Genomic DNA, 121,896 nt, shown 5'->3' with positions numbered 1-121,896 from the left:
GTAATATTGAAGATGGAAATCCACAGTTCAACAGATTGAGAGTGGTCCTACTTCTCGCCAGGAATATGTCAAAGGTTACTGACTAGATCAACTCAAACTTGTGCATCCAATTCAGTTTTTTAAAAAAATAATTGTTTATCATTACTTCTCCATTTAAAAAAGGTTCAAATTCACCAGTAAAATATCAAATCTAGCGATTGGAACTGTATGTGTTGGATGTAACGTGCAGTGGAACAAACACAAATGCATACAGTGTCACCTTCTACAATAAAAACCCAATAAATAAATAAATATGTTTTTGTACTAGTTATTTGTTTTTCTTTGCCTTCTCTAGGAGCGCCCCAGTTTATCTGTCGGTAACATTTCCTGCATTTCATCTGAACGTGTTGCAAAGTACCTGCAAAGTTCCCCATAGCAGGGCTGTTGCAAATTAAGACGATTACCCAAAACAACAAACCTCCAAGCTTGAGGAAATAAAACAGTTGGCCAAACGCGTTCCACTGAGAGAAGACACCAGACACGGAGCAGTTGATTTACATTTATTCACACATTGACAACAATTTCAGCGTCTAGATTTCATAACAGGAATATCTGAGTGTCTTTACTGCAAGAACGACACATAACAAACCCCAGAGATAAATACGACCATGTCGAAGCTACAAGAGGGACAACTTACACACATTGTTATGATTATCAATAGTGAGCTGGAGGATCACAAGCATGTCAAACACTGTCAATACTCAACAATACCTAAGTGCATTTACATTGTGCTTCAGTGTCAGTGTGGGTACCTACCTGCTCTAAACTGTGCTTCACTTTGTCTTGTTTTTTGTTGTTGTTAATCACAAACCCTAAACACGAGTGCTTTGCACACACGAGACATAGGAACCAGCGGCTGCACTTTCTTTTTTTTCTTCTTTTTTTTGCACAAGACAGCAGGCAGAAAAACCCCAAACAGTGTACGCTCATGACTGCAGCAATGTCTCGGACCCAGCAAAAATCTGTCTGGGGACGACAAAGAAAAGGATTTGATTTCACCAGAGAACTGGCATATTTCCTTCCAAATGTTATAATGAAAACATGCATTCAGACTTTTGTATCGCAGCAAATCTCTGTGATGCTTCCCTCAAGAGGAATGAGATGTAGCGGTAGCTCAAAGAAACTGTGACAAAAAACGACCAATAACACCTGGTAAGCATCACAATGTCTCACTGGTTAGAAAGGATGAGAGGAACAACGTCTGAATTGGACATTATCAACAAGTTTCATATGAAAAAAAAGCAAAGCATTAAAAATATGTTTTATCTACATTTTACTACACTGCATCTGACACTTTTGAGCGGAATATATCAATTTTATACTCTTTTCCCTTCATTTTAGACGTTGGAGCTATAAACATGTTTTCTCTGTCAATGTTTGAATATTTGTGGTTAAATCTCATAAAAGATGAAAGTATTTCCGTTTTATACATCACTTTGCAGTCACTCCTGCTCATCTTGAATAAGATGTAATTACCTAATTCTGATGGAGTTCAACATATTTTTGTCAACCACAATCAAATCAGGTCAAACTCAGCAAAGACGGAGATCAGCTGACAAGTTCGGACAACACACATTTTTGAATATAGTTTCATCTCATAAGTTGTGTGAAATATTTCAGGAGAAACTGATTAACATTTTTCAAAGGAAATCAACAGTGATATTTCTGAAACAGGATGAATTAGCAAGACTTTTCTACCTAGGCCACATATTTCACACTAGTTATCGTTACATTCGTAAAGATAAATAAAAATCCTTAAAATATACATATATATATATATTAATTACAGTAGCACTGGTTACATTGATTGTTTTGAAATGAGCATCGAGCCATATAATTTCTGTATTTTTGAAGATAAGCATCTGTCTTTAAGCTGAAAAGCATTTTCTCCTGTTTTTCCCTATTTTGAAGAGAGGCTTATAAAATTGGGACTCTATCACACTTTATTCGTAGCCCATCTAAACAATATGTCGTGGCTTATTCATTAAACGTAGAAAATAAATGATAAAAATGCTTCAGAGACATTTATATTTTGGGATTGTTAGTAGAGCAGCCGAATGGTAAGTTTGGGTAAGGAATTATTCCTTGTCAAGATTCTGTTTTTTGTCTTACACTTAATAAATAAACGTTCCCAATGTATTTTATTTTTCTAATAAATAATTATTTTAAAGCCTTTGATGCATCTGAAAGTGGAAAGGCTCTTTTCAATAATAATCAGAGACACATGGAAGAAGTGATCATATCAAATCTGCTATATACATGCTTTGATTAGATAATTATTAGTTTATTACTTCAGTTATAATTTTTTTCTTCTTTCTGCAGAAACTGTAGCGAGAGTCCAAGACATTTATTCAGTTACGATGCCGTGAGGCCTTTTGCAGGTTTAATCATTGAGTTTTACCAGGAAAAGTATCACTCCAGAAGGAGATACTTTATTAGACGTTTTTTGTAAAACATGGCAGCTGGAGACACCAAGTCCTGAATAATATCTTTGTGCTTTGAATGTCAGCGATGGTGACTGACTCTAAAATTACCTACAAGCTCCCACAATGGGACTCTATATAGCAAAAAAAACCAAAAAAGTATTCCCAACACAAACTGGTGCAGAAACCACACTTTGTCTTTTGTTTCACAGTGTTGTGAAATCTAAACTCAGGTGTTTTTACAGTCACCTTATTTGTGAGCAATGTTTCGCATTTAAAGACGTTCGCTTACATAACTGATATCTAAATGATTCATAAACACATGTTGTTTCTCAGTGCTGTAATCACTTTACCAGAAGCAATTTATTCAAATCTTTTAAATCTGGTTTATTTATTCTCTAACTGCCTTCAGCTACTGTATCCTTATTACATGATGGTGTTCACAATTCACATCCACTAGAACATAATTTACCACATTATGGAAGCACCACTGTCTAATCTAACGCCACAGTAAACGGCATCTTATCTCTAAACAATGTGTACACAGGTATGGGATCACTGAATGTGGTTCAGACGAACGATTCACAAAACAGTTACAGTGTTTGTACCCCACAGGATCTCGAACTTTTTCCAGACTAAGGTTTCAAGATCCACGTAGCCAACAAGCAACAGATTACACTTAATAAGTTAAAGGTGTTTATCATGTAGACATATAACGATGCCTTCAATGCAGGAGGGTAATCAGTACTCCAAAACTGAACTGGACCAGCCGTACAGCAGGTCCCCTCGGATTTCAAAAAATCCTCTCAACAAGCTCTCGTGTTTCTCTTCTTGGGCTCTTCTTGAAAAGAATGCACATTTACCTCTGAGTCCGCCTCAGCCCTGACCACCCAATATCTGTTGTAAGCAGGAGGGATTTTAAAACTTTAAACAACACTGCAACTTTTGTTGCCTGTTGTTGCCAAAACTTCCATGTAAGCCTCTGATTGCAGAGTGCCATGCTAAGTGCATGCCTTCATGCCAGCGGAACATCTTGGCTAAACAAGGCCAGATTGCATGTGAACATGCAGAGGGTACGGGTGGTAGACAAGCGGCGGTTGGGCCTGAGGGATGTAGTAGCTGTTGTAAATTGGCTCTGACACGTATGGCGCAGGCTGATAAAAGCAAGTAACGTTTGCCGTGTTGGGGATGGCGTTCTGCTCCCCCAGAACCCTCAAAGCAAGGACAGTGATCATATTGAGGGTCTGTCTCCTCTCATGTCCCATCAAACACACTGTGCTTTCGTCTATCACGCGCCGCAGGGTCATCAGGTAGTCGTACTTGCTCGCTTCCTCGCTGCCAATGAAGTGGCACTGCAAGTAGGCCTCGATCTTACGCTGCTGCTCGCTTACGTCAGGGAAGTCGATAAAGAAGCGGGAGCACATGTAACGCTCCAAGGACTTGATTTCAGTCTCGCTGGCTGGCCGGAAGTTCCTCACCAGCAGATCGCTGTACTTCAGCAGCCCCCCTCCACGGATCTCCTCTGGGTTGTGGGTAGCAATGAGGCGTTGGCGAAGGTGGTCCATCGCTTGCTCAAAGTCTCCGTACATGCACTCTGCTTCAACAGTGATAACAGGCTCACTTTCTACACTAACACAGGGGACACTATTTGGAACAGTGTTAAGAAGTTCAGGACCTTGATCATCAACTTGAGGCGTTGAAACCGTGGTCTTTAAATCAGGAGGCTTCTTGAGGTGTTTTGGCTTCACGGTTTGTTCTGGAGAATCAGTCGAGTTTGCACCTTCCTGAGGTGCAAGTTCTGGACTGTACGAAGGAACAGTAAGAGTGTCCTTACCCTCAAAATGTTCTGATTCAGGACATAAAACGTTTGAGCCACGAAGATCTACACTATCAGGTACAGGGGGTTTTGGCTGAAGAGGTTTCACTACCTCTATTGGTGAAAAGAGTTGAGTTGTAAGGTCTGACACATCCGTGAGTAAGGACCACTTTTCAGGCTGGCTGATCAGCTTCCGTGACATTTTCCTTTGCAGTTTCGGAGAAGGGCAGTAGTCTGGCACAATGTCCTGTGATGTGCTGCAAGTTTTTTTAGCCGGGGGAGGAAAGGAGTCTTCACAGAGGGAATCTTGTAGAGTTGGGGTGTTTTCCATCTTGCAGTTCACGATGTTTACCTCTAACTTTGTACTTGTTTCAAAATGAGCTATTTCTTCGGAAGTTGATGGTTCGGTGTTTATTATGGACACTTCTTCAGTCGTCTGCAGTTTTAAACATGGATGAGTCATTAATGGGTCTCTTGCATCGGGGAAAAAAGCTTTCGACGATGCTTCCAAGGGATAATCACCATCGAACAGTTCTTTTTGTTCTGTGCTTTCTTCACAAAGCTCAAACACCTCTGACATGTCTTCCTCTGAATGGGCGACCTCACAGCCACCCACACCATCCTCCACCTGCTGTAGGCTGTTTCCCTCAGGTCCTTTCGCCTCATACTTTCCATCTGCATGATCCGTATCTTCATCTTTAAGCTCAGATGGAGAAACGGCTTCATCTGGGCTTGAAGGGCCTGAGTTAGCTGCCATTTCTCCATCTTTTTCAGCATCCTCTTTGACATCTTCACGACTGCTTGATTGTTCTTGTATCTTGTTATTGTCTTTGCTGCTGTGCCCCTGTGATGAATTCCTGGCATTCAGTGGCAGTTTTCCTTCTCCTCTCCTGTCACTCTCCCAGTAAGACTCCAGCATGCGATCTAGTATTATTTGAAAGGAGTCCACGCTGAATTCAAACTGCCTCCGGAGGGAGCTAACAAATCTGAGCCCCACCGTTTTGGATCTGTTGTTGGAAAGCAAGATCAGGCTCCATCTGTCGTGCTCATTGAATACTTTCACCATCTTTTGCACATATGCTTCCTTCATAGTGAGGCAAGTGATTTTCCGTCTGTTAACCCCACATGGGAGGAGGTCCCGCAGGCTGCCCAGCACCACGTCCTTAATCACTTGGAAGTCCTCCTGCCTGGGCAGCTCTACTCCAAATATGATGTCCAAATCTCTGTAGCCCAGGCCGTTATCTCTCACCAGGACGTGGCTGGCGGTGGCTCCGTTGAGGCGTATGTCTTTAACCTGGATGTCCCTCTCCACCAGTCGATCTTTCACCACACGAATGATGTCTTTGGCTCTCACCTGCAGTGTGGGAAAATTTCCTCGCCCGTGGATCGGGATCACCTCAGTCAGCACTTTGTCGAGAGCCTCGACTTGCACATGGGTCAGGTTGTGGAACCTCTTTTCAGTTTTATGCTCCATTCTCCTTACCTGTAAAACGAGAGGCCTGTCATTTGTATCACACATTGACCATCTGATAAAAATGGTTTGATATATTTAGAAAACCAAATTGGATTAGAAAATCACTACCTTTGCTTTTCATGGAGTCGTTTTCAGTTTATACAAGGAGATTTAAATTTATGCTCCATGTGTGTATCATTAGGATGCAATTCCCTGTAAGCATCCTTATCTAATTTCTATTTTGTTATGCTTTCTAGCATTTTAAATATACACTGCAGTCTCAACAATTAGCACCCCTGGCAAAGATTAGTCATTACCTTAAAATAGTCCATGTTTTTATTACAGTAGAATGATCTCACCCTGAAAACTGTGGAGAAACATAATTTTCAAATATGGTAGATTTAGAGTGTGTGTGTGGGGGGGGGAGGGGGGGATACTTTCCCCTCAAATATTTCCTTAGGCTTTTTTGTCACGGAAAACACTAATCACAAATTTTGATATCAAACTGAGATAATCTGAAAAAATACAGAATACATTTTTCAAATAGTGATTAAATTTATTACAGAAATAGTTTGTAATAACTGTGATAGGCCACTTCAGATCCTACATTTGGATTTTTTCCCATCACAAATGTAAATACGATTTACATTTGTGATGGTAGAAAATACTATTTTTTGGCACAACTTCCAAGTAACTACTTGGCATGTAGATGGTGTCTGGTGATTTTTATGGAGATTTGGTGAAGCCAAAATGCCACTCTGAGCTGTAATTCTCTTGCAGTAACCTTTGGAGATTTTTAACGTATTGTTTTAACCTCCCTCATTGTCCTGCTGAGTGTGCATGCAGGCAAGGGAAACATTAATCCTCATCCAGCCAACTGTGTCATCTCATATTTATATGGGGCAATGAAAAGTCATTGGTTACTATTAATAGGTTGTTTTTCTTTTTATTCCTCCAATTACATTTATTTGCAAGAAATTGTTAGACTACACCATTTGTTAGAATATGTTCTCATCTTAACTTGTCTTTAAGTTATTTTGTGTTATATGTTCATGCATTCTAATTTACGTTGAAAGGTACAGTTGTAAGTTCTGCATCCTGTCACTTTCTGTTTATGTGCATGTTGTACTGCTGTTGTCCACTGGGGGCAGTGAGAGCAAGTTCGTGTGTGTAGACTGCATTGTTCTAATAAAACAAAGAAGTGAAGACGTTGTTAACTGGAACGTTGGCAATAAAGTGAACACAGCTATCTAACAAAAGAAGTGTGGTTCATTGTCAAACATGAGTACTGAACAAGAAAACCCAACAGGTTATGGGCCCAGGCACCGCACGGGAGGACGATGGGACAGACTAGTTTTCAACGGAGACGAAAACAACTACGAACTTTGGGAGGTAAAGTTCCTCGCTTACTTAAGAACGCTAGGCCTAAAAGACACCATCCTATCTACCGCGGACCCAGACGAAGAGAAAAACGCGGAATGTTACGCGGAACTAATCCAGCTCCTCGATGATAAAAGCCTGTCGTTGGTGATGAGAGATGCCGCCGACGATGGGAAGAAAGCTCTGCAGATACTACGCGGACATTACGCCAGCCAGGGTAAGCCCAGGATCATCGCCCTTTACACAGAGCTCACGTCCTTACTAAAGGAACCCGGCGAAACAGTGACAGATTATGTTTTACGTGCTGAAAAAGCGATAACGTCTCTGAGAAATGCAAAAGAGGTTATTAGTGACGGACTAATAATAGCAATGATTCTGAAGGGACTCCCAGAATCATACAAACCTTTTGCTATTCACACAACACAGAGCACTGAAGATTTGACGTTCGCTCAGTTTAAGAGCAGACTTCGAAGCTATGAAGAGACAGAAAAGTTTGAAAGCAAACCGAAGTCAGATAATGTAATGAAAGTGGACATGACAACAATAAACTGCTACAACTGTGGACAGCGCGGGCACATGGCGAGAGACTGCCGCCAAAAGACCGCGCCAAAATGGTGCAGCTACCACAGAAGCACAACCCACAGTGACGAGACATGCAGAAGAAGATCGAAACGGAAAGATGATGCCAAGCAGACTTCAGACATGCAGGACAACCATGAGGAGGACCAGACCATGGTATTCAAAGTCAGCCGGAATCTTCTGTCTGACAACATCAGACTTAATGGAATAATGGTGGACTGTGGAGCCACATCACACATTATCACTGATGAAGAGCTGTTCACAAGAATTGACAAGACTTTTGACCCAAGTAGACATTACATGGAACTGGCAGATGGAAAGAAGATGAACAATGTTGCACTGAAGCGTGGTGATGCACAGATTGAACTGTTGAACTCAAAGGGGAGGTATGTTAAAGTTACTCTGAAAAATGCTTTATTCATCCCATCCTACCCACAGAGCATATTTTCTGTGACATCAGCTACAGCCAATGGAGCCAGTGTAACATTCACAGATGGGCAGAATGAACTGCTGAGTAAAGATGGTACTGTGTTCCCTATTGAGGCTCATGAGAAACTGTATTACCTCAGAATGAAAAGCAATAATGAAGGATGCATTGAGGAAAACTTAAATGACATGATGAGCAGAGATAAAGTGAAGCTAGCTTGTGATCTGAAAACATGGCATGAAATATTAGGACATTGTAACATGGCTGATGTTATGAAATTACAAAATGTGGTGGAGGGAATGAAAGTCACTGACAACAGTAAAATGGAGTGTAACATCTGTACAGAAGGGAAATTTATCAACAGCAGAAACAAAGAGTCAGATGTTAAAACGAGCAAGCCACTAGAGTTGGTTCATACTGACCTATCAGGACCTATTGACCCTACAGGCTTAGAAGGACACAGATATGCGATTTCCTTTACTGATGACTTCTCAGGATCTATTGCAGTCTATTTTCTGAAAAACAAAAGTGATGTGACTAAGGCAACAAAGCAGTTTCTGGCAGACTGTGCACCCTATGGTAATGTTAAGTGTCTTAGGTCAGACAATGGTACCGAGTACACATGTAATGATTTTCAAACACTACTCAGAGATAAAGGCATTAGACATGAAACGTCGTCACCATACTCCCCACACCAAAACGGAAAAGCAGAGAGACAGTGGAGAACGCTCTTTGAAATGGGAAGGTGTATGTTATCAGAAAAGGGCTTACCTAAAGAACTGTGGCCATATGCTGTTCAGTGTGCTGCCCACATTCGCAACAGATGTTATAATAACAGAACCAAAAACACCCCATATTTCTTGATGACAGGAAGAAAGCCCAATCTTTCAAACATGTGGGTATTTGGATCAGAGTGTTACTCATACAACAACCACCACAAGAAATTAGACTCAAGAGGGGAAAAGGGACTGTTTTTAGGGTACAGCAAGAACAGCCCAGCTTATTTGGTGTACCACCCACAGGCGAGAAAAGTTTCCAGACACAGGCTAGTAAGGTTCATCAAAGAAAGTGGTGTTGACCAACAGACACAGACAGATATTTGGGATGAAGGGATCCAGGATCATAGATACACGATGCAGGCAAACAGACATGATGTAACACCCTTAACCCAGGATGTTACCCAAAATGTCACCCCAAGTGACAAAGAGGAACTTACTATTCAAGGAACTCAAAATGCAGAATTTTCAGATGATCTCACTAGGAGTGAAATTGATGGTGATCAAACTCAAACGAAGCAAAGAGATCGTTATCCAAAAAGAGAGAAAAGACCCCCAAAATACCTTGAAGATTACCAATTAGATCCTAAGACTAAAGATGCAACACAAATAACTGTTGATCATTGTTACAGGGCTGTGCTTGGTATCCCTCAAACATTCAGTGAGGCTCAGAAGTCACCACAGGCAGACAGATGGAGACAGGCAATGAGGGACGAAATTGACTCTCTTAAAGAAAACGAAACATTTGAACTGAGTGTTCTACCAGAGGGTAGGAACACAGTTGGAGGGAAGTGGGTATATACACTCAAAGAAAAGGAAGGAAAAGAGATTTTCAAAGCTAGGTATGTAGCAAAAGGCTACAGCCAAACAGAAGGTATAGACTACCATGAAACCTTTGCTCCAACAGCTAACATAACATCAGTAGCATTAATGCAGATAGCAGTTCAGAACAACCTTAAAGTACATCAGATGGATGTCAAAACAGCTTTCTTGCATGCCCCAATTGACGAAGAAATTTACTTGGAACAGCCCGAGGGGTTTGAACAACAAACAAAAACAGGACAGAAATGTGTGTATAAATTAAAGAAATCTCTGTATGGATTAAAACAATCTGGAAGAAATTGGTACAAACTCCTGAATGATCATCTTGAACAAAACAACTTTGAAAGGAACCTAGTTGATCATTGTGTGTATAGAAAACAAACAGAAAATGACACGGTTATTGTGCTCATTTGGGTGGATGACTTGATCATTGCTGCTAACAGCATTGATGTTTTGGACAGTTTCAAAGAAACAATGAAATCAAAGTTCAACATGAAGGACTTAGGCAAAATATCACATTTTTTAGGCATTCATTTTGAACAAAAAGAAGATGAAATAAAAATGAGCCAAAAGAAGTACATCCTAAAAATGTTGGAAAAATATGGAATGTTGGACTGCAAACCAAGATCCACCCCATGCGAACTAAAACTTGATCACAAAGAAAATCGTGACTGATGAAACAAAAATAATGAATCCTACAGACTATCGTGAGATAGTAGGTAGTCTGATTTATGCCATGACCTGCACCAGACCAGACATCAGTTGGATAGTGAGCAAACTTTCCCAGACTTTAGCTAAACCTATGACAGAGGATTTAGTGAATGCTAAACATGTTTTGAGGTATCTGAAAGGTACTTGTGACTATGAACTAAGTTTCAAGAAAAACAATGAAGACTTGAACCTCATAGCCTACAGTGACTCTGACTGGGCATCCTCAGTAGAGGACAGACGCAGCATCACAGGTTATTGTTTTAGTTTAACGTCACAAGGTCCAGCCATTTCCTGGAAATCCAAGAAACAACCAACTGTGGCTCTTTCCACCTGTGAGGCTGAATACATTGGGTTAACAGCTGCTACACAAGAAAGTCTACATTTAAGTCAACTCTTAAATGGTATTGATAGCAAAAAGTACAGCTGTACAACGCTTCATGGTGATAACCAAGGGGCCATTGCATTGTGTAAGAACCCTGTGAACAGACAGAGATCCAAACACATTGATGTGAAGTATCATTTTATACGTGATGCATTGAGAGAAGGGAAAATAAATGTGGTGTACTGCCCATCTGAAAATATGGTTGCTGATATCTTAACCAAACCTGCACCAAAAGCAAAATTCCTGAAATTCAAAGGATGGTTTTTTGGACATTAAGTATTTGAAGGTAAAGAAGATGAGAACAAGGGAGGGTGTTAGAATATGTTCTCATCTTAACTTGTCTTTAAGTTATTTTGTGTTATATGTTCATGCATTCTAATTTACGTTGAAAGGTACAGTTGTAAGTTCTGCATCCTGTCACTTTCTGTTTATGTGCATGTTGTACTGCTGTTGTCCACTGGGGGCAGTGAGAGCAAGTTCGTGTGTGTAGACTGCATTGTTCTAATAAAACAAAGAAGTGAAGACGTTGTTAACTGGAACGTTGGCAATAAAGTGAACACAGCTATCTAACAAAAGAAGTGTGGTTCATTGTCAAACATGAGTACTGAACAAGAAAACCCAACACCATTGCTAATTTTGTCTAATTCTTTTACATATATATGGTTTGAGAATCTAACACAAGAGCAGCTCTTTCTGCACAGAGAGTCTGTGTGAGGTCAGTGTCAGTATTTGGTTTTCCACCCGTGCAAATACAGTCAGTGGGAGGTAGCCACCCGGGGCACCGGGACTCGTGGCCCATAGCAGCCTCTAGTGAATCTCAGGGGTTACATCAGCTCGGTCCTGCAGCAAGACTGCTCCTCTGCCACTTGGCTTCTTTATAGATAAGACTATATGACTCATACAGCCACTGAACAAAGCATCACTCATTGGCTCTCCTGGATTCTTTCCATGTGCGCAAAAACAACACGAAATGCACCACTTGACGTGGCATCAGGGCCATAAAATCCTCTGCCAGTGAACTTGACATATAGATTGTTGCATTTGATATAATTTAGCACAATAATGTACTGATAGGTACATTATTGTATTGCTCTGCAAAATTTGCTCTGCAAAATTTGAGAATTTTGCAGAGCCCACTTTTGTTTGAGTTTTTTCTAAATCTTGCAGTTTTTATTCTCTAAATGAAATTTTCCAATTCAAACATGTCAACAAAATCTATATAACCTAATACAGATATATTTGCAACATCTAGCAAATTACCAAGCGATTATTCTTACTCAAACTACATAAGACACTCAAAGAAATAAAACGTTAACTGCGTTTGCACTATGACAGTAACAAATTTAAGAACTCACCTGATTGGTTGTCAAATTACAGTAAAAAAAAGTAAAGCCAAGACAAAAGAATATAAGGGAAAAAAATATATTAAGGTATCCAACAGGTTTATCCGACCCTGTTGGAAAGGTTGAAGCTGAAGTTAATACGGACAATTTCCTCTCAGCGCAGCAGCACTGTTTCCATGGCAATTAGCCGTCACGAAATTCACGGTGAATCACGACTCCACGGGTCACTCTAACTATCAAGTGACGAAACACTCAAGTTTCAAACAAAGCCCGTACCCGTTTGGCCTCGGAAAAGGGGGCAGCTTAATACTTTGATAAAGTTTTCCTTGTATTGCTGGATTACAGCGGACATGTCAGCCTGAACCGCCGGCGTGCCACCGCACTGCCGAGCTGTTGCGGGGTGAACCTCACATCAGACGGAGTGAGTCATCCTCCCTCTCCACCGTGATCCACACAGTAAATCTAATCATCAGACAGGCGCTTTCACCGCCCACCGCAGCGGCACGTCCACTTTCACCCCGCTGCCCGCATTCCCTTTGTTTTCAGTCGGTGTTTCCGCAATTTTACTGTTACCGTGTGCTTCTAACGTGCTTGTCTCTGTTTTATTGATTTTTAAAATATATTTTCATTCACATTTGGGCGAAAGAGGCGGATGCATCTCGCTCGTGACGTTTGAATGGAATACCTACACCACGTGACAATGACGTAGACGATATTTTGGTAAGACACCAGGAAGTGAGGAAGAGGGCGACACTACCGAAACAGAGGAGTGTAGCGTTTAACAACTTTTTCTTTTTTTTTGACTAGTTTATTTGTGGATTTTTCTCGAGAATTTTATTGTTGGGTCTCCGAAGAAGCAATTAAAGATGCCGAGTATGGAAAGTATCCTTTGAAAGCGGTGAAAATGGAAGAGAAGTGCGGCGTAACGACAGAGAAGGCAGTGGCTAAAGCGTTTAACGCAACACGGTAGCTTCGTTAAATTATGAGATATATTTGTCACTGACATTTGAGTCTTTACAAAGTGTATCAGGCATTACTGAAAGCTTAATAAAGTAGCATATTTAATAAGTTGAACATTACTGAATTTCTTCAGGCGTCTGTAATCTTTGGCAGAGCTGCGTTTACGGCCTCTATGCTAACATCGGAAAACATAAAACTTGATACCGTACACCACAGCTGAATTATGTGGTTTATATAGTATTCCCTACAACAGTTTATCTTGATACCTGTAGTATCCTTATATTTGTTTTATATGGTAAACGCTGTATGTTTGAGAACCACATAAAAGCTTGTAAATAGATAGTAAACTAAATGTACAGTTTGATAAACACAAGCTTCGTTTGTGTTTACCAAAACGAAGCCATAGGCCAATTCTGTAGTTATTGAAAATGTGTGAATTTTAGGTCAAAAATAATAACTTTGTTATCGTTTGGATATAAACGACTTACTGAATACCCAGTTACTAATCAGTTACTCAGAGATTCTTCCTAAACTGGCATATAAGAATTTAATGTGGAAAGTCGGGATTTGTTGGTTTATTCTCACTAAATTCAAACATAATCTTTGTTCTCATTCATTTTATCTTTTAAAACGGATGATAAGGCAAATTTTTTTTTTCAGTTGGGAAATCACCTAATTGTGCTTTCTTGTGGACAGATTACGTACTGCTGTACAGTATGCGGAGCTCGATGATGTCATAGTGGACGCTCCAAGACAATGTAAAGATGCACTGATCAGAGATGTTTAACTTGACTTTCTTGATCAATTGAAACCTGTCCTGCCCTAGGAATAAAACAGATACATTAGAATTCAAATTAAAACAGAAAACACTTATTAAAAAAAAAAAAAAAACTGTCCAAAGTTACATCACTGGAAAAATCTACAAATACAATTAGAAAAGTCACTTTATGGGACAGAAAATTTATACAAGTTAATCTGTTCATTAACAGACCTCAACACTTTGCTTTACATCTCAAACTTTTAATTTTGTCAGATCACAACAAATTATGGCTTCACAGTATAATTAAAACATCCAATATGTGATAATAATAATAATAATAATTACGCTGTTTTCTTCCCTTGCTTTACCATTGGAAGCAAATAATTGTTCATCCGAATAAGTAAGAGAAAAAAGCTCTTGTTTGCTGATCTGTGTTAGATTGTTGCAGCTTTTAGTAATTTATTTTACCAATATTTGAACCTGAAGAAACCCTTTTGTTGTGGTTGATTATTTATATGATGTCAAGAAAGCTAGCGTGACAAAGCTAATTTCAATCTGCAATCTACAAACATCCTCTGTCAAACAAGTCTGTTGCTTAGCCTTGCAACTTACACAGGATTTCAACATTATTTCAAAACAAAATAGTTGTCAGATTGACATTTAAGAATCTTATCTGAAGTTTTCCTCCCTGTTGTGGCAGCTTAAACAAATGAAATGACTGAATGAAAATACAGTTTTTTCTTAAGAAGTTTCTTATAACTTTTATTCTTTATGTGAATTAATTTTCAAATACCTCACTGATATTGGAAATATCGAACTTTGAGGTTTCTTTCTTCTTTGTTAGCTTCCTCTCTAAGTCATGTTCTCAGTCCAGCCTGTTTTAGCCTAATTTGGTGCTTTCAGTGATGGGACAAAATTAGAGATTTTAGATTCCAGTGGCCTGATCAGTGGTCAGGGCAATCAATAAAAGAGATTTGTTTTCTGCTTGTCTTCCTGCTTTCTGTTGTTCTTTAACTTTGTTTCTCAGAAAATCTCTTCAATCTAAAGTTTGCTGCCAAAGAGCTCCAAAGAAATTCAAAGAAATGTGACAAAGAGGAAAAATTAGAGAAGGCAAAAGTCAAGAAGGTAAGTTGTGTTTCACTCATCAGGCCAGCTGTCAACGTCGGCTATTGAGAGCTTCATCAAAGTTTTTGTCGTCTTCAGGCCATCCAGAAGGGGAACATGGAAGTGGCGAGGATCCACGCAGAGAACGCCATCAGACAGAAGAATCAGTCTGTGAACTTCCTGAGGATGAGCGCCCGAGTCGACGCCGTGGCAGCGAGAGTCCAGACGGCAGTTACAATGAACCAGGTGCGCCGCACGCTGCTTCAGTTAACGTCTCCACATCCATGTGGCAAAACAATGGCAGCTTTTTCTTTGGTTTTATCTCACAGGTCACAAAATCTATGGCCGGAGTGGTGAAAGGCATGGATGCCACTCTGAAGAGTATGAATCTCGAAAAGGTATCTCCAACTAAATGGTATATATTCATGCATTTTAATGAAAGTAACATATTTTAAACTTGGTTGGTGCTTTTTTGTTGTAGATTTCAGCTCTCATGGACAAATTTGAACATCAGTTTGAAACTCTGGACGTCCAGACTGCTCAGATGGAAGACACCATGAGCAGCACGACGACTCTCACAACACCACAGGTGGCTTTCTCTGCTAAGCTTTTCCTCGCGGTCCGTTTAAGAACTGCTTGCATGAATGTAATATGTTATGTGCGTTACAGAATCAAGTGGAGTCGTTGCTGCATGAATTGGCAGATGAAGCAGGGTAACCACTCATTCTAATATTTCTTCTCGGATCAATTAAATCACATTGTGTTCATTCATTTTATCAGTGATATAAAATGATATTTTGTTAAGGTGAGTCTTATGAATATAATTACACCTGTCGCAATAAAAAATTCCGCTGGGCGATAAATTGTTCCAGAAGTTATTGCGATAAACGATAACATTGTTGTTTTGAAACTATTTTTAAGTAATATATTGGTAATGGCATAATAATAATAATAATGCAAGAGCACATTCTAATAGATCGATAAACTTTAAATTCTAATTAACACTGGAACTGGAAGACATTTTAAATATCCAAAATAAATAAACAAAACAACAATTAAAATACACTTTTAAGTCTTTGTAAACAAAATTGTTCTTCAAAAAAAGGGCTAGTTGAGACCAAAGCACCAAACAGAAGACTTTTATCATCTATTTTTTGGTAGAAAGAGAGAAAAAAGAGAAATGCCAGTGGAAATAATTGAGTTTGTTTTAATTTATCATGAGATTAATTAATTTATTGAATATTATGACAGGCCTATATATAATGGTTAAGCTTTTGCTTTCTGTTCAGATTGGACCTGAACATGGAACTCCCTCAAGGACAGACAGGATCTGTGGGTACCAGCGTAGCCTCTGCAGAACAGGTATCCTGTCATGTTTGCTTGTTAAATCTAAACAATTAAGTGTTTATTTTATAAGAAAACTAAATTACAAAATGATTGTCACTTATAAATGTTAAGCTAAATGTAAAATATGCTCTCATCTTTACCCTTTTAAACTGTTTCTTGCTCGCAGGACGAACTGTCTCAAAGGCTCGCCAAGCTCAGAGATCAGATGTAAAGAGCAGAAGCAGTGGAGCAGCACCAGAACAGTTCTACACACCTGATAGACACTACCTGACTATAACGCCCTCTGCTAGACATAATGTCTGCTTTTCCCTCCTCTTTGCATATTCTGTCTGGTGAGAAGCAACTGTAAAGAGTAATTGTTCCCTTAAACTTACGGCGCTTGTTGGTTTTTTTATTTTTTATTTCCAGCTTCATATTAATAAAAACAAAATAAAAAATTGTAATTGGAACATTTTTAATCGAATGAAAGATTTGATCTTTGTGGTATAAAAGATATTTATTCCTACTTACAATATTGACCGTAATAAAAACAAAAGAAATTATTGCCTTTTTATTTATCATCCATTTTCAGATAAGCTTTCAAGGTTTTGTATAATAGTACTTTTTTTTCCTTCAGGTGTGCATACTTGGGGCAGAATATATGCATATTACATTTCAAGGACTTTTGAAAGCTTTCTTCTTATTGGTGAACGGACTTTTTGTGTTGATTTATTCTATTTTCTTTACGATCAATATTTCCAGAAGGTTCTAGGAGGTTATGTTGTCTGCGTCCCTTTTCATCTTCTTAATTTACTCTCATTGTTTGAGAAGGGTTAGAAATAAGAGAATGAACAATAAAGTTTTATAATACCCATGCAAATTGTCTCCATTAGTTTTTGTTGTTAATGCCCAGTTTGAAAATTAAGTGCATAACATCCATTTTCCATAACAATTCATGTGAGAAAATAAGTTAAGATTTTTTTTATATGCATTGTGAAAGACGGCAAAGTTTTTGGCATGCTTTAAAAAAATACATCAAACTCACTTTAGATGTAGTTTGACACCATATGGAAAAATTCATTGTGAATAGTTATTTAGCCTAAATCCAATCAACTCTCTGTAAAGAAAGTTTTATAGGTACATGTTCCTGGTGACATCACATAAGGGGATTGATCAGAGTTTGTTGTAATACATAAATTTGTATTTTGCGTGTGTTTTTCTCTCCTTGTTCACAAGTTTCCAATCAAAATCAGCATTTAGTTGTGTGCTGTTTGGATGCAGCCAAACATTTGAGCTGTAAATTATTTGTAAATGCACAGAAACCAGTCAAAAAGATTCACATAACAATATTGTATTTGTACTATTAGCTCTGAAGACAATCACTGTCACTGTTCTTTTCAGAGTCAATTTCAGGAACAAGTATGTAAGACTGAACTTTTCTTTTCTCTCAAATACTTCAGAGTTTTTCTTTTGTCATATTCACTGATGGCGACTGATTAGCTCCAATCTGGCACCTCTTGTGATGTCACAGACCCAAACGATCGCTAACAGAATAGCTCGTTTTTGGGTTTTTTTTCTTTAACGGCTATTTATTTATCAAGGCCTCTGAAGATGATGATGCAAAAAGGCATTTTATGTAAAATCAAGAAAGTTATAGACAACCCTGACCATCTTCCTCATGAGGCTGTCTTACAAAAACAGTGTCTTTAGTCAACTGTCGCCTCCGTCTACAATAAAGAGAAGAATTTGATTTAATATGAGTTACAACAATATTTAATTTCCCTTTGGGATCAATAAGGTATTTTTTCAATTTACAAACCTTGTGTCTGGAAAAATCCTGCTTTTGAAACCCATACTACATTATCCAGCTGTGTTTTTATAGTCTATGTTTGTTTATGAAACAAAAAAAAACAGCTCTGGATATTATTTTTTAAGATCCAACACACCCACTGTTATTGCCAGTTATAAACCACTTCTTTAGTATAATCCAACTCAACTAAACTCAGTTTTATCACAAGACAAACAAACTTTAAAGATTATGTTATACTAATTTAGTTTATGGGATAGTCATTGCTGTAGTCTTTTTCTCCTGAATGGTCAAACGATGTACTGGTATGTAGATGAGGCCATGTCCCATTTCTCGTTATCATCCAGAGAGTTTTTACACTCAGTGTAAAGTCCAAAGGCTTGAGCTTTGCTACTTTATTTATCTGAATTCTGCTTGTCTCTGTGTGTTTTACTGATGTTTTATTCACACATTGTGCCAGACATTTAGTAACTTATCAAATTCAGTGTAAAAAAAAAAAGAAATGTGGATGCTGAAGCCATTGAAGAATCCCGCTCAAAAAACCATATTATTATAGAGATTCATCCCCAAAGGTCTATCTCTAAAATCCATTGTGTGCTGCAAAATCAATCTTATCCGCAGCTACAAACCACCATTTAAAAAAGCACAATATATCAATTTGTTCTAAGATTGTTCTTAAATAATAATAATAATAATAATAATAATAATAATAATAATAATAATAATAATAATAATAATAATAATAATAATAATAATAATAATAATAATGACAGTAGACATTAGAGTAAAGGGTTAAATTCGAACCTTAACAAAGGGCAATAAATAAATTTTCTTGACATTAAAAAAAGCACATTTTGTGATTAGAGATTTCAGTTAATTGCACCACATTTTTAGTTTCGTAGTGGAAATACTATGCAATAATTTCATAAAACACAGAAAAACTGACAAAACAAGAAATTTCAGTTAGATGTATGTTTAAAAGCCTTTATCAGTTTATTATTTAGCAACTTATCAAGAGCCAAACGTGACTCCTCGTTGGCAAATTGAAGACCCCAGCAGTGCCCAAATGTTTGACTATTTAATTTGTTCACTTCCCTCTAGTGGCACCTGCTCGGAACTTTTTTTTCTTTTTTACTTCAATTTAGACAATTTTAACATCCTTCGTTTCAAATTTGTAACATTTGTAGAAACCAGCATCGTTTGCATATTTCCCTTTGCCTTTGTCTTGTTAGGCGTTAACTGTTAATCAAAATTAATTCTCCAGCATTTCAGTGATATTTATCTTTAACAGCTCTGACATTCTGTGTGAGCATTATTTACCTGAACGTATCGATAAAATCAATCCTATCACTTGGTAAAAGAATTAAAAACTGCCTGGAAGACAAAACTCGGGGCATTTAGCAAATCGATCATCATGTGACTTTTGCGTAAACAGGAAGCAGCTGATTTTTTTACTTCACCCTGCTCTCACTTAGTAATGAGTAGAGCTGTGTCCTCTAAAACAAATACAAACCGTTCTCTGAGTTTACCTGGACACTAGTAGCTGCTAAGTCATTTAGGAGTAAGTATAAAATATGACACAAAACTTTAACTAGGACAGCTTCGCTGCTCAGTTTGGTAGGCTAACATTGTTAGCGTAGTTAGCATTAGCTAAAGTGATTCTTCGTAGCAGGACAAATCGGTTAAATTAACGTACTAGGCGAATTGTACTAATTTCTGTGTCGGATAGGATTTGAACTGTATATGTACACACATGTTTATGATAATTAGCGGGTTTAACGATGTAACTTTGGATGGGGGCTGTAGTAACAGCTGGGTGAAACTGCTCCGCAGGAGAAGTGCTGCAGAAGCAGACCGAAGTCATCTGACCTCCAGCTCAGGAAAATCTTCACGACCGTATCTCCTCAGGGGGATGTCAGCGATGAAGAAAAAGGTGAAGCTGGCCGTGTAGTTTCAGGACTTCTACGTAGTTTTAGACTTCGTTTATTGAAATGTTGTGGTCTACCTTTTGTTGTTAGGTGTTACTGATGGGGAAGAGTGGGTCTGGAAAGACCAGCATGAGGTCAATCATCTTTGCCAACTACATAGCTCGGGACACACGTCGCCTCGGAGCTACAAGTACTAAACTGAACTTATTTAAAGATAAATCATGCCTGATTAGTGTTTTGATTGTTTTTAATTAAAAACAACCTGCATTTTTTTTTTTGTTAACTCTAGTTGATGTTGAGCACTCCCATGTTCGGTTTCTGGGGAATCTGGTTCTAAACTTGTGGGACTGTGGAGGGTAAACCCTGCGTCATTATTCTCTGCAACATTAGATGTTACTTTTCCTCTGCTATGATTTCAACAATGATTTTTTTGTTTTTTTAAATCTTTTTATCCACTAGACAAGACACATTTATGGAGAACTATTTCACGAGTCAGAGGGACAACATTTTCAGAAATGTCGAGGTCCTTATTTATGTGTTTGACGTTGAGAGCCGTGAGCTGGAGAAAGACATGCACTACTACCAGTCGTGTCTGGAGGCCATCCTGCAGAACTCGCCTGATGCCAAAGTGTTCTGTCTGGTGCACAAAATGGACCTGGTCCAGGAAGACCAGAGAGATTTGGTGAGCATGAACCACTGCCTTACAAGCCTTTGCTGCGTCAACGGTACTTTCTGTCAGGCAAGTGTAACCAGGTTAGAAACAACCATTTACTTGGAAGAGCAGAAACATTGAAGTGACCTAAACAGACTAATAAAACAGGTGGTTAGTGGTAATAAAGAATGACAAATTAAAAGTGAAAGAAATCGATCAAATCTAGAGAATCAGAAACTCTGGGAAATAAATTGTGTGGATCAAATTAGCGAGGTGAAATGGCCAAATATCATTTGTAATAAAAACAAACAAACCCACATTTAAGACTGTACATATTGAACATAAATGATGATAAAATCTGGAATAATAATAAAGAAAAAAAGAATCTTAAAACATATCAGTACTTTCCATGAATATTAAACTCAAGGTGCTACAATTGAAATATCATAATCTATAAGCGACAATAACTGTAAGCTGCCACTCCAAACCAGGCTGAATAGATGTGACAATATTTTACGTTTTATTTCTCAGCCTTCATGAAAACTGATAAATATTATGTATATTAAGAGAACCTTGGAACCAGTTCAGTTTATTTGTAGAGCGTCAATTCACAATAAATGTCTTCTCGGGGCATGTTTCAAAAAATAACTTCAACTCAGTAACATGTTCCCATCGAGCCTCGTTATCAAACAGTGCATTAAGCCCAGTTAATTATTCTGAATAGTTAAAAGTTCCTGTCTAAGTAAAGATACAAACTCCCCAATACCAGGAAGCAACCTCTAGAACCGTTCTCGGTACAAGCAGCCGTCTGACGGTTTGAGAAAACAGAGCAGACACACAAAAACGAAAGAGATGAGCAGCACTCTGGCAATGGCAAAATTATTATTATTGCAATTATTAATGTGGTTTGTGAAACTTAAGATTGAATCGAATGCGACATTGATGTTTTTGAAGTGTTAAAGAGAAGTATTCCCACAGCATGATGCCACCACCCCCATATGTCACCACAGGGACGGTGTGTTGCCATTTGCAGTCTTTAATGTTCCTGCTCTGCTCCTTGGGTTTTGTGATGTAACTTCCTTTTTTTGCTTTTACAGATCTTTAAGGAGCGTGAAGAAGACCTGAAGCGGCTGTCGAGACCTTTGGCTTGCACGTGCTTCAGGACATCAATCTGGGATGAAACATTGTACAAGGTGAGTTAACTTGATTGAATGCTTTTCTTCTTTTTTTTTTCCCATTATATTAACTGATAAAGTCGCCTTTGTAAGAAGCTCGTTAAAATGTCTCTGCAGGCCTGGTCCAGCATAGTTTATCAACTCATCCCAAACGTCCAGCAGCTAGAGACGAACCTGAGAAATTTTGCACAGATCATAGAAGCAGATGAAGTTCTTCTGTTTGAGAGAGCCACCTTCCTGGTGAGAGCGACCTTTCACTTCTGTCTCACTGCAAAAACACAAGATCTTACCAAGCATTTTTAGTCTTGTTTGTAGTGCAAATGTCTTATTACACTTGAAATAAGTGAAGACTGACTCACAAGTATCTTTTCACCAAGATACAGGAGCTTGTTTTAAGTAAAGAATTACTTAATATTGGTTAAAAAGCAGCTGCTCCATTGGCAGATAAATTTATAACAAGACAATTTTCCCATATTATAAGTGAAATAATCTGCCTATGGACTGCCTATTAACTTAAAACAAGCTCCTGGATCTTGCCGACAAGTTACTTTTAAATTAGTTCCCTGAGTTATTTGTACTGGAAACGAGACTAAAAATCCTTGGTAAGATTGTGTGTTTTTTCAGTAGCCTAGATTTGGATCAGGGAATTTAAAGCATGTCGATGTACGCGTTGGGTTTGCCCGTGTAGGTAATCTCCCACTATCAGTGCAAAGAGCAGCGTGACGCTCACAGGTTTGAGAAGATCAGTAACATCATCAAACAGTTCAAGCTCAGCTGTAGGTAAGTTCACGTCGCGCGTGCTGTAATGTTTTCTGTCGATTTTTTATTTTTTTATTTTTTTTCCCCTCGTATTTAATTGTTTTGTCTACCTTTGTCATTTCAGTAAACTCGCAGCTTCTTTCCAGAGCATGGAAGTTAGAAACTCCAACTTTGCGGCCTTTATCGACGTCTTCACCTCCAACACTTACGTCATGGTGATCATGTCAGACCCCTCTATTCGTAAGTACATCAATGTTTGTGGTCATGAATTTTGCAATATTCATACCGCTTAAAATCTCTTTAAAATATTGTATTCACTATCTTTTTTTTTTTTTTTTTTTCCCTTCGTTTGTTTTTCAGCGTCTGCAGCGACGCTCATCAACATCCGAAACGCCAGGAAACACTTTGAGAAGTTGGAGCGTGTGGACGGACCCAAGCACAGCCTGCACATGCGGATGCGTTAGCCCAGACTTAAATCCCAGCGGATACTCTCAACCAATCAGTACACAGAGCGCAGATAGCATGTTGCAGCCTCGAAAGCTCTTGCAGATATAAACAGCCCGACATCATTTCTGCTCTGTCTTTACATTCAATCAGCAGTCATTCTGGGAGAATCTTTTTTTTTTGTTGTTGTTTAATTTCTACAGGGATCAGAAGTATCTTGAACAGTGATACGCTCTGATGAAATATTTATGCTTAGTTGACACATGAAGCAGTTAAAAACGTGTGTTTACCATGAAGGCCTTTCTTTTCTCACTTTGTTGTATCCATTGGATTTATATAGTCAGTGCAGTGTATCCCAGTGACACTGTTTGATTTTTCAACTACGATTTTTAAATGGTCACAAAAATATAGTTATATTTAGAAACCTAATTTTGTGTGTGTGTTTTTTGTTTTTATTCATATTTTAAAATTTTTTTTGAAACTGCAATATGTGTGTTTAGTATAGTATCCATTCAGAGTCCACTAAGCACCCTGGACCAGTTGTCTGGTACGTGTGATACGCTGCACCTGTCAAATGGGTCGACAGAAGTGTTGGGGCAGACGGAGCAGCCATTTAAAGGCACAGAATGCTAAGAACGTACATTTACTCAAAAGTTTTGCTGTGGATTTTCTGGAAAATGCTAGATAAGCTGTTTCTTTGTTTTGAAAATACTTCTTGGTTGCGTAAAAAAAATATATATATAAAAGTAAAATTTGGCCAAACAGCTACCCACACTGCCTTAGCCTTATATGCATGTCTTAATTAGCCTGTGGTTAGACATTGCTTGATGATACAGGTTTAGCTGAGCAGCTGTTCTGCTCTCTCAAAAGGAAACTGATACCCATGATAGAGAGGATTGTAAGGGGATAGCTAAGTGTTTTCATGACGCAGTTTTGTGTGTGTGTGTGTGCATTAAATAATGAAGAAATCACAGTTAACTAAAACAGTCTGGATAATCAATGAGGCTTTCATAATAAACTTAGTAAGAGTTTCTGCAATCTAATTAGAAGATCTATGTTTATTAAAAAAGATCTTCAGGAGGCTTACGTGACTGAAAGGAATATGCTTCTTTGCTTCCTCCCTTTTACTTATGGTACATGGGTTTGGTCTGTCTGTGTGCATGGATATACTGAACACACAACTGGTACTGGTACCGCTGCTGGTACTTTACCTCCTTTTAATGAAACTCAAGAAATGTTGGTGTAACACAATGGTGTGCAGATGAAGCTTTACAAGACTTTAATAGCTTTTTTTTTCTGTGGATTTCCCCGAAGTGTCAACGCATTTTAAACTCAATCGCCACCTAGTGGTTTCTGGGAGTATTGTAGCATTCACACCAAACGCTTCGAAGCGTCCCGTTTTAAAGATGAATATGAAATGATTCATCTCAGCCAAAACGTTGGGTCGTTCGGCCACATTCATCTTTAATTCAGAAACTACGTATGGAGTGAGGAAAACACAGGGGTGGCAGTGAACCAGAAAACAGGATTTAGATCTTGAATGGTAATAAAACCAGCGGTATAAAATTCCTTAATGGTACTTTTCAGTAGCATTATAAGCGAATTTCACACCAGGAACACATTCACAAAATGTCAGATGGTTTGATTAGCTACAAAGCATTAGAAGTACAAACTTTCCCTTTTTTTCTCTACTGTTGCAAAGGCACCAGACTGACTTCTTGGGGACATACATATATATATATATATATATATATATATCAAATCCCATCTTTAAACCTGTCATGCTAGGCTGGTTCAGTAAAACATTTTCTCTTTATCTTATAAAGCAAAAAAAGCAAAACCTTCCCAAACATATTCAGTTTTTAATTATTATTCTTGGTTCAGTACGACTGGTAAGTTTGACTCAGGTTTGCTATTTTGCACTTTCATAGTTTTACAGTTTGAAATCATTCATTCTCCTGCCAGATGAAAATGTAAAGTAACATTTTTTTCTCTAGAATTTTTCTTCTGATTGAAAGTAATATTAAAGTTTTGCACTTAAACACCTCTTGGTTGAGTCAAAAACAATTTTAACATTTTATCTGCTGGAGTTTGTTCCTAACGGTATTAAATGTGACTTTTTTTTTCTTTTCTTTTTTTTTTAGAAAGAAACTGTTTAAAGATTAAATTGTGTAATTTAGAATTGCTGCCGCAACTTTAACACAGAATGATGAAAGGACACTTGCAGTTCTCCTCACCAGATACGGTCCTAGCCTGTTTGACGCCCTGGGTAAACCACCTCAATTAAAGAGAAATTTTAGTATTTTAATGTAGGAATAGCTGATATGAAATGGTAGTAAATTGGGACAAATTGTTTATTAAGATATGTGCGAAAGGCAGTCTACGCTATAAAACCAAAAGCATTTATTACATTACATTTATTTTAACGAAATAAATGTAATTAAAACAAGTCATACTCCAAGCCGGAAAAATCCAGAACAAATCTTGTAATTCACAAAAACATGCAGGCTACAGGCTGTAGGAATGACGTTAACAGCTTTACTAAACAGAAAGAACGGATTGTTTATTTTTATTTCATCCTGACCCCTCCTAGGTTGCTCTGGAGCTGAGTAAAAACATTATTTACTTTCCTCTGAAACGTCATGTTGAACCCTTCAAAGTAGTGCAGCATCTTCACAACCTTAATGCAAAAAAAAAAAACCTTTTGAAGTTTATTCATAAAAACAACAAATGTAGAACAGTGGTGGAGATACACCCAAGGAAAGCAAACAATGAACAAAAAATCCTTTGCACGTTTGTCTACATTATTATCATCATAGTTCTTCATCTTAAATGTCTATTGATTGGTTGCCCATGATGCAAATATTTAAGAATTTAGAAACCCTTTTTTTTTTTCTTCTTTTTTTTTTTTTTTACCATTTTGTAGCTGAGTGAAGATTGATTCAAGATGCTTGATATCATCAGTGCCTTTCTGGCAGGATATGAATTCAACAGCTCCTGCCTCTTTATTGTTACCGGCTCTCTTCAGCTCTGCTGCTGTGAGGCATTGTTCCAGCTCCTCTTATCAACACTGCTCATGTGTGTCCAGGAATGCAAAGGCTGAAATACTGGAAAATCCCCGGCCTTTTACTTCAAAGTGTAACTTTCCTCAAATAAATGGGTGGACGTCAGTACGGGACCTTGCTCATTTTTGTTGGGTTAGAAGGTAGAACACAAAGCTTTTGCAAATAATCAATATTGAGTGTCTAAAGATTAATCTCTCTCTCTCTCTCCTTTTTTTTTTTTTTTTTAGCAAAAGGTTTTTATGGCACAAACCTTGTAAATGTAACATTTAGGAAACAGTCAAAAACACTGTTACAGATTTACAGTTACAGGTTTATTACAGTATTAATAAACCTTTTTTATATGTTACAGTCCCAAACGTCAATGTATTTTATTGGGGTTTTATGCGATAGAATAACTTTGTAAATTTGCAAGTAATTACAATTCTTTATTACAAATATTTAAATCCAGTGCCCCAACTCTGAGCGATCTCCTAATCTCTGTTAAAGATTAGTATCCCCACAGCATGACCCTTCCCCCACCCTGTTTCACAGTTGAAAGGGTAAGTTTACACACGTGGATTTTATTTACTATTTGGGTAACTCCTAAAGTCACTAGTACTTATTTTGGGGCATCAGGGTAAAGGGGGGTGAATAAAAGTACACTTTTCAGCTCTTCATTGTAAAGAATTTCCTTCTGCTCCACAATCAACCCTCCCTTTGTGTTGGTCTGTGGCGTAAATTTCCTTTAAAAGGGCATTTTGTGATTTTAATTGTAAATGTGAAAAAGCTGAATGCTATGTAGCACCTTAGAAAGGGGGGCTCTGGAAACTAATTGCTTGTGTGTGACAACTAATCACCATGCACTATCTCCTTAGACCTTTGGTTCCCTGGAGAAGCAGCAGGAGCTCATTTGAAGAGTACCAAAGCATAATAGATGACATGTAGAGGGAACTGAATGTCTCTGTTGATGCAAACAAACATGATACTCACAGGTGATCCAAAGGAAGATATAAAGAAATCCCAGAGTATCTTGTACTTGTCGTTTATATACTCTGAAACATTTATTTAGCTTGAACAGGTTAGAAACGTGAAGTCAACCTTTGCACATACTTTCAGCTCTTGGCCGTTCATTTATACAATAACTAAAAGTTAGCTGGTTTCTGGTGTTGTGCATTTTGTTTTCATGTTGATTGAAATGCAGATATTTCTTTAACTTATAAACTGCAAGAAAACAGTAAAAGGGCAATGGTGTGTGAAGATGTTCCAGCTGCCTCCAGCAGAGCAGAAACATGCATTTTAGCTTAATTGCCCACTTTAAATTACCCTGCTGTGTGTACATGCATGGCTATTTACCCGATGTGTCTCTATGCTGCCCCGTGATGGACTGGTGACCTGTCCAGGTTGTACCTCGCCTTCAAGCCATTGACGCCTGGAGACAGGCCCCATCCTCCATGATTCATCCAGTGAGTGGATGAATGAATGGCTGAAGTCTGATGTTGAAAGTGTCAGTGTTGTAATGTTTGGCTGTTTCTGTCCTGAGTCTGAACGTCGTTTTTATGTGGTGACCCATTTGTACTGCCAAAACCACCGGGGTCACTTCAACTTGCCATTTGTGTGCTGGCATGCATGTCATTGTTTGCCTCTGCGCCGCAGTCAGTTTGGTTCAGGTGCCGCTCCAGCAGAGTGATTCGCTGCTTTAGCCGCTGCTGAGTGTCTGTGTACTCAGTCAGCAGACGGGCAAAACGAGTCTGTAGGGTGTCCAGAGAGGACTCCAGTCTCTCCACCTTCTCCTCTGTGTCCTCCTTCTGTAGCCCGCCCTTCTCCGCGTTCTCGTCAAGAAGCCCTTCCTTCCTAAGAATCTCCCTACCCCTGTCCTCTAGAACTTTTTTAGCGTCTGGATACTCGGTCACTGCCTCCATTAGGTCGTCCTTGGAGAGGCAGAAGAGGTCAGAGTATCCCAAGCTTCGGATGTTGGCTGTGCGGCGATTCCCCATTTTACTACCCTTTATGTTCAAAATGCTGATCTCCCCAAAGCAGCTTCCAGCAGTGAGGAGAGCGTACTGCGTGACCCCATCGTCAGCTACTACTGCCAGCTTCCCCTCTTTAATGATATACATCTCCTTACCAATGTCTCCTTTCCTGCAGATGTAGTCTCCTGGACTAAAAACCTGCGGACGTAGTTTGAGAACAAGCTCCACGAGCAGTCCGGCCTCACAGTCTTGAAAAATGCGTACTTTCTTTAGCGTCTCAAGGTGTACGTTGATGGCAATCTCAGCGCGCAGTTTGTTGGGTAGGTTCTTCAGCACCTCCTGCTCGTCTACGGTTTTTTGATTGGTCCACAGGTAGTCGAACCACTTGATGACGCGCGTCTCCAGTTCTCTGCTGACCTTGCGGAAGTGCATGTAGTGCTTGATAGCGTCGATTCGAGCCTGAAACTCGGCCCGGGTGGCGTTCATGTTGGCTATCATGGAGCCTACATTTCCCACAATTGTTGCAAAGATCAGCACTCCAACAAGAAAGTCGAAGACCACAAACAAGTACTCCTCATCTTGCACAGGTGCAGGCATTTCTCCAATGGTGGTAAGAGTGAGGGTCGACCAGTACAAACAGTAGACATAGCTTCTTGATAAGGACGAGTACTCCGGTAGGGAGATGTTTGGAAAGACCCACGTGTCTGAACCAAACCCCAAAGACTTGGATATAGCGTAGTAGATGCAGCCATTCCAGTGAATAATGACCAGGATGTAGAGCACCAAGTTGCAGATCCGGAAGATGTTGGGGTAGTTGGTGCGTGTTTCTGTCCGGTCAAAGAATTCAAACATGCGAGGGAAGCGCAGCAGGCGATTGAATCGGAGCTGAGGAGTGTGGATGCCAGTGTAAATGTACACTAGATCAGTGGGCAGGATGGACACCACGTCCAGCTTGAACTGTAACGTTCGGATGTAGCTGTCTCTTAGCTTGGCGTGGTCCTTCACCAGGAGGCCTTGTTCCAGAAAACCTTAAACAATATAGACAGAGAGAAAATTTAGTTAGACAGCTTCAACAAATATGTGAAAAAAAAAACTTACCTACCAAAGCTTTAGGCTGTAAGAAGGTGTGTTTTTTAATGGATTACCTGTCCGTAGTCGCACAAAACTGTCCAGTATGTACACAGTATCAGAGATGTAATCCAGCACCAGCCAGCAGATGTAAATGCTCACCTGCAATTTGTCAAAGCATGCCCTGGGAACATAAAAAAGGTTCAAATGATTTAGTTCTCTAATCAAAGGGGTGGATTGTACAGATCACTGCATTTATTATCCATCTGCAGAGCTGGAGGTGACCGACTGTGGGAATTATAATACCTTGCAATCACAAGGAACCAATTGTAGAGGACAGCAATAGCAATGACAAACAGCCAACGGTAGTAGGCGTCATCAGATGGTGAGACAACAAACAATTCCCACCTCTTCCTGGAAGTATGAGGAGCAGACAAATGATACATTAGTTAAATCCGCATGGAAATTCCTCTCAGAAAAGTTATTTTGTTTTATAATGTAGCATTGACTAACAGAACACCATTTTACAAAGCAGTAAAATTGAGTTAAAAACTAAAAACAACACAATAGATAGAACAGGGCATCTTCTGACCTAATTAGACATTTCAACCCTAACCCAGTCAGGAATACCTTAAGATCCCTTTGGCATTGTTGCCATTGGCATCTGGTTGGGTGATGCTGTTGCGACTGGGGGCTATTCTCAGCTCAGGGCCGCGAAAGCGTTCCAGGAAGGAGTCTGGCCGCTCCTCCTCCTCCACCAGGCTCCTGTGTGCCCATTCCCTCAGCCTCACCACCAGTTTCACCAGTCTAAGACATGTGCAAAGCATAAATTCCCAGTGAAGCTTCACATTTGCTTATATCAAATGGAAATCATAAAAATAACACAGAAATTGCCATTCACGTGAAACCTTATCCCAGAGAAGCCCCCTAGATTACACTCGAAATTAAATGGATTTGCAGAGTGAAGCAACAAATAATCTCTGATAGAGAAATGTTTGCTAAATTGTGGCCGTATTATAACAATTTGACTCATTTGTCAGGCATGTCGATGTAAGTGCCAAACGATGCTGCTGATGTTCATATCTAACAATTCAGAAACTCTGGTAAAAATGCTAAAATGTAATTGCTGCGACGCTCCAGTTTCACCTTGAAACGGCCCCATTCCTCTGAAAAGAATTCACCGAACTGCGTCCGTCAGGGTCAAGAGCGGCGACTCGTTGTAGCTCTGATGACGTGTCATCGCAGACCGATGGCACCCTGGGACAAAAACAACAAAACGGAAAAGAAAAACTCTTGTTATTATTCGTTTCATGCACTGCTTTTATAAAACTGACTTTTTCTTACCTGCTAAGTTTACTTTCAGCCCTCTCGATCTCTTCCTCCAAGGTTGTCTTCACTGACAGGCTGTGGGGCGACCGGTCTCTCTCTGCCACCTGGCCTGTCATCTTCAGGTTCTGTCATGGAGGACAAACACCAGTGTTGAAGTCTCACTTGTTGCCATTCATCCCATGCTGTCATTAGGAGTGCTCCCTGTTTCTCTGCAGAGCTGTTGCAGCAGAGGAAAGTGTTTATGGTGCATAATGTCAGTTTATAGTCAGGGGATGTTGGCCAACTGAGACCGTCTGCAATCCCCAACCAGCATCCATCAGGTGATGACTCAGTTGCCGTGGTGAGGGAAGCATATGCAAAACAGGAACTGAGCAATTTACAACTCGACTCTATGTTGGTCTGATGGGAAAAATGTGCTGCCTAAGAATTTTTTTTTTATTGTTGCTTTGCATTCTTTTCTTATTTTACGCTTCCTGGAAAAAAGACTTGTGGAAAAACCATTAGCTCCTTTAATCAGAACAGAAGAACTTTCTGTTTTTTTTCTGTAGAGCATTTTATTACCCTCTGTAGAACTGCATGAAAAAAGCAGAAGACCTTAATTGTATTATATTTTAATAGATAGATACAGATAGTACTAATATTTACATAAGTATTTATTACCTCTTTTACTTTATATTAATAAAATAAATTTTAACCATATATTTAACTATTTCATATTTTCACTGAAGATGTAAATTTTAATGATCTATTCTATAAATTCATACAATTTTTTGTTTATTTTGTATTTAAATGAATTATACTATTATAATTCATTCAATTTCAAACAACTTTTAATAGAATATATCTCGTGGACTTCTGATATTTATTTCATGAATCCTATTTTAATTTTACTTAAAGCAGATTTTTGTTTTGACTTGGGCATTTTTACTGCGCAACTTGTTGCTAACAACATTTGTCTCATAAAACAAACATATTGTACCAGTAATCCATTTGCTGGTTTCAATGAACTGACAGTTTCATCTATGAGAAAAATATCTAAGAATTAAAGTCGTGAACCGAACCTTTTTGGGAGTTTAGGTGAAATTTTCCAAGCCTCTCCACCAGCCCCTGTGGAAGCCCTTTATTCCCCCTACCAGTTACATGTGTGGCCCGTAACGCATTTCCACCCTGCGGCACAGACAGACAGACGAGGAGCTGTTTAGACAACTGTTACCACTGTGTGGCTAATTGGTAGATCATTAACGAAAACACGGCTTCGGTCAGACTGAACCTCTCCAGCTGAGCGAGCCTATCAGCAGCTCTCCCTCCGGACCTTCATCACTCAGGAAACCAGCATGCTGAGTGCGCGCGCAAACGGTGGCTCATTTGTATCATTACATCACAGGGGCAGCCGGGTCGAACCACCAGAAGTTATCACTCAACCAAACTCAGCCTTTAAAAGAACTAATTGTTGCTCGTGAATAGAAACTTCTTGAAATGGCTCGAATATCTCCTTTTTGTGAAGCTGGAGATAAATTCGGATTAATTTAGACATTTTGAGACTTCTTTTATTCCTGTTCTGTAGAACTTCACCATCTTCATACACTGCAAAGCAGTTACACACACACACACACAGCCATGTTTTCATCACTTGTGGGGACTTCACATTGACTTCCATTAATTTCTACAGCCTAACCCTTACCATAATCCTAATCCTAACCCTATCCATCACATACGTAACCCTTACCTTAACCTGTACCCTAAACATAACCATCACAGAATTAAACCACTAACCCAAAAACAATTCCCCTCATGGGGACCAAGAAAATGTCCCCACAAGGTGCAATAGTCCCCATAACCCCACATTGTAGACAGAAATAGGTTCCCATAAGGATATAAAAACCTGGTGCACACACACCCACACACGCACACACACACAGTGACTCTTACCTTAGGTTTCCTTTAGTTACCTGAAGACCCCGTCACCCAGAGCAAAGCACCTCCGACAGATCCATCCTCAAAGCTGCGAGCGAATGAAAACACTCCTAAAACACAGCCAGAAGTGTTATTTTGAAGTAGTTCTCTGTGAGGCTTTGAAAGGTGTACCAGTCAGAGGTGTGAGCACGTGGCGGCGCTCCTCCTCCAATGAGAGTACACAGGTAGGTTAGGAGGTAATGGCAGGGTGGGGCTTCCAGAGCCCAGAAGTCAGCTCTGGATGTGAGAAATCTTTGGGGAAATATACATTTTCAATAAATCTGGATCTGTTCTTGTCATGTTAGTAGAAAAACAAATGCACACACAAAAAAATCCAAGAAATGCAAATGGTTTTTTTTGTTGTTGTTTTTTTTGGCCAAAATATCTATTCCTTTTTCTTTTTTTCCTTACAGAATTGTTTGCTCAAGGTGCCTGGATAGACTAAAACCACAACTCTCTAACGGAACAAACCATCTGATTTGTAAAACATGGTGGTGGCAGCATCATGCTGGAAGGATGTGCTGGTTTTCAGCAATGAGCTAAAAGCAGAAATAATTCAGTCAGCCTGATTAATTCAGCCTGACTGGATTATTTGTGAATCAAACCCACCCTTCATTCCAAGAGTGAGAACTAAACATGTTGGAAGCTAAGCTGTTTCAGCATGTTTTTGTTGCACCACCAATCTGGAATAAGCTTCTTGCTTTCTGTAAGACTGCTCACACTCTCGCTTTATTTAAAACAAGATTCTAAACTTTTTTATTTGCTGTTGCCTAGTTTTTATTTATTTATTTACTTATTATATATTTTTTTTGTTCCCCACCAGGGGGTCCTTTTTGTGGGCTCTGGTGTCCCTTATGCCACAGTGGGCTGACAGGAAGGGGGGAGGACATGCGGCAGGTGTCGTCGGGTCCGGGAATCGAGCCCGCGTCGGCCGCGTCGAGGGCTGGGGGCTTCCAGGCGTGGGGCGCACTACCCTCTACACCACCGGAGCACGCCCCAACTTATTATTATTTTTAAACCTGTTCAAATTTAGTCTGTCTAATTTTAATCTGTTTGATGTGAATATTGTTTTTAACTTCTTTGTAGAAGCACTTTGAATTGTCTGACTGAAAGGTGCTATATAAATTCAGTTGCCTTGCCTTGTCTTACCAAATCAGTGGCAGCTATATATCTGTATGGATACTGTGATACATAAAGACAAGCCATGGCATTTGTTGCCAAATCGGTGGCTGCTGTATTTGTGTAGATAGATGCATTCTGTTTTTTGTTGTTTTTTCTTATTTATGTGCATATTATATACGTACAATTATATTATGTACACACTGATTCAGTGTCAGTTACCAAGTCTTTTGTGACATATATGCCAAGGCATTGATGACACATGTCACATCTTTTATGACATGTGCTACATCTTTTTTGATGCACGACATGGCTTTTGTGACATATACCATGCTGCATGCCACATCTTTGGTGACTTATGCCACTGCATTTGTGACTTATGGTACATCTTTTGTGACACACTATGGTTTTTGTGACATGTGTCATTTTGAATATGTTTATACAGAAGAGACCAAACGTTTGGACACACCTGAATTGGATTCAATTTGAAGGTGTGTCTGTATATTCTTGGGAAGGGGGGTGATTTTCATTCATTCGTAATAAAATGATTCATATTCATATTCTATACTCATTGTACATGCTGTGGTATCTGTCACCAAATCCGTGGTGGATGTCTGTGTGTATATGTATATACACAAATTCTGATTTTATTTTTTCTTACTTACTTGTTATTAATAAAATAATTTATGTTTATAAATACTGTTTATAGTATTTATAAACATAAATACTATAAACAGTATAAACAGTACCAGGACCTTCTTGCTCCTGGGTTCGATTCCTGGCCCGGGGATCTTTCTGCATGGAGTTTGCATGTTCTCCCTGTGCATGGTGGGTTCTCTCCGGGTTCTCCGGCTTCCTCCCACAGTCCAAAAACATGACTGTCAGGTTAATTGGGCTCTCTAAATTCTCCCTAGGTGTGAGTGTGTGTGTGAATGGTTGTTTGTCCTGTATGTCTCTGTGTTGCCCTGCGACAGACTGGCGACCTGTCCAGGGTGAACCCCGGCTCTAGCCCAAAACGTTAGCTGGAGATAAACACCACCATTACCCGACTCCACTAAGGACCAGGGTGTAATAATAATAATAATAATAATAATAATAATAATAATAATAATAATAATAATAATAATAATAATAATAATAATAATAATAATAATAATAATAATAATAATAATAATAGTAATAATAATAAAAAACAGAATACAACTGCCACTGATCTGGTGAAGATGCTGTGGCTTCTGTGTCAAATTGAATATAGAAGATAAATATAAATTCCATCCATCTATTTTCTGATCACCCTTGTCCCTAATGGGGTCGGGAGGGTTGCTGGTGTCAATCTGCGTTCCGGGCGAGAGGCGGGGTTCACCCTGGACAGGTCGCTAGTCTGTCGCAGGGCAACACAGAGACATACAGGATACACAACCATGCACACACACTCACACCTAGGGAGAATTTAGAGAGAACCCACACATGCACAGGGAGAACATGCAAACTCCATGCGAAAAGATCCTGGGCCGGGAATCGAAACCAGGATCTTCTCTCTGCAAAGCAACAGTGTTACCAACTGCACCACTATGCAGTCCAGTTAACTTTTGTTTAAATAAATCCATCCATCCATTTTCTTTCGCTTTATCCGGGGTCGGGCCGCGGAGGTAGCAGCTTCAGAAGGGAGGCTCAGACTTCCCTCTGCCCCATAGTCCCTCCAGCGTGTCCTGGGTCTTTCCCAGGACACGCTGAAGGGACTATCCGACAGAAGGTATTGTGATACCTTCTGTCGGATAGTCGAACCTTGGATTCAAGGTTCGACTATCGATTGAGATTGAGGTTCAATTGAGATTGTGATACCTTCTCTCCAGGACCCCTGAATAGACCTTGCCAGGGAGGCTTAAGAGTGTGACCCCCCATAGAGAGAAATAAATCAGTTTCTCAAATTGTTTGAGTTCAACTAAGTTATCAGTTAGTTGAACTAACGCTGTAACAGTTCAGTTTAGTTCTTAAACTAAACTGTTACAGCATTATTAACAAGCCTGTAACAACTATGGCAAGACATGAAATGACAAATCCTGCAACTTCTCCAGTACACACCTTTTTGAGAAGCCTGTTCTCAAAATCTTTAAAGACCTTTTTCATTTGTTCTTGCAACAGCTCAGTCATCTTGGCAATGAGATGTTCATCCTTTGTTTTCAACAGATTTTCTATTTCTGAGCTACTGTGTGTATTTTTCAGCTCAACAAGCACTTTTTTGCACATGCATTTCCGCTTTTTCGATGTTGTACCAAATTTCTTTGGGATTTTGATACCTTCTGTCATCCTGTCTTTTATTTTGTTGATCAGAGCGATTTCCTCTTCGCCTAGCTCATCTAGAACTTTTAAAGCCCCACAGTCGACCAGCAGCCCAAGCGTTAAGTTAGCCGCAAACAGCTGCAGCTTATTTCTTTCAAGTTCCTCCTCCAAAGGGTCAGGAACATCTGGATAATTAAAAAATATCCTTTTTATCTTCATTTTTTCTTTAAAAGTCTGCACGACACAATTCTACGCTTTTGAGTGTGAGAATTCTTAGAATCTTTGCTTGTGAAGAGTCAGGGAAGGAGAAAGTTACTCAAAAGGTATCAAAGCCGTTGATACATCATCATTCATTTACGTCCTGTCAATGACGTCATAGGGTACATACCTTGTCAAGTCTCCCGTTTTGGCCGGGAAATTAACGCATTTTTTCCCGCCGCGCTTCCGTATTAGTAAAGTATAAGTAAAGTTCCCGTATCATGAGATAATAATTTTAAATAATTTCTGTGCCTCTCCAATTAAACCACTGGCCTCGCGAGAATTGATACCTGCGCGCTTCGAGAGCGCATACAGTCTACTTGAGCTCTGCTTGTCTCCTGTCGTTGAGAGAGCAGACCGACATGTTCAGTGATATTTAGTTCATATATAACATTTCTGCTCTAATGAGACAGAGCAGAAAATGTACTGTATTTATAGTACTGTAAATTATGTTTTAAAAAATAAACATTTACTACACATACTATTATGACCATTTGATAAAATATATGATAGTTCTATCTTTATGCTATAATCATGTACAATATGTTATTACTATTATTAATCGTATTTTTTATATACTTAACAACACTCAACTTTGCGTGAACCTACATATCTGACGGCGCTGTTGCACCTAAATATCGCCTCCGTGGGAAACATTAACTGAAAACTTTTCCTAAGCAACAAATAATGTACAAAGTTCTTCAGCAGACAAATTGAAACTTTTGGTCCAATTGTTGTCATCTGAAAAGAACTGAGACGACGAAGGCCGCATGAGACAGCCTCCTCATCAAGCAGCACAAAGGCAGATGCCGGAGCCGTAATCAGAGCCTTGAAAGACTTTACAAGGAGCGAAGCCCAGAGGAATTCACACGCTGCCGAGATCCGAGTCAGTGAACAGCGACTCGCAGTCTGCCTCGTCTACACCCCGCTGCGCTGGGAAAAGACAACAAATCAAACACACAATTACTCTTGCTCACGGTTCGCTTTGTCAGACAGATGACAGGTTTTATGAGGAGAAAGAGGGAAGGACAGCAACAGAAACGGAGATAAGAGGAAGGAGAAGTAGTAAAAGGAAAACGAGGTAAACAGTTGAATCATAAAAGTTGCGCTGAAACGTCTCTTTTCATTTCATTGCAGCAGAACGTCTGAAGAGCCACCAAAAGCTTTTCGTATCAGACCGTCAAGCATGGATTGACGATAATAATTCAGTTTTCCTAAAGAAACGTCCAGCACAGAGAAAACACTACACATCACCAAAAATGACGCCTTACCTGCAGTGAAGCATGGCAGTGGCAGCATCATGCTCTGGAGATAAGCACGAACAGTTCTAATAATCAAATCAGAGCCAAAACATTCAGGTGTCCTTTTAGAAAGCTCCAGATGAAGATGGAGTTTAATCGCCAGGATCACCAAGTACAAGCAAAATTAACAAAAGAATGACTTTATGAACAGAAATATACTTTATGAAGTAAATCTGAAATCAAATCAGTTCAGTCATGCATGGAGTGTTTTGGACAAGTGATCTTCTCAAAATCTGATGGATTTGGATAAATGTGGCAATGCAGAGAGCTCTGAAATGAATAAAAGATGTGGTGGAAAAAAAATATATTACTCGACTGTGTCCACATTTACACAATTTCATATTTTTCAACAGATTTGTTTTTCAGCTCAGCACAAGACACGTCACATTTAAGCAGAGGCAAGTTTGAAATAAAAAAAAAAGTCTTTGTAAGAAAATGCATTTAAATCCACTGGGGTAGAAATAATTGGAGACTTGAAGAGAATTCAGAAAAGATTTCCTCTGTGAAATGCATTGAAAATGCATTAAAAAAAATAAAAATAAAAAAAGTCCCTGACTATTTATTTTGTATTGCCTTTCTGACATATCTGAGCTTTGCAAATGTTACCATTTCAGAAAAGCAAAAATGATATACATTTGCTCAGCAGAGAACCCGAGTATGACACAAACTAAGTTTCACTTCAAAGTTCTACCACATCCTTTTACAAAATTTCTTGAAAAACAAACAGCAACGACCACACTGATCAGCTGTTTTCAAAGTCAAGTTTATTGTTACATGTAAAGCACTGACTTGGGAGAATAGACATGAACAAAAGACCAAATTCAATTTGGCCGTCGTCATAGCACATCATCAAGCTACTTGGAATGAAGTAACTGTATTTGGTAATGTTTATTGTGAGCAGAAAACAAAGAGAAACCCTCAAAGCACAAATACAAATCATCTTTGATAGTTGAAGGCACAGCATGAAGCCAGGAGAGTCGAGTCAGCCTGCTCACCATCGAATGGACACAGTATTACAAAAAAAGAAAAAAAATTCCCAATGCAACACAAATCAGACATCCTTTAAGACAGCATTTACAGCACGTTGCATGATAATCCCAAGAAAAAGAAAAAGATGACGAGGGAATACAAACGGTATTTCCTCCCACAAGTCATCGCCACAAACTGACCTCATGGCTTCTGTTTTCTGATATGTAGACGTCCGTGGAGTCCCTACCGAAACGCTCGCACGTCATTGAGTAAGAAAACATGTTTGAGCATCTTTTTTTCTTCTTCTAAAGTGTCCTCCACCCAAACTTTAAACCTCTCTGACTTACTTTTGGCTCTCTGATGCATGTATTCAAAGGAAAAGCACTCAGGAATGTCTGTTGCTTGGTCGAGGAGATAATTGAATTATCAGCCAGAGCAGAAATATATAAACAACCTTGCAGCTGGTATATTATGCATATTTGTATTGGGGGGGTGGGGGGGGGGACAAAAAAAAACAGCATTCTTATAAATGAGCGTAGCAGGTTGATAAGAGTCGCCTCTGGAGATTTTCCATCCTGAAGCTTCACCTTCAATAAAAAGGATCCTTCAGAAAATACCTCTGTGTATGAGAAGAGGTAGAGGGTGCATGCAAGTGTATGATTCTGACTCATTTTAAGGCAAAAAAAAAACAACCAAACAAACAAACAAAACCAAAACAAATCTTCATTTCTTCGGTTGAGGAAGCTTTTTCAAAATGCTAATTGTTTTTATTTTTTTTTTGGGGGGGGTGGGAAGTGTTAAGTATCCCTGTGATCCGAGCAGCTCGCTTAGGCGCGCTTCATCCCTCGTCCCATCAAGCAGGCAAAGACCGTCATCACCATTTTTGGCTTGACCTCCACCAGGTCCTCTGGCAGGGCGTAGACACGAGCGCCGATCTTCCTCGCCATAGAAACGGCATATCTGGAGAGGAAATGGGTGTTTACTGAGGTAAGCCGTTCGCATGTAAGCAACATAACTGGTCTGGTAAACATTCATGGTATGATGAGCTTGAGGGAAAAAACAAAACAAAAAAAAAAAAACAGTTCCACAGTTTTACAACTAAAAAGAAGTAATGATTGATAATAATTATAGTTGTATATACTGACAAAATATATAACATGATCCAGTTAAATGGAAGACTTTTTAAAGGAATCATGATTAAATTCAGGCTGTCAAAAGGTTAGCTGCTCAAACATTTATTTATTTTTGTCATTATTGATGTTTCAGATCATGTAGCACACTTTGAAATCAGATCAAGATGACCAGAGGAAGCACAGAGTATAGTTTTCATAAGATTATTTTTTTACAGCAAAAAAAAAAAAAAAAAAAAAAAAAAAAAAAAAAAAACACCTACTCCATTTTGCAGAATTAGTGTAATAATAATAAATAGTGAAATAATTTTTTCTGTATAACAATTTGTTGAGCAAAAATATACAGAACTTGCTAAATGTACTTTTAATTTTCAAGTAAATATCCCTGTTAACACTTTTTTGTAGATGTGCTCTTTATAGAGACAAATCTTCATTGATCGACAACAGCAACAAGTTGGGGAGGGGCTGATGCAACTTTACTCAAAGCTCCACACAGCTGAAGAAAACCCAATCCTTCTGACATTCATTAAAAGAAATGAAGCCATCATAACAGGACAGAAATTGTAAACGGCTTGAAACAAAAACTTTTGTAAATCCGGGGTCGGTTAAAGAACCCGTATCTTAACTCGGTTTCACAGTTTTCACTGAATTCTTACTTGGCATTGTCCAGTTTGTCGTCTTCAGACAGTTTGCCGGTTTTAACCAGGTCGAAGTTGATGCTCCCAGGTTGAATGGCATCAATCAGCTCCAGCACTGCCAGACTGCTGCTTATCTCCTTGTCCTGAACATAAACACAAAGATCGCAACAAATCGACCAAAACCAACAACAACAACAAAAAAAAAGGACCACAATCATTTCCACAATACAACCAGGAGGATCTACCTTAAAACTTGAAATCTTGGTAGATTTTCCAGCCTCTGCCAATGTTTTGTTCACCCATTTTACAATGATGTCATCATTTACTTTCTCTCCATCACCCAGTTCCTCCAGCACATTCAACGTGTATCTAGAAGAAGCAGCATATTTGTTATGACCATGACCAGAAAATGAAAGTGCAAAGAATGAAATGGACAAACGAGGACAGGGTCTGCTTTAATTAATAAAAATGATCCAACATAATGTGGACACCATTTTGATTTTTTACAGTCAATTTGAGCAGCCTCTTTCTTCAAGCTCATGTCCACTGAAAAACAGTAAACCTATCACAATACAAGTGTTTCATAACAGACAATAGTGAAAATTTTTAATATCAATAATTATTGACTAGTTTTTTTTGTTTTTTTTCCCCACCAGGGGGTCTTTTTGTGGGCTCTAGTGTCCCTTATATGACAGTAGGCTGACAGGAAAGGGGGATGGAGAGGGAGGAAGACATGCGGCAAATGTCGCCGGGTCCGGGAATCGAACCCGGGACGGCCGCGTAGAGGACTGAAGGCCTCCATATGTGGGTCGCGCTGTCCCCTACGCCACCACAGCACGCCCATTATTGACTAGTTTTCGTTTTAAATATCTGAAAAGTGCCAAACTGTTTTCACTCTGCTGTTTTTTATTTATTTATAGCAGCAGTTTAAAGTATTTTTTTACTTTAAACTGCTGCTGGTTACTCAACAAGTTGTTGCTAGGTAACCAAAGAGTGGGCGAGCTAGTTGTTGCTAGGTGACCAAAGAGTGGGCGAGCTAGTTGTTGCTAGGTGACCAAAGAGTGGGCGAGCTAGTTGTTGCTAGGTGACCAAAGAGTGGGCGAGCTAGTTGTTGCTAGGTGACCAAAGAGTGAGTGAACTAGTTGAGGCCACCAATCTTGCTTAGCTAAACGGCAGAGGTTCCTCCGCCTACATTTCCCAGAATTCTTTGCTGTTTTGAATCAGATTTCAGTGAATATTCTATCAGACATGATCTATCGATATTGATCACATGTCTGTTGGAAACTATAAATTGGTGCCACTAATCTTACTACACAATTTAAAGCAGCACTATTGTTTTTTTCCTCCATCTATGCATTTAAAATGTGTAGAGTTATTTAAGTGTGATGAGATAGATATCTCAGAGAACAGAGATACTGACAAAATGATCCGGGGGTGTTAATACATTTGAAAGAAACTGTCGTGACATTTAATTTAAAAAAAAAAAAAAAAAAAAAAAGCAATGGTGTACTGTAATCCTCTCATGATGTGATTATTTCCCCAACAAGCTTCATTACGCTACATAAACAAACTGATTATTTTGAATACAGAAACGACTGATGCTATAGAAAATTTGCCAAATGTTGAATTTCTTCACAGGTGATTATGTTCCAAGTAAAAAATAAAAATAAAAAAGTGTGCTTAAACTTAATTTAGGTCTAAAATGTGAAACTGTGATGCAGTACCTCCTCATGAGCTGCCACACCAGTGCCAGAGTCAGGGTGGGATTGCCATCGTTCAAGTCCTGCCCGCCGATGCCAACAAGAGAAAACTTGGTTGTTTTGCCCAGCTCCACTGCATAGTTACAATTCTCCAACTGAGGGGGGGGGACAATACAGGCGTCAACACAAGACGGCAAAAGCCTGGAAACAAAACTGATAAGACTCTTGACAAACTACCTTTTTCATATTTGTTCCCAGTTTGGGATAAGGCGGCTTGTTGACCTTGTTGTTCCAATCCACCTCCACTTTGATTCTCTCGTAGAGCTGAAGGATGACCATGGCATCCTGCAAATCTCTGAAACATCCAGTAGGTCAGTCAGCATCAAGCCCGTCCATGTCAGAGTCCTCAAAGGGGGTTTGAGGTTCGTTTCTGTAGGCAATACTTACACATACAGATGGTGCACAGTGGGGCTCACGCCGAGGGAGTTCATCCAGTTTCTGAATGTTCTCTCTTCTCTCGTCTCACCTAATCCAGAAAGGATTGTGGGATTTAGCCGACTTAATGGTGACTGCCGATCGTGTTTTATAATAGTTTTCATTGTATGTAGCGTATAACTAACAAAGCCAGAGGGTAGACGTTAATTTTTATTCCAAAATGTGGTATTTGCCTCTTCTGCGGCAGAAACCTAAAAACAGTTCCATTTCATCTCTACTGACTGCCAGAGAGCGGAGCTGAAAGGACTGAATGTTTCCAGTTTGAGTAGTAATACCAACAGAATCATATCTGTGACACATCAGCTGATCAGAGGCTACATGGTCTGATATCATCCAACGCTCTGGTCCTTTTTTCTTCTTGCATGCAGTTCGCTTTGCATTGCATCAGCCTTTGGGATCATTTCAGTGGACGCCCAATCGCCTGTTGATTTGAGTAGCGGTGCATCGCCTTCATAGGGGCTACGATGGGTTGATCTTCATTTGCGCCAATTCTGATGTTTGTTGGTGATAACAGTGTTTCCGCCGCCTCTCTTAACTCACAGCTTCTGACTACTGTGTTGCAATATACATACCGGTTACTATCGGAGCTTAGCCAATGGTGTTAACCTCTCCAAGTTTGTCGTTTTGCTGGATGTGATAGCAGTGTGTTTTTTTTGCTCCTTAACTTTGAGACTTGCCTGCCTTGGGCATGATCACGTGGCGGGGAACATGGTCACTGTGGCTCCTTCTAAGAAGAGGTGAGAGTCGTCTAATCAGGGTCTTTCCATAAGAGTTGAGTAGTTGTCTACAGAACTGCCGGACATTAAATCTTTTTTTTCCCCCGGTACGCCAGTTGGACACGTCGATGGCAGTGACTGGGTTCTTTTCTCCACCCAAGCCCGAGTTGGCTGCTGAGGAGGATGTGTTGTCTTTGGCTGCCTGTCACTTTAGAAGTGGAGGAGGAGGTGCAGTCTACCCTCAGAGTGAGACAGAGCGCAGCTACTGGGTTCGGTGACAGCTCTATGCTGGACATCATGCAGGTGACTTCCTCTGTAAAAGCTTGCAACACCAGAGGGTGTGCTGGCCACTTTGGCACATCTCATGTTCGCCCTCTCTGCATACCATCAGGAGACTAGTGGCACAACTACAGAAATTGGCTTTAGTGATTCAGTGCTTCAGACCTGGCATCATTAAAGCCCGGCGGCTTCTTTCAGCAACGCCTCTGGCAGGAAGTAGGGATGAAATAGAACGAAAGCGATGACCGCCAGAGAGTCTCCGCATTGTGCACAGACTTTTGTTGTTGCAATTCAATTCCGAGGATTTATTTTCATACCCACCCCCCAGGAGGTCCCAGTCGATGTCCTCGTTCTCCGGTTTGGTCAGCGCTGGGTATTTGTTGAACAGATTGGCCACAAAGGCAAGGTTGAGTTTGGGGTTCCCGCTGACGACGTCAGTCGGGGTGACAAACTGTCGACAGCCGAGCCGATCGGCCTGCTGCAGCATAGCTTCTGCCCTCTTCAAGTCATCTTTCTCCTGAAAGGCACACAGATGCCACACACACGGTCGGGTGAGAACTGCAGCACAGTTTGGCAACGCGTGGAGAGATTCAGCTGTGGGAGGTCGATGTGCTTACGTTGAAGCCTGCCATGTTGATGTCGATGCGTGGCCGATTCTCCTCTGTGCCTTTAGGGGAGATTTGATTCAGAAGGTGGAAATAGGCCTTCGAGTCCTAGGAACAAAAATAGGATTAATAAATAAGTTATTAGGGTCTTTATACCGAAAAAAAAAATTATAATAAAGAGATTGTAAAGTAAAATTAATGGGACTCCGCAACAAAATACAAAAACACTTTCCAAAAGTATTCATACGCTTTGAACATTTTATTACATTACAACCACAAGTTTCGGTGGGATTGTATGTGATCAAGAAAAGACATCCACAGCTTTTTAAATCTTTTACAAATAAAAATCTGAAAAGTGTGTAAAACATTTGTATTTAGCAGCCTTTATTCTGAAGCCCGTAAATAAGTTTCAGCTTAGGGAAGCGCATTCTCGAGGCTGGGGACAACAACCCTAAACATGCAGCCAGATCAAAGCATATAATTGTTAAAAACAGCCATTTTAAGGCAAATCTCAACTAATTACTTGTTACTTAAAACACGCTGGCAAAGAAACTGATATTTTAAATTTAATGACTATGCTGAACTTTGCATCACCAAATCAGATTACGCCTCCATTCCTCTTAAAGGAGCAGCTGAGGTGGGTGTGTGGGTGAGGTTGGTAAACATAAAGATGAGCTACCTTTGCTGGTGTCTGCTGTGTTGGTGGACTTAGTTACCGGTCATGTGGAGTTTGATGATGGGTTTAAAAATTCCACATCCTCTCCTTTAAACTCGGACAATTTGACGTTTAAATATAAAACTAGACCACTCTTACCTTGATGTCTGAACTGAAGTTGTTGATCTTTGGATAGCCAGCGTTCTCCAGGTGAAAGTTGGCCCAGCGCAACAGCAGCTCCTCTGGAGACAGCTTCATCAGGTCCTCCAGGGTTTCCCCGTCTCTCAGCAAGGCCGCGAGCGCTGGGGAAGGGTGATAATCATCCGTTAATCTACTCGACAACACACCACTGAGCCCTGGTGAGGGGGCTTAAGCATGTGTTATGTAATTGTAACCTCTCCCGATACCTTCATTTCTGCTGAGCTCGATGTCGGCAAAGAGGCCAATCTTGATGATCTGCCACAGGAGGCCCAGCACCAGATGGGGCTTCCCTTCTTTCAGGTCCAAAGCCCCAATGTTCACCACGTGGCAGCCGATGGCAGACGCCGAGTTGAGAGCCAGGTTCAGGTTTTCCTGGAGGGCACGAGTCGGACGCTTTAGCGCCTGCAGGAAACTTTAGCAGAATGCCTCCGATAACCAGTCAAACTTACCTGTGTTGTAAACGGGGTCAGCTTCTTCTTATTGATTGTTCTCTCGTCGATGGTGTCTGGCACTGACAGATTGATCATTTTGCTGTTTGAAAATAAAAATAAAACACACCTTATAAGTTTGCTGGAATATAAATTTGAATTTCAAAAAAGATAACCAAAGAAAAAGAGACGAGATTTTTAGGGCTCAAACAGTTTATCTAATATTTTCATGAAAATAAGAGATAATATATAATCATAATGATCATATGTTGTTTTTGTTTGGAGCATATTCAGACTGACTATAATTCAGGTTTATCAATTTTATTGCACTACCACTGCAGGTGAGATGTTTATAATTTGGACATTTTTGGAGTTCTGTACATTGCAGCTCAATCATCAAAACACATTTATATCCCCGTTTTCAATTTGGTTAAAATATTTGTGTTTAAGCCATTCTACTGTTGGAAAAACAAGCATCGATATTTAACCCTTTATAACAATTTAACTGAATTTCTTTAAAGACAAAAAGAAAAAAGAAAAACATTCAGCATTACTATAGTTACAAGATCTTTTCATAGGTTATTATCTACCCAGAATACAACCAGAGGTTGCAGGTGACCTTATGCTGGTGTTAGACGGGGGACTCACCAGAGCACAATGCCGTCTCCCACAGTCTTGAACAGAGCGTCTGTGTTGGGATCCATGGGCAGGACATGTCGACAGTCGGGATCCTTTTCCAGAGCCGTGTTGATCCAGTTCACAAAAGCGTATCGTTCCTCCTCTGCAAGTGAATGTGGGCACCAAATTGGTTAAAATTAAAAAGCGCCTTCATTTGTGCATCATTTGTTCCCATTAAATCAGTTTTTGTTCCATTTTTCTATTTCCGTTAAAGGTGTGACCAATTCTAATCCATTATTTTCCCATGGAAAGTACTCCAAGCTCAGTTCCCTTGTGTTCACCTGTGACTCCGAGCTGGAAAGTTCCACTGATAAAAACTATCACTAAACTAATAGTGACATCAACATGTTCTCTCTGCTTTAAATGTTTGAGTGCCACGTCCCACCAGCTGTGCAAGAAGACGCATTTCTTTCCACCTTCTGGATTCCAAGACAAAAATAATATAATCACAAGTAAATATTTGACCACATCAGGCGAGCCACTGATGTAATGAGATACACACTGTCAGGAACGACTTCCCGTATAAACAAATTATTAGAATATCTTTCCACTGTTGCTACATGTTTGCTCTGAATGAATGGTTGATACAAAAAGTCAACAATTGCCAACAATCAGCTTGACTTTTACATATTTTTGATCAATTATGTGATTAACTGAAGTTGGTATTGCATTAATGGATTAAACTGAAATGTGTGACTTTAAATATTAACATATGAACTAATCTTTTGGACTTGTCTTATAAAGTGCTATGATACAGCATTAGCTGTCCATATGTACTACAAAAAAAAAACAACTAAAGAATTAAATTCTATTGCACTTTATCATCAACAATGTCCATTGCAGAGGTTCGCTTTAGCTTTCTTTCTCTGGAACTGAAATCCACAGGGTTCAAAGTCAACAGCTCACAACAAACATTAGAGTCACATACCAGAGTACGAGTGTTGTGTGCCTTCGCTTGACAACTCCGATGTCCCACCAATCGCCAGGATGCCCTCCTTTTTGTTGATGGCCTTGAGGAATGTTTTTGCAACTTGACTGCCCTTCAGCTCCTTGACAATCTGACACAATAAGAAAAAAATTATCAGAAAGACGGAAAAGAAAAGCGAGTCCATTCAATGTAAAGCTGCACTGGAAGAGGACCGATTATCTGCTTAACAAACAAAGACTAGACAACTTGAACAAAAACAGACTAATGCATATCAAACTGGTAGTTCCAAGGAAAGTAAGACTGATATATAATACTACAAAACCTAACCTTTCCTCCTAATCACATTGGCTGCAATCTTATGAGAGATTTTACCTCAGAAGTGGAAAAATACTCAAAACATGACTAACTTGTTTTTTTTTTTCAAAGGTTGCCATCAATCACACACAGACCACATTCACTACACAAATGTTCACAGCAAAATTAGGTTTACACAGTAAGGCTTTACATAAATACCAAGAGAAATAAATCTATTTTGTACTTTGCTCTGTTCACAGAATCACTGTTACGTTCATAGATAGTTTGTTGCAGAGCTGAACACACCAACAGAGTCTCTACACATCTGCTTGTTCAGTATTTGCACAGAAGCGTGTTCAAGCTTTTAATTTGTGCAATAAATCCTTTCACTACCCGACAAGAGATGATGCTAAAAACACAAAACCTTTTTTTCCCCCCACATCAGGCCACATTGAGAATCTGTTGCTTTATGAAGTTGTAAAAATGTAAGTTGTAAATCTAATCTCCAAATAAAAAACAGATTCCACTGTCACTATCCATTCAATAAAAATGTAACAAAAATGTCAAAGCTGTACATAAAAGACAAAAATCCACTTTTGGTGGATTTAAGAGATAAATCAAAATTAAATGATTATCTTGATAGATTCCTCAGCAAGTATGACCGCCTCTATAAAAACAGTTCTTATCCACTTTTAAAACAGGCCCTGCCGTCTTGTAAGAAAAACAAATTAGGGTGCATAAAATAAACACGCATGCTAGTTGACAGCATGCGTCAACTAGCATGCGTGTTATGATGCAGTTTGACTCCAGTTTGACTCTCATCAGCCTCTCACATGTAAATCATTTCAGCAGTATGACTGACATTCTGAAATACAGTTTTACTGTAATAATCCAGCAGTTATTTAAAGCCTGACGTGATGCGTTTTGCATCACATTTTTACATCGTCTCTGAACGCAGTAACTCAAGCAAACAGTAGTAGGCTCTCTTTATTTTAGCCGACGCTTTGATTTTTTGAACGGGTTGATTTAGCATGGAGCCGAATGGTTTTTTTTTTTAAAAAAGAAAGCTCCACCAAGAAGTTGTTTTATTGCATCACACCAGTCCAATTACTAAAACTTGGTTGACACTGCAAAATATCAACAACAACAAAACGTAGGATGTGACTGCTTTCAGAGACGACAGCAAAAAGTAAAGCAACACATAAGATAAGCTTTCTTAATGGTTTAACTTATTGAATATTTTCATAAAACTTTTAAATTGAATGAGTTGATGTCAGCAAATCTATAATATTAAGGGTAAAAAAATATGAGAAGCATGGTCATATATTGACCATGCATAAAATCTACTCACTGTGGCAATAATGAAACATCCTGTGCTAATAAAGATAATCATCTTTCAAAATGTAATTAAAGCCATCAATATTTTGCACAGCTTGGCATTGCAGTTTCACTAACTGATGCAAAAATGTGGTGACATAGACAACTGATTTTAATAAGGAAACTATTAAAACATCTGAGGTTGTAATGGATGTGTGGGGTTTTCACAGCAAGTGTCAACGAGTAAAAATACTTCCTGCTGCTGAGGCTATCAGTGCTGAATCAGTGAGCTCAACCCCACAGGCGTTGGTGTGACCACAATGAGCTGTTCAGCTTGGCATTGCTCAAAATGTTTAAAAACCACAACAGGCTTTGGCACAAGCACACACAGTGGTGCAGGACGCCAACTTAAGTTACTCATGGACTCCAAGTGACAATGGTCACCGCAACAAGACAACGTTGACCAAATGATGATAAAGCGGCACTAACATCTGCAAAATGTGCATGTTTTCATTCTCAACGTGTATTTAGCTTGCACTGCTAAGGGTAAAAACAACTTAAGTAGTGTTTTGTCAAAGTCTTATGATTCACTTCCCTTTCACAGAAATCCCATAAAGTTCCTTGGAAAGTATTTATACTGTTTGAAATTCAAATGAGAGAAAATGTAAAAAGGCTCAAAGGGTAAGTCTAATGAGTTTACACATGTGGAGACTAAAATATCTGCCTATTCCTTAAAAAAACAAACAAAAAAAACATAAGAAATCTCTGGTTCAAATTGGACAAAAGGTTTTTCCATTCATTCTTAAATAGATTTAAGTCTGGACTCCAACCTTCACCCCCTGTCTATAGTTGTTTTTTGTTTTTACTTAAACTCTCCCATCTTCCAAACTCAAATGAAAGGAACACCTTTTGATAATTTGTTTTAAAAAAATCAATCTGAACCAGGAAAACTGTACAATTTTTCCCTTGTACTTCTAAGTTACGGTATAAACTACTTTATTGATCCATGTTGTGTTTGTAACAAGACAATATCTGGCAAAGTTCAGTGGGCAGGAAAACTTTGGCAGGGGTTTGTATGTGGGTACAGCACCACTGATTAGCAACACAAGAACTGTGCTGAACTTTAATTAGGCCACCTTACCTGGAGATTGTGTAATTTTTTTCAACGCATTATCCATCTCCTATCATACTGTAACAAAATAGTGGCAGTTTCAACAAATGCAAAAAAAAAAAATAAATAATTGTTTTAGAGAAGCTGGATTCTGCAGCTTTAAGGCAGAGGAGATGAAGACTGATTTATAGTTCAGAACCTAAAATATTTAGCATTAAAATATCCACAACAAGCTTTACTTAGCTTACCGACAAAAACTCCTCAAAGCTGATTTTGTTGTCCTTGTTGCGGTCGAGTTTCTGCAGGATTTCCCGGATCATGTATCCTGGTTGGGGGTGGCCGCTCTGTGTAAGAAGCTCGCCAAGCTCATTATCAGAAATAAATCCATTTTTGTCCAGATCTGGAGGAAAAACAGAGGCAGAGGATCCAGATGATTCTACTGCTGGAGCACATTTCTAAATGCCAGACCTGGGATGACGACCAATGACGACATATCCTGAAACCCCCAACAGCTTTGGTGTCAAAATTGCTCAAATCTTCAGTCAAAGCATTATCCAATAGGGGATTGTAAAATGTCAGAAAAGTTCAGGACTGACTGGGGGTTTTCTCTAGCTATTTGAGGTATGGAGAAACCGCTCCACCTCTGCCGAGTGTTGCTGTGCACTGCTGGTCAGCTGGCTGAAGGAATGCTACCAAATTTTTCCCCTGCTTACAAAAACAGCTAATGCAGCTTTCTTAAGAAAAAACAAAGACAGTCATGGCAAACAAACTAAAGGAGCGCCACCCTCAGACTAGATTCTCAATCTTTCTTTTTCTTTTTTTTTTTTTATAGTGAAATGGGCTACAAAAATAAATACAACTACATTCATCAATATGTTGAAGCTGTGGCCACACTGAATGACTCACCAATACTGTCGAACATCGCCCTCATCTCGTCCGCCTCATCTTGCGTTATTTTTACGGACATTTTTCTGTGCGTGACCAGACGTGGTCAGACGGAGGAAGGTGCGACTGCGGAGAGAACAGAGTTATCATCACCAGGGTCTTTGGAAAAAAAAAACAGGAAGTTACATTATGTTATGCTTTGCAAAGCCTTCAGCGTGTTCACCTAGGAGAGTCATTATTCCGCCTTCCTCTCAAGCAAAACCTAAGAGTTACTCCCCACATCTCCAGCTCAACACTCCCGCCTCCTCCAGCTCTGTTAATTACATCAGCTACTCCTTTCAGCGCTTCTCCTTTTCCCAAGCATGTTTGTTTAAACCAATCAGAGTGATTTCCTGTTTGCGCTATTGTGCAGCACAAGCTAGCACTGATAACGACCAGTAGAGCCAAGCATTCAGATATTTTTCTGATAAATCAGTTTTCCCCCCATATGACTAAGCTTAAAAACAAACTTCTTTTTTTTTCTTACAATAAAAAGAGTCAGCATGTGTACCCAGCAGCTGTAATTGAAAGCCGTCAGAGCCGTTTTGGGTTTTTGTCACAACAGGAAATAAAAAAACAAAAAAAAAACAAAACCTAAAATCCTTTAAACCCAGAAAAGTTACAGGCTTCGACACGCGAGGACGCAGGCCCCAAAAACTGGTTATTTAGCAGAACAAAAACCTCTGTGTTCCCAACCTCCTCTGAGGCAAAGTAACCGTCTAAAAATCCCAGAGAGAAATAAAAAAAGGAAAAAGGGGGATTTTTTTTTTTTTTTGGGTCAGGCCTTTTTTCCCGGCGCAGGAATGCTGGAGGCCAGGGCAGATCGGGCTTCACTTCACCGAGAGGTGCGAGTGTGAGGGAGTGTGACTGCATCTCTGCGGCCAAACCGGAATGGCGGCATTCCTCCTCAAAAACAAGTGTTGATATGAACAAGACGAGGTTTATTTTCCAGCTCAACAGGATTTGTTTTGTTTTTGTTTTTTTAAGAATAAAACTGCTCCATGATAATCAAACTGAATATATTTTTGCCACTACAGCAAATTAGCAAGCAATCCGTCACAAAGTTGTGCCTAGAGCACAACATTTTTAAAACCTTATTAGGAAATTCTACAAGTTAATCCTGACCAATCAGATTTGGAGGTCTTTTTTTTTTTTTTTAAGAATGAAGCACATTGTTTTGGCAAATCAGGAGCAAATTGACAATGAACAAAGCCCTGCATCCTCCCCTGAATGAAACTAATAATAGTGGTTAGAAAAAAAAAAAAAAAGATGATTCAACAACCATGTGGCCTGTGAGATGTGACTCGGTTCCTATAAAGCTTTTCCTACAGACAAAACAAAGGGATGAATTAAGCCCAAAGTGCAGATTAATTCAAAACATCAGAGTAGCAGCTTTAATTAGCCAAAATACCAACAATGTTGGTTTCTCTGCTTTTTCTGCAAAGCGACTCTAAATCAGGGCAAGTCATACTCCTCAAACTATTAGGAAAAATGGCGATGCCAGCGTTGCTATATTTAACTTTTTTTTCCCTTAAAGGATGTGAAAAAAAAAAAAAAAAGTGTCTGCTGAGGACAAACCCGGCTACAAGCAGAGGCTGACAAAACATTACCTCACTCGCCGTCCCTCGTCCCGCTGCTGCCCTCAGCAGAGACGAGGGTGGAAACAGGACAGGGGTTAAGTACATGAAGCAAGGGCACAGATGGCGGCAGACAAATGCGAGCCGGATCGCCGACCGCGCAGAAGAATAGGGGGTCTGTAAACGCCGGGGACAAACCGCGGTAATAAATCCTGCGCCACGCTAGGAAAGGAGTGCCGAGTGTCAGGCTCCGAAAGACAGTTGGTCCCTTTCTGACAGCTGGACGGTGCAAACTCCTCACCAACTAAATGCTTCATCAGCTGCCTGAATGGAGAGGCCTGACAGGATGCCAGTAGTCGGCTTTCAGGGCTGATAAAGGCTGGACTCCAAATTAGACAGTTTTCTTTTAAGACTTTTTATGACGTCACTTTGTGGCGTTTGACCCACCCGCAAATAAAACGATGCTGAAACTGGCCTCAGACTCCGCAGCGTGCAGGGCTACTTCCATCAGGACAAACAAGAATCAGTTAAAATCTACAGGAGAATACAGACAGGAAAATCACAGTCTGCGACCAGAAATACATTCTATGGCCCCCCAGACGGTAGAACAGACGGGGATCGATGTAATGATGCATTTAAGGTGGCCATATTGAATCCAGGTCAAGAAAAAGAGCAGTAAAGTGGTCTCTTGTGATTGTAACGCAGAAACCAAACTGATTGTGTTGGATTAAAACTAGAGTTTCCACCCAGTTAGCCAAAAATAAGGTCAGCATATAAACAAAATCTTTATCTAAATTACCTTTTCATTAAGATTTTTGCCACATGCTTGTTTTGCTAAACTAAAACTCTGTGCATTTACAGAATTTGTAGAAATCATTGGTATTTATTCTAGTAGATTTTTGAAAAATCTGTATTTTTTTGGTACAGTCAGAGTATCCCAAAAACACAACAAGCTACTCTGAGAAAAAAAGCATGAAGACTTTACCTCAGACAGGCTACTTCAGTTCACAAATTACATCATGTTGTACCATTACACCAACAGACTCCATACTAAGACTATTCAGTCATGTTTTCTAACACGGCGTTTCCCCAACCACATTCCTCAAGCGTTACCGCCCTGCATATTTTAGACGTTTTCCTGCTTCGAACACCTGATTCAAATGACTGCATTTCAGCAAAAGCCTGTTAATCAGCTATCAAATAAATTCAGGTGAGCTGAAGTAGGCAAATGTCTGAAACATGCAGCGCAGGGAGCCTAGAGGATCAGAGTTGGGAAACACTGTCCCCGTAGGATAGTATTTATTAAATGATGCTCCCATGCAACAAGAGTAATAAAAATGGTTCACATGAAGAAAAATATGAGGGAAATTTGATCAAAATGTGGAAGAGGTGGATATTGTGACTTCTCTGACTTGTATTTCAAATGCAAACGTTTTCATCATTGGATCGCCTTAATAAAAACACTCTCCGCTCCGAGTCTCTGTGATATAAAGCATTTGAAGTGGGCGACACTTTCATTTCATCCGTCTGCTCAGCAAATATTGGCAATAATTATTTTTGATAATGACTGAAACAAAAAGTCTTTATGTGGCTGCAAAAGTAGAATTAGGTCGTTAGGAATGATCCTGCTAGGACTTTTTTCAGAGTAAACACAAAACCCTCACTAAAGCACAAGACGGAATCTGAACAAAAAGTACGGATAGAGATACAAAAACATCAAATCAAAAACTTAAATCCAATTGTTTTCAATATCCCGGCTTACGTGTGTTAAAGCAGCTGTTGGACAGCTTTCCTCTTCAGTTTACCCTGAACTGTTATACTGCCATGTTTCACTCCAAACAGCAGCATTTAATTGTCGAGACAAGAAAGAAAAAAAAAAAAAGAAGAAGAAGAAGAAGCACACTGTCGTGCTTTACAGTTGCCTTTGATTCACTCGCTGAAGCCAATTAAAAAGCGGAGGGCTGCACCCAGATGGCGGAGTTCAATGGGAAGGGCCGACACACCCCGCCCTGCGCCTCATTCACATTTACGTGGGAAATGTGAGGCACACAAATAGAGTGGGCACCCTTCCCAAGTGTGGTCACGTCCATATGCACACACCCTAAGGCGTCTGTGAGGACACGGACGCCTTTTATTTATTTTTTTTTTTTAAACCGAGTCGCAATCGGCTGCAGATGTGAGGCAAACTGAGTCACCAAACGCTCTCTAACCACACCAGACTCTTATTTCCTTTTTAAGGCTGTGAGCCGAGGACAAGCTAAGCACAGACCCACGGTGCGACAGGTGAGGAGGTGAGAATGACAACACACACTGCATGAGGGAGTTCACACAACTCCGATACCAAGCGCAGCTGCAGGAGTAACACCAGTAAGGGTTTAAGGCTAATACCATAAAGCAAAGATAAATGATAACACATCATGGAAATATTCAAATAAAGCTCTCCGTCCACACGCTTTCTACAACTGTCCCCACCGCCTGCTCTCTTCAACCCCGACAAACCACTAGAACGAATGCTTATTAAATAACGAAACGTGTCAAAAACCGTGTTCTGCCTGAAATGAGATTCCAAACAAACAAAAACAGAAACCTGAGAATGCCATTAAGCAGGTTACTGTTGGTGTCGCTGAATCAGTCGGGTTGGCCGCAGGTAAGCAGCCACACCTACACAAGTTGGCCATTACTCAACAGAAGCATTGTAAAATATGATCCTTTAAATACAGCGTAGCCAGACAGTGCAGGTTTTTGTGAAGCCATGGAAGCAGTTTCTGGAAGAGTCTTTGAGCAAGTAGAGATAAAGTTTCACACAAAAAAAAACAAACATACAACATGTACATTTGCCTTAATGTGTTACTGCTGTATTGATGTGGTTGCTTTGCAGTTTTAGTTGCTGGTGTCTAAACACTAAAAGTATGTATAGAATACGATGTTTCGCATTTGTCCATTTGGGAGAAAATTTGTCATCACTTTAACAATTTAAAGTACTTTTCTCTAATCTGCTAATATTCTACCCAGTGGCAGTTCTACACCACATTTACTGGGTGGTGGGGGTTAGCGAAACGCTTCCATTTTTAATTCTTTGGTAAAGTAAAACTGAAGGTAAAAGATGAAATTAGCCCAAAGAACCAATTCATTATACTTTCTGTGCCAGAACACAACACCATAAAAAATAGATTTATTATGATCTCTTTATTACAGGAACTAGTTCAACTGGGGCGCTGTCCCCTGCTGGTCCCCCATTTAGAACCGCCCATGGCTCTATCATGAACATTAACAACTAGGAGATTACACAGATGCATTGTTGGTTTGATCAGTAGTCAAAATGCAGTCTTTAGGCGTTACTGGCCTAAACGGAGGCCATCGGCAAATAGAAATATTTGCCTGAATAAAGTGACGGGAGTTTTCACTGCCTGTATGAAACACAGCTGCCCCTCCCACACCTGTTGATGGGCACGACCAGCCAGTTGACTATAAAACAAAAGATACAAAACATTTCTTCTGCTTACAAGAGTCACAGACAGTCATTATGTAAAAGCTAAAGAAGAGCTACACCCTTTACTTTTTAATTAAGGTAGTAGTGTTTTAAAACCACAGTTGTCAAGCCACATGCCAAATCAGAACACATTTTGTTTTAGTTAGTCTGCTTAAAAATAGCTGGTAAAAAATAACTTATACAACTTTGCTGTATTGCTGTATTATTTTAGCAGCTGGAAAAGCAGCTATGTTTAAATAAAAGCAAATAAATTTTGCCTAATTTTTATTTTCTCTTTTAGAAATGTTGCCATTTCACCAGTCAGGCCTAAGCTTGTTTATTTACAGCAATGCGTATGGATAATTTTAGAATAATTCAAAAATGTTTTCACTCTGAAAAGCAGCATATTATTATTAAACGACATGTACACTGATCGCTGCTCTTGTGTTGAACAACAAGGTGAGAACACCTGACAGTGCAGAAAGCAGAGCAACCTGTTCAAGCAGACAAACACACACACACACACAGGTGTGAGCAACGGCGCTGGAAAAAAAAAATATATGTATATATATATATATATACACCTTTTCATTAAACGCGGCCACCCTTCCTGACAGTCTGGTTTGTCCTCAACGCGATAACATCACGCTCATAATGTCTGGCTTTAAAGACACAGACACTGTGCGAACAAGGAAACTTGCATCACATTTCAGCCTGTGAAGGTTGGAGACAATCACAGCTAAAACGACTTCCAGTTTCTACGACAACAAAATTTTTTTTTTTTTTTTTAAATAAAATAAATGTATTGTCTGCACCGCTCACGCTATCAAAAGCAAACAGCTACTAAGGAGTCTACTGAGTGCACTGCCGGGGAATTGTTTTCACAACACACTCCTTGTAAAGTCATAATATTTCTCAAGTGATGCGTTATGTGGATTTTGTTGAGGGGCTCAAACAGACTTGTTATTCAACCTTGTTCCAGCCACTCATCCTACAAGTGGGATCCCAGATGTAAAAGTGAGCTGAAAGCCCCAAAATGACTTTAGGAAAAATCTGGGGAATCACTCAGAGCAGTAAACAAGTTTACACAGACATGTTTTCACTTCAAAAAAAAAAAAAGGAAATAAAATACGTTCCCACGCTGTTCACAGGGTCAATCTAACATGAAATGTCATTTTTAAATTCCAGCTACTGTGCCTTACCTTGCCCATTAAGGCACCACTCAGAAGGGAGTGGACTCAACCAATTAAAAAGAAAAACATAGCTTTGTTATCGCGAGAAGACAGAGCACAAACTTTACAGGAAGATAAAAAAGTCTATTACATGACATATCAACCTGAATGGTGGGAAGCGTAAAGAAAAACACGATAGAGGCTGAATGGTGCAGGCTGCACCTTTACAGCTTCCTCCAGTCAGTCTGGGGCAGAGCCGCCTCTTTTTCTCCCCAGCTGACATCTTTACGACTATACGAGCATTTTTCAAACGCTACCAAGAATATTCTTTTGTACAAATGTTAAAACGCCAACTTGCACAAACAAAACTCCTCCCATGTTCAATCTCCATAGGTTCATTTTGATGTCTGCGCAAGTTACATCCTCTGAAAAGTTACCACTAGGAAATAAAGTAAAGGATGTTTACACTCCTTAATGATTTTAGTGCTATATGTGGGCAAGGATGATGAGTGTAGTAATGATGAACAAGCAGTGGCGCTAAAGCTAGTCAGCTAGCGACGGATATGCAAGTTTTACAGGCAGGAAACTATTCCCATTTATTTCTGGAAATCCATCCCTGTGATACAGAGGATGGCGGCTGTCTAAGGTAAGAACATGACATAAAAAACAACCCCCCAAAAGACAAAATAAAGCAATGAGAAGTTACTGGTCTAAAACTATTTCCCATAAATTTGGTACTCACGATGTCGGTGATCCAGAAATTCCAGACAGCGTCCAGCTTTGCAGCCCTGCCTCCTCCACGTAGAGACAAAAGTAGACGGCAAGAATTTTGTCCCCGCCCTGATGATGACCTCACCCCACAGGCTTTATGGAAGGCCAATACGGCCAAAAATGCTACCACTAACTAATGGTATCTTGTGAAACAACTGAACATGACTGTTTTACATTGCAGTCAGTCTCACTTTGAACTGTGTATTATTAATTCTAATCAATTTATATTAATATTAATTTGATTAGTGTGTATCTCTGTATTATAATAATTTCACCTGTTTTTTTTTTTGTTTTTTTTCAAGTAAAGTGCCTTCAGATTGCATTTGTTGTGGAGGAGTAGTGTAAAAATAACCAAAATTTATTTGAACCATGGAGTCTGGTCTTATTTTACACATTTTTAATTTTTGGATAGGTTTGCTCTTTTTAACTGGACTTTCTATATAAGTTTCACATTTTATATTAACTTTACTTTTCAACTGTATTATGCTTTATTGGGATATACCTATATACAACAAGATTAAAAAACACACAGATGGACTCCATTTGCCACTTAGATGACTTCTGAAGGGACAAGATTTTTGGGTGCAGTACTAATACCAAAAATGCTTACAGTTTTTAAATTCTTTTCCTTCTATTTCTAAATTATTCGTCACACAAAATCAGAAATAAAACACTATGAATTACTAAAAATATCAGTTTAATTTGTAGGGTTATGCACCATATATGCATAAAACTCCTACAGTTAAAAAACTATTTAAAATGCTCATTTATTTATATTTCTCATTCACAGTTCATATTAGAAATAACTATATCTCAAATGACAAAACTAATCTTTATGTTTTTCTTAAATTATTATTTTTTTAAACAAATAATAATACAATAATTTTTTTTACCATATTATATCTAGACAAATATGGAAGACACAATATCAAAACTGAAGCTGTCAGAAAATCTTTGTAATGTCCTTCAGGTTATGCATCAAAATCAGCAGCAAAAAGTATAATTAAACAAAAAATGAGGGATAAGTGACAAAGAATGAAATAAAGATGTCAAGGGAAGGTGATATCATCATATTCAAAAGAGAAAAAGAAATGAGAACAGAGAGGAGAAACAGAAGAGAAAAAATACCATTAGAAAGATTAAGATTAGCATATACTGCATTTAACAGCTTATTACTCAGAATACAGCAACATAATACAGCAAAATGTCAATATAGAGGAGAAAATTAGACAATAGAGCGTATTATTTTAGTTTGTAGAATATATGAGATACAAATGAGATTAATGTAGGAGGAATTTAGAAAAAATAAAAACACACTTAATTTAATAAATATTTTACAGGACTATTCGTATAGTAAAAGTATTCACATCTTAATTAGCAGATTATAATAAAGCTTGTATAAATAATTGACATTTTGAGCCATACTCCATATCAGTACGTGGCAGTAATGAAAACCTATCGTTTCTTGCCAACCGCTCATAAAATTCAAGACGAAGAAGAAGAAGCAGCACCAATAGCAGCAGCTGCTGAAGAAGAAGATGGAGACGGCGTCAGGTTATTCTTACTCCTGACGGAAGGTGGCGATATTTCAATCTTGTAAAAAGTGCTAGAACAAGAGATGTTTTTTCCCCTTTGCTTCCTCACTGAGGGTTAATTAGCGCCACAGTTTTTCTTTGACAATTTAGTGAAATAAACCCTAAAGCAATGTGAACTTTTTGAACGACTTCTATTGTTCTGCTGCTTTCCGACATGTCCGCTTTAAGGTAATTACTGAAGTTTGAAATGGGGGGCGTCTCTTGGTGCTAGCAAGTGTAACGGTAAAGTAGCTTAGCTCATTGCTAGCGGAATTAGCTAACAGCTAAGCTAACGAGAAACATAAATTCATCAAAAATAAATAATTTAAGATCAGTTTGTAGCTTCCCTTTAATAGAGAAGAAATTTAGTCACAAATATACGCCGGTATTTTTCGGCGACAATCACTACTATATAATCTCATTTTTCCTTTGACTGAGCTAAGCTCTGTGTTGTTCGATATTTTGATTATGAGATGCCTTGGTTTTATGGGGGTTCAGTGATTACATCTCCTGAATAACATGCTGTAGGGTAGTTTATAAAAACAACACGTCAATGGATCATGGTTATGAATAAGTCCTAAATAGCTTAGGTGTCCTATTATCTAAATTATTCTGGAAATTTTCAGAGCATTTCTTTATGAGTTGCTGATTTTTTTTTTCCAGTAAAGGTTGGGCCTGCTGATATGTTGTAGTTAGTGTAGAGTGTCATCATGGTTGCTTCTAATGAATATAGTTTATTTACTAGAGATGTCCCATTCAGCTCAGAACAGAGCCCCTGTGTGGAGAACTGTGACTAGTTTTCCACATAGCGGTGCACAGTATGTTGCAAATATATCGTTATTTCATTATTGATGTCACAAAGAATTGTGCTGAATGAGATATTTAGCACTGGTATGCCTTCATGAGTATATTTTCTGCACGTTGTGCATGTCTAGGCCTCAAGCACTCTTAAAGAGGTGACACTTTGAGATGAATAACAAGCCTACATGGTGTCAGACTCAACATTTCACATGACTTTTAACTAAATAAATCAATTTCCGACTCCTGGTTCCATAACACCTTGCGTCCCGTTTGATGCCTAACCTCAGTAGTGTCAGTTTTATCTGTCCAATTGTTTTGTAATTTTGTAATTATTGCATCGCGGTGCGTCAGGAAATTGCACTTTGCATTCTAACAATGTATGAAACCACATGTATGGATTCATGTTGTGTAGATGCTCACATCTGATTTGAAACAAGATAATATGCAAGAGTTATTGAACCATTTTAGCAACTGATAATACTGAAAGAACAAAAGAAGAGCGAGGTTGCCACTTTGAAGCAATGATGTGGATAGTTTTGTAATCATTTCCCTTTCTTTTGGATTAAAAACTGCTACAGTGTCAAAAAATATGTATTTCTCTCTTTATTATATCATGATTTGCTGGGGGGAGAATGCAGTTTTTCACAAATCTGAATCAGCAGGTCAGACCACAAAGAAAAGAACAATATTGGCTAGAAAAGGCCAAACATTGATTAAACCATTGTTGTAAATACCATGTTAAAGCAAAGCTTGAATGCATGAATATATGTAGCTGTGAGCTATGAGAAAAAGTGCTTTGTTGATGCTCAGCTGCAGCCTTTGTTCCCTACTGATTCCTTCTTTACTGGTGCGTGGTTGGCCATCACTCAAAAACATTGATTCAAGTCTGTTTGCATTCTTTTTGTCTAAATATGCACTTATAAGCCATGCATAGTTTGCTACAAGAGGAAAAAATGTTGTCCCTTAATTCTCTCTGAATCATCCTTTAAAGTGGAGTAAGGCTGTTAGGTTTCATTCATTATTTGCTCTCTGAGAATGAAAGATTTTTTAAAATTGTCTCTCAATATTCTAAAGGGACAATAAAAATCTAAAATATATCAGTATCAATTGAGTTACAACTCATAGTGCTGTAGATAATAAATCTCTTGCAATACCTGGTATTTAAAACAGAAAAAATGTTAACTTTAAACCAGATTTTACTGTACATGTGCTATTTTCCATTTTTCAGAGGAACCTCTAGCAACAAGCTGAATTTATTGGTCGACAAGCTTCATGAATATTTGGCTCATTCCAGCATTGAGGACAGATATGGCATTCCAACATCAGAGGAATATCATGGTACATCAATCAAAAGCGCTAGAAACTTTGTAATAATATTTTTTAAAACATTATTAATCTTCTGTTTACAGGTCAGATAAACAAACGGTTTTCTGTGGAGAACTCGAGAGTGGATAATGTTACAGAGGTAAATATGCTTCGGATGGTTAATGTGTTGAACATTGGAAAAACCAATAATCCTAACAAAATCATTATTCCTGACTGGTCATGTGATTGAAAACTATAAACTACAATTGGTGACATTTGCAAATTCTAAAAACAGTTTAGTGAAATTAGGATTTTTAGCTTTGCAGAGTCTATTTTTTTAATGTTTTCACATATTGTTCCTTGAACTCATATTATTAAATGAAGTGATTACTGTTAAACAGCACAGCTTCACTACTTCATATCGTTTGATCAAATTAGTATAATGCAATGCAAGGTTAGTTTTACTAATTTGGGAAATATTTAGAAATTTGTAAAAATAAAAATTATTGTCACAAATATCTGAAGCTTAAGTAGCTTAATTATCTACCTCACCTATCCCTACAGCAAAAATAATTTAAAGACCATCATATGTATCTACAATCTACACATTGTCTAATCTTGGAATAGCTAATAAAAACATTTTGTTTTTATATCGTTCCACTATATCATTTAGTTTATTAATTCTGCTGCATTTTTGTAAACTTAAACATGCAGCTTGTTTATGGCTTAAAAAAATAGAAATTCCTTGAGAGTAAACCTACAACCTTTTATTTTGCAGGCTGCTTTGGACACTAGATATTCGAAAAGGTGAGTTTAATGTTCATTTCTACCAGAAAAGTTGATGTAAAGAGTTTATATTTGCATTTATTTATTTTTATTTTTCCATTTTTTAAATGTAAAAATTCTGCTAGTGAGGGAAAATATTTTAATTTTGAACTTGGTGATTGCTGTTTTTGCTTTTTTCTATTACAATTTGTTGGATTTCTGAGGTGTTATAATTGTTGCAAAGTTTTGTAATTAGTATTTTTACTTTTAATGATATTTTAGAAAACCGTCAGTAGTTGTAAAGCACTCTGGATTGGATGAATCTGGCGAATCAAATGCAAGTGAAGACTTTGAGATGTCAGTCAGCTCAAATGGTCACCTTGACGTCACTAGATTGCCTAAAGGTAGGTGTTGCAGTTTTTCCCTGCCGACCCTCTTCTCCTTTGTTGTTGGATTTTACCTCTTGCTTTGACAGGTACAGTGCTGGTGAGACCTGAGCCAGTGGACAACGGGAGAGATGAATTCAGAGGTCCAGAATTTCGTAGTCGCAAGCCAGGGGTACTTCGGAAAGAGTTTTCAAGGAAACGTGCAGGTTAGCCTCTACAGAAATGAAATTCTTCTTATTTTTATGAGCAATTGAGGTGATGTTATTAATAACCCATTTGTGACCTTAGTAATTTGATTAAATTAAAAGAGCAGTGTTTTGTGGTCTTACACAAGAATTTATTTTGTTGTTGGAAAGTGGATTTTTCATTTCACTTTATGTATAAAAACAAATTTTTGTCAGTTTGTTTTAAAAGATTTCACTCTTACGTTGCCATAAATATTCAGTCGTGTTTTCAAGTAGATCCATGAGCCAACAATTGATTTTTATAATAGCGTTGTCGCTAATGATAGAGTTGTCGTTTCCCAGGAGGGCAACATGTGGGAATTGTGTGTTGTACTGCGTGTGGCCGACAAGTTAACCACTTCCGGAGAGATTTCCTTTATCAACATCCGGTTCTGAAAGTGCTTATTTGCAAGGTAAGTCTGAGTCCTGGCACCTAAGAGCAAGAAAATAATCAAAGCAAAAAAGATTATGAATAATTGATTCATTATAGTCATCTGGTTAGCTTCATTGGTAAACATGCTTAATATCATGTTGTGTTTTTTTATTTTATGGTGATGATGGAGTGATTATCAGAATATTTTAATTACTGAAGTAAGGTTATTATTGTTAATGTAAAACATTCCCACTTTGCTTCTTTGCTGTTTCTTTATAGCAAGCAGTGGTACAAATTTTTGATTAAATTTTCAGACTGACTTTGAATTACTTGCATTCACTGAATTTTACTCCGGTTAATTTGATTTATGGTGTTGACAGACAAACCGTAATTAACCTGCTGTCATAGTAAAATATGAAATAATAAAATATACCTCTTACAGTCTTTCAGTCTATCTTAGAATATAACATTTTATTAAAAAATCCATACTGCATAAAAAATATATAAATTTTCTGAGAAACTATAGTTCTGTGCCGAGTGTGTCTGTTTGAACAAAATCACTGTAGTTAAAGAGCTTTTTGATTGTATTGTAGTGGAGTTGTTGAGTTTGTCTCAGAAATGCTCCATTGATGTCCTACACGGTCGAACAGAACTTTCTGGTCATCACCTGTTCTTTACCTGTTTACCATTGCAAACTTAAACCTACATATAAATCTTCAAATTGAGCAAAACTTTGCCACAGTTACATCAAGAAGAAACTATTTAGACTTTATTTTTCTGTATAGAACTCTGGATTATAGATTTTGCATTACCTTGCAAATAAACTGCTACACAAACAAACTTTCCTTAAATTTACCAGTGATTTGAGCATTTGTATTATTAGAAGCAAAGACTTCTTATGTTCTTTAACTTGGAATGTCATCAGTTAACGGAGACTGAGTGATCAGTCTCGTAGTCAGTACTTATGTCTTGTTTGGTGTATTGAGGTTGGGCGGAAAGTATATGTAGCTCTAGATTGAGGTTTCTGTATGCTATTTTATGTCGGTAAAGTTTGGCTGTATAGACAACAATGGAAGACCACAGAGTTTTTTTTCTTGTGGTACAGTACTAAGAAACTTTGACCTTTATAAAATATGTAAACCTTTGAAGTTTTAAATATGGAAGTCATAAATGTCTAAGTTTCCGAACAACTGGTAGATTTTGATGTCATGCTCAAACTAACAATTTGTTTTGCTTCATTAGTCATGCTACAATTATTATTCAAGTGACGATATCAGTAAGGATGGAGATGGCATGGATGAGCAGTGCAGGTGAGATTTCTTGTATGTAGTATACTATTTCAATAAAAATATCCAGGACATAACACAATAAGCTGTTTACCTCGTTCGCTATGTTTTCCATGTAGGTGGTGTGCTGAAGGAGGCAACTTGATCTGCTGTGACTACTGTAGTAATGCTTTCTGCAAGAAATGCATTCTTAGAAATTTGGGCAGGAAGGAGCTCTCCAGCATCTTGGAGAGCAAATGGTATTGCTACGTGTGCAGCCCAGAGCCGCTTTTTGACCTGGTGATGGCCTGCGACACCGTCCTGGAAAATGTGGAGCCCCTCTGGCCTCATCAGCGGAGGAGGAACCGAGCGGTGCCGGAGAAGTCTGAACTGTACCGCATACTGTCGCAACGCTCGGCTCAGAACATTCCTTTGGATAAATGGGACCACAGTGGCATGGACGGAAATGTGATCTTTAACTACAACAATCTGCACGTTTCTAAGGATGTTACTAAAAAGGCAAAACATCTGGTAGACTCAACAAACGCCTTAAACCAAACATTCATCAGTTTCATTGAGACGGTAACAGCAAACAAGCCTACGCCCAGTGTTCGTGCTGTGTATTTTAACTCCTTTTTAGCTGTAGTGAAAGGCCTGCGAAAGTCTCTCACCGCACTGGAAGACAGCCTTAAGGAGGAATTTAGGGACCTGGATGTCGGGAGCAATTGGGAAAATATCCTCAGCAGTGACTGCAAACGTCTTATAAGAAATTCAGACATTGAGGTGGATATGCCTGATAAAAGATGCTTAAGCAACTTGCAGAAACTGGCAGCTGAACATATTGAAGACAATGACTCTGACTCCAAAGGATTCATTGACCTCACAAATGACTGTTCTGAGAAGGAACTAGATTTAAGTTCTGAAAACATCGGCTTGACGTCATCTTCAAGCGAGGTTGACTTGTCTAAAAAGCTAATTGTACAACTTACACCTGTACCTATGGAGCAGAAAGAATCAGCCGATGTCCCAATGTTGGACAAAAACTTCCCTGGGGAGGAAAATAAATCTAAGAAAAAGGATGCATCGGAAGAACAGGTTGTTGGAAATCCTAAAACTGAGAGACAGATGAGCATTGACACTGCTAGTACACCTATCTTGCTGAAGGAGAAACAAGGCAACAGACGATCCCCTCGTTTGAAGACGACTCCGTTGCGGAGACAAAGTGACATCACAATCAAACCATCGCTTTCAGGTGTAGACAGCGAGAGCGACTCTGAACCTGAGGAGACCCCTGACACAGTGACTGCCACAGGCAATGATGAGCAAAATTTGAGCCGGTCAAGAGATGACTCAGATTCAGATGAAGTACCTGCTGCCCTTCTTGAGCGGGCAGCGATGACGCACAGCTCAGACGAACCTCAGAGTGACGAAGATGGAAACCAAGCACCTCCGGACAAGGTGGCCAAGAAATGCCTGTTTTGGCTCACCAAGAACAGTCCGATGTCGCCGGAGAAGCTGCGGCGAAAACGCAAGATGCTGGACCGCTCATCTGAATCGGAATCGGGCAGCAGAGGAGTTAAAGCTCGACAGGAAAGCGGGACAGATTTCTCAAGTGATGATCAAGACTCTCAGAAGGAAATACAACACTTAAATACGGTGAGGTCGATCGGGAAGCCTCATCTCATGAGAAGAGAAGAGGAAGGTGTGGTGAGAAAGCAGAAGAGAATGCAAGCTAGCAAGTCTAAAAGGAAACGCCAACAAGATGTGACTGATTCGTCATCCTCGTTGAGCGATGATGAACAAGAAGATGATTCTGGCAGCGACGTAAGTGATCAGAAGATGAAACCGATCACAGAAAATGTGGCATCACTCGGAGTAGCAGCATTCCAACAATCCTCAGGTGAGTTTTTCTAACCTTTCTGCTATTACCTTTTCTTACTGAACTCACCTTCTTTATTATCAATAGGTCTGTCGCGATAAACAATAAATCAATTAATCTCATGATGAATGAAAGCTATCAACCTCATTTTAATTTATCGGCTTTGTCGTTTCTTCCCGCCCTTTTCTCTTTCTATTGATGACGCTGGACGAAAAACACTTCATATGTTGTGTTTAGTTTTTATTCAAAGGCATTTTTTGTTACTGGAGACTGAGAGTCCATTTTATTTTCGTTTTTGGTTGTTTTGTTTATTTTGTTTACCAGTTCCAGTGTTGAGTGTTCTTTTGAAAGTAAAGTGTATCTATTTGTGGCATGACATCTCTTGCATTATCATGTCATCACCATTATATCCGTTTAAAATGGTTTTCAACAATATTATTGTTTATTGCAATAATTTTGAGACAATTGCTCAGCAAAATTTGTTATCGTGACTGGTCTGATTATGAATAGAAAACTAATTTCTAATTTAAATCTTACTGTAGAGGAACATTAATTGTGAAAGGTAAGTTTCAAGTTGGATTTACCAAACTTAGGACAGAAATGCAAAATAAATGTTTGAGATAAAGTCTTCAGAAACTCGTTCATGCACTGGCGGTTTCCGATATGGGCGAAGGCGCAAGGTGACCCTCCTAGAATTGCCTTCAATGGTTTATAACTGAAACATATAATGTTGCATTAATCCTCCTTGTTATGCCACTGTAATGTAATGTTTTTGGTTATGTAGTTTTTTTTTTCTCCACGTGAAGCTCCTTTGAACTGCCTTGTAGCTGAAATGTGCTATTGTTATATTAAAAGATACTTTTACAAGACTCTAGATGAGAAGAAGTAACAAATTGATTCAAGTATAAATGTGAAGGTTAAGATTGTTATTCACCAAAGAGTTTGTGGAGCTCAACACAGATTATCTTGCCATTTGTCTTTTGTTAAGAAAATTTGTTTGTGTGTTTGATGTTAAAGAGACGACCTTTGATCCTGATAAGCTCTGGATACGGGAAAGTAACACAATGATTAGTCCCTGGCGTTAGGGATTCATCCCCTGCTGTTTTATGACACTGAAGGGTTTTGTCTGTGTGAGGCCTGTTGACCAATCTTATGACAAGATTATTTGTGTAATCTAAAAGAAAAGAGAGGTACGTTACATTTATAAAACGGTGTAAAATTACGCCATAAAGATAAACTTGACAAAGAGGCAATCAAGAGGCATGTGATAACTTTGGATGAACTGCAGAGATCCTTAGCACGTTGCGTGAGATTGAATAGAAAGAATGAATGCCTTGTAAGGGGCAGATGTGGAATATGAAGGTACTCTGATCAGATGAGACTGAAACATATATTTCTGAGCTACAAGCAAAACACTTTTTGGCTGGATCCCAACACTGCGTCTTGCCTTGAACAACATTTGTGGTGGCAGTACAAGAAAACTACTTAAAGCACACAGTCAAGGCTACAACAGACTGGTGTTGATGTTCACAGGGTCTCGGTGAATAAATCTGACTCGCCTCGAGATGTTTTAGAAAGAAAGATAAACAACTTTCATGCTTTATATGTCTAGATCTGGTAAAACATATTCCATAAAACTTACATCAAGTTTGTCTTTCAAAGCACCAATTGCTTTGAAAGACAAACTAATTGTTGTAAATAAAGGAGTTTCTGCATTTCACTGTGAACATAATCTTGTGTCTTGTGTCAGTTTTTTCAGGTAACGAATACCTTGTTTTGGGTAGTAACAGACTTAATCTGCAAATCATATTTTCTTATTTTTCCCCAAGGAGATGAAGAGCAGTCTGGGCCCTCATGGGCAGCAGAAGATGATGAAGATCCTGAAAATAGGTACGGTTCTAAAAGCCCGGAAGTCGAGTTTGTAAAAGCGTATAACTGTAAAAGAAAGAATGCAACTCCAAATCCGGGTTTCCGCTCCAAATCTGGGAACATCCAAGTCATTAGAACTGAGTTACGGTCTTTTCAGACACGGCCTAAACGTAGCTGCAGGGCTCCTACAGTCAAGTACACATTTTAGCAGAAGAACTTCTACAGATACATCAACTTTGTGACTTTTTATCTAGATTGTCTCTGTCTTAAATTGCCTTTATAATAAATAATCTAATTACAAAAGTTAAATAAATTTTTTACAATATACTATTCCATTCTCTTCGCTGTATGGTTGGATAACTCCAGTAGTAGACCTTAACTTGCAGGAACATAAATTCAAAGTGAAGTTGTTTGTTTTTTTTGCCAACTTGTCTGTTTATGAAGCACAGATTTGTTTTCACTCATTGTGATTTGATTTAAGCAAAAATATCATTGAATCTGTTCACAATGTTCATATGTTGAATCAACCAGTGACAGTACCTAAAGCAAATTGGATTTTATTTACAGATTAAGTATAAAGTTTGAAACCTGCATGCAAAAATGTGCTATATCTTTTATTCCAACAGAATGCAAATTGAATTTAATATATTTAGAAAACACTTGAAAATGCAGATTAATTCATTTTTGGAGAATTGGAGAAAGTCAGGTGTACTTGCAGGTCTGTTGAAAACTTTATACTTCACCTGGGCCTTAATTGTGTCATGATTCTGGTGTGAATTAAGTTTTGAGAAGATGATACAATATCCATTTCAAAATTAATTTTAATGATTTAATTCAATTGTTGATACATGTTGTTTCCTAAAGTTTGATTGTTTTGATCATACATGCATCTTTTACTTTCTCACCTCATAATCATTATGTTACAATAGACCAACATAGTTGAAATTGACACTGATGCATTAATCCCCAAGTTAACAGTAATTGTTAGTAATTTGCTATTAAGCCCCTTTATCATACAAAAATCTTGGACAAGTTTGCTAAATAATTAGCCTGACTCTTACCAAACATGCATCAGCAACTGATGATTACTGGTTTTGAGTTTTATTATTATTGTAAGGAACAAATCATACAACCGTTGTTGGTTTTACTTCCTGAGTAATAGTCCTGATTTAACTGTGAAATGGTTTCATCATTTAACCCAACGGCATATTTTTTCTTGGCCACCGTGAATAATAATTTCAATTGGACTTGATAATACTTACACTCGGTGTGTTTGTGCAGCTTGTGTGCTGTCAGTCACAATACAACATAATAGGCGTAATGATACATCAGCTCTGAAGGCGAGGTAATGGCAAAACATCAAGAACAATTTCTTTTTCATGACGTTAGTCTGAAAGTGCTAAAACACTTAAAAGGGGAGAGCACAACAAAATGTACATGCTTACAGTTAGCAGTGCGTTCTTCATACAGCAAAACGATTGCGGTTTAGTGTCTCAGTTTTAGTATTTTTAATCAGAGGTGGTCAAAGGCAGTCATGACTCATTTAAAACTGTGAAACGACCCTTTAGCAGATGCCAACATCAGTTTAGTAGGTGACCTATGGTTAGTCAGTCACCTTTTTCTCAGTGTTAGAAAATCATTCTATTCTTCTCAGTCACTCTGTCGCCTGTCAATCCAAAATGCCGCCTGATAAAGAATTTAAAAAGTTCTGTGCTTTCTTTTTAGCTAGTCTGATATGCTAGCTTTATTAGCTCTGTCAGCACAAAAGGAGAGCTTGAGAACTACTTCCTTTGTCTCTTCAAAGTAAGAACCTCAAGGATTATCATTATCATAGCTTATATTTTATTCCTACAAGAAGAATATGTTATAGGACCTAATAACTATTTGTTTTCTCATGATAATTCTCTATTTTTCACATTCTCAGCTTCTCTAGTAGGAGTGTGAATGATGTGTTTGAGCTGCAAGTTGCAGCACAGTGAGATTTGCTATTTATTTCAATGCTACTAATACTACTCTTGGTAGCGCAAACCCATGACAGTGTATTACTTTCCATTTTACGCATTTAAGCACACTTAAATAGAGTCCTTGCTCAGAATTGGAAATGCTAATAGTGAATACTAGAAACTTTCGCTACGTTCTATTAACACAACGACATTAGATGGAAAATCTTTGGTCCCTTCAACCTAAAGTTTTCTGTTGGAACCTCCAACTTTTTGTCTGCTTTTTCCATTTCTAAATATAAGCTTGAGAATAGCAAACATTTGAGAATGTTGAAGATGCCGTTCACTTTACAAATATGCTGCACTGCGAGAAAGTTTTGCCTTTCTTTTCATAGTGTTGCATATGAAGTAGGTTCAGCAGTTTCTTATGCAGTTTTCTGTTAAATAAGACGATGAGAACTGAATTCTTTGTCTTGAGAGTTTTATTACATCGTCTTACAACAAAGAGAACAATATCGCAAGCAATGCTCCTCAGAGCTGTGGCTGCTTGCAGGCGGACACAAAATTTCTACTTTTTTTTTTTTTTAACCCACACATCCCACTCCCACTCTCCAAGATGACCTTCACATACCGACACTTGGAGTAAAGCTCCATGTTACCACACTTTGTTGATACCTTCCAGACACACAGTGTTTTATTTTACCTAGTCATTAACTGTTACATGCAAAAAGGAGAAAATACAAAATTAAAAGTTGCATTTTTTTTGTTGCAAGTTTATACATAAACGGCTCCACGTCTCTTGTTTTGCCCTTAGTCTCCTCTCTAAGAAAACTTTGACCTGTCAGGACTAGATAAATCATTCTGAGGATTGTGCTGCAGTAGGAATGTTGGCAATAAGTAGTTTACTCTGTGTGGCAAAATCCTGCTTCCTATACATTTATACACTTCTCCCTTCTTCTTTTCTCTTAATATTAATTTAATTGAGAACCTGTGAAATAGTTTATAATACAGTTATGAAGAAACTTACTCTAAATGAATAGATGAATTTTAAATGAAGTGTCTATGCAATATAAAGTCATATCAATGAAGTAACAAGACTGAAAACATTTTATAAACTACGATTATTGGTTGACAATAGCACCCACACAATTGCATTAAATACAAGCTCATGTTACGCTGCAAAGTTTTTCTAATAAGGGTTATGCATAACTTTTTGTTACAATTAATTAGTTATTTATGATATACAATTTCTTACCAAAGTAAAAAACATAAACCGTCTTTATGGGAGTTCTTTACATAGAGAGAAATGGAATCTAGTTGGCACAATCCATCTTTTATTTAAATGCATTCCTTTATATAAATATATATATATATATATATACACATATATATAATTTATGCATATTTCATTCATATTTAAATATTTGGTCGACTCTTGTCCAAAGCAGGATTTCCTGACTCTTTCCTGAACTGGTGTTTTTCATGTTTTGCAACCACTTTCTATACACAGAGTATACATTTCTGCTGACCATTAGAAACCCAATCCCAATCCAAATTCTGCTTAACTGGAAAACCAATTGTTTTAACTGCAGTTACGCAGGTGAAGACTTTTTCTTCCAGGTCAGTCCTTTCAGTAGTTACTGGCAACTTTGTATATACTGGGAATTGAGAGTGGGCTGTGAAACACGACTTTTAAAATGTAAAGCAACCTAAACTTCAACAATCCCTTTAACGACATCCATGTTTGTTTCTCGTGTTTTTCCAGGTTGGATTTTCTGACAGCACAGCAGTGAAAACAATGCTGTTAGGAAACTGTCGCTTAATCTGGGATTTTAGGCCTCTCTCTATCTATCTATCTATCTGTCTGCCATCCCTCTGGTTTAGTTGTAGTGGTAGTGCTAGTACATGTAGATGAAAATGGTCAGCAGAAATGTAAGCTTCATATTGTTTGTGGTTTTTTGCTTAAACTATAAAAGGATATTGTAGAAACGCATCCGGTTGTCCCGGGCAACCCATGTGTGTTAGTGACCCTCATAAGTGTTTGCTATTTAGATTGTCTTTTTTTCTAAGTTAAATCAAGACTGAAGGTGCTCGTCTTTTACCTCTGCTGTAACTACTGTACTGTGTTATTTTTTTATGTTAACATATTCAGATCTAATTATATTATAACACTTGTGGAAAAGCATTTAAACCCCACCTTCAGATCTGGGTCTGACCTATCTGAGAACTTTGGCGCGATAAACTCAAAGTCCATCTCATGAAGTACGGACTTCTGGTATTTACTGCTACTTGTCGTTACAGGAGCTCATGTATATATTTTTTGTAGCTGTACATACTTTTGGTCCTTCCCAACACCATGTAGTATTGAAACCAAATGCTTTTTACATTTGTAAACTGGCCTTATTTATTTTTTTTATTACCTTTTTGGGATCATTTCCTCTTTTTGTTTTGTTTTTACTTTCCTTTGGAGATTGAAAAAACGGGCGAGGTAACTTTTTATTCTACATAAATTTTTTTTTAACAAACTTCTCAGTTATGCAGTTTTGTGCCTTTTTAAAAAAAAATAAAAAAAATTATAGAACACTTTTTTTTCTTTATGAATTTAAGTTTTCACCCCCTTTGTTCAGAGCTGAACGTTGCTGATCAGTATTTTGAAAAGGTTGAGAGTAAATTGGGCCACGTTTGAAATCATCGTGACTTTTCACTTGGGGGGGTGAGGGGGAAAACTGTTACAAGCATGAAAAAAACACTTGTGATCCCCTGTTTTGCTTAAAAACAAGAAAAATGCAGAGTTTTTTTCATTTTTATTTTGTCTGTGAACATTAATTGCTGTAATAAATATTTACTTTAAAAATGCTTCTGCCTCTTTCTATTTCTTATGTTTCCAACTCAGTTGCCTTATTTATAAAGCTGGCCTATTTCTAACTCAGCTGAAATTTTTATAAAAATAATGACTTCACTTAGTCTGTTCACACCGGTTTTACTTTTTACATTAAAGCAGCAGAGGGACAGCCATTAGCAAAGTAGCAGACATTTTATAGAGATTTCATCCACGTTTCCCTCCTTTGTTGTTGCTGTTTATCTGTGATTATATATTAAATCTGTTAAAATTATTTAAGTAATTGTAAAGTAAACTACAGGTGCCTTTTTCCCTTGTGTTCTACTTTTAAAAGAATCGCTAAGCAATTGCTATTGGCCCAAATTAAAGCCAACCTCTCTTCGGATGGGGACATTTCTTCCGAAGGGGAAACTCAGGAGGATCAGTCTGAATCAGATGGCGACGGAGAACCTAGTCAAGGCAATGAGGATGATAATGCAGCAAATACTCACAGTAAGTCTTTCGGCTTTTTGTAAGAAGAAACCAATCCGGTTTTTAGTGCTGATTCAGAACTAAGCGTCAAGTATCCACCTGGATTCCTACCTGTTTGTCAGGTAGATGTGATGGTAGAACATATTTCTGTGCAGGAGAAGACCTGGTTTCAGAGTCATCAGACAGCATGCTCGATGAGCCAAAGTCCAGGCACCATCTTCTCCGCCACAAACTCGCATTAGATGAGGGAGCTTCCAGTGACAAGACAGAACCTGAGGGTGAAGTAGGGATGCAGAAGAGCAAAAGAAGAACCAGGAGGAAACGTCTGTTTTGTAAGCAAGCGCACAAATTACACCAACATAGGTGGAGGAGGAATGGAAAAAACGCTGCTCTAATGTTTAGTTTTTATCTCTTGTCAAGCTGGTAGTGAGACTTGTAGTGAAGGTAGTGAAGAGACGGAGATGAGCGAGGAGCTGAGTGAGTCCGAGGATGAGGCTGCTGAAGATGGGATCGAGAGGTACATTTCACTTTTACCGTTTTCTTTGGTAGTAAAATGCTCACAAATGAAGGGGGGAAAAAATCACCCAAAACAGTTTCAACATTGTTGCTCCTGTGTCGCCGGAAATGAGTTCATATAAACACACGATGGAAATCCTGTTAAAGACACATTTGAACTGTTACTTTTCAGGTTGGAGGGATCATACAGTATTTTACATAAACTTTTAACTCAATATAAATTTTGTTTTTATATTGAATTTCTCAAACAGGTTCAAATGTTTACATACTCGCATTTTGCAGCTTTAAACCATTTGTTTGGGATCATTGTTCACCCGCATTTAAATCAGTGCTGCTAAAAAATTTACAAAAATAAAATTGCACATCAAAGAGTAAAAAAAGACATTAGTAATAGTATTTTTATTACTTCTAATTGTAGATAAATTTGTATACATAGAGAAATGTCAAATTCTCTTCTCTTCTCGCACCAGATCAAGCAAACGAGAAAAGGAAGCAACTTGTAGTTTTAAACTGAACAAGCAAGTGCCCTGCATTTTATTGTCTGACTCCAGTATCGAGCAGGTAGCAGCATCACTTCTTTTTACTTCACATATCTGACACCTTTATCTCCAGATTTTAGCTTTGGGTTGAGGAAAATGAGGTCTTTTACTTTACTTTGTGGGGGTTCTGGGGAAACTTGAGCAGAGCGACGAAGAGGATGCAAATCAGGAGAACAGCGAAAGTAAAGGCACCCCAAAAGGACGCAAAAAGATCCGCAAAATTATTGACGATGAGAATCTCCGTGCTGAGACTCAAGAAGCCCTCAGGGAGGAAGAGGAGAGACGTCAGCGTTTGGCGGATAGATCGCAACAGATGGAGGACTGGAGAGAGGTGCAACCATTATTCCTATAAACTTTAATTTGAACGTTAAACTTGATAGTTACATCGTTGACTGTTGATAAATGCAGGCTTCACGTAGACTTGGCCGTGTTTTTTCTTATTCTTAAGAAATCTCCTGATTTGTCATTGCTTACCAGATAACTGTAATCCCAGATGAGTTGTCTCAAGTGGAATGTCCTGTCACAACCAAGCTGGTCCTGGACCAGGATGAAGAGACCAAGTTGCCGCTTGTTCAGGTGCACAGGAACCTGGTTACGAGCCTGAAGCCTCACCAAGTGGAAGGTTAGCTTGTGCTCATACTCGCACTCTATTTGACAGCTGATTTTAGCTGCAAGTGCACCTGAGTTAGTTAATTATAATGTTATTTCAGTTTTTCACTTGAAAAAGAGAAATATATTAGCTTTCTGCTCCTAATTCAAATGATTACCGGTGAGTCGGTTCTTCAAGAGTTTTAGCTTCAAGAGTTCAGTTCTGCTTTAAGAGTTCACTCAGCTCAGTTTTGCTTAATGAATATGTTATTGCATTGTAGGCAATAACATATTTATTTTCTTTTTTAAAAAGGGAATTGATTTTTAAAAATCTTTTAGTGTATTTTTAATATTGTATAAAAAAGTCAAAAAAATCAGCAGAAAGAGTCATTTTTTAAAATCTGATTAGTCAATTGTCAGAACAATGGCTAGATTAATAAATTACTGAAGTAATTGTCAGTTGCAGCCATTGATTTATTTAAAACACATCTAAAACTTGCAGGACTCTGGTCCTAGACGGTACGAATTTCACACTCATGTTCTAATCGATTGCGGTCGCGCGTCTATATTTTGTAGGAACGTCACAAAACAAGAGTGAAACGTTTCCTACATCATTGGTTTTATGTTCTTCTAGGTGTCCAGTTTATTTGGGACAGTTGCTGTGAGTCTGTGAAGAAGGCCAACTCTTCCCCCGGATCAGGCTGTATCTTGGCACACTGCATGGGTTTGGGAAAGACTCTGCAGGTGAGGAACATGTATGCCTTCAGGACTCAGGAATTACATTTTTAGACCCTTCATTGTTGAAGGGAACCAAACATATTAAACTCATAATGCTGCCGTTTGCAAAAAAGACTCCAGCACTCTTCCTGAACTACTTTCACTGTCATCTTCAATCTCCCTTCCAGGTGGTGGCCTTCCTTCACACGGTGCTGCTGTCATCAAACCTGAAGTTCAGAACAGCCTTGGTGGTTTGTCCACTTAATACCATCCTCAACTGGGTCAGCGAGTTCAAGAGATGGCAGCACAGCCTTGGAGAAGATAGAGTTAAGGTATGACAGATAATTGACCGGCGGTCCATATGTTGGGATGATGCAAACAAACTCTTTGTTCCAGGTTTCCGAGATGGCTAATGTGAAGCATCTTCCGGAACGTCTTAGAGCTCTGCAAGCGTGGCAGAGAGACGGAGGAGTCATAATAATAGGGTATGAGATGTACCGCAACCTGTCCCAGAACTCTAACGCCACCAACGAGGAGTGCAACAAGGAGCTGAAGAGCGCATTAGTAGATCCAGGTACTCTAGAGGAATGGCCATCATGTAGTCCTCTCTGGCTTCATTTCTCAGTCATTTCCTTGTTTTTTTTTGTTGTTTTCTTTTCAGGTCCGGACTTTGTGATCTGTGACGAGGGTCACATTCTTCGTAATGAATCGTCACGCATCTCTAAAGCCATGAACAGCATCAAGACCCAGAGGAGAGTGGTGCTGACGGGTACACCGCTTCAAAACAACCTCGTTGAGTGTAGGTCCTCAAATAAAATAATGCTAGCACGGCTAAAGCACGCTGCTTATGAGGGTTTTATTGTTAAGTTACTTGTTGGAAGCTTTAATTGACACTCTTCTGACCTGTTGTACCTTTGCAGACCACTGCATGGTAAATTTCATCAAGAAGAACCTCCTGGGCTCCCTGAGTGAGTTCAGAAACCGCTTCATCAACCCCATCCAGAACGGCCAGTGTGCCGACTCCACCCCAAGAGACGTGCGGATCATGAAGAACCGCGCTCATGTTCTCCATGCGGTTTTGGCTGGATGCGTGCAGGTACGACGAACAACTACAACATGCTGGGTGGTAGTTGTACGCTATGTCTTCGCTTTCTGAAAGTTGAGTCAATTTTCTGTTTTGTAGAGAAGAGATTACTCAGAGCTAACTCAGTTTCTGCCTCCAAAACTTGAGTATGTGCTGCTGGTGAGGATCTCTCCACTTCAGTATAAGCTGTATCGCTACTACCTCGACCACGTTGCAGGTAAGGGCATGTTTAACGCTGCACAAACGCCAACGAGTCAAACCCCACCTGAAAAATGCACTTTTGCAATTTATGCTTTTTAAACATATTGTAAATACACAACGCTGCAAATCATTTCCAGATGTAGGCGTTTTACCAGAATCACATTAATAGAAAATGTTTTTATGTTTTTCTTTCCAGGTGAGGGCTCAGCAACTAGGCAAAAACCCCAGAAAACTGGCGCCAACCTTTTCAAGGATTTCCAGGTCCTTACCCGGATCTGGACTCATCCATGGTGTCTTCACCTCAGCGATCTCAGCAAAGAAAGCAGGAAGGTAGAGTAACCACACTGAATCAACACCTCACTCGGTTGACCTTGATTGACTCATGTTCTTTATTTGATGACAGAAGAATTTTTATAAGAGGAATCAGCTTCAGATGATCAATGTAGAGACGATTGTGGCGGAGAGGTAAATTCGTTTTTTGAATGCTTTCACAGTTTTTCTTCGCGATGATAATCAGAAAGCTTTCCTTCACACTGTAATGTGTCTTCATCTGCATCTGTTTCTTTTTCTTGCCGAAACAGTGGATTGAAACAGAACGAAGGGAATGAACTAAATGTCAATGGACACAGTACCAAGTCTACTGACGGACCCCAAACTGTCCGAGTGGTGGAAGGTATTACAGCAGCATGTCGCTGTACCCTGATCCTAAAACTTAGAAAAGTTTCAACCAGAGCTTCTTCTCTTTTCTGTTCTTTGTAGGTGAGAAATCATCCAGCAGCTCGAGGTGTCAGAGTCCCGTTGAAGCCTGGTACAGGCATCTGCTGTCTGAAAGTGACGCCAGAATCATGGAGCATTCTGGGAAAATGGTGCTCTTGTTTGAAATCCTCCGAATGGCCGAAAGCCTGGATGACAAAGTGTACGATTCATTTGTCACACCATACCGTTTTAAAATAAACCCCTTAAACTTTTGCATATTTCTTCATGTACCAGACTAAAACTTCAACGTGAGATTTTATAGATCTGGTTAAAACAAAAACTGTAATTATATCGAGGATGACGGGTTGTTTACAGAATTTGTTGTACGAGTTAAAATCAGACGACTTTAGAAGATCAGCGATGACACTGGATTTTATTTAAGGTTGTCTTAGTAAAGGGGGTTAAACACAATTATCTGCAGATTTTCATTTCAAACTAGACATTCTTTCACTTCTACTTCTCACATATTTGCCACTTTGTGTTTGTTTGCCTCAAGGGGTGTAAAAACCTTCAAAAGGTTCTGAAAGAGAATATATAAGCAGTATATTTGATCAGCTTTGCTGCTGTTCTGATGGTTCCTCACATCCTAACATGTTTTTACATTCTTAGGCTGGTGTTTAGTCAGTCCTTGGTCTCACTGAACCTGATTGAGGATTTCCTCGCAGCTTCTCACAATGCTAGAGACCCATTATCATCCGTCAAAGGTAAGCAAGAGAAAAACATCCGGTTTTACCTGGATGTTTTTCGCAGTTGTTGTTGATTTTTGTGCTTTCTTAACTAATCAGAGGGCAGCTGGATTAAAAACGTGGATTACTATCGACTTGATGGCTCTGTCAGCGCCTCATTGAGGAAGAGATGGGCGGATGAGTTTAATAATTCTGACAACTTCCGGTACTCTTTGTCCCTTGTTGTTGATTATGCTTAGAAAAAAAACACACAAAAAAAAACGTTCCCTACTGTAATTTAATTGTTTTGTTTAATGGTTTCAGTGGCAGGCTGTTTCTGATCTCAACGAGAGCCGGATCACTTGGGATCAACCTTGTGGCTGCTAACAGGGTCGTCATCTTTGACGCTTCGTGGAACCCTTCATACGACATTCAGAGCATATACAGGGTGTATCGCTTCGGTCAGCTGAAACAAGTGTTTGTGTACCGCTTGTTGGCTCAGGTAAAGATTGGACCTGAATAAAATATATCTGAATAAATGCTTTAGCAAGTTATTTGTCAAATAATAATAATAATAAAAAAAAAAAAATGGTCTGGCTGTCACCAGGGAACCATGGAGGAGAAGATCTACGATCGTCAGGTGACCAAGCAGTCTCTGTCCTATCGAGTCGTAGATCATCAGCAGATTGAAAGACACTTCACTTTTCATGAGCTGACTGAACTCTACAAATTTGAGCCGGACCTGCTCGATGATCCAAACTCTAAGAAAAGCAAGAGAGCGACACCGATTCTCCCGAAGGTGACTTCACCACCTTCAAATGATCACAGAAAGACCAGCTTTTTTTTTTTTTCTTTACACTTTAACCGTACGCGTTTGGTTCTCAGGACAGCATCCTAGCAGAGCTGTTAAAAATCTGTAAAGACCGGATAGTGTCTTACCATGAGCACGAATCCCTGCTGGACCACAAGCATGAGGAGGAGCTCAGCGAAGCCGAGCGCAAAGCTGCGTGGGCCGAGTACGAAGCCGAGGTAATGCTACTATCCTAAAAGATGATTGATAAAGACATAGTTTACATCATACTGTTTATATCTTGTGCATTTAAAATGTTTATTTTGCTTTTCACCAGTCAAACACAGTGAAACTCCCAGCCAGCTCAAGCCAGGACAGATTGCAGAAGTATACCAATGAGCAGCTACTGGTGTGAAAAAAGAAATGTAAAAATTATCTTAGATCTGATGCGACTTATATTTGGGATCTAAAACAAACTTTCATGCGTCTTTGCAGGAAATACTCAACAAAAGCAGAGCAAATGTATCGCTAGCTTTCCTGACCCTGCAGAATATGAGGATTCCCTCCATTGAGGACTACATGGTGCGACTGGTGAGTGAACTCAAACAGGACGGTTTTTGAGGGAGGTTTTTGACCGCTGGTTTGCTGAGGTTCTCAGCACGATCTCAGTTGAATGGCCAGCAGGGGGCGCCACCTTCCCAGCATTTGCACATGCATAAAAGCAAGAAAAAAAATACCCAAATGTATTCAGGGTAGAACTGATGAATGAATGATTCATCAGTTTGTGCTTTTGACATGGTAGTTGTGTGTCGCCCTTTCTAATACCTCCCTGGGCAATCACCATATGGGTCATCATAAGAGTTTGTTAAAATCACATGCTTGGGGTAGAGTGCTACAGGTGAAGGTTTGTCTGGTGAAATATTATTATTCCTCTCTTGGTTCCACAAACACTCACCTTCACATTTTAAGAGTCCATATTTTTTACCTCCAAAATTTGTCAAACAAATTAAAGTATGGGGGTAACATAAAAGATGGACACAACAGAAAAGTAGGAAAGAAAAAGCAAGAAATAATATACTAAGTTCTTATTTATATTTATCCACATGTAAAAAATAGTTACATTTCCTACTTTTTCAGACAGAATTTTCCTGTTTGGGGTGCTTGTGAGCTTTAGGAACTGCTCCTTATGTGGGTAAAATACTGGAGATGTAACCGCAAGAAATAGACTGAAAACTAACCAGATGTTCTAGTATTAATATTATAGTAGAGATAAAGTGGTATTAGCTTGTTTTCAGGGTGGGAGGGGGACTACAGTATATATCTGCTGAAATCCGAAGCATTAAAATCAAGACAAAATCTGAACGACTCACTATAGGACATACATACATGAACATATGCAGCTCGGCAGGAAAGGTTTTCATTGCTTTGAGTTGGTTGTAGGCAGGTTATTGTCCATTTTAAAGCAATAAATCACATTATTCGATGGTAATGTTTATTAGAGAACTGGCCTTCAAGAAAGAATTTATATTTCACCTCTTATCCACTCTATCACAAGACTCTGAACTGAATAAAGTAAGCAGGCACAATCGAAAGAGACGTCTTTTGAATATTCATCGACTTTGCGTTGTTTTCCTACAGCGGCAGCAGTACCCCTTCCTACCTGAGGCGGAGCTGCAGATCAAAGCTGAGATTTGGAGACAATCTGACGTGAACAGACGGGACATCACACAGTCCTTTTATCAAGACTCTCTGGCGCAGCATCAGTCTGTAAGTCGCTCGTATATTAGCGAATGTTCCTTGTCAGTACAGCTTTGTGCAAATGGCCACTCTTGCATTTCAACCCTCTTTTCTTAGCTCACGTTCCAGATTCAGGCCTTACTCAACAGTCGACGAACTCTTGTGAGTCCCGTTACTCTGAACACTTCAACCCAGCCTGGCTAGACGTGAGTGAGGGATCCAAGCCTTCAGACAAACACGAATGTTTTGTTCTTTGCTACGGTAGTCACTTGACTTCATTTCTTCACTACATAAATGATTGTATAATTGCACCCTGTATAAATGAGAGGAATCCATAACGCTGTTTTTATCCTGCATCACCATGTTAGCCAATGTGGCAGTTTGACTTGGACATGCTGTGCATTTTAAATTAAGATTGTTCACAAATGTTATTTGTTTAGTTTGGGGTAGCTCCTTATTTGTTCCTGTTAAAAAAAAACTTTTCTTACAAAATAAACTTTTGTACTTTTGCAATGATACCTGATTGCAGCATCTGTATTTAAATTTTCAGTCTGCTGATCTGCTTTTTAATTTAAACCCCAAGATGCCAAAAATCCCACTAACACAGTCTTTGACTATCTTCACTTATTCCTGACAGAAATAAAGACCACCGATACAAAATAGAAACATTTTTTCTCAAAAGTTGTATTTTTTATAATCTTTAGGACGTACAAAAGGCAAATAGAAAAAAAAAAAAAGAATAAAAGTAACAGTCAGTTTGCACACAATTTGGTTAAAAAAAATTTGGCCATTTTACAGTTTGTAAACAGCATTAAGTCAGATCAGGTTACTTTCCCACACAAGGTTTGGGTTTATTGAAATGGGATTAAAGCAAGTAAAACTTCAATATTAATGCACATGTGGATCAGTTATGGTGGTAAAATACACTGGAAACCTTCAGACTCAAACAGAAGAAAACAAAATTTTAAAAAACTTGTGAAAAACGTAGTTTTGGCAGGAATCACATTTTTAACAGGTAGCATACCTGTTAAAATTTGGCAGCATGCAAATCTGCCTTGCATTTGACATTGCTCCTGGAATCTATCCCAGCATGCATTGGAGAGAAAGACAAAAGACCATGTTCAACATGACAATAAAAACAATACAACAGATTTAGTCAGGTTCATCTCCAGAGATAATTTGTAGAAATGTACATATTATGACGGCACACTGTGATGAGAGACATATGACCCATTTATCTTCTCTATTCTGTACTGAGGACGGATGAAGAATTGTAAACACAAAAGGACACCTAACGTTGCAATTTTAATATATCATAATAGTTAAAAAAAAAAACAACCTCAAAATAAAACATCAACCAAAACTCCTGCAAACATGCACAAGTTTGACCGACTTTAAAACGACCAACAATTTCCACATAGAATCAGTCATATTTAAATTATTTAAGAATTTAAGACATAAAAAAAAAGACATAAAAACAGTCCAGTGACCTTCACAGTGATGGTTGTAGATACCTGCAGTAATGGTGATCAGCCTCCAGAGGGAGCTACAGTCTCTCGCTAGAACACAACCAGCTGGTCCTGTTTGGTCCAGGATGTGTTCCTCCGACAGCCTGGCTCACACGCGGCTCCCGCAGCCGTCTAGTGTCCTGTGTCCAGGTCCTGCATGTATTCCTGAAGTGCCTGCAGCCTTGCATCAATCTCTGACAGCTCAGCCCCAGTGTCTATGGAGCTCTCTGTGGTTTGGACATCGAATGATTACTACACAAATAGCATCAACTAAGACTTTATTAAGTGTTTTCCGGCCACATTGTGCTAAACTTTATATATCAAATATAAGACTTTTACTTCCTAATTTAACACCTTGAAATTGGGCCTCTGTCTCTTTAAGAAACTCTGGCTAAGCCTTTTGTCTTGTTTTTATCAGTTTCACTGAGAAGTAGCTGTTAGGAGCTCAAATGATGAGCAGTTCCACCAGGATTTTGCTAACTAATGCTGAAGGGGCAGAGTGTTTTGCACATGCCATGGGAAATTAAATTATTTCTCAAACATGCATGAAAGAATCAAAGCAGCTCCAGGTGTGTTTTCCAAGAGGAAATAACATTATAACATGACATAAAACCCACCAAAAAAGAAGTAAATTTTACATAACACTGCCCCTTTAAAAAGAAGAAGAAGAAAAAAGAATTAATGAATTTACCTTTGTCTTTTATTCTGTGGGTTGGAGTGCTACTTAATGGCTTTCTGGTTAAAAGGCCTCGAGACTGAAACAGAAAATAGAAACAAGAAACCATTAATTTTACATGCAAAAGGGGAAAAAAAGGCACAAATGGATTAATCAGAAGTACTGTTTTTATAGCTCTGATGATTTTGTAACTTCATTTAATTCAATTTTTTTTTTTTTTTTTTATCAAATATAGTCTACATTTACCCACTCACTATCAAGTTAATTACTCACCATATTAGGTCCATTGTATGTCTGTTTTCGTCCCCTGTAAAAAGAATTAAGGATTAAAATAGCTCAGACACTTTTCTGAAGACTCATTTCCAGTGCAGTCCCAGTACCTGAAACGTGTTTTGGCCCTTTCATCCATGTCTGCTAATGAGCTGTCAGAGGAGTTCCTGCTGCCTCTACGCTCCAGTGACAGGCTCCTTCCTCTGCTTCCGGCCCGGACAGCCTGAGGATAAGCCTCCCTGGACCGGGAGCGGCCCCGCTCCGGGAGCATCGGGGAATTTAGGATTTCCCGCCGCACCTTCCGCTGTCTGGCAATTAAAAAAAGTAAATTAAAAGGTGTTAATAAATTCACCTGCTGCAACAAATACAGAGCCAATAAAATGTAAAATGTATAGGAACCGACTTTTGGAGTTCTGCCTCTCTCTGCCTGCGCTGCCTGTCCTGGATGTAGGCAGTGGGGTCAAAGCGAGGAACCCGAGACCCTGCGCGACACACGGTGACAGTACAAGAGAGTGGGGATCATTAATGACTGAAAAATAATTTATAAAGACATTCACATTATATATTTGCTTGCGTGAAAACAAAAAATGGAGTAGTTTAATTGTTGAGTGTCGCTTTTTCTCAGGCTAAGTAGTCCTTGGTCATTTTGCTGATTTAACTATGGAAAACTGGCACCAGTGTGTTGAGTGTGCGTCTTGTTGCATTAATGCTGCGTTCCAGTTGTACTTGAAACTGGGAAATTCAGACTTCCCAGTCAGAAAAATCAACTGGAACGTCCTTCGTCCTCGGAGCCTGGCAGCAACTCCAACTACCCCAGGTTAAGGCTTGTAAGGCGGACTTTGCATCAGCAAACGTCCGTTTAAAAATCAATGTTGCATGTAATGGCTGCAACAATAAACTGCAAAAAATATAAGCAGTGTTTGCTTTTGGAAAGTAAAACTAAAATTTAAGTTTATAAGAGCTATCGGAATCCATTTTTTATAGGCGTCGCCATTTTAAATTCCTACTCCTTAACTAAAACGCTGTTTCTTCAGGTCTGACGTCAAACCCAGCTCTGAGTTCCCACTTCTCAGGTAACTTGAACGCAGCATTAACTTAAAACAACGTTTTCCATCACCATAAAAAATTAGCAGTACGTACTGGTGGGTGAAGGCGACGGCCTCAGCATGTGAGGACGTGATCCCGACGAATCCGACCTTCTTTCCCTCTCCCCTGTCCGCAGTCTTCTGTCCTCCAGCCGCTCTCTGGACCCGGAGCGAGCCCTGACCCCTCCGTACCCAGTACTCCTCTCACGCGACAGCGACCGATAGACCTCCCCGTCAACTCGAGAGCTGATGCGACCCGAAACAGGCGTCACTCTGCTGCAGAACGCGAACACTCAGTGAGTCCTCACACGCCGAGTGCTCCGTCCACAATGAAAGCGAATGAATGAATGAAAGAGAAGGAAAGTAAAGATATAGTACACGCTTAGATTGTCTAACCCTCGCCGAAGGAACGCCAGCTCATTGGTGAGGCTCTTGACCCGAACGCGGAGCGCGCACTCTGAAGCTCTCAACTCCTCCAACTAGAAAACGAAGGAGGGAGGTTAAAACCAGCAGAGAAACAAAGTAAACATCAGCGATGTTACCCAGTGAACTTTCACCTGCTCCATTAGGAGTCGCTGTTCTTGGCACCTTTTGCTGGTGGAGCGTTGATTTTTGGCCCTCTCCTTGATGAGCTGCTCCTCCAGCGTCCGCACCACCTCTTTGACCCTCCAGTCTCCTCTGCCCAGTTCAGAGCTACTCCCACTCATTTGCAGTCTCTCCAGAGTCCTGGCCATGGCTTCCTTTTCTTCTTTCACTGCAGCAAGCCTTCAGGGAAAACAGTAGTGTCAAAAAAAATAACACTACTGTTACTGTAGGGGGTGGGGGGGGTCGTTCTAATTTGTTCTGACCGATTAGAACTCCAAAACACAACAATTATCTCTGATTTTAGTTCATTAAGCTACCTAGTCACGTTACCGGTTCAAAACCCTAAGTACTCACAGAAACCCATTTACTTGCTGTACTTTTACATAAACATTCTCCTTCTTAAAAATTGTGCTGTTTTCAATTACAGCATTAAACCTGCTGTATAATTACAATAAATCTGGCTGAAAACCAGCAACAGTCAGTATCAGCTGATGGTTTTTTCCCCCCCCCGATCGGGTTGGAACAGAATGCTCTTGCTGACCAACCAAATATTCAAATCCTCACATCATAAAGTGTGTTGAATAAATATTCACTTTAACTTGTCACCAAAACTCTAATGCATTTTTTGGGGTGTTAATGTGACAAAAGGAAGTATTACAGAATAGAGAAGAAGGAGGAGAATAGAAATGTTTTTTTTTTAAATTACAACAAAAAAAAAGAGATAAGCAAGATGAAAAACCAAAATAGCTCAACACATCTTTAGACTCCTGAATTCAACAGAGAGATTAAAGCGACCTACTCTTGTCGGAGACGGTGCATTTCCAGATCTGTAGATTTGCCGCCTCCATGGGAGGTGAGCGCACTGATCTCAGCCCTGAGGGCTCGGATCTCCTTCTGCAGGCTAGCTGGGTCAGGCTTTCCCACATACGGCAACGGCAAAGGGTAGTGTATCCTACAAATACAACAGAATTAAATGCAACGATTCAAAAATGAAATCTAGGTCCAAGGGAGGACAGAACAACATTCCATACGGAGATCCAAACCTGTCAAACTCCACTGTGTAAATGAGGATGAGGTATCGCTTGGTGGTGAGAGCTGACTGCTGCTGGTGGCCACGAGGACGACTGACCACTCCCGCTTTTCTGTTACGCAGCAGCTCCAGGTCAGCATAGGTCAGGAGGTCAAGGGTGACAGAATCACTTGTCTGGAAAGAGAAACTGTAGTTAGATGGAGCCTGTTTCCTTTCATCATCTGATAAGCACACACCTCAAACACTGCTGGATCATTTCCTGTTACAAGCATGAACACATGTTTAACTCCATGTAGTCAGAAATAACTAATTTTATTTTGATTTTCAAAAAATTCCAAATGAAGTCTCAAATTCTAATTTAAATATGTCAAATTCAACAAAATTAAATGCAAGTCCTTAGTAGCTAAAATAAGCATAACTTAATATGTAAGAAGGTAATTAAGTGTCTCCAATACATCCCTCTGTGTGTGTTGAACAGCATTAGTCTGAGTGGTTGTTTGATGTGAATTTGCGACATCAGGCAACAATATAGGCAAGTAGCAGATATGTGTCTGTGGACGCCGTTGTTCATTTTGCAAAAATTGTTTTATACGTTGAGTAAGTTGAACTGGATTTGTTCATCTGGTGGGATTCGAGTGCTTTTCTTCTACTATTGTCAGTGTGTTAATTTTTTTGTTTGTTTGAAGCAGCTAACAAATCTCTGTCTGTGAGAAATGTTCTGCTCGAGAGGGCAGAACATTTCTCACTCAACTGGAAACACTGAACTCCAGTGAACGACCCTCCTCATCGGCCAGCATCGCCCCAAGCAAACCTTCCATTACTACTATTACTACTCAAACTCTAAACAGTTAGGACATCTAAAAAAAATACAGCACTGCACCTTCCTCACAGCAGATTCCAACATGCTGCAGAAAATAGGAAACTGTTTGAAGTTGCCAGTTTTGCGAGTGAGATCTTCAATGTCTAACAAAAAAAATAAGAAAAAATGAAATCAATATAAACACAAGCACAATCTGTGTCATGTGGGACATGTGTTATTTAAATAAACCACTTACACACAGGATCAAACTCCCCCCGCCACTGATCTGCTGTCACAGAGTCAGAGATTTCCACAGTCAGCAAATTCTTATCCAGTTCGATCTTCACAGAAAACTCCACTCCTCGAAACACGATGTCCTCCATCAACTCAGAGCCGTCTTCCATCTCTCTAGACCTGCACTGGAGAGAATAATGCAAAATTGTCTTTAATCAAAAAATACAAATTAATAGTAATTGATAAAATAGAACAGGAATTGGTTACTTTATCTGCCAGCTGTGTTACAGTTTACACAAAAGGAGCTTCAAAGAGTATTTAGAGCACGACAATGAGCCTGATCACAATTAAAATATGTACTTTACTTTCCAAAAAAACATCTGTAAAATGTATATACAACAGGCACAACATGTTAGTTAACCCCCCCCCCCCCGTACTGTACTATAAAGTTTAAAGGTTAATTATACTTGCTAAAAGTTGGCAAATTGATCAAATTGTGTACATCTTATCAGACATGCTCTGTTATAGGTTGCAATCACAGTCAAGTTTTTCCATATGGTAAAATTCTGATTTGTATTTTACTGTACAAAAACCCAAACAAAAACAACATTTGATATAGGGGGGTTTTGTACTGTGTATATCCATTAAGCTAATATTACTAGGCAATAATTTTCTCTATTTATCAATCTACAAAATTTACCAGTTTTTTATTCTGTTTTAATCAAAAACGCCACACGGGGCAGTAGTGAGCAGAATCGATGTCTAAGACTTGACATTTTCATTTATCCTGTAAAAATATAAAAAAATATGCATAAGACGTAAGGTACTCATTTAACATCGGAAGGGATGATTTTAGGGAGTAAGTTATTAACTACATCATCAATGTGGCGTATAGTCCTGTTAGGATTATTGCGCTTCACTTCACTTTCTCTGGTCACAGCGAGTCTGTAAACATATTCTTAATCGCAGTATTAAACTAAGTGAACTTGAAACATATAAAGCCTGACAAAGACAATAACTTTGTTTTAACAGAGGCTTTGGAAAGCTGATAATAAGCTGCTGAGATGCAAATGTTTTCATCTTCAGACCAGCGGTCAGCTAGCGACTGTTACCGCGTCCGCTGCAGTCAAATTAACTGACCAACGTTAGCTAAGTGTAGCTAGCACAGACATCACTAAATAGTTAGGGCTAATTGTTTAAATTTGCAATACATTTAGCTTGAAAAGAGACGCATTTGGGTCGCGAAACCGTGTTCGGAGTGAAAACACAGCAAACAAACAATTGTAGGTTAACAGTACCTTGAGTTGCAGTGATAATCCTGACCGTGTCAAGCTGTCAAAGCATAGCTGTTGGGAAACCGTCGAGAGGAACTCGCTTACAGAGCTCAATGAAACCTGAAGGCAGTAAATTGGGATTGCTCTCAGGTCCCAAACAAGTTGTAATCCATTGGTAAACCACAGCGGACACCAGAGCGGTTCAACAACCGGGAACCGTTAAATTCTTCTTCGTCAGTGCTGATCTACCTCTGCTTCCCGAGATTTGTCGTTCACCAAGCGCAATACTGACACCTAGAGGCACCGGAGAGACATTGCCAAAACAAGACCACTTGATAAGGAGACATGAGTCAGAAACAGGAACACAGAGTGAATACTAATTGTATTTTACTCAATCACATTTATTTGAGCAACTATTTAAAATAAAAAATATAAACTATACTTTGTACTTACACTTAGTTAATTTTAACCCTCCTATTGTCCTAAAATAACATTTAGTGGATCTTTGGGGAGTTTTAACACAGTGGCGAGTCATTTTGACCCGAGGACAACAGGACGGTTAAGAAGAACTAGAAGTATGTCCACTCTATCCACTGTGATTAGCTTCAACTAATAAAGAACAAGCTTGTTTTTATTATAAATGCACCAGAAGAAAACATATAGTTTATTTAAATGAGATGTCTTGTTTGTGCACAAGCTTTGTTGTTTTTATGTTATTCTCTGCTGAGCCTTTTGCGCTATTAGGAGGTCATCATAATTATACAGTAAATTGCATAAATTGTCAATGGCATTCCTTTAACTTTGTCCTAAAATACATGTACATTACTTACTGTAAGTTTTAGTTTTGTAAGTTTTATATTGAAATAAATTGATTTACTTCCTTTTTCTCGAGAAAGGAACTACCCAAATATAAAAAAGAATACTATATTCAGAGCCTAACAGAACACATTTTATTGTAAGAGTGCGGAGAGAAGGAGAATATGTGTGCTTTATTGCATTAAATCTGAGCACAGAAACAAAAACTTGAGATACAAGCGTAACATTTAAAACAAGATGTTTTCTGTTTCTGGACTCAACTTTGTAAAAAAATACAGTCCTCATTTGAATGTAATGCCATTCAAAGTAAAAACAGTCTGCTTTAACAGTTCCTCCAAATTCTGTAGAAATGATGACAAGCATTTGTAATATCCTGTATTTCTGCAGCAGAAAATTATTTTTGTGGGGATTGTTCTATTGAAAGACACCTGCAAAAATGTTGAAATCATCTTTGATGTTTCACCTAATCTAGTGTTTGCGATAACCACACCTACTCAAACTACCAATGAAACAGGACCAAACACAGTCTGCAGCCTCTGCAGCAGATGTCTGACCTCCCCACACACCTCCCACTGTCTTCCTTTGACCCGCAGGCTATTTCAGGAAACACAGACTTCCCCAATTATAACCTACAAATAGAACTTCTCTGAGTGGAGAGTTGTTTTACCGACACAAACATTTATTGATAGAAATACCTGAGGAATCAGGTCAATCACCACAATAACACGAGGCATACTCAACATTGGAAGGCATCAATATTTTCAGTGTCCCAACAACACAAGCCAATATTTACATAGGTCACAATGGTCAACTTGAATCCAACTCAAGCATCTTCTACCATGTTTGCTGGTAGAAGACTTGTACATTCCACAAGTCTTAGTGACTTGTGGAATACTGCAAACAGGACTTCTTATGGTATTTTTTTGTTTTGCTTTCATTTTTTTCTTCTTAGAAATTTTTAAACAGGGCCAGATTTGTGAGGTGCAGCTAAAAGTACCATCAATTTGATTTGTCCCCCTCTGCAGCTCCTTCAGAGCTAACATCCGATTCTTGGCTGCATGTCTGGTTACTGCTCTCCGTGGCCGATGGTCTCCAATGGCCATGTCAGGGTAGGGTTGCAGTTTTGCCATGCAAATTTTTGAAAGAAGAACAGAGCTTTGTGAAATGGGACATTGTTTGGTGTCTGTTTTAATCTTCCCCACATTTCTCTCTGACTTATCTGCTGTGTTCGTTAGTCGCCATGATGCTGTTTGTCCCTAATGTCCTACGGATCTCAGAGACACGGGGAAGTGTTTATCCTTCATTTAAACTGGCAACAAACTACATTGCAGTTGGAGGTTCTAACATGTCAAAATCTGCATGCATACTATTAAAACAAACTATGATCAATTTTCAAAACTTGCAAGAACGGGTGCAAAACACCTGCATGTTGCTTTGCTGGTTTGCTCAGTTAAAGATCCCCACAAAGGAAATAATAATTGTATTTTTTTTTTCTTTTGCTGTGTAACTTCTTGAAAAATAGCACAAGGCAAAGACCAATGGCTTTCTTCATATTAAGGCAGATGGGCAGTGTGTCTTCCACACCTGCCCAATGCTGTCATCAGTGGGCTGGTGGGGAGGGGAACCCATAACCTTACCTGCAGCACCAGACAAGATTAAAGGGATGAACAAACAGAAAACCTAATGCTCATGCTCAGTCCATCCTCCCACACAGTCTGCAGAACAACAAAAAGCCACTTAGTGGGTCTGCAAGCTGCATCATGATCCTAAAACCAGAGGCGGAAAACAATGTTTCCAACACTCTAACGTCATTACAGTGATCTGCCAAACCACACAATGGTTTCGCTTTTAATAGTTTTAATTAATCCTGTTTAATTAGAAGAAAGCCATTTGTGTCTGGATAGCCGGCACAATCAAGTGTCTTAATCAACAGTTATATGAGTGAAGTTTTTTTTAGCCCAGTTTGGCCAATCTGGGACGTTGTAAATGTGTAAAATCAAGAGAAACACTTTAACAATGAAGAGAGAACTATATCACTCAGGGCGGTGTCAAAAGAAGATGGTTTTTATAGGAGATGATGATGTCACTGTATGACAGATGAAACATCAGACAGACACACACACACACACGCAAACACACACCCCAAAACTCAAGAGGCTTCTTGTCATTGTTCAGCTCACACATGGAAGAAGCGCACACTAACCAGCTGTGCTCTGGGGAGCGGACTCTCAACATCCAGGTAGAATAAAGACAAGTTTTATATTTTGTTTGTTTAATGACCTTTGGCTTGCATGTAAAATGTTATGATTTTGTAACGGTTCCTTTTCTTCAAGTGTTAATTTTCCACTCTTACAGTCCTTACGAGGTTCTAATTCAGTCAAAGTTAGTCATGTTTTCACTTTGATTTGTTGAGACATGGCGAAGATTAATCTAAATCATCTAAAAGGTTTACACTTGCAACAGCTACTGATTGATCTGCATCTTTTTGTGCGTTGTTCCAGATTTTCCACGATGAAATAGTCAAAGCAGCCCTCGGCGCATTTATCCTTTTCAATTGGCTTTCTTTGCAAAAAATGCAAGTAAACCGTGTTTGACTTGTGGGGACCTGGCGGAGGGGTGGAGGTGCATGCTTCTGCAGTGGCGTCTCTGTGCATCGGCTGTGCTCATGGCTCAGAGGAGGGCTGCAGGTGGCTGCTGCTGCTGCTGCTGCTCCCGGGCTCCCCTGAACGAAGACAACGCTCGTTTCTGCTTGCTGGCCGGCCTCATCCTCCTCTACTTGCTGTGCGGAGCGGCTATCTTCTCGGCTTTGGAGCACCCATTTGAGATCCGCGCCCGGCTTCTCTGGAAGCAGCAGCTGGAGAACTTCACGAGGCGGTACAGGGTCAACCTGGGCGCCCTGCACACCCTGCTGCGGCAGTACGAGCAGGCGAACGGAGCAGGGATCAGAGTGGATGCGTTGAGGCCACGCTGGGACTTTTCTGGAGCTTTTTACTTCGTGGGCACTGTGGTCTCTACTATTGGTAATGACTCACTTTTATGCACTTTAAGTTGTCTTAAATCTTCAGTAATTGAGGCAATAATTGTAAAGATACTGCCGCCGCTGACTTTAACTGAGTAATGTTTGAAGAGGGTGCTGGGGTTTTCTTCAGATCTAACCAAATTGGTGTTAAACTTTTGTGTAGCAAAACAATTTGTAAATAAAAGTGACTTTTAATGAGGTCATTGAACAGGGTCTGATATCAGTCTACTGTACTACATTTGTGCTGGTTTGTGCAGTAAAAAGATTAGAATAATAAAAACTTTCTAGAGGTCAACAGAGATAAACATAACCAAACAAAATTGATATAGATTGCTTGTGTCACGTTTGTGACAATTAAAATTTTAGTAGCACAGTCGATTGATACCCTATTTTGTCTGATTTTGTAAATGTGGTGGAGGGTGCTGGTTGACCTTTGATGACCTCTGGAAGCATTTTTATGAAGTGATCACAGCACAAGCAAAAGCTTTTGCTGCAAAATTGTTTACAGCAATTTTGTTTGATTAAAAAACTTCACTCAGTTTTTTTTTTGGACCTTACCAGGTTTTGGCATGACCACACCGGCAACCATCGCCGGAAAGATATTCCTCATCTTCTACGGCCTCATTGGTTGTGCAGCCACCATCCTCTTCTTCAACCTCTTCCTCGAAAGGATCATCACCATGCTGGCATACATCATGCGCTGGTGTCATGAGCGGCGGTTGAGGTGCGGAGGAGCGGGTGTGGCTTCGAGCAGAGAGGAGTCATCCGGTGAAGAGGACAGCCTAGAAGGCTGGAAACCATCAGTCTATTACGTGATGCTAATTCTGGGACTGGCGTCTGTTGTGATTGCCTGCAGCGCCTCCACCCTGTACAGCACCATGGAGAACTGGAGCTACGTCGACTCCCTCTATTTCTGCTTTGTGGCATTCAGCACCATCGGCTTTGGGGACCTGGTGAGCAGTCAGAGGGAGCGCTATGAATCCCAAGGGGCCTACCGGCTCGGAAACTGCCTTTTCATCCTGATGGGAGTGTGCTGTATCTACTCGCTCTTCAATGTCATTTCTATCATTATCAAGCAAACGCTCAACTGGATCCTGGGGAAGCTGGCCTGCTCTGGGCAACGCAAGCTCTGTTCCTGCCCCTGCCTTCGAGGTAAGAAGCAAAGCCAGAGGGGTCCAGCGGCACGCCTCAGACTCAAGCGAGTGAAACGCAACGCTGTGCAGCCTGCCTCCGCCCAGTGCCCCATGGGAAGGCAATGCTACACGGACGGCTCTGTGGAAAGTGTGTGTGACAGCGAGACAGACGCTGGTCCAGGCGCTGAAGTGCACCTGGGCCGTCGTCTGTCTGGAGAGATGATCTCTGTCAACGAGTTCATGGTGTCCAATAAGGTATCTCTGGCATTGCTGCAAAAGCAGTTGAGTGAAACTGCTCACCAAGGGCCACGGCAGAGCTACGGGCACCAGAACGGGTTTTCTGGAGGGGTGGGGGCCTTGGGAATTATGAACAATCGCCTGCAGGAAACCAGTGTGGATAGATAGCATCATTGCTTTGGGCTCTTTAGAAAACGATTGGAAAACCATCTGCTATGCAGATAGGATAGCTTTGTCCTATCTGCATTTGAAAACCAAATCATGTGAATTCTGACTGTTTTTGCCCCAAGTGCAGTAGATTAGCTCAGTTGAGAGAACAGCGGACTTTCATAGTAAACTCTGCAAAGCAAGTAAGTGATCATTTTATTTGGCGGGGCGAGAAAAGAAATGACATTTTTAGCTTAAAAAGGACTTCTGAAGAGGGGCTCGCAGTCATCAAGTGACTGACTCATACCAAAGCAATCAGGCGAAAGAAGCAGTGAAGGACCACTTAAAGGAGGCTGCTGATTTGAAGAATGCTGCACATGTTGCTGGACCTCACAGAACAGAGAGGGTTGTATCAGATCATAGCAGTTAATAATGTGCAAACGCAATATCTACCACCGCTTCTTAGCTATCCATTTCAAACGTAAAATAATTAAAATGTGACATGGATTTAAAAATAGCTCCTGCAGAACTATAGAAAGGCTAGCAAACAGCAAAAAGGAGACATTTTAATTTGTCGATTGCTCACAAAGCACCCATATTAGTAGTCATTTAAATTCATAGTCATCTTGAAGAAGATCCAGGGCTTTCAGCAGAGAACATCTAATCAAATGTGGCTTGTAAAGGACACTCCTGTGTCAATAAGTGCCACATAAGTAGTCAAGCTATCATATAAACATAGAGAGAAAAGCTTAAGCGATCCACAGCGAACTCTTAAGAGATCCTTTACTATGCAAGGATAGAGGTATACATTTATGGCAAGTAGCATTAATGTGGCGTGTTTTTAACAGACATTTTATTTTGACAGTTCAAAGTTTTTTTCTTACGTTTTTGTTTCAATAAAGAAACATTTTTGGCAAAAGTTGTCAACTAATTTAGTAAGTTTGACAGTTTTATTTTATTGTTGTGAGACAGAATCCGGAATTAATTGTAAATAAATGTTAAAGATCTACCATTTGTTAATCAAAAAAGTGTCAAATCTCCAGGAAAACAGATTTTAATACTTGTGGATTGTTGTTGTTTTTTTTTGATAAGTGTTGCAGGAAGACTTTTTCTGTTGCTGCTCACCGAGTTTACACACATCTCAGGAGGGAATTTAGCTCACTCCTCATTAAACTAGCTTTAAATCTTTTATTTCTCTTTGCCGCTGCTTGGTGTCTTAAAGCTTCAGCTCCCTGCACACATTTTCTGTTGGACTCTGGTCCAAACACTTACAGTGGCAATCCATGACCTTGTTGTGTTTCTTCTTCAGCCATTTTTGCGTCCTTGTAGACATGTTTTATGATATGTTCAAAATGTGGAAGACAGAATTGCAGCATCAAATATGTATTTATTTTAATACAAATGCAAATACGGTTTAACATTTATGCAATTTGTTTTTGTCTTAACTATTATGTCATTCTGTCTCACAAAAATGAAACAACCTTAAAAATGAAGATTGTTTATTTCCCATAGGTGAAAAAATGTACAAAATCAACAGAAAAACAAAAAGTCAGTCATATGTTCTTTATTCAGATTAAAATCTTTACTCTCATCATTTAATGTTTAAACAGAAAATGTTACACAAACGTAATAGGATGATGCAGAATGATGTAGATAAAAGAAGCAGTACGGAAACTGACCCGTTCTATTGTTTGTTGCTGATGTTTTATCTACCATTTAAAAGACGAATAAGGCAGCACAGGACATGATCAATTCACTGAAAAAAATACATTTCACAGACAATTTCAAAATCCTTAGAAAGTTGGTAAATGCATGAACATGGCCATGTAGAAATTTGATTTGTCATAAAATTCAGACTTAGGCCGTTGTCTGGATATGTTCTGGTCAAACTTCCTGATAAGCAGACGTTTTTATCTGCGGTTACAATAAAAATACAAACATCATTAACCACTTCAGAAAAAAAAAAAAGATATTCTCTTCTGGTTTGTGAAATGTATTTTTTCCTTTATGTACGTACAAATATTTACAATAAAATATTTGTAATTATTTACTTATCACCAAGCAATAAATGAGAGTTCCCTGACTCCCGTTCATTGTTACTACTGTATTTCCTGTAGGAACAAATGGCCATTCGCATGCTCACTTATGACTAGCGTTGACAATTAACTGTTTAATTCGGAACATTTTTACTTAAAATTTTTCTTTAAAATACAAGTTCATATGTATCAAATAGTCCTGTGTTTTTATCCAATGAAAATGTACAGTGTCACAGTTGGTTTTAATCCGGTTGTACTGATCTGTCCTTTGAATTGATTAGCTGTGCTGTGTGTTCACTGAATTAGAAGCAGAGGTTCATTCCTTGCTCTGTGTCTGAGTACGTTTTACAAAATATCTGTCTGGTACAAATATAAAGTTTTAGGCTTTATTAGATCTCTTTGTGCATTGCATTTGTTTTAACAAGATGCTGCCTGCGAGCATGACGTAAACAAACACCTTTGCCAGGTCATGTGATTCCCCCCTATGGTCAGATTACACACATGAGGAAACAGTTTAATATTCACATTTATTACAGTCCATCTGAGTCGGAGAGTCTCCACTTCTGGGTCTCATTAACTTCCCAGAGCCTGTTAAGACAAGTAATGTTGAAAACAGAGGCATATTTTGTATACTGAAATAAAATAAATGGATTTCAGTGAGAAAACTGTTTACTGTGGACTCACATTTGGTGCTGCAGGCTTGTGTGTCTCTCTTTGATTATAGTAAGCAGAGATAATACAGTTTCTCCTGTAACACACAAAAGTGACATGGTGGTGTTGTTTTTTTGTAACCAGTGTATATATAGGAGTAGCTCTGATTGTACATGTAGACAGATTAGGCTACATTTTGGCTGTCTTACTTGCTCTGTATGCCTCCACCTGGAGGTAATCCAGGAATGACGGTGGACGCCAGGACTGTGAGGACGGACAGCAGGTCAGGCTCCTCTCCGGAGGCAGACAACTCGTCATAGATTTCTGCCAGACATCAGGACACAGAAACACTCAAATGAGCACTTTTAGCAAACACCTCCATACTTTGTGCACTTCCACTTTTGAAGTAAATTGCTTTGTTCTGCAGTTCTGTCGGTAACCTTGTCTGTTCAAATCACACCACATATCTTTAATTTCTTATGTGTGGTTATCTTATCAGTCTGCATCTGTTTACTATTCTTATTAGTGCTTTTTATATGAAGTACTCTACAAAAAAAAAAAAAAAAAAAAAAGTAGTAGAGTAGAGTCTTTCTAATAGGCCTTTCAGGATATTGCTGAATGCCTGTTGCCCTGCCCTCCTCTTTCAGTGTGGCATTTTCTTAAAATTGCATTTTTTGCTCCTTTAGTTTCCTTGTTGCAAATCACCTTTTGTATTGGGCAGCATTTTAATGAATTGCAATTCAACATTATTGCTATTTTGTATCTGCTTTTCCATTTTATTATACCACGTTTTGTTTATTTTTTAATGTTATTTCTATTGGAAAAAATTGTAGGAGGAACTGTCAACAGGTGGAAAAGCTTCGAGGGGGTGAATAATTTTTAATAGTGCTGTCTGCATTGTGTAAATTAAGTTATTAGATCATCCCTGCAACACATGAATAGAACATATGTTGATTCCATAGCAGTGGCTATACATGTATATGAACTGTTAAAACTTTTAAATGGATAGATTTTTAAACACTGTGTGGATTATCTAAAGATAATCAAAAGCAACAATGTAGAGCTGCACCTTATGAATACCTATGATAATTTTTTGTGCTAAAATATACAAAAATTTTCCGCCCCCACTCACTAAAACCTCAAATTTGGCCCAGCATTAACAAAGGGATGTCTCTTCTTCATTTGGAGTTTGATGCCATTACAGTGGCCTTTAGCATCACTTGCTGGCGTGGCATATGTATTACAACATTTTTTGACAAGAACTTCACAGATTGTGCGACATAAATATAGATTTTTTTAAAAAATTTCTAAACAGGTGAAAAAAAACTTTCACGTCAAAAATATTCAGTCAACTGTAACAGCGGCATCTGAGTTGCGATTCCTATGCCAATTAATTTTTCGGCATGTCAAAGAAATGCGTTAGCTTAACTCTCCATAGCTGTCCACACAAAAAAATCATCTAATTTACAGTAAAATACCGGAAGCTGGTAACCATAGAATTTAACCGTATTCTACGGACTTTACCGTAAAATTCTGGCAACAGCAGCTGTGGGTATTTTACCGTAAATTAGAGAAGTTTAAAAAAACAAACAAAAAAACCCAGTGCATGTTACATAATCAACAGCTTTAATTACCGAAAGCTTCCTACTCCACTGAAACGGGAGGCAGCTGTACGATACAATCAAGGACTTGTGACAAAGGTAAGGTCTTTTTAACTCTGCATCATAATCAATTTGACACATAATTGCCTATACACAAATGTATCTATGTTTGGGTTTATAAATGTAGATATTGAAGTTGCAGTAGGAAGGTTTGGGAAAAAAACCCCCATGGGTTTAAATTTGAACAAGCACATTAATTAAAGTTGAAAAACAGATTATATAACAAAGCCACTCCTGCATTATAAAGTTTACTCCCCCAACATACCTGCCACTTTGGATTCCAGCAGGTCCTCCAGCTCGGCCTCCTGGTGTAATGCTTCTGCTGACAGCTGGGGGGCGCCCGGGAAGCAGAGCAAGATGATGCTGATGTTGTCCAAGCTGCCCTGTGAAGCAGAGCAAAGCAGCGTCAGCACGGGCTGAGTAATGATGGCTGACCTCACAAATGTCAGCACACAGGACGCTCTCTCGTCCTGCGTGAATCGCTTTAGAGATGGGTCAGTTTCATCTCAAGGTTTGCACACCTCTATCACACGGATGGAGTGGTGAAGCAGAAAAATGTAAACCGAGCGTAACATTTTGAGGTTGTGCTGCACATCCAAGCTGAAGCTCTGTTACATAACTGAGACATGATGTCCTGACAGGGTATCTTTCTACAAAGGATCAAGTCTTGTATACCTAAAGATTTTTGGGATGTAATCAGCGATAGTTTCTGAAATGGGTACATTTGACTGGGGATCCAGGAGAAATCAATGTAACATCTTCTGACACTCCTGCAGTCTATTTCGAAGCGCTGAGTGGACTATTACACCATGAAGGGCAGCCACAGCGTAAATGAACTGCGAGCTTCAGCAGAGGTCAGCGCTGGATTTTAAGTCAGTGTCATGACTTTCAGAACCAGGGATTCTCAGTAGTGTTCAGAAGAATGCAACAACACAAATAGGTATATTATATTATATTTCTATAAACTTGTAATGTATAAATAAAAGCAATCAGGTTGCTCACACAGCAACACTCTGCAGTGAGGATGTTGTTGTTCAGTGAAGAAAACTCAGTAAGAGAGCTGTTGTCAGAGTCACTGGAGTGTTTAAATTAAATCAGAGGAAGTACAGAGACATTAGAAACTATTGGCATGCCTGCGATTTAATTAAGACACAAGAGAGTGAGGGAGAGAGCAAGATTTAAGGCTGAGCAGAGTACACACAGTATGAAGTCGCCTCTACTCTTAATGCTAATAATTAACCAATTAAACCATGGCCAGAAAAAAAATTGAATGTCATTGCTTCATCATCAGCTATTGTAGGACTTAATGAGAAAATTGGAACTGGCCAAAACACAAAATTCTGATAATTGCATCATGTGTCTTTATAAGCAGCCCTCTTCTTGTCTTCACAATATTATGTATTTTCTAAGCATATAGTGCCATTTCAAAGCACAATCAAGTAACTATTCTGTCTTCAGTTGTTATAAAAATAAAAGAAATTTGACTTTGCAATTTAATGCCTTGAAATTGGGCCTCTGTCTCTTTAAGAAAAAGTTCTGAACGAAACACGAGGCGTGCAAACATTCTGTCGTTACGACATTGTGCTGAAAGTGGAGCACCGCTTCTCCAGTTGCCATGGAGAAGCGGTGCTCCACTTTCAGCACAATGTCGTAACGACATTCCTCTATAGACATTTAACATTGTTCTTAAGAACATTTCACTGAGAAGTAGGTTGTATAATGAGCGCAGCAGATGTGCAGTTCCACTAGGTGTCTGCTAATTGCTGCTGCTAGTCTGAAGGAGCTGAGTGGAGGAGGCACTTGTGAGAATGGCTGTCATAAGAGATTCAAGAACTCCTCAACATGCATAAAGGAATGAAGGAATGACATTATAACATGATATTAAACTTAAAAAGGTCGATTTTTAACCTAACCTTTCAATAAATTTCCAAAACTATTTCTAAATATTCATGTATTTTTGATTAGTTGCATTTCTTAAAAACACAATTTTAATAACCATTGCACAGTGACAGTTGATTTTATTTCAGGAAAAATCAAATCCAAGATGTTTAAGTTCCTGCAGAGCCAACTAGCCTGTCAAATTAAAATCAGTTAACTTGTTAAGCAATTATTGATCCTTTTAAACAAGACACTGTCTGCCTGACAATGTTACTCTAAGCTGAATTTAGAACCTTTAGATTAGGGATAAAATCTACAGAAATATGTAACTGCATGAGCCTCTTGCTTTGGTTTGCGCTGCAACTAAAAGTCTCTGTTGCTCTCATCACAGTAGGACCATGTTGTGACCCACAAGACTTGAAGCAACATGCACAGACGTCACTCTGACCTTGTACAGACAGAGGTCGATGACTTGAGTGCAGACATCCCTCAGGTCAGTGCAGACTTGCAGCCGGTTGTGGACAAAAGCGCAGAGCTCCTCGTTGCTGATGGTGTCCCACACGCCGTCGCAGGCCAGCACCAGGAACTCGTCCATGGGCGAGCGCTCCACCACACACACCTCCGGCTCCGGCGAGACCATCTGCTGGCTGGGGGTCCGGTTTTCCACCCCTTTGTAGCTGAAGTCCCCCAAAGCTCGGGACACTGCCAGGGAACCGTTGATCCTCTGAAGGGACACCGACCCGCCGGCGCTTTCGATGCGCTCCTTCTCCAGGGGACAGTAAGGTTTGTGGTCCTCAGTGGAGAAACACACCTGACCCGACCGGCAAAGCACGGCCCTGGAGTCGCCACAGTTGCCGAAGTAGATGTAGTATGGGGAGATGAGGGTGGACACCACGGTGGTGCCGCCTCTCTCCCAGCCTTCTCGCCGGGCCACAGAGTGCAGGTGTTTGTCTGTCTGCAGGAAGCCGTCTATGATGGCCCCCTTCACCTTTTCAGGGTTGTCCTCAGGTCCGACCCCACCTGTGTGCACAAATGGGTGTAAACTGAGACTGAACCCCGACCCTCAAGAAAATAGTGCATGTCTTCATCACATGTTCAGTGTGAAATCTTTTACCTGTGGCCAGGATGTGTCCCAGAAGGTGCTGGGAGCAGTATTGGGCCACCGTGCTGCCGGCGTGGCCGTCGAACACGGCGAAGAAGCTCCAGTCGGCGAGCTCTCCTCCCAGCTGTGGCACGCAGTTGTGGAAGTCCTCCATGTTGGCCCTCCAGCCCTGCATGCTCCCCAGGGCGTAGGTGAGGCCCCAGCGGGCGCAGCCCTCCTGGGTCAGCTTCTCCAGCACCGGCCGGTCCAGGTACGGGCTGGGGATCACCTCCTCCTTCTCCCCCTCCCCCATCTGCTCCCCGTCCGACTCCCCTCCACGCCCTCCTTTGAAGAAAGAGCTGACCCTCTTCTCTGTTTCTTTGACCAGCTGTCGCACGAATGCAGGCATCTCCACATTGCCCTTCCTGGCTGTCCTCATGGCTCCTATGCGCAGCTGGTGGGGGTGTAATCTTCGCTTGTCCCGGCTCTGGTGCTTGTGGATGGGATGCAGGGCCGGGCTTCTGGCCTGACTCTGGGCCTGTGCAGTGTCTGCGTAGCCCTGCTGCTCCAGGGCTCAGAGCATGGCTGCCTCAGCTGATGGATGCTCTGCTCCCCTCCCTCTCGCTGCTCATCTCCTTTCGTCTTCCCCTCTGGAGACCTCACTGATCAGCGCGCTCTCCTCCCCTCATCCTTCCTCTCTCCTCTTTGTTTTTTGGTGTCTTCTCTGTGTGACTGTGATTTCACCTTCTCCCTCGCTTTTTCATAGCTCTACCGTCTTTCTCCAGCTCTCCCCCCCCTGGCCTTGTTATTTTCCCTGCCTCCGCAGTGATTGGCTGGCTATTTGTGTGCACCAATCTCTTCCTCTGTTGCTCTCCCTCTGTCACTGTCCTCCTATCTGCAGCTCTGGCCCTCCCATGCTGATGGTAATCTCAACCTTTGATCGGCCGGGATTATAGGCTTGTGGATTAAAGGGCTGTCGGCCATTTAAGGAGCATGTGATTCGATAGTGAGACTCTGGTGTGGAGGATCTCTTTAAAGTGATATCACACTTTATTTCGTTTCCTTTTTTAAAACATTTGCCATGGTGATACATGCGCCCCCTAAAATAAAGCCTGTTATTTAAGCTGCAGTTATTGTCTAATTATGTGTAAGGACGAGCTCAAGTCTTTAACTAGAATTTAATCTTTATCGCTTCGTGGGTGTTTAATGTTTTTTTGCATAACAGCTTTTTGTGCCTCGGTCTGAGCTTCTTCTTCTGTATGCAGGTTCACAAACATGAAACCCTTGAAAAGTTACATTTTTCATCACGTTAGAACCACAAAGTAAGATGCATTTGCTAAAAATTTGATTTGTTCGACCAACACAAGGTAGCACATAACTGAATAATGCATGGCTTTTATGTTTTCAGATAAAAATATGAAAAGACTTTTGTCTTGTGGGAAGGTGAACTTTCATCCCACTGTGATTTTCTGTAATTAGTATCTTCTGTTTTCTTTCGACTTTGATCCGCTGCTCCAACTTAAAGCTACACTTTGTTACCTTTATTTTAAAAAAATCTCTCTTTTTTTGTACGTTTGCTAAAACTGTCACTAAATTGTGACAGTTTAGCACGAGACAGATAATCTGTGAAAAAATTGAGCTCCTCTGCCTCGTCCCAGTGATGCTGTTGTCGCTCCCATTCAAAACCAACCAGAGTCAGGTCAAACGTTTTAGTGCTGTCAGTCACTCTTGTGTTTATGCTGCTAAATGTGCTAATGGTGAAGAAACAACTTAGGGTTCCAGGAAAACTATTTATCCACCATCATCAGACGAGAGCATTCATTGTGCTGAACCAGCTGTAACCTAGCAGAGAGCAAGGGGGAGGTTGTGAGCAGCACATACATAAGAGTGATTGGCAATGCTAAGACCCTCCTCCTTGGTTTTGATTGGTTGTTTCTGACCAGGCGCTTGAATTTTTCGCACATTAGCTGTTTAATGTCACAACAAAGTGCCTTTTGAACGAACCTGATGCAGAGACTTGATATAAATTCCAGTCACTCGCAAAAATGGGTTGAGAAATTGTAACCAAAGAGAAGAGAGTTTTAATAACAGTCCACATTACCATATAGAGTATTAACAACAATATTATTGTTTCAATTACTGGATTTTTTTATCTTGTGTTTATTTATACCAAGATTTTATTACACACTTACGGACTCTGTTGGTTAGGTGAATTCTGAAGGCAGTTCTTTGTACTGGATTTTATTTAGCGTAAAGAGGATGAATGCCAATTAGTGCCAGAAGTTTCTTCCCACGATGCAGTTGTGCATCACAGTTCCTAGTCAAAGCCCTAATAAAATATATTAAAATTTGATGCAATGTTGCAAAATGTGTACAGGTTCAGGGGGGTGGATCCTCTAGTGAGGTGCTGGAAAGCTACAGAGGTTGTGGATTGGAGACGTAAATTCAATCATTTGTTGGCATCACTTGGTTCTGACTACACAGAAAATCATTTTTCCATTGATAAAAAAAAAACAAAAAACGGGAAAAATATATAAGAACTGAAAACTGTAGTGGATTAAGCTGTTGTAGCTTGAGGTCTAAAATCCCCTCTGTGTTTATTCTAATCTAAATGAACAGATTTTGTTTTCCCACGATTATGCAACTGACAGCTGCTTTCCTTGGTAACTTTTCTCAGACAACAGCTCAAACCTGTGGGGTCAGCCAGAGTGACAGCGCCTCCCTCTGTAATTAATCATGCAGCTTGATGCGCTTTGACAACGATGGATGTGGAATTTACAACACACTGCTGGTCGCAAAAGAGCAAAGAAAATAACTTATTACCTGAGTTTTGATTTCCTCTAAATAGTCATTTGTTGCTTTGGTGCTACTCATAATCTGCTTTTTTTTTTTCTTTATTTAAATCCCACTGAGCTACAAAATACCAGGCCAAGTAAGCAGCAGCAAGTATCAAACACAGTTACAAGAATTATAGTTGAATACAGGCATAAACGAAACAAAAATACTTTACAGTTTGATAATAATTGCAAGTCATCTAAAAGAAACAGTTGCATGTTATGGAATTAGCCTCAAAGACTATTTTTAAAATTCTATTTGTTGTTGTTTTGTTAGTTTTGACGTGATACAAAACTAACAAAGAAGAAGACAGAAGAAAAGCATGACGACATTATAGAGTCTTTACCTTCCACACTGGCATTATTTCCTCAGCAAAAGCCAAATATGAACAAAAAGCTTTTCTTCTTCAGATCATTCAGGTTTGTTTTTAGTAAGCACAAGCTTTCAACCAAGCTGAGGTCTGGACTTGGACCCAAAGCATCACTAAACACTCCTGTTAATTAACCAGTTTCTGCCCAACTTTAGCTGTTGGGCAGGGGAAAATATCTTTTATTTTGGTTGGTCGAATCGGTGACTGTAAAACAAGTCCAGACTTTCACCGCCATGATTGACAGTTTGCACCAGGTATTTGTGGCTCAACACTCAGGGCGGCATGTCAGGGGGCGTCACAGCCTCAAGTTGTGAACAAATTGTGTCAGCTGAGCTACAACACAGTTTGCTGTTTCTCAGAATGCTTATCAAATCTATTTGGGAGAGTCACATGGCTCTGTACCACGGCTGGATAACGACGCTGAAGTTAGAATCTGATTCTGGTTCGGTCTTGATCTCGGTATTGTTTGTTTTTGATCTCAGCTCAGTCTCAGCTTGGAAATGGCCTTATAACTCTTCACATATCAAACGACAGCAAGTAAGGATTATCTAAGAACTTTTAAAAGATTTTAAAATCTCAGGCAGCATGGGTGTACTTAGTTTTTCCACTTACAACTTTTCCATTTTGGTTTGTTTTCTCAAATAGTTAATGGAAGTGTGAAGAAAACCTCCCATCTGTTTTATTATTATTATTTTTTTTTTACACTTTGGGTTAGAGTTAAAGAAAAACATTTGAACCTGTAATGTCCTGCTTATTTTATGATGCTTTCCCACACAATATTTGAAAATTTCTTCAAACGAAATTGAATCTAAATTCCCTCAAGGTGCAGTAATTTTGGTCCGACACATATTAAAGGGAGTCCAAATGGAGTCAAATTGGCCAACAAGTCAGTGTGAACATCGAACTTAAATACTGAAACAGAAACCAGAATTTGGCTCAAAGGGACACAATTTAAACCACAAACTTAGAAGTGACTCAGCAGAATCTGTTTACATTTAAGACCGAACTCTCCTGGGAGGTGATGAGCATATATGCTGTTTCCATCTATTCTACAGCATGAGTCAGCCTTAATCTGAAATTCATCATTTTATCATCAATGCTGCAGAGCGCAGCTGGTGCAGAGAGCGGCCTGCAGACCTGAGCTGTTTCCTCATGAATCCTGATCAGTGATGAATTTCACACCAGAAGCTGCTCCTGGCTGGTCTGGACACGCGCAGAGGCCTCTCACACGCTGACTGAGAGGGCAGGAGGGTCCCAGGAAGCTGAGGGGACATGTCTCAGGTTCCCAATTTTCAGTGTGTGTGTGTGTGTGTGTGTGAGTCGTCACAGGGTGTATCCAGCATGGGATAAAATTAGGCCGGGGCAGCCTTATACTGCTGACAGAGCTGGGAAGGCCAAAAAAAGCCTGGGGAGCAAGCCAACGGTGGAAGCTCAAGGAAGAGAGGGGAGCAAGCAGGACCGCCGCCGAAATGGCCTCCAAACGTAAGGAAATAACGAGCGGCAGCTAAAGGCTTAGAGAATCAGAACAGCTGTGAGGTGGAGGGAAGCGATGGGTTCTTCGTTTCTCCTTCGGGCAGATTTAAGAGGTCCAGGTTGAACTCTGAGTCCACCATGTCTCATAGCTGGTGGACAGAAAAGGGACTCATCTAAATGAGACCTGTGTTATCCTGATTCATTTTGAAGAAGATACTGACAACTATGTTTGATTTGCTACTTGTTCGGGTTGCGTTTGTTTTTCAGGATTGGTGTGTAGTTTGGTGTATGTTTGCCAGGCTGTGGGAAATTACTTAATTGGTGCACCAGCTAAACTGAGAGTGGGTCGGCTCAGTCCTGCATATAAATTCAATTAAATAGCTACATTTGATCTCGTTTGAGCATGTTTTTGAAAACGTACGGCAAAACCCAGCTTCAGTTCGTCGTGGTATTTCATCCCCCGTTGTTTGAAATGCAACTTGTTTGACTTTAAACTGAACTCGCTAATCTGAGATTCCCAACTATTTAAATAGGAAAGATTATTATCTCCAGATTTAAAGTAGTTGTCAAATCTTTGGGAGGCTGAGTATTTGATAAAGGATCCTAGCTAATATTTTACACCTTTATTCAGAGCCCTTCATCGCACATTATTAATAGCTCCAGACATTTTTTTTTATTTTGTTCTCCTGAATCTGCCGTATTTCTTAATTTAAATTCAGAAGATCGTTTTATTTTTCATGACTGTTAAATATTTTTCTGCTTTCCTTGACAAAACCTGTGTAGGCTGCATGCCTGATGGTCCAGTCCGTCGCAGACATAATGATACTCGTCGCATTTAGTTTGTTTTGAAGATGAACCTGATCTGAGCGGTGAGGCTGAAGAGTGGGTCGCTGCCACTAGTGGACTGAGTCACACAGCATTTTGGAGTCAACCGAAAACAAGGCGGCTCCATTTAAAGAGACAGTTCCATTTCTTAAATCGGATTCTGCTGAAAGGTTGTGAGTAGTAAATATCTTACCAACAGTGGACATAATTGAAACCGAAACATTTGTGTTCAGTGTATGAAAAAGATACACGTTTAACCTTTTTCTCCTCTCACTTCAAGATGGAACTAAACTTTTCCTGTTTTAATTTGTTTCGGATCAGCAGAATGATTCATATTTGCTGAATAACACAACAATTAGAAATACATCTTTAACTTTCATTGGCTTTAGACGTTTCAACACATCACCTTAGTATTTTGTAGATTTTCTGTGTAACTTAGGTGAAAAGTTTTGGGCTTCCTCCTACAATTTTCTCACAATAGTTTGCTGGACTTTTGTCTCATTCCTCCTGACAGAACTGGTGTAGCTGAGTCAGGTTTGGACTTTAGGTCAGAGCTTGGAGGTGGTCACTCCAAAGCATTGACCTTGTTGGACTTTGTGTGGCCATTTTGTGACTAATTTGTTAAAATGGTCATTATCCATTTCGAAGAGCCATTTAAACCACACCCTAACTTCCTGGCAGATAAGTTGAGACGTTGCATCAACATTTCAACATAATGTTCTTTCCTCTATTTTCTGACCCATCGTTCCTCTAGCAAACTAGCCACTCAGCATCATGCTGCCACTTTGTTACTGCAAAGTTCGGATGGTGTTCTCAGACTTATTAGCCATCTAATGAATAAGTAGGAAAAAGACTATGCAAAAATTAACAAACTAGCATCCATTTGAACTGCCATGCAATTATTTACTTGTCATGTTTCATTACTGTAACCGGTAATGAAACATGCTACAGTAAGGAGCTTTAGTAGTGGCCCAGCTCTGACAAGGTGCTAGTTCTGAAACTTATGTCTGTTTTATAAAAGTAGAGATGCTACAATGTTACTAGTGGTCAGATACTGACTTCTCATAATCTCTCAACAGAACGGCAATTAAATAATGCAAACTCTTGCTTTACAGCTTTGTAACCAAATTAGAAAAAACACATGTTTTAGAGCTTTTATGCATTGTTTATCTGAGTTCTTATTTAGACTAAAACACAACAACAATTATGGAGAAAGTTAAATTCGTGTTGTGTAATCCCAAGGAATAGAAACAGTAATAGATCAAAACTGTGATTTCCCCCCTTTTCTTCTGGTATTGTTCTGAAATACTACTTCTTAGAACAGTGCAGCTGATTGCTGTGTTTTGCAGTCATGGATCTGGTGTATTGGAGGAACATGCGGTGGACCGGTGTGGTATTTACGGGACTGGTGATGTGCCTGGCCAGCCTCTTCCAGCTGAGCGCCATCACTGTGCTCTCTCACCTGTGCTTGGGTATCATGTGCATCACCGCCACGCTCCGTCTGTACTACAAACTACTGGAAGTGCTGCGCTGGAACCCTGGTGTTCACCCCTTTCAGTGAGTTGGTCTACATTCATACTTGAATATTCGCTGGATCTCCTCCTGTACTCCAGAAATGTTCACATTTCTCCTGATTTGGGGGGAAAAGTGTCATGGAGGGACGCCCTCCACATGTTGCACGCTTGTGATTTTTGTGCCCAGGTCATATTTGGATTACGACAGCTCTCTGACCGATAAGGAGACGGTGATGCTGGTCGAAGAGGTGGTGCTGCTGGTTGCCTTTGCCGTCACAGAGATTAAACGCCTTCTCTTCATCGAGAACGTGATAGACTCTGTTAAGGTTTGAGAGCGATAACAATGAGACAATATATACTCTACATATGTATGTATATAGTGCTTTAGAACAGAGAACGTTGTCACATTTTTATCACTTTAGAACATCAACCTTTGAGGTATTTTATTGGGATTTTGTGTAAGTGAGCAACACAAAGCAGTTTGCAATGAAGAACAGAAAAATCAGTCGATTTTCATATGACTGCACATGTGAAAATCGGGTGGAGACATATTCCAAAAGATCTTTATCAGTATTTGAAGTGAAACACCACAATTTTTAGACTTTTATTAAAAACCCAACTGATTATTATGTATCATTTTCTTCCCTATCAGAGCCATGTGGTACTTTGTGTTGGTCTTTTATATAAAATCTAAAAAGGATGTGGTTGTCACGTGATAAAAAGCAAACAAACAAACAAAAAAAAAAAAAACGAGGTGTGAATATTTTAAAAAAGATAAAGAGAAAAAGTTGTTGGATTGAAAATGTTTGGCGCCCTCTGGTGGTATCAGAAAAACCTTTTTTACTTTACTGTAGTGTAGGATCATAATCTCACACAAGTCTCAAAGTCCTAAAAGCTGTTTCCGCATATATAAATACGCTTTAACACAGAAATATAATTCATTAAGTTAAAGTTCATTAAGTTAGAATTCAAAATGGAATTCAAAAGATAAAACATGCCACCAAAATACTCATCTGTCTGCAAAGTAAGGGTACTAAGAAAATAAAAACAAATTGTTAAAACTCAGTGTCTCCACAGCAACCATTTTGTAAACATTGTTAACTGGGTTTACAAAAAAACAGCATAAGGCGCTGTATGACTTTTATTTAAACTTGGCAACAGGGTTAGAAAGAAAACTGATGGAAAAACAGTGCAAATAATATATATATTTTTAAAAACAAATATCACTTCTTTAAAAATAATCCTGACAAAAGATGATCTATGGTGTTCTTGTATATTAAACGTCTGTAGTTTTAAAACTACAGGATCAGAGCTGATCACCAATCACCCCTGGTTGGTGATCAATGGGCAGTTCCCATACAGAAAAATGTGATCTCGTTTATTTTTTTAAAAAAGGCCTCATTTTCTGTGTGTAAACAGTTCAACTAACAGCAAGTACTCTCCTGTGCAGTTTTTCAGTTTAGTAAAAAAAAAAAAAGACCTATATAAATATTCCAGGCCATGATAAATAAGATTTTAAAAAAGACCCAAGAAAACAAACAAACAAACAAACAAAACCAAATCAATCAAAACCTGAATTCAGTCAGAAAGATCCTGATTGGTGCAGGTATGATTTTGTAAATTAAACGGTTTTGTTTGTGTTGGAACATCCAGTTGTTTACCTTCCAGCTACATAATATCATCTTAATGATCTAATGATTCATCTTCTGTCCCTCAGTTTGTGTTGTTCCTCTATCTGCTGACGTATGTGGGCGTCGCCACCAATGGGCTGACTCTGATCATAGCTGGTGAGAAACATTAGCCAGCACTTAAGTAAACCAACTCTAAACTCCTCCTTCACACTTTCAACTCTCTGTCCTGATCTGATTACTAAAGATTTATTCATCCTTGTTTTTTTTTTTAGTTTGATTCTTTTTTGTTTTTGCTTCCAGCTGTGATTGCAATTTTCTCCCTTCCTCTGTTATACAAAAAACAGCAGGTAAATATTTTATTCATTTATTTTTTAACCCAGAATAAGTTAGATTTGCTTTGGGGATTCTAACTTCTCGTTTTGTTGCCAGGTCCGGATAAGGAAGGTTGTCAGAGCGTTCAGAGCGTTTGTGAAGAAAATCAGAAATCTGTAAGTAACCTGCTACATAAAACATGTTGTTTTGCGATAATAATACCAAGCTACTGGTATCTTTTTCACTGTGCATTGCCTTGTTGCAGGTTTGACAGTTTGTACGAGATGGTGAGACCCTCCTCTGCCCCTGCCTCCAAACCGGCACCCCCAGCTGCTCCCGCCATCAAACAGAAACCCAAGTTGAAGTAACTTTTTGGTTGCACACTGAAGGAATTTGGGATTTAGAAAACGTTCGTCCTCTGTGGGGCCGCCAGTGGGGCTGCTCATTTCCATCTCTCCACTGTGATTGTTTATGGGAGCAAGATTTAATTGATGCCGACAGCAGAAACAAAGCTGCCATTCACACACAGAGAGGGACGGGCAGAGGATGAAGTGGGAAATGTTATTTACTGAGATGCTCTCTGTGGGCAACTTTTTAATGTTACCATTTTTGCACGGTCATTTTCTACAAATGGTGACAACATATACCTTCATAGAGTACATAGATACAGGTTACTTATTATCAAGCTCTAAACTTAAGTTTAAACAACTTTAGAAACACTTAATAAAAAAGGAAACTAATCACACTTTGCTTAGTTAACAAATTTATTTCAATCAGGCTCCTTTGTCTTGCTTTCATAATTGTTTATAGTAAGGGTTAATTTGAAACAATAATTTTCAGTTGGAGCACTAAATCCGAGGGATTAGATTAATACATTTTGTTTAGTAAAGTGAACTTTATCGCTTCTGCTATAACTTGTAGTTCAACGTTTGAACACCAGGAGGCAGTGCTGAAAACAATGCTGACAGTCAGATCAAAATAAGTACCAGCTCTGACTTACCGGATAATTACGTGAGCAGCAACAACAACAACAAACAAAACTGCCTGTCGAGAACATCTCAGTAAACAAACAAATCCACTTACACAAGACTTTACATTTTGTGTAATTCTAATTCCTGGTGCAAGATCACTTCATGCGATCGCTTTATTTCATGTGAATATATTTATACTTCTAATGAGGTCGATTCCATGAATAACCCACAGAAACCTTCCAGAAGAAGGACTAAAAGTTTTTTTTCTTTTAAGTTTCTTTTAAGAAACGACACTGCTGCTTCAGTGAGCTGCACTCATACTTTCTGATCTCGACCATCCGGATTTGTGGCGCCCCACTGGAACCCCACAGATCCATCTGGACACCATCTTGGATCTCAAAACGCTAAAGTCTTGAACTGTGTCACATTTCGTCACGTTACAACCTCAGATTTTGGCTTATTTTATTAGGCTTTTGTGAGACAGACCAACACCAATTAGTGCATAATTGTGAAGTTGAAGGAAAACCACACGATGTCTTACATGAAACCAGTACTGAATGCAAAATGTAAACTCCATCTCAAGGGTTACGCATGATGGTGGCAGCATAATGATGTGGGAGTCGAGAGTGAGTTCTAAAATGGATTTGTTCAAATCAAAACATATCCATGAGTTAGGATGACTTGTTGAGAATCTGTGGTAAGACTAGAAAAGGCCTGTTAACAGATGTTTTTTTTTTTTTTTTGTGTGTGTGTGTGTGTGTCCAATCTGGCTGAGCAAAAATTCCCAAAATTTTGTTTCCTTTATTTTGGGAGCTGATGTGAAATTTGAGTGACAATTTGTATTTGTAAACTATTTTAAAAACCTCCTTCCACTTCAAAATAATGCACTATAGTTTCTACTGATCTCTAACGTACTGTAAAACACATCAACGCTTGTGACCTGGAAATTTTCACCCATCTACGGGTCACACTCACGTTTAAATCTAGTATATGTGGGGACTTTTCTTACTGACAGCTAGCTGCCAACACTGAGCCAGTGTGTGGGTATTTCAGTGCAATTTCCTCGCCAGAAACCTGCTTTATGCATATCAAATTAATGTGAAAATGAAGCTGCATTCAAACTGTTGTGTCTTAATGAGCTTAAATTACAGACAGTGTGTAGCATATATCCACATATATTCATATGTACTGCATTAACATGTTTTTTTTGTTTCTGTCATCACTTGTGATGTGGGGATCTAGATCTGCAGACATTTCGGCTCTCAGTATTTTCGCTCGTCTCGTTTTTCCCTCAACTCTTTCCATTCAACCTGCATTTTCTTTACTTTTGGTGCCGTGGAGTAAATAGAAAGTCCTGAAAGTTTGTTCGTGTTAAATTGGTCTAAGTGGGCATCGGTTTTAATAAATGCACAATTATATATTGTAAAACTTAGTTGTGATTTTATAACAGTTTAATCACTGCAGATGTCATCGCTGATGTGACTTTTTTGTTTTTGGTTTACAATATTTCTATTGGTACTTACTATTTGTGTTATTTCCTATTGGAATGTTGCTCCCTAATAAAGAAAAGTATTTGCTATACAAGTGTGTTGTGCCTGTAAAAAAAAATTCAACACGGGTCGCTGGAGCTCAGCTTTTCGTTGTAACTTCTGTGTTTAAAAGAATTGCACCTCAAGCTGAGAATAAATCTAGCTCCAATTATTAATGCAAAAATAGGAAAAAAAAAAATCTACAGAAAATATGCAATTTGCCTTCCTTTAAAGCTGCAGAAGCACATTTAACCACTAGGTGTCAATCTCGGAATGGTGCTACTGGGCCGAAGCTGTGAGTGATCTAAGATAACACACCATTCTCAAACACTTTCAACATGATTTCATTGCAGCGTCTAACTCATTATTAGTAAATGACCCTTTTTAAAATGTTCCCAGTATTTAACAATAAAAAACATCCCTTTGTCTGGGAGCCACGGTAATGTGTTGGTGACCTTGAGATATTGTTTCTTTTTAGAAGAGGAAAAAAAAAGCAAAAAAAAACAACCTAGCGTCAATTCACGCTCTCTTTCATATCTTCAAGGGCAGCTTCTCTTATTGCCTTAAATCGTGACTCAGAGCCTCCATTTGTCAGTGTTTACTTAAAAAGCTCACCGAACACGCTCATGTGGAGCCGCTTGACGTTTCACAGTAGTTCTAAATCAATCCCTTTTTTGACTGTTTTCTCCCTTCACATGCCGTGTTTGTGATTTCCGTGCGTCACAATGAGACCCGACTGGTAAAAATGTGCATTTTAATACATGTGAATACAACACAGGAACACAGCTTATATTCAGCGCTTCACAGTGGATTATGTCATTGTTACAGTGGTCTGTGGAGGTCAGTAAGACCCCGCCCCCCCCCAAAACGGCACTTAAACAGGTTAGTTATTTTGAAGAACAGCACATTAAAACTCAAACTCCGATTCACTTTAACTATAGATTCCTACACAGCTCTAGTCACAGCTATAGTGTCTGATAAGTAAAAGGTTAGGTTTACAGTGCCTTCAAATAGGACCACATTTTATCACATTTTTATCACATGAGATTAAAATACATTAAGACAACTATAATAGCTCATAATTATTAAAAATAAAAGTTAAAGTGATGCATGGTTTTTCTTATTTTTCACTAATGAAACCCACAATTGTCATCTTGACAATGGCTGGAAAAAAACAAACAAAAAAAAACACAAGCGGTCCTCTGTGTCGTTTGTCACAAGCGACATTTGCTCTATCCAGGTTTGATCAGACTCATTTTGTTTTACCCTCTAAACAGAACTGCAGCGATGCACGGTGGAGGCAGTGTCATTCTTTGGGGATGTTTGTCTTTAGGTTGGACAGGACCTGAATGAACCTCCCCCCCACCCCACCACCACCACCACCTTCTTCAAATCAGACAAAATTGGTGTCAATCAACTCGACTCTATTTGTGCAGCAACATTTTTTTGTCTGCGCTGCGTTGACTTTGAAGATATTAATGAAAGTTTAAAGGTCAACCAGTTGACCCACCCCCACTTTTATGAAATCAAAGTTACCTTTAAAATTCTCATTAATATCTTCAAAGCCAAACACAATCTGACATTTTTTATATTTTTTTTCTATGTAGTTATAGCTACTGTCCTTGCATGTGCTGTTTTTATTGTTGCATTGCAGTTTTGTCCCTCCTTCCTAAACAAATTTATCCTATGGGAGACCAATAAATTATCTTAATTTATACGATAGCAGCACACACAAAAATCTTTGCTGCACAAACCTCCATAAATGTAGCACTCATTTGAAGAAGGTGGGGAACGGAAAGCCAGTCAGAGTTGGTGGAAAAATAGAGCTGAATACAGAGCAATAAAAAAAAAAAAAACGACATAAAGAGAAATGTTGTGGAGACAACCAACCTCCATAAATAAACAGCAAAAACGGTTCAGTTTGAAGCATGCTTGGCATAGACAAAGCACAGATTGGAATCTTAGATTCAACAGGATGCTGATATGGGCAAAAAAAAGGGGTAAAAATATTGTCTTCTTAACATGAAAAGCTGGTAGATATGTACCTCAAAATACATCCAGTTAAAGTATTGACTCTAAGTGGCTGAATAAATTTGCAGAGGCTTTGAAAACCATGTACTCGCTTCAACTTCACAATTATGAGCCACTTTGTATAGAATCACAATAAAATATATTTAGGTTCGTGGTTGTAATCTGGAATATGTGATTAAATTTCTATGGGTATGAATACTTTGTCAATGCACTAGAAAAAGTTAAATCTATCCAAAGCTCACACATTCTAATCCCAAATGCATATTTTCTATATCCATGTTCAAGCTCATAGATTGAATCTCACTGGATCTCTGAGGTTTGGTTTGTTTGTGAGTCTGAGTATAAATAAAATGCCACAGATTTCCATTTTAAATAATTATCTGTTCTATTGTATCGTAAGGCGAGGGTTTTTTAAAAAAGTAAAAAAAAAAGAAAAAAAAAGAAAAGCTGAACGTCTGATACAGCCAAGCCAGAGAAAGTCTGACATTTAGGGAGCAGTACTGGCTGTTCCCCTGATTCCACTTCTGTTCTGTGCTAACCGTGGCTTTCTACAGCTACAAATTCACAGCACAGCCTATTTCAGAGAGAGCCTGGAAACGGCTCGCATCAAGAACAGGCTGTTCCCTCAAAATGCCTAACTTTTTTTTTTTTTTTGGAGTAATATGTGATAAAAGCTGCCTGCACAGTGAGACATTTCCCTCCGTCGCTGCCACCTGTCCTCTCCTCTCCTGCGGATTGATGGCTCGGTGAATCAGGTGAAGCACATATGTTGGGTTGCTGCTCAGGTGATTGGTGGACTGCATGTGGGAGATCTGTCACACGTAGTGCTCACGGTGGTTGATGTACACCCGGTCCGTCCCGCTTTGATGGCACACCCACTCCAGGCGGGAGCGCCGCTGGGCCGATGGTGGTGCGGGCCTCGCTGCTACGGGCGGGCGCTGCTCGAACCTCTGGTCCGCTCTCCGAGCCTGCGAGTCAGGATGAAGCAGGTTTGAAAAACAACATCCCAAGCAGATTTTGGCTTTGTTCCCTGCATTCGTTAACTCAGTTAGACAGAGACATATTTGGGATCAACACGAACGTCAGCTGATGAAAAGCGTTTGAGTTTATCCCCACGGGCTGCAGGACAGACACCAGTGACCAGGAACCTTCATCAAAAAGATATAGTAAGGAGCTCTGGTAGTGCCAAAAAAGTATATATTTTGGAGGGGTTTGTTTGTTTTTTAATTTCAGTAAAATGTGCCTAAATTTGTTATTTTCCTTCTCTCTTTTTTTTTTTTTTTACACTGGATTTCTAAAACAATTTCTTATTGTTGAATAATAGCTGGACAAACAAAACCAGATACGTACATTAAAAAAGGGCTCAAAAATAAGCAATCTTAAACATGCAAATTTAAGTGTATTACGTTTAGTAAGTAAAAACACTGAAAATACCCAGTTTTGTAGACGGTGTCAACCTGTACCAAGTGCAAATTGTCTAGATATTTTTCTTTTTTTTTTCACAAAAACGTCTCTAAAATTTGCTGTAGTTCACCGCAGCTGCATCAGTCCTTACAAAGGTAATGTCCACAAGTGAATCTCTAATTTACAAAAGCTTGCAGCCTCATTTACGATGTTTCTAAAAGGTTAGTAGACTGGATAATGCAAGCAAAATTATTTTATGTTCTATGCTCATTTTCTCTGAAAGTGTAGCAGCCACTTATGCCTTTTGATCGAGTCCTCCCAAATTCTAGCATTATTTTGATACCGAGATTATTGGAGTAGAGTTTGCAATTCCTGAGAAAAAGTAAACTAGATTCGTATGACTCAAAAACAACTCCACATGCGAGTCTAAAAAAAGAACATGGTAAGAACACAGATAAAAAATTTATCATGCTTTATACGAAATGAGGAAAGCCAATAGGTCTCAGCACTTAAAACCCTCAGATAATGACACAAACCACTTGTCTTATTGTTTTTAATTATCATTCTGACTATCTGCTGTGACTCATCATGAGCAAACAAAGTGGTCTCTCCTCACACACACGCCTCTGAGTCGGCTGCAGCGAGGTGGCGGGGTTTACCTGACACAGCCAGGCCACTTGTGATGCGTGGACTCCCAGAGGAACAGCCGGTGCTCTCTCCGAATACGGAGGGGGCGGCTTGTGAGTCGGAGGAAGGTCAATCCTTGGCAGAGAAAGGAAGAAAAAAAGAAAAAGAGACATGGCAGAAAGGAGAGGATCTTTTTAATCAGAATGAATAAAACAATCAAAGCAGAGAGTGTTTATAAAGGATAGAAAATTAACTTTTGAATCGTATGTTCAGGATGGCTGCTTACAGGAATAAGTTTTTAATCAAGCCGATGTTATTAAGGTGACAAATTAATAACCAGAGGTGAGAGAGGTGAGGGTTTTCTAGGCAAGGCTGGATGCGTTTTGGGAAATATAACGCTCAAGTTTTCTGCAGCTTGAACAAATCTGTTGAGTAAAAGGCAATTTTGTCTGATATTAGTTACCAGGGCCTGTTGTAAGTCAATAAAATTGCTCAGGTATCCCTGTCAAGAGGGACATCAGCCTCCGTAGAGATGAAGGTGATGGACTCCTCCTGCAAGTGCCAGTAAATTTGAAGGTTTCTGACAGCTGTTCATCCGGTCTCCCGCGTGACGTGGACGTCACAGTCACTCCGTTATTTCCTGAAATCCCCATCCTCCGCTAAACCGAAAACCTAGAAACTGACCTTGGCAATTCATAAAAAAGATGTCACGACAGGCATCGATTTTTCCACCTCTGTGTGTCGCCTAACGCTGCTTCCCCCCCTTCCTCTCGTACACAGATTACAGTCGGTGCTCTCCGTGACCTGCTGTCCTACACTCACGGCTGGACGTGATGAAGGAGAGGGACGAGGCGTGCGTCCACTCCCGCCTCTCCTCTCCCCCACCACTTCCACCGGGACTTCCGACCACGGTCACACTTAAGATGCTAAGTTTGTCGTGGCATTGACCACCCCGGCGCGGCACATGGCCGCCGGGCCGAGCGATTCTGTAGAGTCAGCGCGGTGATGCAGGGGCGCTGAGCTGCTCTCCATGCTGCCGGGTCCGCCTCAGACATGAACCGGAGACGTCTTTTAAATCACTTTGAGGACCGAGTTGTCACTGACATGATGTAGACATGAACAGAGGACAGGAAGATGTAATGGGGAGTGGGTGGGCTGTCAGTCCCATATTTATACCCATCGAAAAGTTTCTGGGTTGACATGAAATTACATGCACTCATAATTGGCAGGAATGTCATTTTATTTTGAGCTTTAAATGACGCATAAGAATCGTTTTTTCCCCGTTATATGAAGAGGGAGATTCAGTCTAAAACCAATCTGTGGAAAAATCACCCCTTAACAATATTTAGTGTATTTCCATTGTACAATACAGAAATAAGTTGAATAGGACGTGATGAATAGGTAAAGTAGGTTGAAAGATGTCAAAAAGCAATTTATCATGCCCCGATCTAAAGAAATTCAAAAAGAGATAAGAAACAGTCAGTAACATTTTTACACCTGAAACAGGTTATAAAGCCATTTAAAAGATATTTTTATACTTTTAAGACTACACAATGAATGTCTGATTTCCTAAGGTACAAGGTAAAAAAGGCAGCAATGTTTGGCACAGCTAAATGTTAGCTGCTAGCTAACAGCTGATAAACTGGCAATTTGTTAGCTAAATGTTTGATAGCTTGATAGTTAACTAGCTGCTAAAGCTAGCTAGCAGCTAACAGTTTGACAGTTAACTGTTAGCTAAAAGCTGACAGTTTGACACTTTGCGCAAAGGTAACGCAAAGTGTCGAAAATCTTCAATCTACAGACAGACTGCAGCCTTCAAATTAGTTCAAGAACAAGTCATGAAGCTCTTCTATGGACTCGGGGTTCCCTCCTAGTGCTGCAGCATACCAAAACAATTTGTAACAATTTCATACTCCTGCCTACGTAGAAACAGTGTTGGAATGGCCATTCCTGTTCCAAACTGTTCCTCTGTTCACTAAGGAACCTGGAATATCGAGACTGAACCGGAACCAGAATACACTGGTTGTTAGTCAGAACAATGCCAGTTTTATGATATCTGAGAACAGGTTAATATTTTTCCAACAGCTGGCCTACATAAGTATTTATCATTATAATCTACCCTCCTAAGTCTAAGATTTCTCTGGAGTGTGTTCAAGTAATGGAAAGGAGTGAATCATCTCCAAAAGTGACATAAGGTGAGGCGCTTAGCTCTTCAGCTTAATTGTAGCAGTGCTGTTCATTAGACGTACACGAGTTAATGCTGTATTTTCATAATAAAAACGTTCCTGCTTTCTGCAAAAAGTAACGAAGGTCCATCTTCCTCCTAGAAGGTGGATTTTATCAGGGATAGATAAAATCCCTGTGATTTTATCTATCAGAAAAAAAACGTGGCACTGGACTCACAAAGTGTTTCACGTCAGTCACATTACTCCGAGACAGAGTGTAAATAATTTAACCCCAAAGTTCATCCTCGCTCTTATATTAAACGTGGCAGCTGGTGGACTGCAGACACATTTGGAGCAAAAGTAGGACAAAGGCTTGCTGCCAAGACAAAGACCATCTCCCGCCCTTCAACCTGATCCCGCAGTGTTTCCTGCTCCGGGGCGCGGAGCTCTCCACAGGAGCGAGAAGTAAACCACAGCTACCAGTGGGCTCCAGTAACCTCCAGAGGTCCCATGTCGTTATTTAACTAGCCAAGCACATTCTCCAGCATGAATTATTTGTTAGACTTACACTTTGTCGGTGTAGGCCGTCGGAGGGGCTTTCCGAGCGGTGAGAATCACGATGATGAAGACGGTGATGAGGAAGAGAGCGAAGACGGCGCCCATCACAGCTCCGGCCACGACTATGGAGTTGGACCTCTCCGCTTGAGACTGGTCTGAGACAGAGCACACACACACAGGCTTCCAGTGTATCAGAAGGAATTAGATAATTATCTAATTAGATAATTATCTAATTAGAATTAGATAGATATTAGCTTCTGTCAGACCCAAAACAGACCAAACAGGAAGCAGCTAAAGAACATATTTAATATTTCTCTTTTACAAAAGCTGTACACTTTATAAACATTTGTAAACAATTTTAAAGAATACTTTGTGTATTGATCAACAGTCTCTCTGAGGTTGTGTTGATAAAGGAGCAAGAAATATTCAAAAACAAAAAAGAAAGCTTAAGAAAAAGGGACAATTCTCTAAAGGTGAGTAACCCAGAGAGTACTATGCAGAAGTTAAAACTTTGTACAACTTTGTAGTTAAATATGTTCAAAAGCCCTAAAATAAAATCAGCTTTTATTGTGGCAGCATAACTGAATCCTGAAAACTTTACAAAAGTCAAGCCTTTAATTTGAACACATTAATTGGAGATTTTTTGACATATACAGTATATATATATATATATACATACTGTATATGTCTCAAGTTTATACTTCACTTTTTACAGTTATTTTTAAGAATTTCTAATTTGGAAACCCTTACTTTATTTCTTTGGGGTATAATAAGGAATAAAGCATATATTTTTGGCACTGGCCATTAAATTGGATGGGGAGCCATATTTATCCTGCCGCCACTCACAGCCGAAGTAAAACATAAAAAAGGCTCGCTGTTGGAGAACTGCAGCAGCAGGTTGGGGTCAGAGCAACTATCTATTTTTATTTATTTATGTTTTTTTTTTATATATTTCTACAGAATAAATCTCAGTTTCAAGAGAGATTTCTTTCTACAAAATTATTCAAATTCATCACCCACATGCCAACTATTTGTCTGTAGCAGTGTCAGAAAAAGAAAAAAAACTTCTACAGAAAACCTTTTGGATGAACTGAAGTGATCAGGGCATAAAAACGACCCAAGACTCTGGATGATGTTGGGAATAGTCAGAAACATCTTTCTCTGTCAGATCATACTGATTTGTTCACAACTAGTCCTTCTTAATGTGGGATTTTACCAACTTAATACATGTACAAGCATTAAAGACTGCAATCCGAAATATTTTTAGACCCAATTACTGCAATGAAATATGAATTTATCTATTTGCATGCTTTTTGCATATCCTTACCAGTGATTCAATAACTGCACGTTGTCACAGTTTAACACTTAAAATCACTTACTACTCACTTAATAGAACAAAATTATACACCTGTCTTCTGAAAATGAAAGGCTGACTCAGTTACTGTAGCTAAAGACAAAAAAAAAAAGACCCAAAACATTGCTTTTTAAAAATCTTCTCAATACAGCTTGCAGACTAAAACCTGCGGCTTCGCAATCAAGATGCTGGGAAGTAGATTTTGTCACTTTTGACAAACAGCTTAAATTGTTTCACCGCTTTCACCAGGTGTGAAGCAGTTTCTGCTGCTTATGTTTAAATCAAATTCATTTTGATTTGGACACTCATTACCTCTCTGTCCAACCTCTCTTGGCCCCATCGGGTCTTTTGGGTGCTTTTCCGTTGTGGGACGAATTAGCTTTGTTAGACCATATGTCTGCATATGCTGCATGTTGTCCACTGAGGGGATTAGGATTAATCACGATTAAGATGTATTAAAAGAGACACAGATGAAGGCTTTGCCCAAATAAGATGCGATTGGCCCAAAGCTTGTGAATGTAGGCCACTGGAAGAAGTGGAGGACAAAGAAGGACAGGAGGCAAAAAGTGGAATGGTCAATTCCACTTAGTTTGGTCGCTAAGGTGGGGGCAAAATCAATAACGTGCTGAGATGAGAATTTTAAATAACAGTTTAATTACCATGCAGATTGAATAGTTGCACTGAAAGTCACTTTTTCCCCCCTCGGTGGCTCCCTCTTTTCATGCTGTCCTGTAACGACTAATAAGCTTTTCATTACCTTTGACGGCTGGTGAACTACAAAAAAAGGGCCTCTTGAGTTGATCGAATTGACTTTAAGAATGTAGCTTATCAAGGTGTCTGCTTTATTGCCCGTCCACAGGCATTAAGACTGACTTTTAGAGAGAGAGGAAGGACACAACTGGGTTAAAGTCACCATGCTCAGAGAGAAAATGGGCTCAATAAATTAGGATAATATAATAAAGTCATTACTAAAGGAATGATACGTTTTAGTTGTTCATTTTAGCTGCAAACAAAACAAAACCCAGAATTCAGTTTCTAAGAAAAGTAAGTGATTTAAACACTTTAACTGGTGGAGTGGAGTGACAGTTGTCCAGCTGACAGACAGACAGACAGACAGACAGACAGACAGACAGACATCCTCTACTGGGATGTCAAATTATAAAAATGTAATTAGTAAAGAAGCTGGCTGTACACAGCGTGCTGTACCAAGGAAACATTAAGCGGAAGTTTAGAGGAAGATAAAAATGTGGACAAGAAACTGATAACCACAGGCTTGAGGGGATTGTGACTCAAAGTCCAGTCAGAATAAAAAAAAAAAATTAATATAAGTAATTTGAGTAAATCCAAAAATAATGTTTGGAATTATTTTTTTCCTAAAGAGAAATAATCTATTCAAAATGACAAAAATGATAGAAAGGTGGCACTTTTCAGTTTAAATCAGGCCTGAT

At 39.3% G+C, this 121,896-nt stretch overlaps 10 protein-coding genes across 22 annotated transcripts; 5 read left to right on the top strand and 5 right to left on the bottom strand.

The window, feature by feature from the left end:
- Positions 1 to 342: 342 nt before the first annotated feature.
- On the bottom strand, positions 343 to 12,591 carry LOC122845180. Its single transcript, XM_044141301.1, has 2 exons — positions 12,164 to 12,591; positions 343 to 5,761 (listed from the first exon to the last, which is right to left on the bottom strand). The coding sequence occupies exon 2, from the start codon at positions 5,750 to 5,752 to the stop codon at positions 3,500 to 3,502; it is 2,253 nt and encodes a 750-aa protein (XP_043997236.1). The 5' UTR covers positions 5,753 to 5,761; positions 12,164 to 12,591; the 3' UTR covers positions 343 to 3,499.
- Positions 12,592 to 12,685: 94 nt separating this feature from the next.
- On the top strand, positions 12,686 to 17,181 carry LOC122845181 (charged multivesicular body protein 1b). Its single transcript, XM_044141303.1, has 8 exons — positions 12,686 to 13,033; positions 14,899 to 14,996; positions 15,075 to 15,221; positions 15,305 to 15,373; positions 15,457 to 15,564; positions 15,645 to 15,688; positions 16,265 to 16,337; positions 16,489 to 17,181. The coding sequence occupies exons 1-8, from the start codon at positions 13,018 to 13,020 to the stop codon at positions 16,531 to 16,533; spliced, it is 600 nt and encodes a 199-aa protein (XP_043997238.1). The 5' UTR covers positions 12,686 to 13,017; the 3' UTR covers positions 16,534 to 17,181.
- Positions 17,182 to 19,503: 2,322 nt separating this feature from the next.
- On the top strand, positions 19,504 to 23,495 carry rraga (Ras-related GTP binding A). The gene is made up of 10 exons (XM_044141300.1): positions 19,504 to 19,669; positions 19,942 to 20,041; positions 20,127 to 20,226; positions 20,326 to 20,392; positions 20,496 to 20,718; positions 21,786 to 21,881; positions 21,981 to 22,103; positions 22,552 to 22,643; positions 22,747 to 22,862; positions 22,983 to 23,495. The coding sequence occupies exons 2-10, from the start codon at positions 20,021 to 20,023 to the stop codon at positions 23,084 to 23,086; spliced, it is 942 nt and encodes a 313-aa protein (XP_043997235.1). The 5' UTR covers positions 19,504 to 19,669; positions 19,942 to 20,020; the 3' UTR covers positions 23,087 to 23,495.
- Positions 23,496 to 25,265: 1,770 nt separating this feature from the next.
- On the bottom strand, positions 25,266 to 32,665 carry cnga2b (cyclic nucleotide gated channel subunit alpha 2b). Of its 2 annotated transcripts, XM_044141295.1 has the most exons (10): positions 32,563 to 32,665; positions 32,407 to 32,479; positions 31,748 to 32,061; positions 31,539 to 31,644; positions 30,493 to 30,602; positions 30,295 to 30,405; positions 29,779 to 29,955; positions 29,455 to 29,562; positions 29,226 to 29,332; positions 25,266 to 29,108 (listed from the first exon to the last, which is right to left on the bottom strand). In XM_044141295.1, the coding sequence occupies exons 5-10, from the start codon at positions 30,591 to 30,593 to the stop codon at positions 27,709 to 27,711; spliced, it is 2,004 nt and encodes a 667-aa protein (XP_043997230.1). In that variant the 5' UTR covers positions 30,594 to 30,602; positions 31,539 to 31,644; positions 31,748 to 32,061; positions 32,407 to 32,479; positions 32,563 to 32,665; the 3' UTR covers positions 25,266 to 27,708. The 2 variants fall into 2 exon arrangements, with proteins under 2 accessions (XP_043997230.1, XP_043997231.1); XM_044141296.1 differs by lacking the exons at positions 31,539 to 31,644; positions 31,748 to 32,061 and having other exon boundaries at positions 32,407 to 32,637.
- Positions 32,666 to 38,135: 5,470 nt separating this feature from the next.
- Positions 38,136 to 57,639, bottom strand: LOC122845178 (plastin-3-like). Of its 3 annotated transcripts, none has more exons than XM_044141298.1 (16): positions 57,417 to 57,639; positions 50,439 to 50,543; positions 49,781 to 49,932; positions 46,811 to 46,940; positions 45,853 to 45,985; positions 45,226 to 45,307; positions 44,983 to 45,148; positions 44,735 to 44,877; positions 43,933 to 44,028; positions 43,637 to 43,832; positions 42,273 to 42,351; positions 42,063 to 42,180; positions 41,850 to 41,980; positions 40,371 to 40,494; positions 40,144 to 40,268; positions 38,136 to 39,317 (listed from the first exon to the last, which is right to left on the bottom strand). In XM_044141298.1, the coding sequence occupies exons 2-16, from the start codon at positions 50,497 to 50,499 to the stop codon at positions 39,185 to 39,187; spliced, it is 1,869 nt and encodes a 622-aa protein (XP_043997233.1). In that variant the 5' UTR covers positions 50,500 to 50,543; positions 57,417 to 57,639; the 3' UTR covers positions 38,136 to 39,184. The 3 variants fall into 3 exon arrangements, with proteins under 3 accessions (XP_043997233.1, XP_043997234.1, XP_043997232.1); XM_044141299.1 differs by lacking the exon at positions 57,417 to 57,639 and adding an exon at positions 53,019 to 53,206; XM_044141297.1 differs by lacking the exon at positions 57,417 to 57,639 and adding an exon at positions 50,641 to 50,659.
- Positions 57,640 to 59,042: 1,403 nt separating this feature from the next.
- LOC122844643 (transcriptional regulator ATRX-like) lies at positions 59,043 to 81,197 on the top strand. 2 transcript variants are annotated; one of them, XM_044140317.1, is made up of 35 exons: positions 59,043 to 59,208; positions 61,049 to 61,158; positions 61,230 to 61,285; positions 61,904 to 61,932; positions 62,173 to 62,294; positions 62,366 to 62,482; positions 62,804 to 62,913; positions 64,116 to 64,183; positions 64,279 to 66,038; positions 67,847 to 67,907; positions 73,000 to 73,157; positions 73,292 to 73,468; positions 73,557 to 73,653; positions 74,123 to 74,213; positions 74,337 to 74,522; positions 74,669 to 74,813; positions 75,414 to 75,523; positions 75,685 to 75,828; positions 75,893 to 76,070; positions 76,158 to 76,295; positions 76,417 to 76,592; positions 76,680 to 76,797; positions 76,978 to 77,111; positions 77,188 to 77,246; positions 77,363 to 77,454; positions 77,541 to 77,697; positions 78,147 to 78,241; positions 78,323 to 78,428; positions 78,527 to 78,704; positions 78,810 to 79,001; positions 79,088 to 79,231; positions 79,330 to 79,401; positions 79,488 to 79,583; positions 80,631 to 80,759; positions 80,847 to 81,197. In XM_044140317.1, the coding sequence occupies exons 1-35, from the start codon at positions 59,195 to 59,197 to the stop codon at positions 80,931 to 80,933; spliced, it is 5,706 nt and encodes a 1,901-aa protein (XP_043996252.1). In that variant the 5' UTR covers positions 59,043 to 59,194; the 3' UTR covers positions 80,934 to 81,197. The 2 variants fall into 2 exon arrangements, with proteins under 2 accessions (XP_043996252.1, XP_043996251.1); XM_044140316.1 differs by having other exon boundaries at positions 77,185 to 77,246.
- Positions 81,198 to 81,260: 63 nt separating this feature from the next.
- ccdc61 (coiled-coil domain containing 61) lies at positions 81,261 to 92,721 on the bottom strand. Of its 7 annotated transcripts, XR_006372908.1 has the most exons (14): positions 88,215 to 88,448; positions 86,939 to 87,101; positions 86,764 to 86,846; positions 85,897 to 86,057; positions 85,653 to 85,805; positions 84,826 to 85,033; positions 84,647 to 84,747; positions 84,324 to 84,544; positions 83,587 to 83,665; positions 83,294 to 83,491; positions 83,187 to 83,220; positions 82,929 to 82,992; positions 82,244 to 82,464; positions 81,261 to 81,809 (listed from the first exon to the last, which is right to left on the bottom strand). XR_006372908.1 is itself a non-coding variant. In XM_044140319.1 (13 exons), the coding sequence occupies exons 2-13, from the start codon at positions 87,084 to 87,086 to the stop codon at positions 82,370 to 82,372; spliced, it is 1,545 nt and encodes a 514-aa protein (XP_043996254.1). In that variant the 5' UTR covers positions 87,087 to 87,101; positions 92,584 to 92,721; the 3' UTR covers positions 81,261 to 82,369. The 7 variants fall into 7 exon arrangements, 6 of the variants coding, with proteins under 6 accessions (XP_043996254.1, XP_043996253.1, XP_043996258.1 ...); XM_044140319.1 differs by lacking the exon at positions 88,215 to 88,448 and adding an exon at positions 92,584 to 92,721 and having other exon boundaries at positions 81,261 to 82,464; XM_044140318.1 differs by having other exon boundaries at positions 81,261 to 82,464.
- On the top strand, positions 91,010 to 94,444 carry kcnk12l (potassium channel, subfamily K, member 12 like). The gene is made up of 2 exons (XM_044140325.1): positions 91,010 to 92,026; positions 92,587 to 94,444. The coding sequence occupies exons 1-2, from the start codon at positions 91,633 to 91,635 to the stop codon at positions 93,561 to 93,563; spliced, it is 1,371 nt and encodes a 456-aa protein (XP_043996260.1). The 5' UTR covers positions 91,010 to 91,632; the 3' UTR covers positions 93,564 to 94,444.
- Positions 94,445 to 95,091: 647 nt separating this feature from the next.
- On the bottom strand, positions 95,092 to 101,777 carry ppm1nb (protein phosphatase, Mg2+/Mn2+ dependent, 1Nb (putative)). Its single transcript, XM_044140326.1, has 6 exons — positions 100,883 to 101,777; positions 100,217 to 100,788; positions 98,156 to 98,273; positions 96,439 to 96,553; positions 96,263 to 96,326; positions 95,092 to 96,166 (listed from the first exon to the last, which is right to left on the bottom strand). Exons 1-6 carry the CDS (start codon positions 101,286 to 101,288, stop codon positions 96,152 to 96,154), a joined length of 1,290 nt encoding a protein of 429 aa, XP_043996261.1. The 5' UTR covers positions 101,289 to 101,777; the 3' UTR covers positions 95,092 to 96,151.
- rtn2b (reticulon 2b) lies at positions 97,852 to 112,374 on the top strand. Of its 3 annotated transcripts, none has more exons than XM_044140329.1 (7): positions 97,852 to 97,929; positions 107,702 to 107,909; positions 108,054 to 108,192; positions 109,584 to 109,653; positions 109,798 to 109,844; positions 109,927 to 109,985; positions 110,075 to 112,374. In XM_044140329.1, exons 2-7 carry the CDS (start codon positions 107,704 to 107,706, stop codon positions 110,175 to 110,177), a joined length of 624 nt encoding a protein of 207 aa, XP_043996264.1. In that variant the 5' UTR covers positions 97,852 to 97,929; positions 107,702 to 107,703; the 3' UTR covers positions 110,178 to 112,374. The 3 variants fall into 3 exon arrangements, with proteins under 3 accessions (XP_043996264.1, XP_043996262.1, XP_043996263.1); XM_044140327.1 differs by lacking the exon at positions 97,852 to 97,929 and adding an exon at positions 105,150 to 105,536; XM_044140328.1 differs by lacking the exon at positions 97,852 to 97,929 and adding an exon at positions 105,184 to 105,335.
- The last annotated feature ends 9,522 nt before the right edge of the window (positions 112,375 to 121,896 follow it).

The sequence above is a fragment of the Gambusia affinis genome, linkage group LG15 (genome assembly GCF_019740435.1).
Source record: "Gambusia affinis linkage group LG15, SWU_Gaff_1.0, whole genome shotgun sequence".
In the NCBI taxonomy this organism is placed as follows: Eukaryota; Metazoa; Chordata; class Actinopteri; order Cyprinodontiformes; family Poeciliidae; genus Gambusia; species Gambusia affinis.
The sequence above is the reverse complement of the archived record's forward strand: the minus strand, read 5'-3'. Positions and strand labels throughout refer to the sequence as shown.

Bases quoted from the DNA above. Each gene is read 5' to 3' on its own strand.
- rtn2b (XM_044140327.1), top strand. The intron at 108,193-109,583 runs GTTTGAGAGCGA...TCTGTCCCTCAG, and splicing joins ACGTGATAGACTCTGTTAAG to TTTGTGTTGTTCCTCTATCT. The intron at 109,654-109,797 runs GTGAGAAACATT...TTTTGCTTCCAG, and splicing joins GCTGACTCTGATCATAGCTG to CTGTGATTGCAATTTTCTCC.
- LOC122845178 (XM_044141298.1), bottom strand. From the start codon at position 50,499: ATGTCCGTAAAAATAACGCAAGATGAGGCGGACGAGATGAGGGCGATG. The intron at 49,933-50,438 runs GTGAGTCATTCA...TTTTTCCTCCAG, and splicing joins GGCGATGTTCGACAGTATTG to ATCTGGACAAAAATGGATTT. The intron at 44,878-44,982 runs GTATCGGGAGAG...ACCCTTCCCCAG, and splicing joins CGAGCTCAGCAGAAATGAAG to CGCTCGCGGCCTTGCTGAGA.
- LOC122844643 (XM_044140316.1), top strand. The intron at 74,814-75,413 runs GTTAGCTTGTGC...ATGTTCTTCTAG, and splicing joins GAAGCCTCACCAAGTGGAAG to GTGTCCAGTTTATTTGGGAC. The intron at 80,760-80,846 runs GTAAGTCGCTCG...CTCTTTTCTTAG, and splicing joins CTCTGGCGCAGCATCAGTCT to CTCACGTTCCAGATTCAGGC.
- kcnk12l (XM_044140325.1), top strand. From the start codon at position 91,633: ATGCTTCTGCAGTGGCGTCTCTGTGCATCGGCTGTGCTCATGGCTCAG. The intron at 92,027-92,586 runs GTAATGACTCAC...GGACCTTACCAG, and splicing joins CACTGTGGTCTCTACTATTG to GTTTTGGCATGACCACACCG.
- LOC122845180 (XM_044141301.1), bottom strand. From the start codon at position 5,752: ATGGAGCATAAAACTGAAAAGAGGTTCCACAACCTGACCCATGTGCAA.
- ccdc61 (XM_044140319.1), bottom strand. From the start codon at position 87,086: ATGGAAGACGGCTCTGAGTTGATGGAGGACATCGTGTTTCGAGGAGTG. The intron at 86,847-86,938 runs GTAAGTGGTTTA...TTTTTTTGTTAG, and splicing joins GGGGGAGTTTGATCCTGTGT to ACATTGAAGATCTCACTCGC. The intron at 83,666-84,323 runs GTACGTACTGCT...TGTGTCGCGCAG, and splicing joins GCCGTCGCCTTCACCCACCA to GGTCTCGGGTTCCTCGCTTT.
- cnga2b (XM_044141295.1), bottom strand. From the start codon at position 30,593: ATGACAGGCCAGGTGGCAGAGAGAGACCGGTCGCCCCACAGCCTGTCA. The intron at 30,406-30,492 runs GTAAGAAAAAGT...TTTTTGTCCCAG, and splicing joins GCTGAAAGTAAACTTAGCAG to GGTGCCATCGGTCTGCGATG. The intron at 29,109-29,225 runs GTAATCCATTAA...ATATTGTTTAAG, and splicing joins TTTTGTGCGACTACGGACAG to GTTTTCTGGAACAAGGCCTC.
- rraga (XM_044141300.1), top strand. From the start codon at position 20,021: ATGTCAGCGATGAAGAAAAAG. The intron at 22,104-22,551 runs GTGAGAGCGACC...TTGCCCGTGTAG, and splicing joins TTGAGAGAGCCACCTTCCTG to GTAATCTCCCACTATCAGTG. The intron at 22,644-22,746 runs GTAAGTTCACGT...TTGTCATTTCAG, and splicing joins CAGTTCAAGCTCAGCTGTAG to TAAACTCGCAGCTTCTTTCC.
- ppm1nb (XM_044140326.1), bottom strand. From the start codon at position 101,288: ATGAGGACAGCCAGGAAGGGCAATGTGGAGATGCCTGCATTCGTGCGA. The intron at 100,789-100,882 runs GTAAAAGATTTC...TTGTGCACACAG, and splicing joins GGGACACATCCTGGCCACAG to GTGGGGTCGGACCTGAGGAC. The intron at 96,554-98,155 runs GTATGTTGGGGG...GATGTCTGGCAG, and splicing joins GCTGGAATCCAAAGTGGCAG to AAATCTATGACGAGTTGTCT.
- LOC122845181 (XM_044141303.1), top strand. The intron at 14,997-15,074 runs GTAAGTTGTGTT...TGTCGTCTTCAG, and splicing joins AGAAGGCAAAAGTCAAGAAG to GCCATCCAGAAGGGGAACAT. The intron at 16,338-16,488 runs GTATCCTGTCAT...TCTTGCTCGCAG, and splicing joins GCGTAGCCTCTGCAGAACAG to GACGAACTGTCTCAAAGGCT.